Here is a 144,179-nt window from a genome sequence, read left to right as displayed (position 1 = left end):
TCAACTTTTCTCATTTAACATTATGAGTCGACACAAGCCACACATTTATGAGGTGACAGTTTTACCTGACATCAGCCTAATTTTCTGCCCTTCTGTCTGTGTATTTGTCACCTGTTTGTGAATAATTTATTTGTTTTAATATCTCAGATGCGTTTAACTGAGGTCTCAGCTCATGTTCAAATCTTCTGAACATTAAAAACAAATTTAAAAAGAAATCAGTCATTTCAAATGTGAGAAGTGTGACTGCAGTGAATCAAATGTTTCTATAGTGATATATTTTTCTGTCACACTTGTGGTTTTAGTATTTAGCTTCTGTTCAAATCCCAGAACTTATGCCGTGTCAAACCATTAAAAAGCAGTTTTATTTCATTTTATTTTTTAGCATGATGTAGTAAAAGTCTTTTCTGTAATGCAGTCCCTCCTGCTAAATGATTTAGCTGGCACAGAGACCCATGGGCATAACTCACTATCAGCTATTATAATGGAGGTCAAGGGTCATACTAATTCATCATAGAATTGTGGAGTGGACTAAATGATGGAGCAACACACATATATATGCACACACATACAAAGTGGCTGCTTGTTAATGACAAGCTTGCTCCCTCAGCAAGGAAACTGAATGGGAAATGCTACTTCATAATAATTTGTGACCTCAAAGTTCACACTATCAACGCTTTTATGGTTGGTGTATCTGGTTTTCATGTTATCAGATGATTTTCTTTCTTCTTTCCTCACTCAACATAGGTCATTCAACATAGGCTTAATTCCTTCCTTCCTTTCTTTCAGGAGCATTTTACACTTTTCCTTTACGTAACTACAGACATATCAGAAGAAGTGGTGGAAATGTGGAGCAGAGGTGGAGGAGGAAGAGACTTTGGTGACATCACCTCCTTCCTCTTACAACTACGTTTGTGACTACGTGCTCTTGTTGTGGGAAGTGGTGCTCGTGTGGGTGTGTTTGAGTGAGCGTGAGTGACAAAACGTCACAAAATTGATAGAACACTTTCAAATAAAACCTTTTTTTGCATTTTACATTCATTAAAAAAGTCATTTAAGAGTGTCAGACACACAGACAGAAAGAGACGAGCTCACCTAGAGCTGATGCCTGAGACAAACCTAAGCAAAGGGTTTGTGTGTGAATGGAGTGACTTGAGGATGGGCAGTGGTTAGACAGGATATTGGGCAACATTGCTGGTCACTATACTGCCTCCAGCATTTTCACACCTTTATGATGTCAGATACTGGAAACCACTGAGACGTAACCCCAGTGTCCAGTAAACGTATACTCCCATCAAGCCAAGTTCATGAGAACGTGCGTCATGTGACCAATTTTTTTTCTTGACCTTCTAATCAGTTATAGAGTTATTTAAGAAATAAAATAAATTGAGGTTATAGCGTCTTATTAGTATGTTAACTTGCACAGCTAACTAGCAGATATATGTATGTTCAGATTAGGATCTGTCAACTATAAAAGATAGAACTAAGTGTTTAGCATTTTTTGAAGTTTAGAGAACATTCAGGAATCAGTGAAAAAGTTCTTCCGTCCCTTTAAAAACACTCAGTTTCACATTTCTGGGTAATTTCCCAATCAAGTTTTTGCTTACATGGTTCACTGGCTGTTATTGACAAATAAAGCATCTTTCAAAGGAAGTAAACATATGAAAGAGGATATGAAACAGTTGTGAACGTCACACCACAGACTGCACAGATGGCAGTAGACGACAAGCCGTGCATGATCCCCTTCACCTGGTGCCTGTTTCTTTTCATTTATAATGTATTTGACAAACCTTTGATCCAGAAACCTGTCTCAGTGGTAGTTTGTATTAAAAGGCTAAGATTTACCCAGAAGAGATGCTAGTGAGAAGGAACGATTTTGTGCAGCGTGCTACATGTGAGAAAAGACAGGTGTGTAAGATATCACCTGATTCTCCCGCCTGCTTGGTGTTCCTGTGTTAAAACTAAAAGTTCCCTTTTCTTTACAGAGCCTGCTGTGATATCACTCTCTCCTGAACTGACCATGGCCATGTAAAACATATATCCTTCCTCCCACATGACCCCAGCTGTGTTTACTGTCCTCTGCTGTGTTTGATTCCCAGGACCTGTAGAGACATAAGACCCTGGGAGAATCAACACGCGCAAGCATACGTTGCAGTTTGAAGGCCTGAACACTGAAGGTCGATTGATTGGTGCAGTGGTGACGATTATAAAGTCTTTGTGCTCTCTCAAACAGCGTACAACAGATTGTTTTGTAACAGTTGGAGAATAACATGTTCTCGCTTTGGGCATCAGCATAATGGAAGCAAAAATATTTAAGAGCCTTGGTGCCTTCAACAACAAAAGCAGTAAAATTTAGTAATTGATGTAATATAGGAAATATTATTCACAGCAGGTACATATTATGTTACTACACATTAACTGACCATTTTTAATACTTCCATCTAGACTGGTAATGATTTTCCTACGCATCGATTTCACAAACTGCTTTGGGAAACAACAGAAACTGAACAAACATTTCAGGTAATTGTAAGGGGGAAGGAGATTGCCTTCATTTTGCACATTTTGCATCTCTAAAATATTCAAAAAGCCTCTGTGATGTCGACCACCGGCTTTTTAACTGTGCACTTTTGAGCTTCCAGTTAAGCTTCATTGCCATTGCCACCTTGATTTTCCGGACCCTGGAAATATGTAAATATATAGCTCAAACTATGTGTGCTAAATTAGCAGCTAAAACTAAGTACCAACTGAAGCTGAAAAGTCAAGTACTGCAGTTCTGCTAATGGTCACTTAAGATTGTATCCAAAAGTGAATAAGAACCAATAAAAAAGAATGCTCAAATGGACAAAATCAATATAAATCACATTTTCCACCATGCGATGCAAAAAGATTTTGGCCTCTGATTTGTTCTTTCCAATTCTTTCCATAGAATTATTTTATCGTTACTCATCCAGTTGGATACTGGTAAAGTTCAGAGTACAGGGGTGCGGCTGCAGCGAAGCAAAACTTTAGCTGATCGCTGCGTGCCAACCTTGACCATCACTAATTCAAATTACTGAACTCAACCTTTCAATTTGTGATGCTTTTTAGAACTTTCACTTGATAATTCAGCTAAATGATCAAATAATATGGCTTAAATGCAGTACACACAATGTAAGAACTAAGCACTTTATTCTATACATATAGCTCACATCCATGGCTAGTTTACATTACCAGTTAACCCAACGTGCATGTTGTTGGAGGAAGCCAGAAAAGAACACAAAAGAAAGCACTCACAACTATGGAGTACATGCAAACTCCACATGGAAAGACCCCAGATAGGATTTGAACAAGGAACTTTCTCGCTATGAGCCAATAGTGGTAACCACCCAGCACTGTGCTGTCCTGTTACAGAGCTCATGTCTATGTGAAGTCACCCTCTTTCAGGGCTCCCTCTAACCGTATGACTCTATTCCTTATATGCATCATATGTGATCACTCCTGTGCTGTTTTCTCTTTAGGAATCCTTTAGTCCAGAAAGTGCTTGTCTCTGTGGGAATCTAGTCAAATGTGGTTGTAAAGCAGATAGTTCTCATGTCAGTGTCAAGGTCCCTCTCGGACTCTATCACCACTCCCATCCGACATATACACAGACATATGGTATGTACGGTTTCAAGGTTTTCTAAAAAAAACTTTTTCTTTGATCTGACTCCCACTGGTGGATCTAAAACCTGTCTCAATAGATATGACCCAGAAGAGCCTCAGTATCTATACATTTGTAGCAAGCGTACAACAGTATACAATTTTAAAATGTGTCATTGTTGTATAATTCCAGCTATTTTTTTACAAAGGTCATCGGGTGAAAAGAATGACATATAAGACATTTTTACTACTGTCAAATGTCAAAACAGGTCAATTTGACCCAAACAGTGTTTAAGGGCTATTCTGCATGCTTGACCCTCACTAATCGAAACCACTGAGCTGCATTTTGCAGTCCCCTGTTGACTGTGCATGACATTTTATATTGATTGGTTTCTCTTACCCAATTAAATCTGACTGTGGCAGTTTCCATTTACTGCAAATTGTGACAATTGCAAAGCTTGAACTAACAAGTCCTTGAAGCTAAAACTACTCTAGTATGGCTTTTTGATGAAAGTGAGCTTCTGTTATGCAATATCATGGACATGAACCTGCTGTAGGGTCAGGGTTTGAGAGGGTTTCAGCAACATGGGAAAACTATCAAAAACAGCTGACGAGAAGAATATCTGAAACTGTTCTGAAAGAACAAAGGCCGGACTGAACGAGGGAGGAAGAACAAAGAGACTATTTAATTACTGAGACAGATGGTACTAAATGGCTCACATTAACCATTAACCAATCACAGAGGTTCAACAAATGAGGTAAGCGGTGAGGTCACTACCTGCAGCCTTTGAATTTAATCTCTGTGGTTGGGTGATTTAGAGGTGAGGGGCTGTTCTCTGAAACCATGTGGGAGTGTGTGTTTGCATAAGTGCCGGCAAGTGTGCATGCGTGCATATGAGGTCACCTTCATAAGGATACCACTTATGATATAGATGTATATAAATCCTGTTTTAACATAAAATTACAGTTTAACGATGAGTATAATAAAGTCAGATACATTGTGACCGTTGCTGTTAGATGCTGATATTTGTCTAACGCTCACAGCACTCAGCAGAACAGAGAAACCCAATCGCTGCCAGAGGTGCATTATGAACAGCGTCTGCACATAGAGACCCGAGTGTCACCTTGGCCAGTTTAAGAGGTATGTTTCCTTACTCAGCCACACACACACACACACACACACACACACACACACACACACACACACACACACACACACACACACACTCTTACATAAAGACAATAGGACATAGGAGACGCCACCATACATTAGTTTGTCTGTGACTAAGATAGTCATTATTAGAATAGCTGCTGTTGATGCAGACCTTCATTTAAACCTGGCTAATGGCTCACTGTCGCCTGCACACACCCACATACACACTCATTCACATGCTGTTAATTATACGTTCCAGGGACACATTGTCTCCGTTTAACAGGTCTCCATGCTGGAATGTCTCCATGTGCCCATCTCTTCTCGCTTGGTTCACTGCATCTCTTGTTGTTGCCACATGCTTGCTACTTCGGTTGTTCAGGTGGGCTGACATCCTTGGATGGCTGGAGGTGATCAAGCACAGACATTCTTGCACAAAATACTGCACTTTAACATGGCAGGCCCTGATTAAAGTCATTATCTCAACCCTTAACTCTAACCTTACATCACCTTCAATGTGACCTAAGGTATAAACTATCTTTGGGGACATTATCTTGTTGTTTACTCCGATGTTTGTGCCTGAAACATCATAACGCTCAGTACGTTGTCCAAAGCATTGTTTTAAAGGAAATCTGTTGTGCTTGTTTCCAACCTCATGTTTTTATTTTTGTACTCTACTAGAGTGGCTCAACTCAGGGTCACGGGAGGACTTGAGCCTGTTAAATAATTTCCTGTTTTATTTTATATTTTAATTCTTAGCCTCTTTACACTGTTGTCAGTTAACTTCCTGTCTTTGTTCATGTCCCCACGTCCCCTCCTTGGGATGTGGTAAAATAGCCCAAAAACCTAACACCTACCTCCCTTTCCTGATCACTTTTCCTTGACCTGGATGGAAAGCTTCATAGGGCCGAGGAAAGATATGACAGAGGATGTGCAAGGCTTTTGGAAACATGGTGTTTAGAGAATCCAATACTAGACTGCTTAAAATGTAACGTAGTGACATTACACAATGTTACCTCGCTGCCTTACCTCATCTTCTTACAATATTGTTTCCTGCAGACCGTGCTAAAGACCACCAGTGTTTAAAATGATCACCTTGTGTAAAAGGATTTGAATTGTCAAGAAAAGGAACTGAACTGGACCTGATGTAAAAGTTAATTCATGATAATTCTGAAAGCTGACAGTACAACAGCAGACATTACTAATGCAAACTGAACTATATCATGGATTTGAATTTGGAGAGCTTATGTAAATCTATGTTCTTCACACAACGCAACACTTCAAAAAGAAGCTGTGTAATGTTCATACTTCACTCAGTTAACATGATCTGATGACTGTCATTGTGAATGATGTGAAATATTATTTCCTTTTCTTGCATAAAAGATACTCCAGTGCATCGTCTGTTAAAGGAAGTAGTACTAAGGTAAGCAATGAAGCATCTTGCGTGCTTACTATGACTGCCAGGCGGCTACATCTGGGTCACTTCACTCAGTTAGGACCAGCCCTAGGTATCTGTACTGCTGCTCTAATCAGTGTCACCTGCGTTGTGTAAATTACACTGCTTCCAATTAGCCAATCATCCACCTGTATGCATACTTCATGTGTATCATTTCCAAGTGGCCAGATTGTCTTGTAGTCTTGTTTATTTTGTCGAGCTTTCCAGCCTCCACATGTCCCTTGTGTTTTTGGTATGTTTCATCATGGACTTTTCCTTGTTGCCGCTTGCTTGGATAGTTTGCCTTCACTGAGTGTCTGTAAGTGTGTGACCACTTCCTGTTTTTTTGGTTTAATGATTTGGATGTTTGATTTTAAGATGGCTACATGTGTCCTGAATTTGGGTCTTTTTCATCTTAAGACAGTTACATTGCCATTCCAGCACAGGGCCAAGCTCTGTGTGATTCATGTTTTATAATAACCCTTACCTTGTAACGGTCTGTGGTGAGACCCTTAACCTCATAATGTGAAACAAGTTTGCCTACCCCTCCTTTTAAACCAGCTTTGTCCTGATTGGAAAACAAACAGCCTGGCATGAGGGGGTTTCTGTGCTCACAGCCAGAGTCATTTACATCACAGAAAGCAAAGAGTAGTAAAAACTGTCTAAAATTGACTGTTCTCAGCAGTATGAAGAACAGACTTTTCCCTCACAGGGCCCACTTGCATGCACTTAATTATCTGGAACTGTAAACCAACATTATTTAAGTATCCATCACTGTACATATACATATGACATAAAATAAAAACCATACCCTTAAATCCTACAGAATATAGTGGACTCAAATAATACAATTCACAGCTTTCCAAATGAGCACAACCATCATGCTGTGGATAGAAGGACTGAGATAAAAGGAACATTTGTATTGCAGGCAGATGAAAGGAATGGCAATTGTCTGAAACAGTCCTTTGAATGTGCTGTCTGATACCACACAGTAACAATCCTGCATGAGTAATATTTCAAGAGTAAGACGCAGCTATGTTGTTGGGTCATAGCAGCCCTCTAGCAAGAACAAAGACAATGAGATGTCTTTAGGGGCTTTAATTGCCAGCAGAAACAAAATATTATAATTACTATAATATAACTGTCAACACATTTGGTTTGGAAATTACTTTGGGGAAGTAGTCATCTGCTGAACACAGTGACTTCTAGATATACAAAGTTTTCTGTTATTTAGTGTTTGCGTGCTAAACATCCCCAACAGTCAAACTTAAAAAAAGGTGTCTTTCTAGCAAAAAATATGAAGAGGTGGGAAAAGTGTTCAGATGAAGTAAAAATACCAATCACAGGTGTAACAAGTCTGTCATAGGCCCTCGAGCACATATTTGTTTGAGTCCTTGCTGTGCTGCTGTTGTTGTACTGGGCACACACACAAACACATGAACACACATTAGTAATATCAAAGGCATCATTACAGCTTTTGATCACTTGATTTGATTTTCTTTTCACTGCTTCCGTGTATTATTTGGGTGGATACCAATTAGGTGATCATTATGTATAAGTTTCCTTAAATTCTGGCTGATACTGTAGTAGGAAAAGTAATTCTTCCAGCTAGCTCTTCTTTTTTTTCAGCCTCTTATCCCATTCATAACTGAGTTTATTTTAAAATCACTTGGAGATTTTCACAGTTTTTCTCAAACTCTTTACATTTAGATTTAGCTTTGGGGAATTAGCCTCTTATTTCCAATTTAAGTTTTTTTCTCATCAATCTTCATTTGTCTAAAGTAATCGATGTGCTTAAGAAAACTTAACTGGCTTATAAATGATTCTGCTTATTACATGAAATCTATCTCAGTCGCTCCTTATCTCAGTGTTTTGTCTGATCATCCTAACTGTTCTGGATCTGTTGGATTTAAAAAAATAAAAATAAAAATAAACAAATAAACAGCAGTGGTATTATCTCTGGGAATCCACACTCCTCCAAATCGTTTTTTTAATCATCTTCCTTTATTCCATATTCATTTTTTGATTTGTACACAAATCTAAACACGATTAGTGGTTTAAAATGAGTTAAATGCAGTAATTGTTTTTATTCTGAAAGACAGATGGATGCAGTCAATGTGCCTGAATCCTGTCGTCACCTTCAAGTTGCCAGACAGTTGGCACACCTCTTAGTCCCAAATGGTTGTTTTCTTTCATTTCTGTTTGTGTAGAAATTAGGTGCAATGCAGTATGCCTAGTAATCCGTGCTTAATGATTGATTACAGACAAAGGCATGAGTGTGGTGTCAACTTACACTAGACTTCAGACTCACTTTCAGAGTTAGATTTGCCAAAACTGAGTTAAAGACAATTGAAATTCATTTTGTTTTTATTGTAATCTACCTTTATGTGATAATAATTCAAGTCCAAAAACATCAAAGTAAGGACCAACATATTTTCCTCACTATGTGCTTTACAGACATCTGCTCTTTAGTTGAGCGCGCACACGCGCGCACACACACACACACACACACACACACACACACACAGTAGTCGTTTCAGCTCGTCTCTGCTGCATTTTGTCATCAGGCTGCATTAAAGGCTGGCATGTCTGTCAGAGTTGTTAATGGACCAATTCCATTTTAAGCATCCCTGACAATTGAAAAATTCGACTCATCATACACACGAATCCATACATAACGTGTACGTGCACGCAGACGTACTGGCTCACACACATACTGCAGATACACATCAGTCGCCAACCTTATGTCTCTCTGTTTACAAGGGTTTGTCCTTTTTCATGTCCACTTTGAGATCATAACTCCACCCTGCACTCGCCCCCTCTCCTCCCAGCCTGCAGAGCCTCCACAAATGAGATAAGAGCGCTAATGTGATTGCGAGAGAGAGAGACAGAGAGAGACAGAGATAGAGAGAGAGAGACTTTCTAATTTAATAGAAACTCCATCAGGCTAATGGAACTGTGGATTGACCGCCCAGCCTCCTACACACACACACACACACACACACACACACACAGTCATTTACTAGTCACTGTATTGTACCTTGTGAGCGTGGGAACCTATTAGCATTCACAATACGCCATGCCACAGTCAAATGAATATGTAGAAAGAGGCGACATGGGAGCTTGAAAGAGAAGGATAAAATAGTAAGTGCAATGAATGAAGTGGTACAGAAGAGAAATGAAACGATACTTTTTGGTGGATGTTCAAAGAAAAACAGAAAAACGGTCCAAATTAGACACAACAAAGCACAAAGCGAGGTGGACAGAGGACTGATGTGATAGTCATTCAGTGCAGACAGTTCACCAATTATAGCCATAGAGGTTTTCTGGTCCTTGTTGAGGATGGGACGATGTGAATGGAGACTGAGGGGGTGGAGTCAGGGTGGGGGCAGGAGGGGCAGAAATGACGGATGGTGTTTCACTCACAATTTGTCTGGCCCAAAGGTATTAAATGAGCGTGTACTCTTTTTCTAGCTATCTCACACACAAACATTGCTGATGCCCATTCATGTTCGAGCTGTCTGCTGATTTATTTCCACTTATGCTCTCAAGTGCGGAAATTTGGACGAGTGACAAAAAGTACAAAGAGGACGTGTCCTTGAAGGGTGCACCTCTTTCTCGTCGATTCTCTAATTTCTTCTTCTACTCTCTTTCAGTCACAGACGTCTTTAAGTTCCTGATACAGCAATAACTCTTCTCTCTCACTACTGTACAGGATGTCACAACATGTCCTCTGTTTTGTGACCGAGTGAAATAAATTATCTACTATGAAAAAACTGGAATAAGTATGAATATGACTGCTTGCGCATTTGAGAGATGCACACCTCGATTCAGTCTGAAAGCTGCTATGTGAAAAGAGAAGGAAAAAAAGATTAGAAAACATCAGTCATAGGTTGTGTGTGCCTACACTTAAAAGCAAAAGTAGTGAATGGATGTAGAGGAGAAAATAAATTTTCATGAATTAGGTGCCAGACAGAGCATGAAGTCCTTTGTGGAGGCTCAGGAGGTCAGAAGCAGGCAAGTCAGCTGTAGTTTTGTTCTTTTTTTGATACATTGGACTTTTATCTGTTATACAAAATGATTGGTATCCTTTCAAGTTATTTAAACCATGTTGTGCAGCTTTGGGTCACCGCCAGACCTAACAGAAGGGGCCTGTGCATTACAGGATCAGCAGTCTAGCAAGTTCTAAAATTAATGTAGTTAAAAGAGTAGAAGCAGTGATCTGAGTCCCCCAGAGCGATGCAGATGCACATTACTGAGCTGTTTACATTATGAGGAGACACGGAAAATGCAACATTCCCAAACAAAGATAAGTCATAATCTAATAACCTGTTATACTTGTAATGCCTTGTCCACAGGACCACAAAAAATTAAGAAAGAGAGAGAACTGAAATCATCAGGGTAAATCAGAATCCTCTATTTCTCAGAGGCCGGTTTAGCTGCTCGACCTACGCATTAATTAACAAATTTTTGCACGTCGTTAAGGTTATGGCTCTTCCAGTTCTTGGAGAAAAACTGATTTATCTACAGTGAAAGTACATTTTATACAAGATACATGAAGATACTTAGCAGCCATTAAATATTCTGTTTCCCAACTTTTACTTTCTATGTGGGGACCTAACAGTGAGCTCCTACTCCTGCTCTAACTGCCAACCAGGATCAACTGCAAGATGGAAACAGGTCAAACCTAAAATCTTATTCTAGATTAATAATTGTCAGTTTATCAGTCATTAATGATAGAAAATAGGAGGTAAGCACATATTTGTGATTTATTTGTTATTTTCCACATACAAATTATATTAATTCCCTTCAGTTTGTTTGCATATATTTTCCCTAGATGCAAAATGTTTAATTGGTGTGCGTGGACACAAATCAGATTAATGTTTGTGTTTGTGTTTCATCTTTCTCTTCTCTCTTTGTTAGTTTCTTACAAACTCTCATCAGCCCAAATTATCTATATGTATTTTAAAGCTCAAAAAATGTTCTTACAATTTATCGTTCATTCAGCAACTTGTAATCTGAACACTTCATGCCTTACAGCATAGATTCAGTTTAGATATCATTTATCCTTTGCTGTTTTTGGTGTATCTACCAGAGTCTTATTGTTTCATTATTTCAGTGTACTGGTGAGTAAATGCTAATGTGGCTTTACACAGTGCAACCTGTGCTTGAACAACTGTGGAACAAATGCAAATGTGACAACATAAGTAGCTTCCTAAGCGAATAATTATTAAGGAGGAATGTTATGAGGTGTACAGACATTAAGCACTGGATTAAGTAGCTATAGAATCTTAATCTGGGGAGACAACGTGGACTCAGACATTGTCAGTCTTATCCAGTAATGAAATTAATCTATTAAAGTGAAGAAGGGCCGTCTCTGACTACAGCTGCTGTGCTTCCTCTCCATCAGCTGCAGTTGTTTTTTTGGTCGTCAACAGCCTCTAAAAGAGACGATGGGAAGCTGTTGCACTCACTGGAAGGAGAAGCAGAGCTTTGATTCCCAGACTTATTACTACCAACATTGTTTGTGATGAGATTGTTGCATATTAGATCGTAAAGGGGCCACAACTGATTTCTGCATGTGTGTGTATGTGTGCGTGTTTGCTTCCAACGAGATCCATAGCTGTCATTATGCATTATACATTCCATTTCCACTTAACAGCCAAGGTTTATAAAGGGATTCACCCGCCCACATGCAAACAGACACCGGCACACACACGCAGTAACTCCCACTTGCAGCCACTTCGAGTAATACTCATATGTCACTGTGACTTTGGGATCAAATTTTATTGCTCTTAATCTAGACAGATCTCTTTTCTCTCGCCTCCAAACCCTCTTACAAGGTTTTGGGTTTGTATGTGTGACATGAAAAATAACACACAACATCCAAGATGCTTCATCAAAGGCCCTGAAGAGTCTTGATGGATGCAGCAGCCATGGAAAGGAGAGGGGAAATTACAATTTCTCATGCAGCCTTAGAGGCTTATTTCTGTGAGCTTCTGAAGACCAGATACTTCTCTTTGTTTTTTTTTAAATATAGAGAGATAATCAAATACTTTAAATACATTGCTGATCCTATACTGATGTGCAGTCTCCCCTTCAGGGCCCTCTTGTGGTGCACCTCTGAAAATAAGCTTATTTATAAGTTCAGTAAACAAGATCTGATCTACGTACTTTCTTGGGTGTTTGGGCGCTAATTTATTCTTTACATCACTGTCCTGTCAGTCGTAATACTGACATCATTACTCTGGTCTGATCATCCTTTTCTTTGAGCCAATCAGCCTCTGCTCTGAGTGGTTTAAATCGGTGCTCCTCATCAGTCTCGCTTTCAGACTCCCATTCATGCAACCCTTCTCCTCACCATCACCCCTCACCAAAGTCACTCAGAGCTCCATCCAACTCTCAATCTTCATCTTCAGCTCTACCAGCGACTACACTCTAGGCGTCCTATCCTAAATCATATTATCACTGGGATTCATTTTGCCATGACTGATCATCGGAATCAGTTTCTCTTCTCACCAAAATTCTTCCAAATTATCTCTCCTTGCTGACTTTTTTTTTTACTGCCGCTTTTTAAGAAAGCTCCTTGCAAGTCCCATAACTGCAGTTACACAGCAATGTTAAATTTGTGCAAATTAAGCAATAACGTTAGTATGACTGAAGCCATGCAACATTTACTTTCATATTTCAAACAGTTTCATAGTTGCACTCTGCCAGTACATGAAGGATGCAACAAAATTCCCTGAACTTTTCATATTTGATTGATTTTATATGGTGTGACCCAGCTTGTTCTGTGGCTATGACCTAGAGACCTAATCGCAGTCTTACATGTAAGATTCCAGTTTGTCTAAATGTGGCCTGTCAGGTTAGAAGTGAAACATGAAGAGCATGCTCATTTTCTTTCATCAAAATAAGGTCATGCATTGGAATTTGCACCCAGTCAACTCTGAGTTTTGGCTTTAACAACCCGAGGGAGACCACTGAAACTGTACTGTGTTCCACTGTGCATTGAAAAGGCTAGACCATTTCAAAATAATCTTGTGCTAGTATTCAGAAAAGGACCTCCACAGAGCAATCTAAACATTATAGGAGCAGTAGGGGTGGACCACAAGTGCACAAGGATCTCAAAGGGAAGATCAGTAAATCAATCAATAAGAGTTTTGTATTCATTATCAGACCTTTTGGATCAATCTTGTATTTCACTGTCCTTTTTTCCCGTTTCAAGCCATTATAAGTACAGTCTTTAAATGCCTCTCTGGAGAACAGTTTTTATTGCTAGTACCCAAACTGGTTTCAAATGGTCTAGATTCTCTGGAAATTACACAGCACACAACAGATGTTAATAACTTTATTTCATTTATATCAGCCTAACGGTTTACAATTCATCCTCCTTGAGCTGCATTAAGTGATTTTCCATTTTCACCCCTGCTGCTCCTCCACATTAAAGTTCAACTGTGGAGCAATGGGATGTTTCTAATTGTGAAAGGCTCAAAATAAAGACAAGGTAGCTGAGGTTAGCACTGATGACAGAGTCAGTTTCAAGTGGACTTGAGTATGAGTGCCATAGTGAGAGAAGTTTACAGGCTGGTAACACTGTGCTGCACATTATACATCTGTGCTGTGTATCTTGCACACCTATCAATGATCAACATTGAGACTGTTTCTTTGCCAGTTAGACTGAATTAGAATTATAAATTTAATTCATGCCCAGCCTTCTGACTTTATCTCTTCTTCATTCATCCAAGCTCCACCCACCAGTCCTTTCCATTAACAGCAAGTTCAGCTAACACTTGTGCGTGTGTGATGTACTATGGCAGTGTGACTGGGTAAATGGGAAACTGTGAGGATGGAGCTGTGTTTGGAACTGGGTGTGGAAATGTGACTGTGTGTGCCAAGGGACTGGTCCTCGACAGGAAGACGTGCATGCACACACACATGTGCGCACACACACACGCAGACTCTATGGACGAGCTGGGAACATAAATGGTAGACAGGATGCAGATGGGCTCAGAGCCAGCTGGCTGGCAGAGAAACTGGTCTGTGTGTGTGTATTTAAGTGTGTATTTGTTTGACAAGGAGATAAAGACTGGGTGAAAGCTCTTTAACATCAATACAAAAACTGCAAACTTGCTATACTATAAAACACGTTCACTTTCTATTGTCTTAACCTTCACCTGTAACATTTCCGGAACGACACTAATCTGGATGTGGATATTGACTATGAGGCCTCATTCAGCTATTCATGGCAGCAGCTGTTTTGGCATTAGCCACATAAATCCAGTGACATTCCCTCCATCTAAAAACAGCTCGCCCACAAAGCCTAGCCGATAGATCACCGTGGCAGCCGCTGATGGGAATCAGCAGCAAGAGGTCTTTTTGCCTTTATAAATACACATACATGAAGCATTTCCTCTTTGGAAGTGTGTATGATTTATGGCTTTACAACACTGACTTAAAGTAGGTTTAATGTGACTTTTATGATCATGAGAAAAACACATTTTAATGTTAAATTGAAACATTTATTTGTTCTTGAGATCACTGAGGGGTAACAAGAAGCAAGAAACAGTAAGTGAAGAAGTGATAAAGTCTATCCGAGGATTAGAGCATTTCTTTTCAGGGCTCTGTAGGTGAAAAAAATAGCAACGAGAATCATTTTTAATTTTGAAAGAGGACCACCAAACCATAAAATACAATGATGTGTACCATTGGCATCAACAGTAATAAACTTAAGGAAGATTAATAGAGGAGTCCAGAAAGCTGAAGAAAATGCATACCGATTAATTAGACTGACATGAAATTTGTCTCATTAACCATTTTCCTAGAAATATTAAATCAGTATTATCTATGTGAAGTGTATTCTATGAGTCATTCAAAGTTCATTCAAAGTATGTTCATGCCCAAAAAATCTGGATCGTTCTATTCATACTGCACTGTACCAAAATACTGTTCTTGATATGTAATGTCTTGAGAAGTCATGAGAATATCTGGTCTTTAATTGTTAAATCCTTACATCCTTATGAATCTCTGTCTCGCTCCCACAGCATGTCTTTATCCTGTCTTCCTTCTCTCCCCACAACCGGTCGCAGCAGATGGCCCCGCCCCTCCCTGAGCCTGGTTCTGCTGAAGGTTTCTTCCTTATAAAAGGGAGTTTTTTCTTCCCACTGTCGTCAAAGTGTTTGCTCATAGGGGGCCCTATGATGGTTGAGGTTTTCTCTGTATGTATTATTGTAGGGTCTACCTTAAAATATAAAGCGCCTCAAGGCAACTGTTGTTGTGATTTGGCGCTATATAAATAAAACTGACTTGAATTAAAAGATTAAAGTTTGTTGTTCTTTTTAGAGAGTCTAGAGAGCAGTATACACTTTTGAAAAGTATAATAATACAAATAAATTCAGCTGTCATACACTTTGAGTGACCACAATATCCAGTTCATACTTGACTAAAGATTAAAGGAGAAAGCAGAACTGTGTCCATCTGATTTCAGTGTAATAGCAGTTTTTCTGTGCCTTGGGGAAAAACATTTACCATGGAGATAAATACGAAAACATTTTCTAAACACTGAAAATCCCCTCTGACTACAGTTAAATTAATCATTAAGAAGTGGGAAAAAATGGCACAGCTGTAAATTTTACTTGAGCTGACGCAAAGCCTGTGTGAACATGCAAAAGGAACTTGTGTGGGAGCTCAGCAAAAGACTAATGGATAATCGAGGGATGGCAACAGCTGCCTATTGTGGTTTTATAAGCAAACAGACCACCCTATGATTGGATTAAGCTACTCTGGAATGACTTATCAAAGAGCATGTCAGTGTCCTGGAGTGGCCTGCAAATCCTGTGCATCCACACAGGAATATGTGCGTGCATCCGTGCACAAACCAATTCAGATAAAACTTTCTGAACTGCAAAAGAGGTAAAGAGAGAATGGAATCAGTGTTTCTTTTCCTGGAGATCAAAACTAAATAAACATAAACACTCACATATTCGTGCGCACACACATAAACACACATGCACACTGACTCACTGACAGGGAGACCTCTTCGTTCACAGTGCCACTGGCCAAAAAGGAAGAAGGAAGTGGAGAAAGGAAGCACAGAGTGGTTGATGACAATACCTTCAACATCCTACTGCTCTGCTGAACAGCAACGTCCAACTAGGGTGGAAATCCATTCATCCAGCCACTGTTTGTGTGAAAGATTTATAGACTGAAGTTACAACATGAAAAACCTACTGGTAGTTTATTATTGTGAATAAACTAGGTAGTTCGACTTCGACTCAATGTTTAGTATGAGGAAAGAATTTTAATACAGCGTGCCGCTTTGCATCAGGTATTAGCATGCAGACAGCACGATCACTGTAATTAGGAGGGGTTCAAAATATATTAAATTCCCCTCTAAATGTACCCAAGATGACATGAATATTTGATCACCCACACATCCTCTGGCTCCTGTCAGAGATAAAGTTGGCCATAAGGAGCATATAACTCATCAAACAGCACAAATGGAAATAAGATCATCAGGACTCTTGGAAAGCTTAGACAGATATCTGTGAGATCAGTGAGATGTTTAATATAAAGTTTTCACAAGTACAAAAAATGTTACAAAAAGACATTTTTCTTCTTAGACAAACAAAGAATACTTGATTTTGTCAAAAATTTCATCTATGATCTATGCTTTCTTCTGGTATCACCACAAAAATCCAGTAAATATGAACAGATGTTTAAAACATTCATGTTTTTTTCCTTTTTTTGCCTGTCCCGTTTGGCTCTTTAGCCATCAGAATTGTTGTCTGAAGGCCAAGAAAGATGCCAAGCAGATTTACTTTACCAAGTGGATCATCATGGCCTTGCCATATTGGTGCCTTTGATTGACCTTTATTATAATTATGTATTTATTTTTATTTTATTTTCAGTTGTTGCAGACGGGACAGACATGACTGGGGGATAGGACAGGGAGAAAGAATGAAAGAAAGAGAGGGAGAGAAAGAAAAATAGAGGGGAGAAGAGATGGTGAGAAAGGGGGGAAGAAAAAAAAAGAAAAACAAACAAAACACCTGGATCAGCTGTATGGAGATGAGAAAAAACAGAAGAGAAAAGAAACAAAAAAGAGCAACATAATAAATACAACACCATCACAATAAACTAGCTAACAGTAGATAACAGTAGATATTAAATATTACATGTTATTGTGCAGCACGCAAGATCGACAGTGCACAATGTGCTTTGAGGTAGCAGCCAAGAAAGGTGTAGTTTGTGTCTGTGAACACCTGTGTGGATCAGCACGCTTGTATTCAAAAGGTTTCTCCATGTAACGATCTGCTAGGGAGTGTGGGGAGCCATAGCCCCGTCCCCCAGGGCATGAAGCAGGTATGGAGGAGATCCAGGCCCCAGACATCCAGAGGCCCCAGAATATGAGGACTCAAGGAGGACCACCAGGGGGGCAACCATGCCACCCTCCTGGGAAAATGAGGAGAGCCGCAAACGAGAGGTCACCCAGCAGCCACGGAGCAGAGACCAGATGGGGTTGCAGTGATGTGCCCGCGGGCTCTGCCGACAGCCAGCTGTGCCAGAGAGGACAGGGCCTCAGGCCCAGAGGCCAGAGGCCTGAGGGCACCCCACCCCCCGGAAGGGGCCCAGCCGGGCCACAGGCACCAGACCCCGCCAAGCGGCCACCAGGAGTGAGCTGGTACATACATGAGCGCCCAGCCTCAGACACCAAGAACCACCAACACACCAACGTCTGAGGGCATCAGCCACTGGCAGGGAGTGTGGTGAGGGGAGAAAGGCCTCCATACTTCGGAGAGCCTGAGATGTTCCCAGAGAGGTGGAGTCTAAGAACAAACATTCATGTTTTCAAAAGGATAATCTTTTTTAATTTTTTACTTGCTTGTGTTTGGACAGCGTGGTGGTGTGGTGGTCAGCACTGTTGCCTCACAACAAGGAGGTCTGGATTTCAGTTCTAACATCAGGCTGGGGCCTTTCTGTGTGGCATTTTCTCCAGCTGCCTCTTGGAGTCTATGGGCAATAAATTAATAGGTTTGAATGTGAGTTCGAACTGTTGTCTGTCTCTAAGTGTTAGCCCTGTGATACGTGACCTGTCAGGGTGTACCCTGCCTCTCGCCCAATGACAGCTGAGAAAGGCTACAGCCACCCACAACCCTGATAAGGATGAGTGGAAGAGGATGGATGGATAGTTTGTGGTCTATCCTTCTATACTACCCCCATGGCACAATGACTAAATCTGAAAAAGTCAGGTCCCATGTATTAGCATGCATAATACGAAGAACAAGATAAAGCTGCTCATATGGTGGCTCTGTTAAATGCGGTTGCAGGTTTGTAGGTATATTCTCATGTAAACAGCACTTGTAGATCCTACTGGCTTACTTTTAATGCAACTTAAGGTCTGCAGCATGTCTCTAGGGCTGTTAGAGAAGCTAGAATTATCTTCAGTTTAATATGCATGAGTCCTCTGAAGTAACATCAGTACACAGTATCATGTTTACCAGCATCAGTGATCTGTGGTGCTTCATATTTTGGAAAGAGATTCCAAAAAGGAATAAAGCTGAAGAAAAAAAATTCTAATGGTCATCTACCTTTTTCTTGAAAGCTTTCTTGTTCTATAAACGAGGCAGTTTGTACTTTATATTGGTAGTGATTACCAGGCAGAGTAATTGCCAGAAAACTAAATTTCCCCATCATTGCATCATTTTGCTTTGGCTTTTGTATATTCACTTTTTGCAGAGAACTGTTAGTTAAATTTATTTCTTATCACAAAGAAGCTTGAATATGGAATGAATCATATGTAGTCACATTTTCAGAATTTGCAGATGAGCCATACAGCTGTCTGGCAATAAAGTCACCGATTATCAGTAACTCAAAAGATGCTGAGATGGCAGAAAACAAACAAACAAACCATTAGCTGATAAGGACGCCACTCTTTTGACCACGAGGTATCCTTGAGAGTGAAGGGGAGTAGAGGTGACCTAATCATGAATGTGTGATGGTGGGTTCACAGAATTACAAGAACTCAGGAGGAATGATGAAGCATGAGCCTGTAGCTTTTGCAGTAGTCAAAGGAGGCAGGGTTGGGAAGGTCAAATTAAGGGAGGGGATGCGAGCATGTGTTAAGAATTGTCCTGCAGGGTGAAGGTGAAGAAAGAAATGGAAGTAAGGGAGAAGGGATGAGATGGGATGACATGTATGCAGATAGTCTGAACCAAGTGAGAGTTGTAGGGTGTGTGTGTGAGGGGGGCATGTGTGGGGTGAGAGCCCAGCGTGGTTTTATAGTCCCTACAGACCTGTATTCGTGGCTGTATGAGTACAATCCATAGCTGCACTGTTCATAAAATGCAACATGTGTTAGCCCTTTATTTCTGGCTTGGATTCTGGCACAGTGTCTCTGGCTCAGTATCCACACTGGAATTGACACGCAAAGGTCAAAGCTAATAAAGTGGCAAGGAAGAGTGAGGCTCAGCATTAAGATGGGTAGCAGAATATACTGAGTACGGGGAACAGCGTGGTTAATGTGAAACAAAGCTAAAAAACGCAGCTTGACTGCCAACAACAGGCAAGATTGAACGGTTATGAGGCACACGTGTGACCAAAACTGCTGACTTCACACCACGCATTGTGTTCTGTCCAACCTCTGGTTCTACTTGAGACAATTTAAAAGACAACCGATTGAATTGCTGTCATCATGTATAATCTATACAGTGTGGTGTTTTAATGGTGTAAGCCTGTGTGATTGAAGGTAATGGAAGAGTGATTGCATTTGAGATTTATTAAAGAGAAGGCTATTAGGAGCTGTGTGAGGTGCTGCGGCAGACCCAATTATCATTAGATCCAGTTCAGACCAGTCAGCTAATTGGTGAGGGAAAAGTGAAAGGCTCATTCAGCATCTCTTTGTGAGTTCTGCTTTACAAGTTTGGCGCTGTAAGGATTGGTAAGCATTTGGTCTTTACTGATCATTTTTTATTTCCAGCAAGACTTTTCTTCAAACAAGGAAGATGAAAAAAGTTGATTAAATGATGATACTCAGATTGAATTATACATCTGATTTTGGTAAGTGCAGGTAGTTACTTTTCCTTTTTAAGGATCTTTTTTCTTTTAATATAAAAATTAAAAGCATTCTCAAAACAAATTTGCAATGCCATGTACCAAAGCAGGGCGACATTACAGGCTTAAGAACACTGTTGGCTCTTTAGTTTCACATTTTCTCCATGCTATAAAACATCAGAAAATTGTTTTGTAGGTGATATCAGTAGCTATGAAGTGCATATTTAAGAGCTTTTCATGGAGTTGCCGTTTCAAGACTTCAAAACTATCACAAATTTATGGTTTCCAACAAGAAAAGAACAGTGGCTTACAGGTTTCCTTCAGTATTTAGACTAGTAGGCTACAGAATATTTAGAATTTCTATTTTTAAGATCACTTTTAAGCATAAATGGTAAATGGGCTGGTTCTTACAGTATATAGTGCTTTTCAGCTTGAGCACTCTATGCAACATGCCTCATTCACTCATATTCAGTTTAATTTTTCGATTTCAATTTTATTTATACAGCACCAAATCACAAAGACCAGTCACCTCAAGTTGCCTTGTATTGTAAGGTAGACCCTAGAATAATACATACAAACCCAACAATCAAATGACCCCCATGAGCACTTTGGCGACAGTGAGAGCAAGTAACCTCCGGCAGAACCAGGGTCAGGGAGGGGCGGGGCCATGCTGTTGGGGTGAGAGAAGGAAGACAGGATAAAAGACATGCTGTGGAAGAGAGACAGAGATTAATAACAAGTATGATTCAGTGCAGCAAGGTCTATTAACACATAGTTATGCCGCAATAGGTGTAGGCTGCTGGGGGATTCCCATGATGCATTTAATATTTCTTCTTCAGTCACTTGTCTCACTCAGTAAGGGAGAATTCAGGGTCATCTGGTCCAGCCCTAACTATATGCTTTAGCAAAACAGAACGTTTTAAGCCTTAAAAGTAGAGATAGTGTCTGTCTCCCGAATCCAAACTGAAAGCAGGTTCCATAGAAGAGGAGCCTGAAAGGCTCTGCTCTCTCACACTCCAGGCTTATTTGTTGTTCCTAGAGTATTTAAAAGTAGAATGGGAGGCAAAGTGATATCATTAAGATAAGATGGGGACTAATTATTTAAGACCTTGTATGTGAGGAGCAGGGTTTTGAATTCAGTTCTGGATCTAACAGGAAGCCAATGAGGGGAAGCCAATACAGGAGAAATATGCTCTCTCTTTCTAGTCCCTGTCAGGACTCTTGCTGCAGCATTTTGGATTAACTGAAGGCTTTTTAGGGAGTTTTTAGGACTCCATGAAAAGGGGAGTCCTAATAATGAATTACAGTTGTCCAGCCTAGAAGTAATAAATGCATGAACTAGATTTTCACTCTGAGACAGGATATTTTTAATTTTAGAGATGTTGCGCAAATGGAGAAAGCAGTCTTACATATTTGTTTAATATGTGTATTGAAGGACATATCCTGGTCAAAAATGACTGCAAAGTTCTTCACAGTGTTACTGGAGGCCAAGGTAATGCCATCCAGAGTAAGAATCTGATTAAATACCATATTTTTAAGATTCACATTCATTCAAACACTTTTTTCTACTCCTAGGTGCTTTCTATCTAGCATCATCAAAGAGCAACTTGGGGTTGAGAATCTTGCCGGAGGACACTTTGGTGACTGTCGGAGCCAGGAATTAAATCTCCACCCTTCTGATTGGCAGATGACCTGAACTACAGCCACCCAAAAACTACAAATGTTTAGAGAGTGAGCCTATTGTTCCCGTTAACCATTTTAAAATATATAAAAACAGTTCAAAAGATTTAGAACTATTATATATATATATATTAAAAAAAAGCAAAGGTGTTGCGTGTTGCTGCAGAAGTGTTCTGAGAGAATTAGCCCATGCTGCACCGCTGCACCTGTGCAGCTCCACTGTCTACACCACATTGAAAAAAAAATTAAAAAGAGTGCCACAATTACTAAGCATGCTGTGTTGTGCATTGTGATTGCAGGTCCCTGTGTAATTAGGGACCTGCATCACAGTTTGACCCTGAAATTACTTTCAGCGGGTGTCGTTGTCACCAGATGCCATGCCAGCTAATGTTCCAAATTCTGGAGTTGGGTGAGGTCTCGTCAGGCAGGGGAAATCTGGTCAGAGGCTGTCCTTGGTGTTGAGGCTCTGCTCAGTTTGGCAGTGTCAACCTTCACACTGGTGCCAACAAATATTCCTTGCCCTACTCCCTACCCTCTAGACAACTGGCTGTCACTCGTGCAGTTCTGCCACACCCTCATATGCATGTGTGTACTTTTCCAACGCAACCAAACATGTCCAAGAAATACCCTCCTTGTGGAAACTATCCACCTGTTTCTTGTGAATGTGCCATTATGCTCAAAAACTTGTTCATGAGCTTCCTTGTTTGTGCTTATGTTGTGTACGTCTGTGAGTTCAGTGGAAAATAAACTGCTTATTCGGTGCTTCAGTTGTGTTTTCAGGGGTAATCACAAATGTTGCTGATCTCTCAGCATCGTTTATTATCTGGTAAACAGTGAGAGTGTAACTTACAGCCACAGCAGCTTCCCTCCAGCTTTGTCAGGCTCAATTTGGCTCAGTGCTGGCAGTGTAGAACTCAAGCTGTTCTCAAGTGTTGTCTGTCTGTCAACTCACAGGAGAAGCAGAGGGAAGTCAGACTCTTGACTCCAAACACTCCAAACACTTGAAACATGTAAAATATGAGCAATTTGTTGCCCAGTCTGCTGGTGTTGCCACTCATGTGTGACGAGTGTTAGCTCCATCCTTCACAAGCCTTGTTAATATGAGCTGTAGCATCTACAACCAATCTTTTTTCTTTCTTTCTTCTTTTTTTTAAACCACATCAGCTATGGATTTGTTGGTGCAGCTTGAGAATTCCTTTTAATCCATCTAATTCTTTCTCTGCACCTAATCCTTTTTTAATTCAACACCCTCAGTAACTTACAAGGAGACAAATCTAAAATGTAGGCATGGGATTTTGTCAGCTTACTTTGGCAAACTCCTTTTTCTCAATTTAAGACCCATTTCACTTTGTCTGGAAGACCACAGCAGAGAAAGCCTTAAGAGTTTAGGTGGGACGTGTTGTCTGGCTACAGGCTAAAGACGCAGATGCATTTGGAGCAGAGCCATAAAGTTAATCTAAGAATGAAGATATCTGACTAAAGCTCTGACGTGAAAAGATTTTTCAGCAGTCACCACATCTTTTCTTACTCTGTTAAACACTGTCAGCATTAACTATTCCCTGACATTTACCATCGCACAACTTTTGAGACTTTTTGTTTAGTCTGATAGTCAGTCTGGTTGTCTCATCAGTTATCATTAGCTAAGAGAGACTGGACTTGAAGTCAGAGGTCAGAGGGGGAAAAGGGTGTAAGGAAGGAAGATTACTGGAAGAATGTGGAAAAAAAGGTGTCAGAGAGTTGAAGGGTTCAGAGATGTTGAGTTGCTGAAAATGAACAAAACTACAAAGCTATGTAAGCAGTTGTGTGGCTTTCCTTTTGGAGCAACGATGCGGTGAAGGTACTTTAGGAAATGTCAAAGGATCACAAAAGTCAGAAACTGCATTTCAGAACAATGATGAGCTACAAAAGATTCAGTTTTGACCAAAGTGGTGAATAACCTGACAAAGCTGCTGCCTGTGATGCTAAAAAAAAGGGAAGATTTGAGTGGCTTTTTTTTTGGCTAAGCTGTTGAAGAAGAAAAAGAGTCTTGCAATAAATGTAACCATCAAACCCGAAGTACAAGAAATCAACATTATGACGGCCAGAATTGCTCCTCTGCCACCAACCACGGGCAGCCGGTCTATCTAGCCTCACGCACCGCAATGTGATTATTAGGCCCTGCTGCAGTCTGGAATGCTCTTTAGTGGTCTGCTGTACTTTATGGTATATGTGAATTATCATTGCCTACAGTTTGCTGACAAATCATGTACTTTCCTACCTCTCCGGTGCCCCTTTCATTGCTCACTTACGACTCTTACCCACAACTCTCTTAGCCCTCAAACTTATAATAAAAACTAATTTGGTCTCTTGGGAAATCACGCCAACTTTAGCTGAGGAGTGGCACCAGCTCCAAGTATCCCATTGTGCATTACGCATGATTCATTCTTCTGTTTTGTCTTTCCTTCTTATTCTCTCTGCCACTCACTCCATATCCTGATTTTTTTTTTTTTTTTGCCCCATAACCCCCACCTGCCCCTCACTACAGATGAATGTGCTGCAAACCGGGGCTTCAACAATGTGTTTACTGTGAACACTGGACATTCATTGGATGGGTGCATGAACTCCACTGGCAAATTCAATAGTCTGGCTTTTAGTGTCGTCACAAAAAAAGATGGGGTCTTTCTTCAGATTTCCATCTCATTCACACAGAGCTATTTGTCAACTTGGTTATGGGTGAATCCGGTCATTGCACAGTGAAGCCCCTTTCAAGCTCCAGCGATACTTCTTTGCCTTCAGGGGTAATTTGAGAACCAGTTACGATAAAAAAGCAGTCGAAGGTCATTTGGTTCTGTGTGATGCAATGTAATGAATCAGACCCATAATGCATTAGCTTTGCACAAAGGCAAGATGAATCAATGGGTATTCCATTATCATAACTGATTTACATTCATAATATGTATTATTACACTCAAAGGGGATCTACTGATGGTAAAGCGGCCTATTGTGCTTACGTGGCACAATAGGCCGCCAGTTCTGATGGATTACTAGATACTTGAGAACAAGCTATCAACAACAAATGGCTTGTCCTCACCTATTATGAGGGGCCCAAAAAAGGTGTTTAGACTGTGGCTTGAAGGTAGAGTTTCCATCTAACACCTTCATTAGAGGAGAATGCATCCTCAAATACCCCAACAGCCACGCTGAGGAAATCCAGTGTTAATGTAGAAGATGCCCTCTTTGTGGCTTCCTGCCAAAGATGCAACATTTTCACGAGCGCTTTACGGACTGAGCTCAGGTTTCTGGAAACAGTCAGAACAAACTTATGGCAAATCCCATTCAGTCGCTGCTCTGAGCTCTGCTGAAGGAAGCATATTTAGTGAAATCGGTTAACTGAATTTTTTAGCAATAAGATAAGGCACGCTCTAGGTTTTCCATCTTGGGATGAATCAACTCACAATTCAGTTTTTTGATCCAACACACGTAGCTAAATGTAGATTTTCAGTTTGGGATGTTGTTTAGCATATTTCTTGAATCCTTTTGACAACTATTGTCAAATGGAGGTCCTTTAGTTCTTATTTTGTCTCCATAATGTTTTTTTTTTTACTTATGCACATCTCTTGTAACATAATAGTGGTGCTAAAGCACAATTTTAATTTATTGAAAGACAAAGAACGCCCATATCTAGGATAGGTTCAACAATTTCTGTTTTGAGCATTGTTTAATTTGGTCCAAAGTCAGGTCCAAGAAGCTTGAGTTAATAAAAAGAAATTCAAGTTTATAAATCTAGTGCAACCCTGTATTAATTTCTCCTCAGCTGACCAGCCACAGAGATTAGCTGTCACCTGCTGCCCTCTAGTGTTAGACACCGCAACGTACAACAAATGGGATCAACTTTGATTGTCCACTTTTTAGTTCCTTCACAACTGATATATGTAGAATTGTCTTGATATTTGATTATGATGCAAGTTTCTGAATAATTAATTTATAAACCAAGTGAATAAAATTTATTCATTGATTGATGGGCCGCACGGTGGCGCAGTGGCACTGTTGCCTGAGTTAGACTCCACCATCTGGCTGGGGTGTTTCTAGGTGGAGTTTCTATGTTCTCTTCGTGATGCGTGGATACTCAGCTTCCTCCCACAGTCTACAGAAATGCAATTAGTGCGGTTAGGTCAGATATATGATTCTAAGTTGCTCATAGGTGGAAATGTGAGCGCAAACGGTTTTCTGTCTTTATGTGTTAATTGGAAGAGGATGGACATTAATAGACTGATATTTTTAACATTTTAATTCTTTAAGTTTAATTCTTTATAGACTTAAAAAAAACAGAAAGTGCATTTTATTGTTGTTCAGTTGTGTCATTTCCATGATCCTTAATGAGTCTTAAAATGAGTCAAGGCCAGTATATGTGAGCATGCTGAAAAAAAATAAACCCCCCAAAAACATTCACCAACAAGATAAACCATTACACAACCTGGCTCGTGTAACAAAATTCTCCTGCTGGTTAGAAATGAGAATCTTGCAAATGCTAATGAACAATGTGACACCATAAAACAACCTTCATATAAAAAAGGCTTGTTTTCAGTGAACCTGTGAATAGAGCCAGCTATTAAGTCATTCAGAGCTATACGTCATCTTAAAAACTTATGAAAGAAATTCCCAGGAGATAAATTGTAATCAAAACTTACTTTTGATAAATGACTGTCATATCAATCACCCATACACAAACCACAGCATTGTGTAGTTGGAGAAAAAAAGGAATTACAGAACTAGCTGTATATGCTCCTGATTTTGGTGTGAGCTGGTCAGGCTGTGTTTGGTCCTTCTGGTAAAAAAAGGTGTTTGAAATCGTCAGAGCTTAAAGAAAATAGATTTGCATCAAACTGTCTTTAGTGAGGCGAAAGTTACAGCAATACATCTACTCTGCCTGCATACACACATGTAATACAGGCACCATGTATAAAAATACAGCACATGTGCAGAGTGTTCAATGATGTATTCCCGATGTGTAAAAATTCATGTTTATCATGCTAACCTAATAGCATTTCAAAATTTCTGTATTTATTTATCTTTTCCCCGCTCACCCTTCCTTCCTCCCATTATTCCCCCAACCCTTCCACACTCTAAAACACTCCAGGAATGAGCCGGGAAGGCACGGCATCGGTGTACCGTTTCCAGTCTTTGCCATACTTGCTGCTGCAGCGGTGTTCATCGCGAACACAGCGGTGGACCAGCAAGATAGTCATGTAAACAATGTAGAAATATGGAAGTATGTGGCCGAAACCACACGAGGCACAATAGGCCAGAGAGCCCATCAGGTCACCGGTGTAGTTGAAGTGCCGGGCCACGCCCCAGAAGCCTGAGGTCAGGAGCTTGCTGCGGTGCATGCCGCCATCGGCGGAGCGATATGTGCACTCAATCCATGTTGGTTTGCGGCCCCAGATGGAGCAGGAGCCCTCTGTGCGGCGGAACAGATCCTTCTGGTGGTTGGTGGAGCGAAAGATGTAATACCCAACGAGGCCGAGCAGCAAGACGGCGAGGGCGTGGGCATCGGAGAGCTGGACTGGGTGGTACACCAGGTACAGACCCTGAAGAGAAACAAACGCATTCATTCTTAATGGAAGCCATCTGATTATCAAGGTAAGAGTATGAGAAAAGTAACACTGATGAAGTTTGATCTTGTGTGTTTTTGAGTGTTACCATCTATATATTTGTTACCTGCAGTGTGTAGAGGTATGGCAGCCAAACACAGTCTCCCCAGCCCAGATACCATCCAAAGTGGTCATGACAGATATCGATGGTCTTCAGGTACCACGCCTCATTCCAGAAGAAGTCCAGTACATAAATAGCCTATCAGAAGCAGAGGCTTTTTACTCAAATTGCAGCTTTAGACTTCAGTTGCTTCGATTTTCATCCAACAAAGGTTTTCTTTAAAGTCGCCCAAAACTAAAATAGCCTCAGTGAGCCAAAAGCTTCGGCTTCAAAGTCATATATGCTCAGTTTCAGGCAGGCTTCGTACTATTCCTAATACGGTCATCTCAGACACACAGCACTAAGTGTGAGCACAGAAGCACCGCCCACCTCTTGTTCAAACTCTGTTTATAAGGGAGAGTGACCTTTAAGAGAGAGGAACTAAATCAAAATCAGGCTGAGGATGAACTGAGAGGTAAAGTAAAGAGAGCTCAAGAATAAAAATGTCTTTCAGCATTATGGGTCCGCTTTAATGAAACATGCTGGAAATATATCATGCACATCTACACACAACCTTGACGTGAACATGAAGGATGCAATGCTCTGTTGTATTTTAAGTTTCACAGCATACGGTGGGTTAGATAAACTTGTTGTACTAGGATATAAACCCGGATATTGACAAAAAGTTTGAGATAGTAGAAACATTTAATTAAATTCTGAAAAAATAGAAATGTAAAAGAAAGAATTAATATTTACAGATCTAGTTTATTTCTATGTCAGCAATCGAAGGTAAGTTAAACCTGACCTTCTGTCATTGAACACAGTCTGTACCAAAGATCTGCTGAGTTGCATTCTACCACTGAAACAGGTGACACTATCTAATCTACTCATCAGAGGCTTGCTCAGGTTAATCAGTCCGCAGCCATAGTTCACCTGTTATAATATGACTGGGCTTTAGAGCTGCCAACAGAAGACTGCTGACCAAGGAGCACTGTGAAAGTAGGACACATCAGGGCTTTTCCTGCTTACAGGAATTCATGAGCATCTTGAGGAGGTTTTATCCAAAGCTCGATGAAAACATTTTTTTCCCCTTGGTTCATTATGATGTCAGTGAGTGCAAATACCTACAATATGGCCTTCTCAGACATACAACTAGTTAAAGCTTCTTTGAATAGAGGCAGCAAATCTGGAGCTAAAAAACACTCATTTCAGGGCTGCAACAAGACTAAATAAGAATGATTTTGAACCGTAAACCTTGCAAAGCCACTCTAGCAGTGCAAGTATAAAAATATCCTCTTAAATCATTCAACTTTCACCTGAAATTGCGAAAGAAGATTCATTTAATTTAAACCTCGTCTTACCTGCAGTACATTCACCAGGATCATGGAGTTGGTGATGTAACCGTAGAGTTCTTGTTGCTTGGCCATGTAGGACAGATTGATTAGAGTCCAGGCTACGATGCCGGGCCGGCCGTTGAAGAATAACTTGAAGTCAAACCACTTGCCTATGCGGGGGTTGAACTCAATACCCATCATGTAGTTATAGAAGATGTTCCCTGTGAACTTGCTGTATAGTCAGAAACAGAGATGGAAGAAAACATGTTCAAAAAGTTGCTTTAAACTTCTGCTCCTCCTACCTCAGTGACACGTGTGCATCAGTACTCACCAGTCCTCAGCGTTGGTGGGGAAAAGATGCGCTTTTATGAAAGCAAACGTGGACACAGCATAGCCCAGTATGTTAGTGCACCACAGCAGGGGGATCCAGTTGTCGAATATGATCGTGGGAGAAAACCAGTGGAAATAATGTGCGTTGGCAAACCACAGTGCATGAGTGATGAGCCAGCACTGCAGTCCATTGATCTCATACTTGTTAATCAGGCCTTGTGAACAGAGAAAAAAAAAGACAACTATTTCTACATACTGCTTTGATAATAAAAGCCAAAATCTATTAATCTTTTCACAGGCATGGGTATAAAACAGGTCCTCATAATTAAACAAGTGCTGTGGACTGATGAGTGGGTGTATGTGTGTATTAATCTGTTAATCACCAGCTGGGGTTCGTGCTCCTTCCTGCACACCACCAACATAGCCAGGGATGAACTTGTGGGTAATATCAGGAAAACACATGTACAGGAACACCTAAAGGAAAACACAGAGCATTTGAACTAAAAGACAACAGACAGTTTCTTTGAGTTACACTGCCCTCAAACTCCCCTGCTTACCTGGAAGCTCACCCAGATGGCATAGATCTTAGCAGCTGACCACGAGAAGGAGGGTGCCCGGGCCCAAATGGAGAGCAGGGTGGCCTCTCCTTGGTACAGATCCAACACAGGCTGGGTGATGGAGCACTCATACTGATCACAGGCCATCACAAAGTAGAAGACAATGAAAGGGGCAAAGCAAAGGAGGCCGATTACACTGATGAGGGAAAACCAGTCCACCTCCCTGTGAACAGATCATACATGCACACAGATACAGTGTGAAGACTTCAAGCTGAAACATTATTCACCTGTTTCATATTTCTCTAAATGTGAAATGTGAGTGCAGTACTCTAAACCTAAATACTTTGAGCCTCTCTTAAATAAGGGTGATAGGACCCCCTAGAGGTACTTTACGGTACTGCATAGGAAACAAGTTTATTTTGTTTTGGGGTTTTTTAACCTATAAACTATGTATTATGAATAATTCCTAAAATTAAACATGTATTGGTTAAACAAAATAATTGCTAAGATAAAACTCCATTTTAGTACCAATCAGAATAAAACCTGACTGATGGAAAAGGCAAAAGATTACGAGGAAGAATTACAACAAAATAAATCCATCTATCCATTCTCTTATCCTTTGCAGGCTCGCGGGGGACGTGCTTCATGACTTGGTTCCATGAAGCTGGTTTGCACAATAACAGGAAACTAGAACAAAAGAGCACCAAAATGGAATGCAGCTGTTTTTTATTCTCTTGCATTACACATGTGAAGAGTACAACTTCTACCAAACATCACATGATTCAACAAAAAAGGGAATTATGCAGTTTTTTTTGTGGATTATCATTAAACTTTCATTTCTTAGTCAAGCATCATTTCTGCAAGAGAAACCATCTTAGCCATGTCAGCTCTGTGGCTTCGGTAATGACCGACTGTCAGTCTGAAATCGATCAAAAACTGTTTAACGGACTGGCTCGAAATTTTACACTGACCTTCGCTTGCCCAGGTGATCACTTTTGCTCCTTAGCAGCTCATCCTTCATCACCAGCAGGTAAATATCATTTGACTGGTCTTATTGTAGATATTTATGGTCTCCAGGTGACAAATCCTAAAGCTGCAGTTATTGTCTCTAAATAAATTGATGGATCGATTCTGCACTGATGTACCACAGAGATGACTGCAGAGACTCGCAGACCAGCCTGGTTGTTAAACTGGGAAACAACAAAATGTTCCGTGCCAGCATACCTGACGACATATTTGCAGCAGGTGAACGTGAACTGTAATGAGTGCTGCTCTCCTTGTGTTTTCAGGGAAATAAATAAAAAAAATCATAGGATAGACTGACATTTATTTTGGGTTATACATAGTAATTAACAGCTTAATATTTCATCTAAAGTCATCATCAGCTCCAGTTTGTGACAATAATGTGTTTATGATCAAACACTTGTCAAAGTAACGACAGTCTCATTAGCCTCAGACATACATTCTGATTAATTTTTAATCTAACCACTTCCCCCTGGTGCATTACTCTCTGTTTACATATCTGTGTGTCTTCTCCCAGCTTTGTACCAAGGCTCATTTGTGTGCCATGAATATATGATGTGTTGATCAAACCGTTTATGATGCCATATCCCAATGACCCAGATAAGTCTGAAGATTGTGTTCTGAATTTCATGGACTTGTTTAACAAATTGTTCCAGGATGTTGCTGAAAAAGCGGTGTGTCAGTGTTTCCATTTATAGTTTGTGGAAGATTTCAGTTTTTTGGGTTTTTTTTTTTATAGTCTTAATCTCAGTAGAAATTTTCTGGCGGTCCTCAAACTTTACTTTGTTATCAAAAGTTAAATGCAACAGCACTTTGGTCTTAAAACTCAAGACTAAACTTGAAATCACTTACTGATGTCAGTTAAAAACCAACCAAAATACCAAGTGGTATTTAAAGACTCTTTCATCATCCTGTACATGAATGTAGACATGCTTACATTATGATCATAATAGTGAGATAAGGGTTCGACTGCAGCTTGTTTCAGATAAATAAATAAATGCAATTGCATGTGTAGAGAGTGAGGAAATAGTAGCACCGTTTAATTGAAGTGTTTTTGTTTTTAAATTTTAGAGCTTAAGACAGTTCATTTTTAAGGTCTGTGTTCTCCTGGCTTAAAAAATGCATTTCATGGAGTAATTAAACTCTGTGTCAAGACTGCTCTGTGTATATTTAAGCCAAACACGTCTATGCATTTTAACATTATTTCTGACTATATGATAAACAAAGATTATATGTTTTTAATGTCCGAGTAGATTGTTTGCAGGAAAGACTCTCAACAACTTTTTTAGGACTTTCTGAGAAGTTTGTCAAAACTGCCAAGGAAAATTTAGGGTGTTTTTTCAGTGAATTCGACTCACCACGCTCTCCCCCACTGTGCTAGCTGCTCCTTCTGTTCAGATCTTTTCCCATTGGCACTGTGCTGCGGTCGTCTCCTGGTGGTCTCCATGGTCACTGCTCCACTCAACTCTGGTGAAGAATTGTGCTATTAGTTTACAATCTGTTATCTACAAATGTGCTGCACTTTGTGCACCACTGCGGTAAGTCGGTCAGATACTCAGTAACTTTCACTGAATGTACCAGCAGTAAGTAACAGCCTGTTATTAACCAAACAGATGTTACCTTCCAGTTCACATATTGACTCTTTTGTGTGTACTTGCTGAACAAACCCTCCAGAGTCACAGTCTCACTGCAAATCTAATCATGCAGCTTACTCCACAGGCTGCACGTTTCTAAACAGATAATGTGCTAATTGGAGGAATAAAGTGCAAATCCTTGGAGATGTGCGATAACAGACAGACCCAACTCGTTTAACAGGAAACCTGATGGCATGAAATCTTTTATTCTTCTTTGCATCGGTTTCATTTTCGCTTCTCTCTTTCACACACAGACACAGTCACGTCTCCTCCGTGTCATGCATTCATGCACTGTTGCTTTACAGTAAACTTAACTGTAACCCATCCTAAGCTAAAAAAGGTAAGTACTAAAACTTACTTTCCAGGAATTTGCATTACCTGCACAAACAGGGGGCGGATCCCCAGAATGTGACCCTGTGAACCGCCCCACAAACATGAGTAACACAAATGCACACCGTTCTGCAGCACTAAAGCTACAATAACAATAAAACTGGAAAACTTCAGTTTAAAACACTTAAGGCTTTCATGTATATAGTCCAAACAAGTAAAAACACGCTGTTTTTAGCAGCTTCCTGTAGAAAGCTAAATCTGACGGGGGAGGGGGAAACCCATCGTTGTATAACGTAAACAAAACCTTTAATTTCCGGATTATGTGTTGATAGTATGATTGTTCAGTACATACGTCTGTCTGTCTTGCAAGATCCACTTCCCATAATGCAAACTTAATCTACCGTGTCCATACAGAAATAACTGCGTCCTTTGTTCCATGTACAGTGGATTTTAAAAAGCACACTCACAATTTATTCACGGAATACCGTTAAACACACGCTACACAAATGCACCGTGACCCACTCACCTGTAGATAACCGTAACAAATGAGGGACAACCTTCTCTCCACTCCTTTCCTCTTGCCCAGGTGTTGGTTATAGAATAACAGCTGGAGAGAGCTCACCGTTCAGTTACAGACTCCGCCTATAGCGCCATGAAGTTGTCAGAGTCAGCCAATGCCAATCAAGAGAAGGCGGGCACGGGAAGAGATTCTGATTAGTGATTGGGTGATGCTGACTGGAGCCACAAGCGCCTGATAGCGTCACTTGTGGTTGAATGGTTCAGAAAGACTAGACAACAAACTTCCGACACACACATTCTCTGCCCTTTGACATTTGAGGATTAAAAAGTAAATGTTTTTTTTTTTTTAAATGTTAATTACAATAATACTCAAGATATATGTAAGAAAATGACAGACAATTATTCAATTATTGTGTTGACATCGATACACGACAGATTTGGGTCTCTTTTCAAGTAAATAACTAATAATAACTTTTAAAAATGTTTGAAAAGTGTTTTTTTAAAACTAATTAAAAAATTAAAGAAGAAAATAAATATGGTCATTTCAATTCCCAAAAAAGGTTGAGAGGCTGTGCAAATTGGAAGTAAAAATGAAGTACAATGACAAGAGAAGATACCAAATGTTTAAGTGCAGGAATTTTATAATTTCATTAAAAAAAAAATACTTGGTCATTTTGAATCTGATGGTAGCAGCATGTGTCAACAAAGCTGGGAGACCTACTGAAAAACAACTGGAGGAACATTTTGCCACTAAATATGACAACAGATCATTAACATAACCAGTATAAAAATAGCATCTCAGAGGAGTTTATTTTTTTCCTTTTTTAAAGAGTTTCTTAGTAGTACAGGTACAGGTTCATCAATTTTCAAAAATAAACAAAAAGAAAAAAAATTCAGAGAATTAGATAAATCAGTATTGGATGTCAGTGATCTTCAGACACCTGAGGCAGCATTAAAACAGGCAGAATTCTGTCATAAAAACATCCAGAAATCTTTTTCTGGGAAATCCGTTTTGACCAGGATATATCCTTCAATGCACATATTAGGCAAGGCAAGGCAAGTTTATTTGTATAGCACAATTCAACAACAAGGTGATTCAAAGTGCTTTACAGAGACATTAGAAACAGGAACAAATAAAAAGCATGATTTAAAATTGAATAAAACAAGCAAATAAACTAACTAACTAATTAACAAACAAACAAACAAACAAACAAACAAACAAACAAACAAACAAACAAACAAACAAACAAACAACAGTATATAAAATCAAAACAGATAAAATCAGAACAGTAGATAAAATCAGTAGTTAAATGTAAGTTTTGAAATTTAAGCTTAAAGTGTGGATTTGGCGCTTTATTCAAATGCAGCTGAGAACAGGTGAGTCTTCAACCTGGATTTAAATAAACTGAGTGTTTCAGCTGATCTGAGGCTTTCTGGGAGTTTGTTCCAGATATAAGGAGCATAAAAGCTGAATGCAGCTTCTCCGTGTCTGGTTCTGACTCTGGGAACTGATAAAAGACCGGATCCAGATGACCTGAGGGATCTGGATGGTTCATACTGGGTCAGGAGGTCATTGATGTATTTTGGTCCTAAACCATTCAGAGCTTTATAGGCCAGCATCAGAACTTTAAAGTCTATCCTCTGACGGACAGGCAGCCAGTGTAAGGACCTCAGAGCTGGACTGATGTGGTCCACTTTTTTGGTCTTAGTGAGGACTCGAGCAGCAGAGTTCTGAATGAGCTGTAGTTGTCTGACTGATTTTTTAGGTAGACCTGTAAAGATGCTGTTACAGTAATCAAGCCTACTAAAGATGAATGCATGGACTAGTTTTTCCAGGTCCTGTTGAGACATCAGATCTTTTATCCTTGATATATTCTTGAGGTGATAGTAAGCTGACTTTGTTATTGTCTTAATGTGTTTTTCTAAGTTTAGGTCTGCATCCATCACTACACCCAAATTTCTCGCCTGGTTTGTGGTTTTTAGATGTATAGATTGAAGTTCTCTGGTGACCTGTAATCGTTTTTCTTTGGCGCCAAAGACTATTACCTCAGTTTTGTTTTTGTTTAGCTGGAGAAAATTGTGGCACAACCAGTCATTGATTTCCTCAATGCATTTACCAAGAGCCTGTACAGGGCCTCGGTCTCCTGGTGACATTGTGATATATATTTGTGTGTCATCTGCATAGCTGTGATAGTTTATTTTGTTGTTGTTTATAATCTGTGCCAGTGGGAGCATGTAGATGTTAAACAGAAGGGGTCCCAAGATGGAACCTTGGGGAACTCCACATGTGATACTTGTCTGCTCAGATGTGAAGTTACCTATTGATACAAAGTATTTCCTGTTTTCTACGTATGTTTTGAACCAGTTTAGTACAGTTCCTGAAAGACCTGTCCAGTTCTCCAGTCGTTTGAGTAATATGTTGTGGTCAACTGTATCAAATGCTGCACTGAGATCCAGTAAAACTAGGACTGACATTTTTCCACTGTCTGTATTCAGACATATGTCATTAAACACTTTGGTCAGAGCGGTTTCAGTGCTGTGGTTCTGTCTAAAACCTGACTGGAAGGCATCGTAGCAGTTATTCTGTTTTAAGAAGTAACTGAGCTGTTGAGAAACTGCTTTTTCAATGATCTTACTTAAAAACGGGAGATTTGAGATCGGCCTGTAGTTGTTCATTTGTGTCTTGTCAAGATTGTCCTTTTTCAGTATAGGTTTGATTACAGCAGTTTTTAGTGATTCTGGAAACACACCTGATAATAAAGAAAAGTTGACGATCTGTAACAGGTCTGACTCTAAAGTCTTTGAGACCTTTTTGAAAAAACTTGTTGGCAGGACATCTAAACAGCAGGAGGAGGAGTTCAGTTGACCTAAGATGTCCTCCAGGTCTTTGCTGTTAATAGGTTGAAACTGTTTCATGGTGTTTAAACAGTTTTTTGGTGGACACAGTACATATCCTGGATCTGCTGTTGATGTACCAATTGCTTGTCTAATTTTTTGGATTTTTTCAGTGAAGAATTTGGCAAAGTCATTGCAGGCCATGGTCGAATGAAGTTCAGCTGCCACTGACACAGGAGGGTTTGTTAGCCTGTCAACTGTAGAAAATAAGACCCGAGCATTATGGCTGTTTTTAGTGATGATGTCAGAGAAGTAGGACCTCCTTGCATTCCTCAGTTGTAAATTATAATTGTGAAGTTTCTCTTTATAAATGTCATAATGAACCTGGAGGTTTGTTTTTCTCCATCTGCGCTCAGCTTTCCTACACTCTCTTTTTTCATTTTTCACCAGTGTGGAGTTTCTCCATGGAGACTTTTTCCTTCCAGAGATAACCTTCACCTTAATGGGAGCAATAGTGTCCATTACATTTAACATGTTAGCATTGAAGCTATTGACGAGCTCATTGACTGACCCTCTGGGCAGGTCAGGTGTTAATGGGAAGACCTGGTTAAAAATTGCACTACTGTCTTCAGTTATGCACCGTTTTGTGATCACTGTTGTTGATATATTTGTGTGGGCTGAGATTTTACTTTCAAAGAAAACACAGTAATGATCAGACAGGCCCACATCAGACACAGTAACCTTTGAAATGCTCAGGCCTTTGGAGATCAGTAGGTCAAGAGTGTGTCCTCTATTATGTGTGGCCTCTGTTACATGCTGAGTCAGCCCAAAGTTGCCCAGAGTGTTACTCAGGTCTTTAGTCCCTTTGTCCTGAGGGTTGTCCACATGAATGTTAAAATCCCCAGCAATAATTACACAGTCAAAATCAACACAGATCACAGACAGCAGTTCACTGAGGTCATTAAAAAAGTCTGTGCAGTATTTGGGAGGCCTGTAAACATTAAGAAACACAACTTTGGATGGGGCCTTCAGCTGCAAAGCCACATATTCAAAAGACTGAAAACTTCCAGGAGATAGCTGCTTACATTGAAATGATTCATTAAATAAGACAGCAACCCCTCCTCCTCTCCTGCTCGCCCTGACCTCACTGATAAAACTGTAGTTAGGAGGGGTCGTCTCGATGAGAACAGCTCCACTGTTACTTTGGTCCAACCAAGTTTCAGTTAAAAACATAAAATCAAGGCTGTGCTCAGTGATTAAATCATTAATTAAAAATGTTTTCCCAGCTAGAGATCTAATGTTTAATAAAGCCAACTTAAGTGTTTTAGAGGTATTACTTGTCCCCTCGTGTTTGGGAGCAGTCTGTGGCACACAAGGTATGTTTACTATGTTTAAAGATCTTTTAGAGTGCAGCTCTCTGTGTTTTGACCAGGCCACATGTCTCCTGTCACCTAAAAGTACAGAAATTTTAAAACCTTCTAGTAAACAGGGTCCCAGCTTCTCCTGGGAAAAGTCACCACTGCCATAATCCTCACAGCCCGGACCCTTCACACATCACGCATCAGACTGCGGAGACAGGGCATGAAGAGGAACTAAGGGGGGCGAGGCTGGGCAATGTGACTTCGATTGCTCTGTTGAGGGTGGGGCTCGATGGCGAACCTTTGGCCGCTCTGGTGGGGGGTTTATGGGGGACAAAAAGGGATTGGGACGGGGGGTAGATCTGAGCCCAGCATTGACCCGCTCCATCATCTCCTCAGTGAATTTCAGGTGTGGGGAGGAGGGAGAAAGGGAGGGGGAGGAGGGTGATGGCCTGTCAGGGGTTTGGGGGACTGGGGAAGGTCGTGGTCCCTTGTCCTGGTCGTTGGTGTTGTTGAGAGAGTTGGAGGCAAATAGGGACCCCTCTTCTTGCCTTAGATGTCTCTCCTTTCTGAGGCTCTTCCTCAGATGCCATGGATGTCTCTCCTTTCTGAGGCTCTTCCCGGGTGGGGGCAAATGGAGCTCCTCCTCAAGGTTTCTGCTGGGCTTTGTCTGTTCTTGGAGTACTGTTTGTTCCTCTTTATGAGATAACTCCTTGTTTATCTCAGCCTTGGCACCAAGCACAGATGGATGACGTATGGAATAAAACAAGTTGGAGGTGAACAGTTTCACCCCTGACTTGTTAAAATTAAATCCATTTGCTTTGAACAGATGCCTGCGTTCCCAAAAAATATTAAAGTTGTCGATAAAGTGCACTGAGTGGTCAGCACATGCTGATATAAGCCATTTATTCAGTGTAAACAACCTGCTGAATCTCTCGTCTCCTCCTCTGACCGGCGGTACAGGTCCACTGATGAATACAGCTGCATTCAGAGAGTTTACAGTATTTAATAATCCAGTAAAGTCCCGTTTCAGAACCTCCGACTGTTGTTTGGACACATCGTTTGACCCTGTATGCAGAACAATGTTTGTCACAGTTGGATATTCATCTGCAATTTGAAGAATTCTCTCCTTCAGGTTGTTGACCATATCCTTAGAAAAGCAGAGGACTTTAGTGTTCTTACCGCACATCCTTTGTACATCCTTTACGGCAGAGTCACCCACAATCAGAGTTTCAGGCCTAGCCTTTAGCTTTCCCTGTGGCCTTTCACTTTTCAACAGATTTTCAGACCTTATTTCGCTGCTTTTAGATGGATGGTTGTCCGATATAGATCCAGGGTCCTTTGATAGTGGAGCAAATCTGTTCTGCAGTTTCACATTCAGTTGTTTTGGAGGTTTGTTGTTAACCTTCCTATTCACGGTTGTCCAGTCCTGTTTCCTCCCGTATACAGGGGTAGAAGAGCTTCTCTGTCTCGTAGGAAGTGAAGGCCAGTCGGTTTCAGAGATTTCAGCTCGCTGTGCCCTGCCTGTGATACGTCCTCCCCCTTCCAGGAGACATGATTTATGTCTTGGTTTTGCACCAAGACAGTCTAAGGGGGGATTATCACTTGAGGATTTATAATAATGCACAGAGTCTACTTTCTTGGTCATGTTATCTGTGCTCCTTAGCTGTGTACTAGCTTGCTCATCGCCATTGTTTTGAATCAAAGGCAAGGTTGTTTCATTTCCACACAGTCCATTTACCTCCACGTTTACTTCTAAGCGATGAATTTTTGTCTCCAGTACTGCAATCTTCTGCAGGAGGCTGTGGTAGTCATCTGTGGAGAGGGAAGGCATCTTGTTGCTAGTTAGCCTAGCGGTTAGCACCTTTCCAGGCTATTGAGGCTGCTCGGTGCCCAGACGCTGTAATCAGGCTTCAGCTGTGTCTAGGCCACAGACACACGGAGCGCTGAGGATAAGGTAACCATAAAATGTTGTTGTTTCTGTTAAGAACACTCTAGTCCTAATGATCTACAAGTGTCCAGAAGTTATCGCAGGTAAGCTCACACGGAAAAAAGGGAAAAAATCAGCGTAAAAATCAATATAAGAAGCAAAGCATTCAAGAGCAAAGAGATTAAGCGTGAGCAAAGAGATGAAGCATATATTAAACAAATATGTAAGACTGCTTTCTTCCATTTGTGCAACATCTCTAAAATTAGAAATATCCTGTTTCAGAGTGACGCTGAAAAACTAGTTCATGCATTTATTACGTCTAGGCTGGACTACTGTAATTCATTATTATCAGGAAGTCCTAAAAACTCAATTAAAAGCCTTCAGTTAATCCAAAATGTTGCAGCAAGAGTACTGACAGGGACTAGAAAGAGAGAGCATATTTCTCCTGTTTTGGCTTCCCCTCACTGGCTTCCTGTTAAATCCAGAATTGAATTCAAAATCCTGCTCCTCACATACAAGGTCTTAAATAATCAGGCCCCATCTTATCTTAATGACCTTGTAGTACCATATCACCCTATTAGAGTACTTCGCTCTCACACTGCAGGCTTACTTGTTGTTCCTAGAGTATTTAAAAGTAGGATGGGAGGCAGAGCCTTCAGTGTTCAGGCCCCTCTTCTATGGAACCAGCTTCTAGTTTGGATTCAGGATTCAACATTCATGTATGCATGTACATAACCCAGCCACTAGATGGCAGAACTCAGCTGTTACATACATAAATATTACAGAAAACATATACCAGTGCTATATAAACTCCAACTAAACACAGAGACACATCAGTCTGAGTTCAGAATGCATTCAGAACTGCCACCGAGTGTATTCATACATGCACCTTATTGTCAGTGCTGTGGAGGGGACTCTTAACAGGACTAAATCTTTGGGATATCTCAAAGAGCGTCTAACTTTCCCATATGAGTCTTTATTGCTAACATAAAATTCAGTGGTCTACCTCCCCCTATATGGCCAAGTGGTATTAGAGGTATGAGTTGTTGCTGTTCTTTTTCCCAGTCAGCCAGCTACAGCAGCTGTAACCTATATTAAACATCTGAGGTCTACTAACCTTCCAAAAAGCAGGCCCCATCTTCTGAATATCAAAATAGGTTTGTTTGTTTTTTTTGAATAACCGGTATGTCTCATGTAAGCCCCTAGATCTGATGTTTTTGCAACTAGAATCATAAGTGTTCCTCAGGGAAATAATGGGAAAAAACAATGATTTACTTTTAGATATTGTTGTATAAAGATGCTACATGATCGCATCATTTAACTGCCCACTGTTAACTGTTTGGATCATTTTTGAACAGGACTTAACACAATGTAAATCCTAGATCTGATTTCAGAATGTGAAAACTAATATAAGCAAACACAATGATAGTAACAGTAATTATTAAAAGCTGCAGAACAGGAGAGTCCTGGTTATTTGTCTATCTACTTTTGCAATCTGAACAGCTGATGAGGGGCATTTTCTGATCTGAACCCGAGCTGTGTTTTGTTATTGGACTTCTGTGCAAATCACAGTTTGTTCGAACACCTTGTTCGAACATAAGAGTGTCCCTAGTGCACGTGGCACCAGGAAGCTCTAGGCCGCAGGTCGATGATTGATTTTGTAATCGTATCACCAGACCTGTGACCATATGTTCTGGACACTGGGGTAAAGAGAGGGGCTGAGCTGTCAACTGATCACCACCTGGTGGTGAGTTGGATCAGGTGGCGGGGGAGGACGCTGGACAGACCCGGTGCACCTAAACGTGTAGTGAGGGTGTGCTGGGAACGCCTAGCAGAGGCCCCAGTCCGCGAGATCTTCAATGCACACCTCTGGCAGAGCTTCAACAGCATTCCGAGGGAGACTGGGGACATTGAGTCTGAATGGACCATATTCAGCATCTCCATTGCCGAAGCTGCTGCATTGAGCGGCGGCCGCAAGGTGGTTGGTGCCTGTCGTGGTGGTAATCCCCGAACCAAATGGTGGACACCAGAGGTGAAAGGAGACACCAGGCTGAAGAAGGAGTCCTATCGAGCTTGGTTAGCCTGTGGGACTTTGGAGGCAGCTGACAGGTACCGACAGGCCAAGCGGAATGCGGCTCGGGCAGTGGCTGAAGCAAAAACTCAGGTGTGGGAGGAGTTTGGAGAGGCCATGGAAAAAGACTTTTGGACTGCCTCGAAGACATTCTGGCAAACCGTCAGGCGTCTCAGGAGGGGAAAGCGGTGCTCCACCTGTGTATAGTGCTGGCGGAGTGCTGCTGACTTCGACTGAGAAAATTGTCGGGCGGTGTAAGGAATACTTCGAGGACCTCCTTAATCTCACTGACATGTCTTCCGAGGAGGAAGCAGAGTCTGGGGATGAGGGGGATGACCTGCCAATTTCTGGGGGCGAGGTCACTGAGGCAGTTAAACAACTCCTTGGTGGCAGAGCCCCTGGTGTGGATGAGGTCCGCCCCGAGTTCCTGAAGGCTCTGAACGTTGTAGGGCTGTCCCTACAATGTTGCGTGGCGATCCGGAGCAGTACCCCTGGACTGGCAGACTGGGGTGGTGGTCCCCATCTTTAAGAAGGGGGACCGGAGGGTGTGTTCCAACAACTGGAAAGGAGAGTTCGTCCGCTAGTCGAACCTCGGATACACGAGGAACACTGCTGTTTTCGCCCTGGTCGCAGAACACTGGACCAGCTCTTTATCCTCTCAAGGATACTTGAGGGCACATGGGAGTTTGCCCAATCAGTCCACATGTGTTTTGTGGACTTGGAGAAGGCATTCAACCGTGTCCCTTGTGGTGTCCTATGGGAGGTGCTGCTGGAGTATGGGGTGCCTGCCTGCTATGGGCCATTCGATCCCTATACAACCGTTGCAAGAGCTTGGTTCGCATTGCCGGCAATAAGTCGGACTCATTCCCGGTGGGTTATGGGCTCTGCCAGGGCTGCCCTTTGTCACCGATTCTGTTCATAATTTTTATGGACAGGATTTCTAGGCGCAGCCAAGTGGCGGAGGGCTTTCACTTGGCCTCAGAATCTCGTCTCTGCTTTTCGCAGATGATGTGGTTCTCTTGGCTTCATCGGGTGATGGCCTCCAGCTCGCACTGGAACGGTTCGCAGCCGAGTGTGAAGCAGCGGGAATGAGAATCAGCACCTCCAAATCTGAGGCCATGGTTCTCAGCCGGAAACGGGTAGAGTCCCCACTCCGGGTCAGGGATGAGTTCCTGCCCCAAGTGGAGGAGTTCAAGTATCTTGGGGTCTTGTTTGCGAGTTATGGTGAAAGGGAGCTGGAGATTGATAGATGGATTGGTGCTCCGGCCGCAGTGATGCAGACGCTGCACCGGTCCAAAGCTCTCAATTTACAGGTCGATCTACGTCCCTACCCTCACCTATGGCCACAAGCTGTGGGTAGTGACCGAAAGAACGAGATCGCCGATACAAGCGGCGGAAATGAGCTTCTTCCGAAGGGTGGCTGGCCTCTCCCTTAGCGATAGGGTGAGAAGTTCAGCCATCCGGGAGGGGCTCAGGGTAGAGCCGCTGCTCCTCCACATCGAAAGGAGCCAGCTGAGGTGGTTTGGACATCTGACAAGGATGTCTCCTGGGCGCTTCTTGGGTGAGGTGTTCCGGGCATGTCCCACCGGGTGGGGGGGGGGGGGTGGGGGGGGGGGGGGCAGACCCAGGACACACTGGAGCGATTATATCTCTCGGTTGGCCTGGGAACGCTTTGGTGTTCCCCCGGATAAGCTAGAGGAGGTGGATGGGGAGAGGGAGGTCTGGGATCCTCTGCTTAGGCTGCTGCCCCCTCGACCCGGCCCCTGATAAAGCGGAGGAAGATGGATGGATGTTAGAGATTCCAGCAGTGCATCACCCTGTCCATGCAATCAGCACCAAACACAGATCTTCTGAAGCTATTTAATAACAATAAATAGATGGGGCTGCCTGGGCATGAAGTCACTCTACACGTTCAAACACAAGGTTGTAAGTTTATTTTGCAGTGTTTGGAGGACTAGAAGATAAAAGAACTCAGTCCTGATTTTGACTCTTCTGCAAGTGCCTCCCTGATGAAAAGCTCTGTTTCTTGTGTTAACGTCTCAAATAACCCCCATCTTTCTCCTTTTCTTCAGTTTCGTTTAGTGGTCTCTAATACTTGCTTCCGTTTCATGTAATTCCTCCCTTATCTCCCTCTGCGATTTCCCACATGTTTGTTTTTCACCAGTTTTCTGTTTCTGTAGTCCTTATTCTCTTTCTGTCTTTCCTCTCCTCTCTTCTATACTCTTTGATCAGGCGCCTTGTTGCTATGCTGTATCCAGACAGTGTGATGTATCTGGGCCAAGCAGCAGTCAACAAAACTTCACAATGGCTGTCTCTGAGAGAAAGAAAAGGTTTTGTGCTGTTGGTACCTTTTGTTACCTTGTGAAAGGTGAAATTTGATGTAAAAATGTGTCAGTCTGCTCTCAGGGAGTTCAGTCATTGAATACTTTTGGTTTTCTGTTTTTGGATTCCTGTGGAAATTTCACATTGTTTCATAAGGAACAAGATATATTAGTAGGCCAGGATCACATATTAATGAAACCCAGTCAGTTAAAATTACAGCTGTTGTTCTTGTTATATCTTTTTTTCCTGCTTCTTTTTTTATTTTTCTTTATATTTGTTGTTCATGGCTGTTGTTTACTTTTCATTGACTTCTGCCTGCTCCACTCTGTGTGTAATGAGAGGCTCGCACATAAAGGCTTTGTGAGGACATTCACTGACATTAATGTATTTCGAAACCTGTTAGGTGTCAAACCCTCATATCCTAAAATTGCCCATTATTGTATATCATTTGTTTTGTATTACTTTAATAACTGGGAATGTTTTAATCCATGTGTTAAATGGACCAGAGATGCATATGCACACACATTAATCTCCTCCTTCTGATTGCCTGGATGTGATGCAGGCTCATCAGCTGGGTAGACCATTAAGATGAAATGTGTGGCACATGTTTTTTAACAATGTCCTTATCTGGGTCTAGATTTTACTTTTGTGACATTCAAGCCTCTGTTCCCTTTATGATTCATGGATTATTCAAACTGAAAAGGTTAATATGAATATGAAAGTGCATGGAGGAAGGTCTGTGCTCTGTTTCTGCGTGTTTGCGTGATTATTATAAAAAGAACTACTGGCAGTGGTGGCGTGGCACATAAGGTGCATGGGTGCTGGGCCTGGGGGTGGGGTGGGGGTTTGTCTCATTGCCTGACATGTTTTACTCTAATCGGATCCCCTGGGAGAGTGCATGTGTGGGTCTATATGCCTGTATAATGTTCTGAATTTATGAATATTGTTTATACGTGTGCCACTCTCGATCGTGCATACTCTGTGTACAACTGTGTGCTCGCTGTGAGTGTGCCAGTGTCTTCTGCATGTGAGGCCCATGCTGCATCATAGACACAGTGCAACATAGCTCTTAAATTATTTACAAATAAATGAAAGTGAAAAATTAATGAGAGCAGATTCTTTCTTCTGTTTGTCCTCCTCCTTACCCCCACCCCTGTCCTGATATAAATATCCTCACGCCCTCCAATCTCCTGCTTAGTCTCACTATCATTGTCATTAGCACAAAAATTCAATACTCAGCTTATTCTTATTACTGTATATCTGCAAAAAATGTACATACAAATTAATTTCAGAATGACTTTAAGCTATGTGTCTCCATCCATTCATCCATTTTCTTATGAGTTAATCATATGAAAGTTCACAGGGACAGCCTGTCCCATTGTCTCAGTATTGCTCTTTGCTAATAATTTAAATAATATAATGTATCCACAATACATTGTCTCGTGTACTTTAGCTTAAATCTGTCGTATCGTATAGGAAAATTGATAAAGCCTGCATAGGTAAAAGCACTATCCTGATATATTTAGAGCCTCTGTTGGTAGTTTCAAGTAGTTTCATGATGTTCAATAGAAAACCAGTTAGAATAAAAAAGAAGGCTATGGCAGGGTATTCTTCACCATCTGATTAACAAGTTGCTAACCTATGAGTGTACAGGGTCCCTTAATTCCTTGGTTATATATCTAATCCTTGCTAGTGGAGACCAGTTACAAAAAATCAAGATGGCTGTGGTGAAAATGGACAGCTTGAGGTGACAAATGGACTATATCACGGTAGCTACATCTGTTTTTCATATACTTACAGATCAATTTTTGACCAGGTCAAGGTCACGGTTTGATTCAGAGATGGCAGTGTAAGCAGAGAAGCCCAGACCTTTTACATACATGCATTTTCAGCACTCAGAAGATGCTGCAGTGAGGATTTCCTTCATTCTCCTGTCCAGCTGACTACTAAAAGTCTAATGAATTTTAATAATTACAAGTCTTCTCTGGAAAAGCATAGTGGCCTGTTTCTCAGTGTAGTATTGTTGTCATTCTTATTTTTCACCTCTCTGACAAATGAACTTTTATTTATTTATTTATTTACTTATTTTTTTATTTATTTTTTTATTATTTAGACTAAAAGTTTGTTTAAGACCATTAATACAAGCTTTAATTCAAGGTTAGGCTTCATTTGTAACAGGAACAAAATCATGATGTGACCTGAAATTCACATATATTTGTGACAAATCAGTTTTACAAAACAATATAATTACTTGTAAATACCACTTTGCAATGAAGTAGAGAAAAACAGAGATTTAAGTAATTTTGTTAAATAAATGTTACTTTTGTATTTCATGCTAATGTACGTAACATGTCCGTATAATAAACATGTAGATGTAATGAAACAAACCCAAAGAGCATCCCATGGGGCCCGAAGAAAGCAGCCCAGATGGGCTTCGTGAGGAGTCACTTCACAATAATTTATTTACAGAAATTCCAACACTGATGACGTCTGATGACAGATTCTGATGTTTGTGAAAAAATAGGTCACATCAACACAGATGATTTGCTGTTTAAATTTATCAAATCACACCGGGAGCTTAATTTGTGTTGGGTTACTGAAGGGACATTCAGTGAGTGCAGCATGTTTTTTAACCTCAGCTGGCTCAGTAATGCAAGCAGAAAAGTCAAATGTTTAAGGAGACCATGCTGTCCATGCCCAAGAGATAATGTGGGAGCAGAGCTAAGTGCATTCCCTGGTTTGTCAAAAATACAACCCAAGAAGAATCAGCCTGTCCTTCATCCAAATTCTTAAACACGTTTTTTTAAGATAGCAATTAATTAGTCTATAACAAAGCCAAGACAGAGACGGACAGCCCAACACAGTCATATGCAAGATACCAACGACATTGAATATGCTGCCAATTTACTGTGTTGAGCAAACTGGAGTACGTGAGAAGAAGAAAAAAGGAAAGGTGATGGCCTCTTGAGGCTGACTCTAAAGGGAATGAATCCCCATAGAATCAGTGTAGCAGAAATAAACATGTTTACAACCTGGTACAAAAAACTGTTTTGGTCTCTGGAGCTAACTGTCACCTTTGCAACAACAAGTCTTGCAAATGATAATGTAAGCTGTTTGTGCCTAGCCTAAAATATGACTTCGAGCCTTTCCATAACGAGCGCCCCCTACAGGTGACCGGAGACAATGCAACACAATATGAGGTGGTTTCACAAAGGCATGATAATTTATGATTAACATTTTATTAACAAAGTATCTTAAAATGAACATCACTCAGGCGCATCACTCAGCAGGTACAGATAAAGACAATGGCCATCTTGTTAAAAGGAAACGCCCCCAAATGCTGAGAGCAGTCATGGAACCAAACGATGGATGTTCAGCTCGCCTCATCACCTGCAGCCAGCTGAAAATAAAAGTAAGTTTGTACCAATAAAAAGTAGTTGCCTACATGGAATTTTGAAGAATAAAGTAATTCTTGCAAAATATTATCAATCTTTTGAGCTCCACAGCCAGTAAAAGTGCACTCCTGCCTTCAGTGCATCTGAAGTAATGTGCTGATTGTATTTGAAACTGTGAGTCATCATGTTTGTGTCTAACTGTTAGCTCCACTGAGTAAAATCTTGAGGAACAAGTCACTACATTTTTAATGACTATACAGTTAACCGATTTAAGAACTGAAACACAACAGTCACTTGCCAGGAAAAGGTATGGAGAGCGAAAGACGCCTGATTGTGTTGCTGCAGAAGTCTTGGCAGAAGAAAACACAAGGTGCATGGATTTTAATTATAACCCTCCATTTGGAGTTTGCAATGGTTTAAAATCAAGGAAGTGGCCACTCTGATAGCTGTGGAAGATAACTGCCAGCTCTGAACGTGACCTCTTTACTTAATATTTCTGTTTCTGTGTTTTATCCTGGTGATATTCGTGATCTTGAATTTTGGATCACGTCTCATTATTAGTGAGCCCAGTACTTTTTTTTCTTTTTCTGTTCATGCACCTCATGTTCATATTCTGTGAGCCTTTCCTTAAGAACATCTTGATTTTCAAAATTGCCAAAAATACTTCCAACTTCCTTCATGTCAACATAAACAACTGCAACATTAAAATACTTGGATTTGAACCTAAATTTATTGACTGTACGGTCAAATTCTGTGAATCCACTGAAAACATGAATTTACATTGTTTACATTTCCCCTCTCTTGATTAAATCTTTATGATGCTGAGCTCATGTGTGCCTGCATGATCGCACAATGTCGGCACCATGTTAATTTTGTAAATAGTAAAATCAGTGTTCAACCCTTCTTGTTGTTAAAATGTGAAAATGTGATCATGCTTAACTGTTTGCATACATCTGCACAGGCTTGTGGCAGATACTGCCTCTGTATGACAACATGCGTGTTCTTCAGAGACTGGTGTGTGTGTGTGTGTGTGTGTGTGTGTGTGTTTCTGCGAGCATAGTTTTCATGTGTCTATGTGCATCTGTGTGCGTGTATTACTGCATATTGTGACGTATGCGTGTGTGTTTAGTCTGTGAGATGCGTCAGTAACTGGGGCAGAACTGATTGTTGCTGATGGCTGAAGGCAAGAGCAGACCTACATTCTGCTCTGCCATACAGAGGAGGAGGAGGAGGAGGGTGATAAAAATTGGGGTCTTTTCTGTGCTCCTCTCCCTCCATTATCCCCTCTCCTAATATATCTCCCATGCTTCTCCTTGCCCTCTCCTCTACATTCCCTACATTTTTTTCCCTTTTGCCTGGTGTGACACTTGACAGTCATATGGTCTTACTCAGCACACTGAGAGGAAGTGATAGAGGAGGGAATAGAAGCAAAAGAAGGTCATGAGATAAAGGGTACAACATCTGCAGAGGGGTCCAGAAAGAAAACATCACGACATCGATTTGTTTTCCAATATATAAGGATTACAAGAAGAGACACAATGCTCTAAATGGAGATTCAGAAACACTTGATATGCAAAACTAAAAATTAAGCATTTCAAATAAATAATACGGTGCACACTCCCAGAAATAGGGGTGCAGTAAAAGTCAATAGTGTTTCTACAGAAATGTGCCTCCTAGGGCAAATTATTCAGCCTAAAGGCAGCTGCGTACTGATTTTAGAGCTAAAAAGAACTGGCAGCACATCTTCATGATTTCAAATAAAACTAAACAAAAATGAAAATTCCTTTTTATGAAATATAAACTATTTGATTTTTCGTTTGAATGATTGGGTTTGAGGGGATTTGATGTCCTTGTGCCTAGTGGAATTTCTTTGTTTGCCAATGAAAACAAAAGGCAAAAGATCCAACTAAACAGTCACAAATACAAAATAAACTGACTCACTGACTCGAAGACAAACAGACAGAACTACTACCTACAATGTGGGAGAACACGACAGTGAACAGAGGGAAATGCAAACAATATACACACAAGGAGGATAACGAGGGAACAGCCCACAGATGGGAACACAGCTGACACTGATGAGACAGGAGAAGCAAAACTGAACACAGCACACAAACACAAGACTATCAAAATAAAACAGGAAGAACAAACACTGAGACCATGACTAAGACACATGGGCTTGACACTGAGACTGCGGGAGAAAACAGAAAGCAAACATACAACACAGAGGCATGGTAACCAAAACCCGAAGACTGGACAACAAAACTAAGACCAGAAAATACTAAACATAGCAGGAATACAACAACAACCAAAACCTGGAACTGTCATGTTTCGGCTGTGTGGCAGGCAGGAGAGGACCCAAACGCAAACTCACAGAGACAAAAGGTAAACTCAAAAAACGAGATCTCTCCAAAATGAAACAGGAAACATGAGAGGCAGACATGACAACATAAGACAACAGACATGAAACACACGAAGGGCAAGGGAGACTTCACAGGGGTTGAAAACACAAGAGGGAACTAATAAGCAAATGAACATAGTAGACCTGATGAGCTTAACATACTATAAACATCAAAATGAACTAAAACTCAAAACACTGGGTCCTAAGACCCAGGATTGTGACAGAGCCCCCCCTTCAAGGGCGGATTCCAGACGCCCAAAACCACAAAAAACAAAACCAAAAACAACGCACCCAGGGCGGGCGGCGGGGGTCCAGGACGGAGGGCCAGAAACAAAGCCACAAAAACACAATGTCCATCAAAAACACAGGAGCGCAGGGAACAGTTCACAACTCCTCAGGGGGCTGACCCGGAGGGTGACGGTCCAGAAGTCCATAGTTCATTTGATCAGGGGGCCGGCCCGGAGGCCGACGGCACAGGAGTTCATGGTCAAATAGTTCCGGGGGCCGACCGTGCGGATGGCAACGGTGTGGAAACAGTTCAGGGGGCCGACCCGGAGGTCGAGAGCACCACAGGTGGAACAGTTCAGTCGGCCGACCCCGATGGCAACGATGTCCAGCTGATGGCCTGGAAAGCGGCTGGCGATTCCGAAGGGCAAAACGTGGCGTGGGCGGCAGCAACACAGCCGCAGGACCAGGCGAGGCCGACACAGAAGCAGAGGCTGAAGCTGGACCAGACGAGGCAGACGCCGGACCAGGCGACGGCAAAGCAGGAGCCGAGGCCGGACCAGGCGACGGCAAAGCAGGAGCCGAGGCCGGACCAGGCGTAGCAGCAGCACAGGCAGAGGCCGGACCAGGCGTAGACGATGAGGCAGAGGCCGGACCAGGCGTAGACGATGAAGCAGAGGCCGGACCAGGCGTAGACGATGAAGCAGAGGCCGGACCAGGCGTAGACGATGAAGCAGAGGCCGGACCAGGCGTAGACGATGAAGCAGAGGCCGGACCAGGCGTAGACGATGAGGCAGAGGCCGGACCAGGCGTAGACGATGAAGCAGAGGCCGGACCAGGCGTAGACGATGAAGCAGAGGCCGGACCAGGCGTAGACGATGAAGCAGAGGCGGCCACAGGTGGCGGCTGAACGGGCTCCTCGGGCCCTCCAGCTGACGTGGCATGAGGCCGGACGGGCTCCTCGGGCCCTCCAGCTGACGTGGCATGAGGCCGGACGGCTCCTCGGGCCCTCCAGCTGACGTGGCATGAGGCCGGACGGGCTCCTCGGGCCCTCCAGCTGACGTGGCATGAGGCCGGACGGGCTCCTCGGGCCCTCCAGCTGACGTGGCATGAGGCGGCGTGGGAGCCGCGGAGTGCTGAGCAGACTGTTGAGCGGTTGGTTGTTCAGATGATTGGGCCAAAGAAAGGGGTATGGGCGACAAAACTGAAGCCTGACCTGGAGACAAAACTGAAGCCTGAACACACGACTGAGCTAACTGAGCAACAGACTGAACTATGGAAAAAATGAGAGGTTGTAGTGATTGTGGTAGTTGTTGCTGACATATCTCCGAGCCTACAGAACACAAGGACAGGGGCTGGATAGGCTCGTCTGAGACTTCAGCGGACACAGGAATGGGTGCAGGCACCCGCCGGACACGAGCCGCTCCCACCCGAGGAGTAGGTACGGGTGCGGAGGTAGGCTGTGCCCTGGCTGGCCTCACCCTGGGAGCCGGGACAGGTGGTGGAGAGCGGAGCTCAGGAGCGGTCACAGGCGTAGGTAGGTTTGCAAAGGCAGTTTCTGAATAAGCTGACTGGTGAGCAGCAAAGTCCAGGGGTGAGGCCACACCCAAAACAGTCACTTGAGGTGCAGGTTGAACTTGGTCTGACTCTAAAACATGGTGAGTGTGTTTGAACATGGCTGGCTGTGGAACACAAAATTCAACTTGATTCATGAGCTCAGTGGCATCAAGTCCAAGTCTTCTAGCCAGTTTAACTATGGTGGGAGGCACTCTGTTACTGTTTACACCTCCCAGCTGAGGCACAGAAAAAATAACTGCCTGAGATACTGGAAGAGCGTCACGTAGAGTCCCAGACACAGGATTGGAATCATGAAGGTTCGGAGGAGCTGGTTGAAAAACTAAAGTGTTCATAGGAGCAGCATGACTAACAGTGGATGAAATGGCAGAAGGTTTGGAGTCAGAATGTGGCAAACAGTCACTTTTACTCACAAAAACGGTCTGCTCAGCTGCTGTGGAGCAATGGCGGCGTGAATGCCGCTTTCTCCTGGAAGAGGGAGGAGACGAGTCGGCCCGCAAATCCTCAAGCGGACTCGTCTGAAAAGCCTCCGGCTCTTCACACAGGAGTGGCTGCTCAGTGCAGACACGCACAGTAGAAACAAGGAAGTCCTGGATTAAAGGGTGGAGCATGCCAAATAACCAGGGGAGTCCAGAGATCATCCGTTGTAAGCGGAGAGCTAGTTCCTCCTGGTATTCCTTAAATGGCAGCGCAAACCACTCCTGGCAGAGAAATTCTACCGTGTAGATCATGTCCTCCTGGAGCTCAGCAGAGGGATTGTGAGCTGCTGGGTCCATTGTCTGGTCGTAGTCTTCTGTCATGTTTCGGCTGTGTGGCAGGCAGGAGAGGACCCAAACGCAAACTCACAGAGACAAAAGGTAAACTCAAAAACCACAGCTTTATTGCTGGCGTGGAGTGGGACACGAAAAACAATACAAAATAAACTAAACTGGGAAAACTAAAGCACAGGGAAAAATCACACAGCTATGATGGAGACTACGACACTGACAAAGAGAAACACAAGGCTTAAATACACAGAGGGATAACGAGGGAATGAGACACAGAAGGGGAGCAATCAGGCTGGACGAGACAGAGACGCAAAACTAGAAACACTCACATGAGGCATGGACCTACAAAGTAAAACAGGAAACACACTGACTGAATTCTAAACATGCAAACTTAACAGCAACAGGGGAGACATAACATGGAACACAGGGAAGCCATATGACAAAGCCAAAGAGCAAAACCTAAGATAACCATAACAGATCTAGGGAAACACGAAACAGTACCACAAAGGACTCAAAACATAATCCATAATATAAAAACACGAGATCTCTCCAAAATGAAACAGGAAACATGAGAGGCAGACATGACAACATAAGACAACAGACATGAAACACACGAAGGGCAAGGGAGACTTCACAGGGGTTGAAAACACAAGAGGGAACTAATAAGCAAATGAACATAGGAGACCTGATGAGCTTAACATACTATAAACATCAAAATGAACTAAAACTCAAAACACTGGGTCCTAAGACCCAGGATTGTGACAGGAACACAAACTAAACGTTAGAATATTAAATGAATCAGAATCACAAAGGTCCAAATACATAAACACTGGACCATGACAGTCACAGTGTATTATCATTTGGTCAGCAGCGGTTTACTATATGCCACACATTACCCAAAGGCCTTCTGTATTTTATGAGGCTATTTTTGTCTTTGGGGAGCAGTTTACATTCTGCAGTTAAAGTTTATGTTTGGATGTAGGATTGTGGTATTTTTAGCTTGTTTATTCTTAGCTGGACTTTTATATGAGATGCTGGGGACTACAACAGTAAAACTTTACAGGCCTCTAACTATTACCTGGAAGTTTCTTGGAAACAGAGTTGTTTATATGCTAACCCGCAAGACATGTTTTATTTATTTGGGTTTAGTTAAGTTTATGAATTGTTTTTCCTCAAAACAAATGCTCTGTGTAAATTCAGTTTGCAGATAGAGTAACGAACCATGTGACGTAACATCACAAATCTCCCCCATGTGGAAAGAACCTTGTGAATTTCCTGGGAAAGTAGAATGACAAAACACTGAGAGAGATGAGTGACAATGGCAATATTTGGAAGAAATTTGTGCAGGATTTTAAATAAAAGGGTTGAAAGACATGGCTTTTTACAGTGGAAGTTGGATGTCATTGATTCCCAGCCCATACCTAGAGTCTTCTGACACTGATGCTGAATCAGAGGCCAAACAGAAAGACAGTGACGTGCAGACTGGGATGAAACACTGTGGCATCGGCACAAAAAAAGAGGATTTGAGGTGGAAGCACAGTGACAAGGAGCAGTGACTGGACATCACTGCCAACTCCACAAAGTGGGACAGTGCTGTGGCTGAGGAACAAAGCCTCAACCTCAACAACAATCGCTAAATCTGTACTTGAGAACAGAATAACTCATTGTGACATCTTCAGTCAGTGTCTGATTACCAATTAACTTTGACAGCATTTTCTAACACAGAGACTAAAACCAACTAAACTCAGAAGATGAAATATCAGTTAAGAAAGCACTTGTGATGCTCTGAAAGGCAGTAAGTAACAGCATATATCACGTTTTGGCACAGAGAACCTCCACCACATGGTGTACCAAAGGTCTTGTAGCTAATTCTGTTATTATATGTAGACTAATGTGAGTTTCCTCTATCAATATTAATATAGGAAGTCTTGATGCACGCTCAATCATCTAGCTAAATAAATCCCAAAAGCTTGATTCTGTTCAGCTACATCCAGATGAACAGAATCAACCTTTTGGGATTATTATAGAAAGGGGGAAAAAAACTAGAATACCATCAGCAAACAGATCAAATGTTTAAACTAAGACAATTAATTATTTCATCAAAAAATACTGCCTCATTTTGAACTTGACATATTTTATAAAAGATGGAACAGGGGCAACAAAAGGTTGGAGAAGTAAATGCTAAAAGAAACAACTGGATGGAATATTTGAAACTAATTAGATACATTAGCAACAAGTTAGTAACATGAACAGTGTGATCCAGAAGGGTCACGTATTCTCTGGAACAAAGCACACATAAAACGGACTGAGGCAAACTGAATGTCAAATGAGGCAAATTCTGGAATTCACACATCTGGAAAAGCACCATCAGTGCTGAAAGGTATATACAGATTTCAGGGCAATACATGCTCCCATCCAAACAGCATCTTTTTCAGGATCTTCAGTAAGGCAATGCTAAACTGTACAGTCAAAGGAGGTTGGAAAGAAAGAAACTGGACTTCAGAACTAAAGCTTTCTTTCCAAACTTCTTAGACTCCCATGCCCTGCACAGACATCTCTGTGTTTATATTGCATATATTACAACAATATGGATTCATAGTAGAGGAGCCAGGGTACTAAACTGGCCTGCAGTCCAGAGCTTTCACCAACTAAAAACCTTTAGAGCATCATGAAAAGAAAAATATAAGTGTCCCGACTGCTGAGCAGATGAAACCTGTATCAGACACGAATGAGACAACATTCCTGTCCCCAGAATCCGACAACTACTATCCTCAGTTCCCAGACATTTATAGACTCCTGTTAAAAGAAGAGATGCTACACAGTCGTAAACATGCTTACTTTCTTGAGACGTGTTGCTGCAAATGTTTTCTATGTTTGAATGTGAATAAAATAAGCATTTATGAGATTTTCCAATCATTGCAATATGTTTCATTCACATTTTACACAGCACGACAACTTTTTTTTTGGAATGAATGAATGTTGGATAAATCATTAGGTTGCATATTCACTTCAAACGGAGTCACCAGATGCCAATCTTTAAACCTGTTGAGAACATTTTCTTGCAGTTGGTCAGTAGAAGTTGCTTATAGGAAATAACACCTGTGGGCTAGTGAAGATGTCTTATTTTGTATCAAAAATCTGCTTTCTGTCATTGTATATGTCATTGAAAAATGCTGCAGTGGCAATAATCACAGCTGCATTTCATTCATGTTGTACGAAAACAAAGCAGAAGGTTTCTGTTATCTGTCTTTGAAAGAAATTCCATCTGACAATAAATAACTTTCTTGAAAAGGCGAACAAACACCAGATGACACAAACATGAGTTCACATCTTGCAAGACACTCTTGTGCTGAAAACTCCTTACATCTGCTTTAAGCAGGGCGTGCCAGTTTTGCTCAATTTCTGGTGCTTCCTCACAAAAGAAATGCAGCATCATCTGCTTTTAAGGTCAGCTGACCCCTGACCTCTGACCCTACCCAGGGACATTGCAGATTTTGCTTTGCGTATGCGTGGAGGGGCATCAGTAAAATACATCACCACACAGAAATTCTCACTCCAGATTTCAGTAACAAATGGATCCTTCAATATAAAAATATATTAATCAACAGTAAACAAATCTGATATGCTGGTTTGGGTTTGCTTTGTTTTATTGTTTGATGTGCATCCACAATGGACTAATGTCAAAATGTAAATGTACATGCTTTTAATTAAAATGCTGTAATGTATTTATAAATAAATAAATAAAAAGTAAAATGATAAGTAAAACTATTGCTTCACTCATACATCATTATGAAAGGCCAGTGCTGTATAGCCGTAATCTCCCACATTTAATAGTAATTTAAATCTTTATGCCTATAGTGTTGTCTCATTTAACCTCCAAAAAATGTTTTGGCATGTGTGCCTTTATCAGGGAGTTAAAAAGCTTTCATAGAAACAGCAGCTCGTTTCTGGCAAACCTCCACCTGGGGTGAAAGTGGAAAATTATACAAGTGGGTAAAAATACGGAAATATGGATACCAAAGGGAATCCATATAACCCAGACCAGTGCTGGAGTCCAAAAAGGCCGTCAACAGCCCGCAATCAAAATTTCATAAGCATTCCAATCCATGTATTAGTCCATTCCACTTATTACAAATATTATTGATGTGTTTTCAAAACAACGACACAGTTAATAAAGATGTAAAAATTATTTTTTACGTTGAAACCACACCATTGTTTTTCTTGTGACATTACCAATAAGTTTGATGTGTCACATGGCCCTCTTCCTATTGAAAAAACAAAAGTTGTATCCAAGATGGCCGACTTCTAAATGGCCACCATGGTCACCGCCTATCTTGAGGAGTTTGCCATCTCACATATACTAATGTGCCACAAACAGGACTTTAATATCACCAACCATTCCTATGTTATTACGGTGTATCCATATAAATGGCCCACCCTGTATTTTTATAGCACATCTCTAAGGGTAAGTATGGACATCTTGATTGTTTTTACTTCTGTTTTTGTGAATAATCATTTTTATTAATTCTTTTTTTCCCCAGATTATATAAGCTAACTGCCAATAGTTCAAAATGATAGTGCTGGGTGTTTTTCTGAACTGGATGTGACTCAGGCTCTTTTATTAGACATCCACGCCTTTAGTAACAAACATGATCATTATAAACAGCGCCGCTTCCATCACTGGCCCCATGCAGGCTTAGCTTTGTCATATGTGATTCACTGCAGTAACTGAATCATCATTCTCTTTTGAGATCATTGCAACATCCACTGACTAATCTTTTGATTTTAAACCATTTCAAGGACAATAAATATTTAAAACCCATAAATCTATATAAGCTTTACTTTTGAATCCATTGTGTTCTACCAAAAATGCTTAAAGCCCCTGACATGTCCGGTTTCTCTTCATTCTGTAAAAAAGTGTCAACAAGAGTAATAAGAGTAGAAAAAAAGTCTTAATTTCTTATATAGAGAGGGAGCATGTGTGCCCCATACACATTCGGTGAATGCAAGATTTTTTTTTACATGCAGGCTAAAATTCAAGAACCACAAACGTAGCTGAACTAGGATGGAGAATGACAAAACCCAATTAAAAATACAGCGTCCAGCCTGAGGATGAGGGCCCAATCAGTGAGAGGTTGTTGTTTGTGTAGATCAATCAAGCTCTCTCAAGGGAGACAAAGCAACTCCGGAGGGTTTTTGGTAACAATGAGAGGGAGAGTGTTACTGATGATTGTTTAGCTTCCATCAAAAGGAATTTGAAAAGGTAGAGTTAGCTCTAAAGCACCTGTACAGCCACCCCAAGGAACAGAAACAGGCCAGCAATTTAACTAACAGCAAAGTCCTAGAAGCATATTGTTTTGTCTCATTGTTAATGTCTCTACTAGCAGTCAAAGTATTAGTTTAAGGTAACCCTTTCAGTTACAAATGGAGGCTGCAGGCCATCAGAACCAGCACGGTGGAGATGTTTGATGACTGGATGTCAGGTTGATGCCGCGAGCTCTTTGTAGAGTTTGTCGAAACTGTCCTGTGGAGTCTTTGCAGTGTAATGAGGTGGATTCTCTTGGTGGGAGATGTCATTGCCCTCGAGTCAACATGATAGGTGTTTTTCATTTTACCCGTTAGTGGTTTTAATGTTGTGGGAGATTCATGTAGTCATCATCTCTGTTAGTGACCTCTGGCTGTCCTGGACTATTGTGTCCAAAGACATTCAAATACTCACAATGAGGAGCCTCTGCCAGCTGTTTTCCATGACGAGCAAAGAGCCAATAACAGCTACGTGATTTATTAGCAGGTGTTTTGAAAGAATTTTTACTTTTAATATATGAAATGCAGAGAAGATACACTAGTACGGGCTCTTTTTAGGCTTTAAATAAATAAAACTAAATATTATGTTACAACGTGTGTATGAAGCAACACTCCTATCATGAATCTGGTTGAAGGTCTCTAATGTCTTTAATAATATGTATTTTAAGACCTTTAAGCATGACAGTAACAAAAAATAAATAATAAAGCCAAAAACAGGATAAAAGGGGAAAGTGAATCATTGCTGTTATGTGTGCATCACTGTATACCATCAGGACCATCTGGGCCACTGTTAGCAGAGTGCAAGGAATCTTTAAATAGAAATCAGCTCCAGAGTTAGGAATGCAGTAAAACCTTGTCAAATTGTTTTAACCTGTCTGGAATCTGTCACTTTACCATACACAGCTGTTACTACACCCACACTGTTTTCATGACTCTTTGAAGTATGTTTACTTTCTACACTGAGCCGATCATTTTCAGGAAAGGCCTCATGAGAGATAATGAGAACCAAAGGAGAGTTTTTTGCTGCGCTTGAACACATGCTCTTCAGCTTTCTGCAGAGTCCAAGTGAGCGAGTAATGTGTGATGTGTGAAGGAAGACCAGACAGAAGAAGACGCATAAACACACGAGGGGTTACATTAAGACGTAGAAAGCATTGGCTATGTCATATGCATTACATCCTTCAGTCAAGGTCACCAGTGTAGCCATAGAAACACATAGATGCACATATACATAATACACAGGAGTTGCATGGGTGCATTTTCCCTGCACAAAAGGAGGTCTCTAGGAGGATGCTGAACATTTGGCACGAGCTTAGAGCTAAGTGTTTGTGTGTGTGTTCAGAAATTCATCCCTGTGTGCATACCAATGTGTATTACGTCGGCTATCGCTTCCTCTCTATTATTAAATCCCCCTTTTTTACAAGTAGTCTCATTTAAGAGTTGTACACAAAAACAACTGGAGCATACACAGACAGAAAGACAGATCACCTCTTTTCAGAGTTAAAAATACATGCTGTATGAGAAATATATCTACAAGGACTATGGGACAGTGTTACAGAATCATGAAGAGGGCATTTGTATATTCCACCTTAAATATTGTCCATCTGATGATCTGGAATTTTGAGAAGGTTTGTGGTTTCTCTGGTTGTTTAAACTCGACACACAAGGTGTTCCAATAAAAATGGAATATCTTTACACCGCACTCTGAAATCTTCAACTCGTAACAACATTTTTCTGCTTGAAACCAATTCCATCTAGCCTCTCCGTTGTTGTCCCAAGAATTCCTTTGACATGCTTCATCTATAGTCTCAGAATTACCACCCCACTGTGACCTTTGACCTTTAAAGCATCATTCTGGCTGCGTGGCGCATCATGTTACTGTTATGCTGCCTACATATACAGTAGATGGTGAATATGGCTTTCAGAAAGCACAGATTTTCTTTTTTTCTTTATCTGTCCTTTATCTTTACAAAAAAAAAAAAACATTATCAAGAAATGCCTTTATTCAGGAGCTTTTTCCCCCATATCCAGCAAACAACAACCCCCCACTGAAAGGATTTCTGCTCATACTAGAACTGCCTCAGGAAACATTTTTGTAGTTAGTTATGGCTCTGAAAAAATGATGTAACTGTCTACATGAGAGGCACAGTGGTTTAACAGTAGCTACCAAGAACCTTATGACTGCAGTCATCTTTATGCATTTTCTGACTCAAAAAGCATAAATGTGACTCACAGTAATTTGACTACATTAATGAACACTGTCAGAGTTCATTTCATCACTGTAGAACCACACGACTCCTAAATCAGCTTTTATTTTCATACTCTCTCAGAGTTACTACTGCATTCTTTTAACTTTACACTCAGCAGCTTCTATGAAGATTAAAGTGTGAAATGCCTACAGGGGGCGTTTTTTTAAATGCATGCAGATGTGTCATTTGGGTGTTTTATTAAGTGTTTGTAATGTCATGTAACAGTAATCGGCTTTGTATCAAACTGAAATTTTAATATTAACAGCAGTGTAAGTATAAATATTAATCCCCAACTCCCCAACCTACTCGTTTTTCTTTTTTCTTTTTCTTTTTTGGATAGTGATATGGCCAAAAACAGAAAGACCAAAGTTTCAAATAATGAGATAATGATATGTATGTCCAAGTAATCTCCTTGAGCTACAGACTAAAGCTTTAGACTACTCTAAATGCTCATTCAGAGTTATTATTTTTACAGTCATGGATTTGTATGTCAATGAGAGTGAACACCCCTAATATGGTCATGTTAGGTACACAGCCCTGAGTGTGAGCACTGAGACTGAGCTTAACGGAAGGAGGCAAAACTGAAAACAGAAAAATAAAACTATGAAGCTGGAAATGAGAACAATTAAACCAGTTTATTTCAAAATAAAACACATATTATTTATTTATTTAAGTATGCAACACACAATGATGTGCATTATACCAAATATAAATTCATCGTTCCCAGTTGTTTCCAGTTTGCTGCATGTCTTTAAACTGTTATTTTTTATGTTCAACAGAAACAGTACAGTCAGTGAAACAGTTGTTTAGTGAGGATATAAGCATAGTCAGGTAGCTTTAACCTCAGTCAAGAGGTTCTGTTTAGTCACTTGAATCATCACAGGTGTTTTCTACCAGTCATCTACATGTGCCCGTGCCAGCACACCTTCCAGACAGAGAGGACACACCACGAACTGTAACCTCTAACAGTTTCCAAACAGCTGTTATGAGAGGGGAAACCTATCCATAAAGATATTTTTGTACCGTAAACTGTAAACCATGGCATGGTATCTAAATAACTGCTTCTTCTTAAGGATCAAAATAAAACAGTGTCAACTTTTATTTTTAATTACTTATTTATGTATTTATTTATTACTCTGAGTAACTGGTATGGAAAATGAAGTGTGTTGGACCTGAAGATGTTTTGCCTCCTGGGTACACCAGTGAACTCATGTCACAAGAGGGTAGCAGGTGGAATTTCAGAAATAGCCACAATGTCAAAAATAACCACTCATACATGTCACTGAATGGTTAGTGGTTTAAACATAAATCAGGTGGTCAGTACGCATTCCTACACACATACACACACTCTGGTAGTATCTAACTCTATCTGACAGTAAGCCCCATGCTGTAGTGTGTGTGTGTGTGTCTACATGCATGTATATGTGCCTGCGTGCGGCCATGTGACACACCGTCCAGGATTGTCCAGCCTCCCCTTTTTGTGACTCGCTCGCACGGATCGTATTACTGGCTGCTCTCCCTGCACCGCTGAGCCCACCGCCTGTGCACCAATCACAGCCTGTCGTTATTTTACCTACGAGCACATGCATGCACGAACGCACAGACACAGGCTCTGACACACCACATCCCTGTGCTTCTCCGCTGCGTTCACATGCGTCCCCGCGTTGCGCTGGCTGCGCCAAGATGAGCGTGGTCGCCCCGGTACCATCTCACCGCCTGAGTGGGAGGGAGTGAGAGAGCGCAAGAGAGAGAGAGAAAGAGAGAGAGAGAGAGAGAGAGAGATTGTGTGTCTTTCCTCTCTCAAACCCAATCTTACCTTCTCCTGGAAGAGACCGCAACGAAGCCGTTTGTTTCGGCATCGTTCTTTTTTTCCCACCCCTCCTCCTCCTCCCGTTCTTCCTGCATCCCTCCCGTTATTGTCGGTCTCCCGGTTTTCAGAGACCGGTCGTGATTTTGTGGAAATAATTTTTTTGTATATTTTTCCCTGCTGGGTGTTGGTAGCGCGCAATTGGTGCGCGCTTCTAAAAATTCCGGCGAATGGTGGATTTGGCAAACATGGAGACGGTGGAGAAGGAATGCGGGGCCCTCGGTGGTCTGTTCCAGGCGATTGTCAACGACATGAAGGTAAATGAAAGTTTATTTATAAGAATTTGTTGCCACGGTTAAACACATGTGCTCCCTCTCTGAAAATAGCGGTGTCCTGCAGCCTATTCCCAGCTGGTGCTCTCAGATGGGCTACACGGTTAAAATACCTGAACACACGCCTCTCCTTGAAAGCTAATGCTGATTTGTCTTCTATTTAACAATGAGGTGAATGAATGGATGATGGCAGCCTTTTACTGACAGTGATGCGGCGGCCCGGTGGGTTATTGGTGCGATCCGACCCCCACCGCCTTCCTCACGCCCGGAATATTGGCTGCGCATGCAAACGTCAATCCATTCTTTTATTTTATTTTCATTTATTTTATTTTTTTAATGCAATCCTCAAATCTCAGTCCAACCACAACAACCAGGCACGATCACCGCTGTTTTCTCTCAGTCTGATCAGGTTTATGCATATGGATAATTTTGCAATCAATTTGTGCTAAATGTGAAGACCAGCTGGGTCTTATATCAAAGCCCTGTGGAAGTGCCCATATTAGCCTGGGACTCCATTCATCTCAACGGCTCCGTGGAGTGGCATGTATAATTGGCAAATATAATCAGATGTGTACCCCTGTCGTGACTGACACATTCCCTCACATGCACACGCCTGAATCTTCACCAGGCTGTCCTCAACCTAAGACCTGCAGCGACTGTGTAAGAATAGGTGCGCGCTCGACTGTTGCATGTTAAGCCTCCGTCGTCCTTGCTTTTCTGGTTACTCTGCGTCTCCGTGAGAGTGCAGCGTCATTGATTTTCTGTCAGGCTGATCCAGCGAGAAAACACAAAAGCACGAGAAGCCGCGCAGATACCTACCCCCTCTGTCCGCGTGTCTGTCTGCCCATACCGCGGCCTGCCTGTCAGTCAGTGATTCTGCAGCAACCGTGGAGTGGTTCGGTACCCACCCAAGCTGAATGTGCACCGGTGCTGCTGTAAGATGCTTTGGATGAAATGGTTGGCGATGCAGTCTCGGGTGTATGCCTGCTTGTCAGACGCCCATGCAGCTCTGCATGCTTTTCTGTCTGCCTGTCACCTAATGACACGCACCCTTCTCTGTATGTTCCACTAAAAACCAGTTTACATGCGTGAATGTAAAATACGTAAAGGTTTTTCTGTTGCACATTTCATTGCTATCTGTATGGCTTCACATGCTAGAGGTCACAGCCAATGCAGCACATTCATTGTGTTGTAAGCATAAATTATTGACTTTCTGTTGTGGGTGAGACATGTCGAAGTGACAGAAGGGGATATGATCCCGGATATCAATATCAACCCACGATCAGAGAGTACTTCCAATGGATCAGTTCTATTTAATGTAATTCAAATAATACAGGTGCATGGAGAAATGACATGACTGGCAAAATCCAGTCAATAGTGACTAGAACATTATGGACAATAAAAAAGGAGCATTCCTGTGATTTACTATTAATAGTGTTTAATGATAAAGCAGCAGAAAGAGTAGAATTTTCTGTTTGTAGTGTGCACATCTAAAAGTGATTGATGCCAAGAAGATTGAGAAGGGACTAGAATACCTAGATATCACTTTTTAAAAGTGAAATTCATATTGCAGTTGCACTTGCAGCAAATGCAATCCTCTTTTTTTATTTTGCTTTTAACATCGAGACTGGTCAATATGACTCAGACTAAGAGCAGACTACAGCGAGAGTACCACCATAAATCATGTCTCGTATTTACACTCAGCAATAAGCATGTGCAGAGATCTGTTTACAGTGATTGTAGATCCAGTGACTGAAATTTACACATGGCAGTAATGAAAATATTTAGCTTTGTGTGACATATGATTAGAAGTTAGCAGTAGCAACAGTATGTATTTATACGTTGGTAATGGTTGAGGAATGTCTACTTAGAGTGTTGTAATTGGATACATATTCAGTGGTGATCATAAATCAGTATTTTCATGTGTCTTTACCAAGGATTTGTCATTTTTTTCTCTTAAGAGCTCATGCTCAAACATATGTGTACAGTACACATTGAGATGGGTTAATCATTGCTCAAAGAATAGGCTTCTCAGTGCATCAGTATTTCATTTATTATTCATTTATTTTCTAATGCATCTCCCGTGGATGTTAACCGCCTAACTCAGAAAAATGTGGGTCACTAGAAATTGGGCTAAAGCACTCCTGACCTGATATAGTTTGTATGAATTCCTCAACCAGGCATTGAATGAACATTAGTGAAGGGATAAGAATCATTGAGTTATCAGCCCTCAAACTCTTTTTGATTCTACAGGAAACTCTGTCTTTAATCAGTGTTCATAGCTCACCAAGAAAGAAGCCGTTTGTCAAATGTAACAAATTAATAGTTTTTCTTGGAAACAAGCTGGTTTTGACAGCTTTGGTGATTAAATTGATGCATGACTTGTGCGACAAAATACACACTTCTGAGGAAGCATTTTTAAAATGCCAGTACATGATTTGTGCATAGTACCACAAACATCCACGATTCATATTTAGATTAGATTTGAATTAGTAAAAGACTTGGATACATAATTATATAATAATGTACAGTCATTTGTGAGCTACAATAAAACTGATCGTTATGTTTTAGACATCATATTCTTTAAAATGAAATACAGCACATTTAAAAGAAAAATGTGCTGATTCCTGTACACACACTGTCAAATATTTAAGAATATTCACCATCCCATCTGCATCCATGAACATGTGCACTTTGATCCAAAGGATTTGTATAAATTCGATGTAGTCTACCCTTTCATCCATAGTATTCTAAAATGTTACAAAGCTGTACAACTCCAGGCTTCTATAAATGGTGTTAATTAAAATGCAAATGTAGTGCAAATTAGAAGCCATACTGACATAGCAGTCTGTTTGATTTTTAGATCCTTATCTTTTAATTTAGAAGAAGACTAAGACTAAATTCATCATTCAAGTATTCTCACAACTACTCATGAATTATGAAAACAATTAGAAGATGAAGTGAAAGTAACTGTAAATTGCATACATAAACTGTATATGAACGATGTGCACACCCACCCTGATGTCACTCATTGTTTAGAAACTCCCAGCGAGGTCAGTGTTTTTACTGTTGGTGTCGTGGTGGTTTAAACCTGACACTGTGCTCCATGGATCGCCTACAGCTACAGGTAATGGTCTGCACCAGATCGTCCAAAAATGGTCATGTCACACGCTTGCTGATCAATGCATTTCATGCCTAGAAGAGGCAAACCATGGCAACTACACAATGGAACAGCAGGTCTTTTGCTGTGATACTGGGTTGGCTGATTTTACTGCACTGGCTCCCTATCAGACTTCGAATGTTCACATTAGGTCTCTGCACAGTTAAGCATTATATTAACAAACATTTGCAGCCATATGTCACCAGCAGGCCTTTCAGGTCTTCTGATCAGGGATCGTTATCCATCCCCAAATTTAGACAAAAAACTGAAGGTGACATTTGCAATCACTCTAGAATTCACTTCTCTCCCGTCTATGATCTGTGATCTCAATGGACTCATTCAAAAAGCAGCTTAAGACTCATCTTTTTAAACTGGTATTAGGGTAACATTTCATTCTATTTTATTGGTTATTCTTTTTTATTGGTTTCCTTGTTGGCTTTAAATTGATCTGAAACACCTTATATATATTATCCCACTAATGGATTCCAACTGCACATGACACATGGTAGTCCTTGCTCTGCTCTTTGGGCTCAGTGAGCTTGGAGCAACCTAGAGCAGGTAGAGGATTTCTGAGTGGCTCTCAGCAAATCTCCTGAGCAGAACAAGGATTATCACTGCCAGCTACAGTCCAAGACAGACAAGGGAATCTGAGGCTGAATGTTATGACAGCGACCTTGCCAGTAAGCCAGCTGGTAGAAAAACAACAGGCTCAGGAATGGACCACGGGTAGCTGTGAACAGAGACTGAAACCTCAAAATGTGAATTAGGAGTTTGTGCATCAGTATATCAACTACAAGTGTCATTGTTGTTTTGCATGAATGAAAAATAAAAACTGAAACAAAAGTTAGTGCTTATGTTTAAGAAACACTGAGGTGGTAAATGTCAAGCTCCTAGATATATTTTTATGTATTTATGGGATATTTAGCTATTGAGATTTCTGTTGAGTTGATAAAAAATGAGTTGATAACTTATTTATATCTACAAATCTAAAACACTTGGACATCTGGATTTACGTGTGATATCAGGGTTGATCAGTATACTATACTGCCTCACAAGGTTTCAAGGTTAGTACATCAGATGAGAGAATGTTTGGTCAGGGCTTCTCCCCAAAGTTTGTGCACTCTCTCAAGATGCTGTGTCCTGCCAGTTCACGTTTTTTGTATAATTTTGTTTTCTGCAAGTGGATCTATAAGCCAGTGCCCTTAGGTGTCATTGATGGTTTTCGGTTTGCAAGATTCAACCCCAGCGTTCACTGTTTGCCAGCGTCAGCAGAGTGGATTCACGCAGTTTAGAAAGCACTTTTTCTTCCTCATTTCCATCATCTTCCTCTTTCTCCTCTTGCTTCGCCCTTCCTCTTCCAGTACTCAGCAGGTTCTCCACCCGAGGCAGTCAGTCACCCCTCATGCATGTGCACATGTGCAATCTGTATGTGCATCGTATATGTAAGCTGCCTTTGATCTGATGTAGAATTATTGAGGATAACTGTAAATTAATAATGGTGCACAGTGGGAGTTGCAAAGTAGCTCATAATAATAAAACAGCCACAAAGTAATAATGTTCTTATTACTGTGTACAAGAAATATACATGGGAAACGCTCCCATATACTCATACAGCTAATTCTGTGCATATCTCTCTCTCTCTCTGTGTGTGTGTGTGTGTGTGTGTGTGTGTGTGTGTGTGTGTGTGTGTGTGTGTGTGTGTGTTTAAGGGCATTGTGTAGTTGTCAGCAAATGTATATCCCTTGAGGGCCATGTCTCGCCATTTTCAAGTGAATTGTTCACACAGGTTACAGAGGGTCAATCTGATGAGATGAAGACGTCATGTTCATGGTCATCTGATTAAATCAGCCAGTGGATAATGTTTTCTTGACAGTGGCGGGAGGATAGAGTAAAGGAGAATATAATTTTATTGTCAAACTTGCTGTATTTCTGGTATCTGGATACTGCGCTGTGTCGTGCATGTTCAGTTCTTAACATTTTTTCTCCTTTTTATCAGACTTTAAAAATCCTGTGTTGTGCTTTTGTGATTTTTTTTCCCCAGTTAAAATTGGTTTCATTAAATAGTTTTTTTTTCCTTTCCCCCACTGCTGGAAAGACCTTGCTGGCAATCCAGGCATTTATTCCAAGAGTCATCTATGTAACACATTTATGTGATGTTTCAAACAAGTGTTTCTTCAGCTAATAATAATGTTCTAATAATCTTAGCAAGCATAGCACACTGAATATTTGCAAATGCAAAAATGCAGTTGAGTCTTCATGTATTGCCTGCGACGACGTTGTTGGCATTATGGGATGCACATCAAAAATACAAAGTTATGATGCAAGTCATTTATGATCCACTTGCATGTGTGGCAGCAGTGCTTTCATGTAAATGACTGCCCTATAGCTTCACTTATCCTAAATGCTGGCTTTACAGTGACTCTGAACGGCAAGTTAAATTCCACAAAGGAATTGAAAAAGGAGAAAGAGCTATTACTGCCATTAAAATGTTGCTGCTGGGTTGTATCAGAGGATAAGTGGTTAAGACACCATATGCCTACAAAGACCCTTGTTTGATTCAAACAGGGGACCTTTGTTGTATGTCACAGTCTGCCTCAATCAGTGTTTATGTCCTGTTTTTTTCTGTTTAAAGAGAATCCTAAAAATACCAGATGAATTGAGAGTGTTAAATGGACATAGTGCTTGCCTGAGTCCTCATTAACGTGTTGAGCAGGAAAAACAACAACCCCACCAAACCAGCAGAAGTGGAAGTAAACTGGTCAGTAGCCTCACAGAGACAGTTCATTGTTGTCCATCCCTTTAAAAGCTGGTGACAATTATGCCCCATGACCCTTGGCCATGCCACAGAACTGAAGATGCTCTGTGGAAGCAAATCATTAGTCCAGTCTGTGGTGCGCTTGTGTCCATGTGGTCCAGGACACTTCCGAATGCAAGGTCTGTTGTTTAGAACAGAGGCCCGGGTTCAACCCAAAGATGGAGGAAAATCGACAGGCAGATTTCTCCACGTAGCTCGTGTATGTCCATGCAGCCTCTGCTACTCACACCAATGAGCTTTTTGCAGCACAGACATCAGCACCAGCATGTTAGCTCATGCTGCAGATGTTTGATGTTATGTTTGATTGTATTGCCTTTCAGTGAATTTCTCACAGATCTTTTGACAATGGGCATCAGTATGACATATGGGTTATCCCATGTCTTAATGACAGACCTGCAACACTAATAAGTCTGTTAACTTGCACAATTAGCAGTTCTGTCCTGGAACAAACAGGCTAAACCTTTTTTTTGTTGTCAGTTCTGGAGGGATACTGCTGGATACTCCAGAAGTGAATTCACATAACTTGCAAATCTACTTTCTTTATGGAAATACATGAAATGCAAATCGAATGATTTATTAGAAGGATTGCTGTATTTCTGTAATCTATCCAAGCTGAGTAAGTTTAGCAGAATTAAGGCAAATAGATACAAATAGATACTTTGTCGTGATACTAGTTTTTCTGTTCTTCCTGTTCTTCACTTTGCTGTGATATTGAGTGTTTAATTCCTGTTTTCATTATGTTAACATTCTTATGCTGAGTTTCAGTTTGGCAATTCTGGTTATGGTTCATGTGTTTATTTTTATTTTTATAATAGTTTTACTTCCCTCAGTGTTTATGAGTTTTATGTTCAATTTAAGTTATTCACAAAAATGTAAATCACATTGTATCTTATTCACATTTTCACATTGATTTAAAATTTTGTTTTCTTTTTTCCTCTGGAATGATTTTATAACAATGGTTTTGAAAAGTTCTATACAAATAAAATATCATTATTATTATTATTATTATTATTATTATTATTGTTATTAGTAGTAGTATGTTTTCTTCTCTCTCTCTTTAGTATTTTCTCTTTTCCCTGCGTACTGTTTCTGTTGTTTGCCACACCTTAGTTTGCCCCACCACCTGCATGGTTGCCTTCTGCCCTCTGTGTACATGTAATGTTGCCTTTTTTCAAGGTTCATGTTTGCTTTTTTACTGCTATATGTTGTTCTTTTCATCTTTTCATTCCCTGGCTCCCTCTGTTTATCTTTATTGATTCCTGTTTGTTCCTTGTGTTTTTGGATTTCTGTTTTCAGTTGGAACTTTGTTTACACTGAACCTTTTTGGCTGTAAGTCTTGCTTTTTGATGAAATATTATGCCTCACTTGAAGAGTTTATGACAAACTTGGTTGATTAATGGAAATTTTGATTTTTTTTTTTCTTTCATTGTCCTCATCTGGCAGTTGAGATTGGTTATTATTGCTAACTGACACAGTTCAGGTTTCTGCTAATAACAGTAATAGTAAGAGCACTGTTTAAAAACAGAGAGCATAATTCCAATCCTAATTGCATCTAAAGTTAATAACTTTGGACTTTAATACTGAATCTTAATGGTGTTCAGAGCAACTGCTTTGAATTTGTCAAATTCCATCAACACTGAAGCTGAGAGGCACCAGCAATATCAGTTGTAGTAACTTTTCAGGGGCATCTATTAAATTTTTAAGAGTTGGCTAGGAATTTACTATATACTTTTTGCTATATCCAATAAAATGAAATGACTGTACTCTTACTAATGCTGCAGTTTTAGAATGTATTGACTTTGATATTCCTAAAATATGTACTTTAGAGAGAATCAGATTTTTAAAGTCGCAAGAAGAAGCAAAAGTTGAGAGCGAGGCTTTGTGTTTCTTTCATTAAAAATAACAAAGAATGAAAACAAGAAAAAAAAACTTACAGTCCATCATATACTTATGTATAAGATGCCAATATTCCAATAGGACACGCAAAGGAGCATCTCCCTCGTTAGAGCTTGTTAAAATCTCAGAGGTCGTTAGGGCCCCGAGGCTCATTAGAGTCGGTAGAGATGAATGGGGAGGACTGGTCTTGGGAGGCGTGGAGGCTACTTGGGAGCCCGCCAAGACAGCTTCACTCAGTGAACCCTTTGTCAGGCCTGTCAAAACCTTTTCATCACAACTCAGCTGTTTACTGTAAAACACGCTGATCATTATGAACAGGCCAGAGGCTGACACAGAGAATAACAATGAACATGGCAAATCAATATTCTCCTGTTCATTTCAAAAAGAAAGTTTTCTTCATGCTCTATATGTCATCATTTCATTTCATAATCACATGTATTTGACAAGCATTTGATTTATACCAGCATTAGTGTGAAGGGCATTAGTGAGCAGGGGCTTTCACACTCACAGTTGCTCTCATCATTTTTTAATATGAAGGGTTACTGTTATGAACGGATAGATTTTAACGGCAACTGCAATCTTTTTCTAAACCTGAACATTTTTAGTGCCTAAACTTAACCAGCAAGTGGAAGATAGAAACGAATCAGGGACATCAGTCAGGAACTCCTGCTGACAAACCTGCAAGCACGTGCCACTATCTGAAACCTCTTTATGCAGACTTTGTATGTGGGATGTCACAACACCAGAAATCTGGTCGAAGGCTCTAAATACCTGAAGAATTACACGATGCTCATTACCCAGCTCAACAGCTAAACAAAATGATCATCAAAACAAAAATAAACTCCTATATTGAAAATACATTTTAAAACATTGATATAGTGGAAGATCAAAATGTTAAATCATATTTTTCAAGGCTACTGCTGATACAGTGCCAAGACTTTAGCATAAGCATTTAATGTTAGCAGGTGTGGCAGCTATCGAATGGTACCATAACTGTGTGTCCCGGTGACATCCCTGCTATCTATGCCGTAGGATGAAAAGGGGTTGGCTTTGCACAGCTTCACTCTATTCACATCTTAGCTAGCCTGAGGTTGTCACTTGGGATAATATTCCAAGGTAGGTTTTCCATCCACCCATCCATCCATCCATCTTCCTCCACTATTAAATTCAGGGTCCTTTCACAACAAGACATATGTGGTATTTCTTGAAAACAGTTAATTGGTAGAATCTATTGTGTTTCGTATCATCAGCTGATATATAGCATTAGCAATATTGAACTGCAATAGTATTACAGTAATGCATTAAAACAAGAATAGCTCAACTAAGTAAAAGGAAACTGAAGTCATAATTTCTTTAATATGTGAAGGTCAGCCAGTCCTTAACTTTTAAGAACGTTTAAGTGCAGTTTTGTATTTTGCTCTATTTTGATCTCCACACAGTGGCAATATGGCCCACTAATATAATTAACCATTGATACTGCCATGTGATACAGTGGTAATACATAATATTATGAGGCATTACAATCAAGTTCCACCTCTCATCTCTGTACATGAGGGGAGTGACGATAACAGCTGCACTTAGTCTTAGAAGCCTGATGGGCACACCTTCAGCATCCAGTGACAACCCTTTGACAAGAGCGGAGCAGTGCAGAAAATAATAACCTTCAGCCCAGTAAAGGAAAAGGGAAAAAAAGCCACGAGTTTGGATGATTGATGGCTCCTTGTGAACATGCCATCCAGTGAATGATAATGCACCTCAGTCTCATCTTTTATCACTGTGCAGGGTGTAAAATGTGTGCATCTCTGTGTGCCTTTTATGATTCAGGACTGAATATTTATGCTTAAAGTGTGTGTGAATCATTACTTGGCCTGGAAATTAAGGCTGAAATCCACATCATAAGTCAGTTTTCTTGTTTACTGGCTAGCTGATGATTTTCTCTTTCTTTGATTGGACTTTTTCCCAAATTAATGGACGTGTGGTTCTGACTTGCTGGACTCTTTCCCATAACCTCCTCTGCTTAACTGCATCAACCACCCCAGCTCCACTTTGTATGTCATATAGATTAGTATATACTGTTATTTTTATTTTTAAAAAACTGATTTTGTCATTTTAAGTCATTATAGTGTTGCTACCATAACTAGCAGCAGAAATATATATTAATCAGTGTCATCAATGTAAAACGTCACTTCACTTTTAGATTACCACCTTTCAAAATATGGAGCTGCTGTCCTTGACAAGTGCCAACAGCAGATGTTCTGTACAAGCAAGATGGAAAATAGGACAGGTGACACATCAAATAAATGCAGTCAGACAACATCATGATCTGAAGTATATGTTTGCATATAGCATATAGGTGCTGGTGCAATTGCTGCTACGCTCGGAGTAGTTTTTGCTATTATACTTGTTAATTAGTGCAAATCTAAATTTCCAATTTGACCGTAAATTTCCAATCCCCACCCTAACCAGTCACAACTGAGCCTGGTTCCGCTGGAGATTTCTTCCTGTTAAAGGGGAGTTTTTCCTTCCCACGTTTGCCAGAATCCTTGCTCATAGGCTCTCATCTATTTGTCGGTGTTTCTCTATATTATTGTAACGTCTAGCTTACAATATAAAGCACCTCAAGCAAGCTCTCGTTGTGATATTGGGCTATATAAATAAATGGAATTGAACTGAACTGAACCCTATCTTCTTCTGTAGATTATTGTTAGAGCACTTGATGACACTTCAATAGATACTGACACAGACTGAACACAGATAAGGGCACATTGGCAAGTCTCAACAATCTCAACTAGTAAATCTAAACTTTGGGTTTCAGCATCTTACCAGCTAAACTTTTCTTACTTCTCACAGTTACAATGATTTACTACTAAATGAGGTCAGTTGAGTGTTTTCTATAGTGGTATTTTTGTGTAGTGCAGCATCTCTGCTGTCTAGGGCTAAACCTTGATTACTTGACACTCACAACTGAAAACAGTCATTGATGTGATACTTCTTCGAATGCACAGTTGATGCATTTTAATGTAAATTCCCCAGGGAAGTGTCTGTATGGTCATAAAACACTGGCAGGTATTTGGACGTCCAAACGGAAACCTCTTGCTCAACTTATTATGATGATATCAATGTTACTCAGTCCCATAATAAAGAGACACGTGTGTAGAAATTTAGCATAATATCTTAAATTTGAAATTAATTTTTTTGTGTTTCCTGTTGGGTTGCTTCATGTAGGTGGAAATTCTGTACTGAGGGTTGGACATTGCTAAACTGACACTCAATGCTGAACCAGCGATGGCTTTCTAGTGATTTGGTGGATGTTAGTCAGTTAAAGGAAAAAGATTTATCTGTAGTCACAAATAATACCATGTAACGGTCCTGAAATAGTGTAATGTCATGATCCTGCTAAAGCACCGGTTAAATATTTTTAGCTGTATCCTATTGTAATAATGCTAATATTCTTTGATTCTCGGCTTTCATTCCTATTATGATACACTTGATTGATTATGTGTGTATGTTCATATCTACCCCTGTTTGGCATATTACATGACATTCATCAGTGCAGTGTATGATGCAGACATCCCAGATGTTTCACTCGTAGGGAGTCTGTGATCTCTGGCCTAACAGCAGAGTGACACAACAACACACAGATGGTTTCCTCTTTCCTTCATCACTGTGTTTAGATTGGAATTAGCTGCTGCACTTCATCAATTATGCAGTGAGGCAGCTTCATCATTGCTGCGCTGATTCTTTTTTCTCCAAAACCAACTGCCAGGTGATGTGGTGGAGGATGTGCGTAGTACCGGTTTATTCAGAATGTTTAAAACTGATATTACATACGTGACATTTTCCCCTGTTTAGTTTATCGATTTTTAGTTCAACTACTAGCTTCTCTAACTGAAACCACAAAATGCATATGTCCAGTGCAAATGCACTTCATAGGCAGAGGTGGAAAAAGTACAGACATTCTGTACTTAAATAGAAGTACAGATACTTGTGTTAAAAAATACTTTAAGTACTAAGTAGTAAGTATGTTTTTTTCAGTCGAGTAAGAAAGTAAGAAAGAGTAAGAAAGTAGCTTGTTGAAGGAAAATTCCACCATTCCACCATGCAAAGGTAACTGAACCTTGTACTATATTACTATATTAATAAAATAATATTAGTACACAAGAATAAAAATATGATTCCAATCTTAATTCTAATTCTAATGGATGTGCAGCTGTGAAGGCCTCCACACATGAACAGTAAAATGAGTACAGTCAGGGGTTAAAGTGGAATCTGGCATGTGGAAGAACCCCAAGACTGCAGTCTAGTGAATTCAACAAGATGTCAACAGTTTCACGAGCCATCATGGCTGATTTCCATTTCGTACACTAACAGTATGAGGTCTTTATACTAGACAGTACTGTTGATACGTTGAGTGAATTAATCTAAGCATCATCATCTTAAATCTAAATGAGTTTACTTCACTGATGTAAACCCAGACTGGCCATAAGGAACCGCAGCCACTGTGCACGAATAAAAATAAAATAAATTCACATTCAATTCACAACAAGCTAACTTTGTTATGTCCCATACAAACTAACCAGTAATTTAACGCAACATTTAAATAAAAATAAAAAAATAAAATAATAAAATGGTTGCACAAAAGCAACCATTGATTTACGCTAAGTATTTATTCATTTAGGCAGCCATTAATTTACTTTACTTTTTACTTTACTTGACTGAACCCTTGAAATTCCTTATAAAGACTGTTCAGCATTTTGAACATCAACTAGCGGTTGTGTCTGTCTGCAGTGGTGTGGCGTGAAGTTGTGTGTTGACTGAAGGATATTGATACTGTTGCAAATGAGTACGTAATCTGATTGTTTTTAGCGCTCATTGGTATCTGAGAAAACCCTAGCAGCAGCTCTACTCTGGAGTCTACTTACTTCTCGTCACTGAGTATTTCCTCTAACAATTGTTTGGAGAAAGCTTTGTCATGATGTCTGGTATCTTATTCTTTTAGTCAGTGCCCACACCTCGTGGTCTTAGGTGACGGTAGATCAACCATTTAATTGATTCTATTGTCTCAGTACTTTTGTTACTCTCCAGCTTCATTCCCAAACTTCAGACTTGGCAGCTAATTCTGAGCCACTTTGTACTCAGGTGCAGTCTAGACTGAGCGGGACATCATCATAACCAGAGGAGTAATCTTCTCAACATGAAAATTTAAATTCTAAAAAGCAAAGTCAGGCACCATCAAATTCAAAGAGTGACTGATATTTTATTGATGATACAATAAACCAAATCTCTGTGAGTTAAAATAATGAAACAGGAAAATATTGTAGTTTTACAGGAATATACAAGGTCTAATTTGCTGGTAAAATTAATATATTAGAAAGGCCCAATTTGGAAAAGACTGTAATGTAACATAATTGAATTCACTGGCCACTAAACTCTATCTAGCCACACTGAGCAGGAACGTGAAGCTTTACCTATGTAACTAAATCCCAGTTAATGCACTGGTACTGTTGACTAAAAGGAGATTAAACACATCACCATTCTTTCTGGAAGAGATATGATATATAACACTCTTTCTGTGGGTTATACATCCATCCCCAACCTTGATAATAGTGAGTTTGATCCTCGTTATGAAAGCAGATGATTATGCATATGGAGCACTGTGAAATTAGCTTCTATTGTTTGATTCTTGCATTTCTCTTTTAAAGTGTGAACTGGCTCAGTGATACGACCAAAAAAAAAAAAAAAAACTCATGCTAATCCTTACATCCCTCTCTGCCTGCCTCCACCCGTTCCCTTTCTCCCTCCGTCTCTCTTGCTGGATTTCCTCTGTTTTTTTGTCTTGCTGTGGGGGAGACAAAGGGAACAAAAGAATGAGAGGAGACAGTAAGCTTCCCGTCCACTATAGTGGAGTGGTGGAGTGGAGCTCTCAATAGAATGCTGGGCAGACTGGATGGACTGGTGCTATGAGAACTAGGCCAGAGGACTGTTGATAGTACCCCAGAGTCTAGAATCAGAACTGGATTAAATGAAGGATTACTAGAAAAAAAAGAGTGAAAAGAAAAATATATATTGCTGAAAGATTAAAGCACAGTTTGTCTACCTTTTGATATTTGCACAACTATCAAAAAGTAAGTTTTAATTCAGCTAAAAAAAAATAAACAGGAAACTGTATCCATCAAATGTACACCTGAGAATCATATAATCATTCTATGGGTTCATGTCACTTATTGTTCTTGTCCACATTAATGAAATTCAAACCAAATGGCCTTCTTAATGTATCCTGATCATACTGAATTACCAATATGTTTGTTTTGTAGGAACTTCTGTAGCTGGCCACAAATGTCTTTTTCTGCAGCAGGAGTTGTACTTTCAACATCCCCAAGCATACAAGGGTCCACTAGAGTCCAAGTAACATAAATATTGTCATCAGAGAGTGTTCATAAGGCTCTCTGAAGATATACATTCTCCAAGTGGAATAAAAAGTAGTAGCATGTGTGTGTAGTGCCCACAGTTGTCCACAAGGATGATATTATTCTGTTTGTTTGTTTGTTTGTTTGTTTTTTAAATAAATACAGCTCACCATTTTGATATTTTAGTTATTTAACGTATAGACTCATGCAAAGTCTTGTCAGTCTCGTGCATTTTTTAGAACTTGTCTGTAGATGACACCACGGTCTAAATCCTACTTAACTTGGATTTTTTTTGAGTGATTTTCCAGCATGCAAAGAAAAAGAAGTCAATGGAGGAATCATCAGATTGATGATAAAAAATAAAGCTCAAACTCTACAGCCCTGAACTTAAAATGTCCAAGAAGGCAAATGTCTACTTTAATTGCATTGAAGATTAAACAGTTTTTATGCTTGGTGATTTCACTATGAGTAAGTGCAGTGTAGCTGACTCCCTGCATGCTCTATCCAGGCAGCACTGTCGCCAAACTGAGTATTTCCAGTAGCCAGAATGCATTTGAACTGGAATGCACTGCGTGTAAGGACGGGAAATTCGGATCATGACCCCAGACGTTAACTTCTAACTCACTGTTTCAATTGCAGCAATTTACTCTGTGTTTAGAAACTCAAAAAGTGATGAGTCCTTGCAAAGATCAGGAGAACTGGCATTATCTCTCCATCCATTTTCCTCCACTAATCCAATCGATGGCCATGAATCTTGCCCTATCAGCTTGGCTAGGCTCTAGTTAAAAAGTGGGTTTCACCATGGACAGGCTAATTAAAAGTATTTCACTTCATAGTATCAATGCACTAAGGCTTTTCTTTTTTGTGTTTTCATGTTCTACCTATGCCTGCGTGGATATTTTCTAGGTGCACTGGCTTTCCTGAGCAGTCCAAATTAAGCAGGTTAAGTTGACAGATGATCCTAAATTAGTTTTGTTGTTTGTTTGGACTGTTGAGCAGCTACAACCCTTTATGTGACAAGAACCGGACAACTTTCCTGTCCCAAAACTTCAGCAACTGGTCCCTTCAGTACTCAAATTTCTACAGACTGTTGTTAAAAGAAGAAAGAATGCTATGCTGTGGTAAACATGGCCATGTACGCACTTTTGGGAAACACTGAAAACATTTGTTTTCTGTGTTCTATTGTGAATAAAATGTTGGTTTATGAGGTTTGCAAACTTGTTTTTACATTTTACACAGTGTCCCAACTTCTTGTAATTTGTATTGTATTAAGAACATACACTTTTGAAGCTCAGACTGGATACTTATATATATGCTTTCGCAACACACATTTACTGTAAAAAGGATTTTTTTAACAAAGGAAAAACACCCAAAACAACTGCTTACCCTGTCCACCACTAACAGTGCTTTCTGATAACTACTAGATGTTCCATGACAATCAGTATAACATGGAAACAGGGATACCGCTAATTAATTAATTGTCACCACTAATTAACTCAAAGCAGATGAACCTTGTTATTCAAAACTGCTAAGGATGGAGAAAAAGGAAAGAAAATAAAACCAATCAATTAAAAAAACATGCAGTTGTTCTTTGAACGTTAATCACCATTAATTTAAAGAAAGCTACACTTTTGTGATTTGGCTTCAACATTTTGCGGTCACATTCATCATCCTGTTCTGTAAGTCCAAAAACAACTGATTGTTTAGCTTCATGAGCAAAATAGACAGATGCAGAAACTGTTGTATGACAGTGATTAGTTAGTTATCACTAAGCTATTTTCAAAGGGTTTCTATTATAATGAATGGTTTTGCTTAGAGTGCAAGTCCACTCTCGATAGAACATGAAATCCAGGCAGCAGCTCAGCAGTCTAACCACATTCGGTTTTGCTACATCCACAAAAAAAGAAGCAATAAAGGAAAAAGGAAGGAAGGGAGGCTATAAAGGAAGAGAGAAAGACAAAGTGTCGAGGTGAAGTGGAGCTTGAAATTTCTGTTATGATATTCTATAAAAGGAACACAAAACCATTCTAATTACATGATTATGCACACGCTCAGCTGATACATGGCCGATCCAATGTCTTTAGAATTTGACCCATTTTTAAACAACTGACTAAGATGAGAGGAAGACGGCTGGGATAAAGTTTAGTGGTGCTATGTTTACAATAAATGGATGGCTGTTGTGTCTGTGTATGTGAGCAAGAGGTAATCGTGCATGCCCTGTTGATGTTTTTGTGACACAGGAAGTGGTGATGTAACAGTATACAATCCCAGAGCTTTTTCGCACACTCACTGTCTCCCACTGTCTGTGTCTCCCACACTCTGATGTATTTGCCCCTCGGCCACAGTGATGTTCCAAGTCCCACAATCATCTGAGAGCAGTGGTTATGGTCGCGGTCTTTTAGCTCTCTGGTTGAGACAAACATACACGCAACGACATATTTAGGGAGCAAGAAGCTGTGCAGGCCCAGGGAATTTTAATCTCCTTAAATGCAAAAGTCCACACATGTGTCACTGACCCTGTTTTTGTAAGAATATTTTAAATCTTAGCCTCATAGGTTTTAAGTGTCAACTAAAGAAAAGTACCAATTGTGTAATCACTGGTTTTGTGTGTGTGCAGGCAGCACGGTGGCACGGTGGTTGGCACTGTTGCCGCACAGCAAAAAGGTCCTGAGTTCAATTCCACCATCAGGGGTCTTTCTGTGTGGAGTTTGTGTGGGTTCCTCCGGGTACTCCGGCTGTCTTTGGACAGCATTCCTCCCGCTGTCCAAAGACATGCAGCTTGTGGGTTAATTGGATAATCCAAATTGCCACTAGGTGTGAATGGCTTTCTGTCCCTGTGTGTTGGCCCTGCCACAGACTGGCGACCTGTCCAGGGTGTACCCCACCTCTCGCCCTATGACAGCTGGGTTAGGCTGACCCTGAAAAGGATAAGCGGAAGCGAATGGATGGATGGTTTTGTGTGCTTTTTTTCAAGAAAGATGCCTATTATGCAAAATCTTGATGCTATTTTTGAGTATCCAGTAAATCCAGTGTCAAATTACTTTAGCTGTTGGCTCACCTGATACCTTTCTATGAATTCAATCGTTTTTATTTGTTATTTAGCTAGACTAGCTGTTTAGCCTGTTGTGTCTGACTTAATCAATGTCATATCTTTTGTCACTGATGCCTTCTGGCTCGGTCCTGAAAGTCTGGGTCCCGCTCTCCCCACGTTTCACATGGAAGGGCCTGTATTTGTATAGCGCTTTTCTAGTCCCTAAGGACCCCAAAGCGCTTTACACAACCTGTCATCCACCCATTCACACACACATTCACACACTGTATAAAAAAGCAATTTAGACTACGATTCATGTTTAGCCATATATTTGTATAGCATTTAATTCCATGCACCTTAAATCCATAGCAAAATTAGAATCAACAATTAAAACAGCATGCATGTCTTTGGATTGCGGGAAGAAGCTGGAGTACCCAAAGAGAACCAACACAGGAATGCTGAAAACATGTAAATGCCACACAGAATGGCCTCGAGACCAAACCCAAAGCCTCCATGCTGCCATCTGAATATTCAGTGCCACTATCCCACAGAGACAGTCTTCATTTAATCTGGAAGCTACTGATCATACCTCATACCTCACAGCAGCATACAGTGTGTGTCCTGCATTTTAAGAAGCTGAAAGCAATCACACGCATCCTTACTCAGTCTTCATACAGTAACTTACCACCAAATTTTTATTGGATTGAAATTGCACAAATATGCTAATAAAGTGAAGGATTCCCCTCGTGTGTATGTATGAGTGTGTGTGCGAGGAGGAGGGCATTGCTTTGGTTTATCTTCCAGCCACACTATTTAAGCTCCTGCAAAGGGAGGGTGCAGGGTTACTGTGTGTGTGTGTGTGTGTGTGTGTGTGTGTGTGTGTGCGTGCGTGCGTGCGTGCGTGCGTGCGTGTGTGTGTAGAGGGTAGAGGGAGTAGCTTTCAGTACCAAGGGGAAATGGTACTGTGATTTCAGACCAAATTAAGCCACATCAAACAGGCCAGATCAAAGAGTATACAGGCCTTACTGTCTGTGCCAGGCTGACATCACGACAGGATACCCCACCCCCCAGAAACACACAAAAACATCCACTTCCTCCTTCTTTCCTTCACTTTCATTTTTTCATTATACCCTCCATTTCCTCGAGTTTCTATTTTACACTGGCAGATTTCTCATATTTCACTGTTCCTGTAAAGACATTTTTGACCTCATGCTGATATAAATACACCCGCCAACCCCCGGCACGCACAATTTGCAAGCATTTAACAGGGTTATAGGTTAACCTGGATCAAGTATAATGTAATATGTGCTGGGGGTGTGTGATAGAGGAATCATCGAGTCTTAAGAAGTGCTAGGAGGATGGGGGAGTAGCATCCATTAAGACACCGTTTCAGCTTTGAATTGTGTTAACGATCTTGGCTGTTCTAGTCAGACCCTTTGATGCTGCCTGATGCCAGTGGCTGTCAAGTCTTCTCTATATGTGTGTGTGCGCATTTGTGTGTGTCTGTGTGTTGGATAGATGGATTAGATGGCTGCATGAGGAGGAGAGGGGGTTGATGATGAAGGACGGGGTGAAGCGGGGGTGAAAAAGGGATTGGGGGATGCAGAGTACCAATGGAGGAGAGAATGGAATTGGTGTGTGTGTGTGTACATGTTTAGATATCTTTGTGAGGACAGAAAAATGTCATGCTACTATACTTGTGGGGCCTAACAGTCACTTATGGGGACAAAATGCCGTCTGCACGAGTTTGAAGGCATTTTTCAGGCTCAAAATGCAGTTTTAGTATCAAGGTTACAATTAGGTTATGGTTAGGTTTAGGCTGAGGGTTAGGATTCAGATTAGGCATTCATTTTTGATGGCAAGGGTTAAGGTAAACAGCCAGCGAAAGCATTATGTCAATGAGATGTCCTCACTAAGATATGAAAACGTATGTGTGTGTGTCTGTATGGTTTTAACTTGAAAAATGTAGAGCTAAAGGACATCAAAGCATATGAAATGAAAAAGTCTGTAGTGAATTTACAACAAAGACACTTTTCTGTTATCAGAATATTTGTTTATTTTTAATTCATATTGAACATTATTGGTATCAATTTAAACACACGCATGCACAGAAACATATATAAGCAAAATGCAATGCAAAGTCTCAAAAGTAAAACTTTTTTTATTCTTCAAAAGCAACTCTTCATGTTAGAATATTATTACTACATCATTATCTTCCCACCCCATATGGAAAAGAAATAGTAAAAACTTATATGTGATTACTCATGAAAGTGGCCACTTTCTCATTACTTTCATATATTGTTTTAGTAAGTATCCAAAACATACAAGTTTCATTATATAATTTTTCAAGGGCTCTTATATCTGTTTTCACTCTTGTATGCTTTTCATACAAGTTTCACACAAGACAGATACAAACTAAGATTTATATTAAATCTTTTCCATATGGGACTTCATGTATCTTTTTTCTTCTGGCATCCTTTTTAACACGTGTATTTTGGTTTGGTAACACATATATGCAGTAAACTTTTGTCATTAAATGATATTTTTCCATTTTAATGTGGATCCCTTTCTTTGTGTTGTCAGTGCTCCTATCCTGTGTGGGAGGACTTCAGTGCCAAGGCCACCAAGCTGCATTCCCAACTCCGGTATGCTCCACTGCACAACACACCACTGCACAGTCGACAGCTTTTGAATTATGAAAATATTAAGAGAATATTTAATGCCAGTTTCAAAACAAGACAGATTAAAGTCGAGAGAATTTGGGATTTTTTTTTTTACCTTCAGTATTTAGGCCTTTAGACTTCATTTAAAGGCATAGACTAAATATGAGAATGCAGTAGCCTGAAAAGTGGGCCTAATATAGGGCATTAAACCAGTTAATATGGGAGTGGATAACTGGGTGTTACAGTTTTAACACACTCTGAGATTTCTTGTAGGACAGTCCTAGCAAAAACTGTGGAAAGGTATATGAGTCCCACATCACAGACATGACTTTTCCACTTGCTTTTGTTCGCAACGCTGTTCCCTTCAAAATATTCACATTCTGTTTTTTCAGACATGCCCACTGTCGCATCCAAAAGATGAATCAGAAATGACAATGAATGAAATTAAAGTGTTCATCTATTTGATATTTTAGTTGTTAAAATGTTTTTATTAGTGAGAGGCCTTAGAGAAATCTTGTACCCTTTTCACTTAAATCCAAACCTCACTTAAAATGAGTTGAGGAAGTTAAGGCTTTAAAACTGACACAGCAGCAGGTATTGTTGGTACAGCTCCATTTTTATATACAGTTTTAAATATAGTCTATGTATAAATTCCATAATACCATAATATCCTAATATCATGTGAAGTCAGGCTGAAGTTTTGTCAAAATGCTTTTTTTCTGTCCATAGAACCACTGTGTTGGCTGCCGTGGCCTTCCTTGATGCCTTTCAGAAGGTGGCAGACATGGCTACCAACACCAGAGGTAGGATAACAACGTGTGTCTGCGGGTTTGTAAGAAAGAAACAGCGACTTGCTCAGAGAACTGTAGGCTCTGTGTCTTCTGTTGTTGCTTTTCTGAAATGCCCTCCACATTGCAGAACTATCAAGAGTATTATTATGTTGTTGAGATATTATCAACCAGCCTTCTAAAGAGCCATCTTACTCATGAAAGTGTTTCCAGTGTCCTCGAGGTAAACTTTGTCCCAAACTTCAAAACAAGTTTACTGCTGTTTACAGAGACAAAAACATGATGGAAGTACCTCAGAGAGGTCAATCAAATCTATTTTTGTAGCAGGATGCATTTTATCAGGCATCCCAATGCAATGGGAAACACCTTTTAAACACTGAGGCAACAGGGGACAAAAAATACGTGCATCAGGATTTTATTGCTGGGAAAGAAAAGAAATGGAAAGTATTGGTTATTATTTTTATTCCATGGAGTCTTTTTGAGACACACAAAAATAGTCCTTCATTCTTTCTTGTCAAAGTACTGTAAGAGTTTTTGAGTTATTGAGAAAGTTCTCACAGAGGTAATGTTTGAACATCAGCAACCTGCAGAATAGTTACAGTCCCCAGTACTCCAACTACTGTACCGGAGGAATAACTAAGATTTTTTCCATATTTTCATATTGGTCATGGTGAATACACATAAAAGCCAGCATCAAGCGTCAGCATCAGTAAACCAACATGTTAATGCTGATTGGTGAGTGAGTAAAGTGTGAGTAATGCCAAATGCAGGGTGCAGAAAAACAGACCAAAATGACTAAAACTCATATCTATAAATGAAAGTGATAAGTTGTTTTTGCGTCAAATGAATCAAGTCGGTCATGTAATAGGTGTGAAATCTTCATAATTCATGAATGACACAACAGTAAGCTCAGTGTGAAGTAGGAAGTAGCTCCAGAAGTATAGCCTCAGATTGTTTTTGTACCCAATGATTTTGGAAGGTGTAGCAAAAAAATTTATTTTAGGGTGAGAAATGCTTGTAAAGCTCACTGGGTGATTGTTGCTGACAGAGGTGCAGAATGATAGTGAAGTTCTCACTTTATGTAGCAAATAAACAGCTTGAATTGTGTGCAATGCGACTACTGCACTTTAAACTTTGTCTAATTGTCATTTTTGCTACAATTCCATGGATCATGTTTCCTAAGAAGAGCTTACAAAAAATGTGCACATTATACACAGCTGGTAAAACCTGTGGGTAATGTGCCAAACAATTGTAACTTTAAACAGCTGTTTGGTTGCTTTCTAGCAAGTTGATTCACATCTTAAATTCCTAAAATGCCCATGATTAATGTTGTTACATTTTTTTTTTTCTGCATGGTACTCAGCCAAAAATTCAACTGAGTTTATAGACTTATGGGCTATGGATTGTTTTCTTGTGTGTTTGGCTTGACACTCTTGACACACTTGATATTCTGTGCGTAGGCTTAAAGCTTGGCACAAGTTTTAAGAGAGTGTGGGATGAGAGCTAAGAAGGTCAGACAAACATTCATCGCCCACCGGCAACCACGTGAATAGTACGGTACCACTGAGGAAAGTGAGGAAGATGACCGAGACCGTAATACAGGGAATTTCTCCATCCATGTAGCTTATTAGGTGCAGCTGCCAGACAGTGTATGTGGTGTGTGTCTGCAGCCCCAGGTGGGCTCCTATAGCAGAGGATACAGGAAGATCATGCTGCTTTTACAGGCCAGACAGGAAGTCACCATGCTTTGTCAGCTCATTATATGTGCCACACACACACACACACACACACACACACACACACGCGCGCGCTGAAATATAACATAAATGGTCCTGTCACAAAGATCCAGACTGTTCATCAGAGGCTCTTTCTACTTTCTATACTGATGAGTCATTCCTGTTAGAGTCCATTTGTCAGACTGCGATACAGATGCGTCTCTTTCTCAGTGTGTGATGTTCTATAATAGATTTGTTAAATGGATGCAGGCAGGAGACGGCACCAATAATGATGCTCTCTGTCTCCCTGCCACTTGCTATATCAATGTGCTACTTATTACAGTGTGTATGAATCAAGCCCAAAGGGTACTGATGATCCTGTGCTCTGCTCTAGTACTGACAGTCCCATTTGGAAGGCTGGATTGGGAATGTTTTCATTACGGCTGTCAAACAAATTTTAAGTGAACTGAAACGCTGCAAAATGTTATCAAGTGAAAAAAAAACAGGCTCCTATTATTCATGGAATATTTCTCAAAGTCTTGACAGCTAATGATTCATGTTATCGTTCACCATCTTGTGAAACTTGCCGTGAACTATTTTAGTTCTTAGAAACAGAAGAAAGAAAAGCCTTATGTGGCAGTTCATTTCGAAAACAAGTTGAAATTTTCATGCGACAGCGTGCAGGACTCCCTACCCAGACCAGCACAATGCGGCTGTTACATTTACAGCTTAATGAAGCCTCCAGTTGAGGACTTGTGAGATGTCAAACCAGGAACTCTCAAGATTTGTTCCTGGGTTTTTTTCTATTCAGATCAAATTTACTTTTGATTTTTCTGTGACTGGAGTTGTACACACAGTTGTTCACTGGCCGTTTCTGCCTGTAGTTGAAGGCTGATGTTTCAGAGACTCAGCAGCCTTATTTAATTAACAAAAGGGTTTTCTGCTGAGTCAGCACGATTTAAAAAGTTTTCTAATGATGAATTAGCCTTTAAATATTCCATCAGGGAACACGTTGTGCCGCTGAAACACACAACTCTGTACATTTTTCTACGCAGTCCCTCATAAAAGATTTCTGATTAATGATCAATTTATTCTCATCTTTCTTCCAAAAACAGGGACGTTTCAAAATGTCCCCAAACCCTTCACCGCTGCTGTACATGCCCCTCAGAGAAGGATCCCCAACTTATCTAACTAATGAAGCTGACATGTATTATTCAAAAGTATTTTATTATTTGTACTGACATGATATTTGATGTATGTTTCTCTCAAGATTAACCCTTTACAGACAAGTCATTTCTAGTGTTATTAGAGGATATTTTTATATACTTTTTATTTAATTTTACATTTTTTATGTTGAAAATCAAGTTCGGTCAAGGTGATCAAACTGACCAAAATCACGTCTTTCACTATTTGTTTGACCTGCTGATTGGTAAAATACAAAGAGTTCACTCTCTGTGATTTAGCCTGGTCACAAAAGTGTCCACTATCGTTTGCGTTCAGTGTGTATAGCTAATGTTAGCATGCTAACACTAGAAGGGGATAGCTATCAGCTATCTGATATCTGTGTGCTACAGAGTCTGCTCACACTAGCATCTAGCTGAAACCTCTATGAGTAAATAATATGTCTGGACACAGTCTGCTGTTAATACCTGATAAACACAAATAACTAAAAAGTATGTGTTTTGGTAGATAGTCTATATTTTCTTTCTTATTAGGGGTTAGATGAGGATTTGGAGAGGAAGACTAACACAGAAATGTGTGCATCTGTAAATGCTAACAGGGTGGCTTTAAAACAAAGCCACGCTCTATTTTTATATGTAAGTGGGAAAAGTCACAAACGCCAGGTAATGAATTTTTCAGTCTCGATCTATGTTTTCTCCTGGGGTCATCTATATTCATTATTTTCTCCTAACAAAATTAAAAGTGGCCACATTAGGTAAGATAAACAGTTTTCTTAGTTTTTGTCATTGTGTGTGTGTGTGTGTGTGTGTGTGTGTGTGTGTGTGTGTGTGCGCGCGCGCGCGCGTGTGTGTGTGTGTGTGTGTGTGTGTGTGTGTGTGTGTGTGTGAAAGACATTTAACAAGTGGGTGAAATCCAGCAGTAGGAAGTGAACAATTATTTGTGAATTCCCTGGTGTGGGATGAATGGGAGTGCACTTTCAGATGTGCTCTCCACCCCTGTCTTATGGCCCAAACATTCACTTTCCGCAGCGCCCCTGAGGGAAAACTGTGTTTTACATGCGAGTGTGTTTGTGTGTGTGTTTATACAAAGAGATTAAGTGAAGGTTTTCCCAGCAAAACCTATTCCTTTTGTTGTTTTGGCTTTTGTTTAAGTTACAGAGTGGGCTTTTGTAGTTTTTTTTCTTAGTTCACTGGCAAACTCAAAACTTTGAGTGGGTAACATGGGCTCAAAGTTTTAATGCTGGAAAATATATAAAGATATTTTTCAGATGATGGAAATTATCTACAGTAACAGTTTCTACTGTCAATAAAATCTGTATAAAATTGTTGATATGCAGATTCACACCCGTTTGTTTGAATTCTTTTACTGATAATATCTGCCCACTTCTGTCACCACCCTCATATAAAGATGCAAATACAGCGATAATATTTCATGTTTCTTTTTGCAGCATGACATGAGAATTTGACGACTTGTAGAATATTTGTATTATATATTTGTTTATTTTATTTAACCTGTTGTTCTTGAAGAGATCTGGGCTGTGGCTGGAATATTCTATTTATATCATGTGTGGCAAACTTAATATTTTGTTCCATAGCGTTTATTACAGCCATTACAGCCACCTCTTTCATTTCCTGACAGAGGTGGCTGTAAATGAGACAGGATGTCATGATAATCGTAAGTCCCAAAAAAGCCTTTTGTGACTTGTCATCATGTATGAGATTTGTTGTTTTACTCATGTGTTTTATTCATGCAATATTGATGATGATGAAGATGATGATGTTAATGATGCTGAGGCATCTGTATCCACACACACCCTCCCTCATATCTGTCCTCTCTCTGCAATCACAGCAGTAAAACCTGGGTCAGTCCCAGGACTCTCACTATGCATATTTGGCACTGTGTGCAGCAATAAAGTGCCCTGTGTGTGTGTGTGTGTGTGTGTGTGTGTGTGTGTGTGTGTGTGTGTGTGTGTGTGTGTGTGTGTGTGTGTGTGTGTGTGACAGAGAGAGAAAGGGAAAAAGAGAGGAAGATGATGATCTGATGGTACAGAATGCCTGGTGGTTCTATTGCCAGGCTCCCTGCCTGCACCCAGATACGTAATGAATATCATAAATCTTTTTAATGCACACCAACACTTGTGTGCACACAATCATGCATATGCCAAGAGCCAAATTTCTCTGTTATTCTTCCGACTTGTACAGTTGCAGTTGGTGGATAAATGAAGAGATTGTGATTTAGAATATATATGATTGGATTTAGAAATACAATATGCCCACAGAACGCAAAAAGTTTTGCACTCTTTATATAGAATATGAACAACAGTGTGTGCAAACAGCAATTTTCATTGTGTTTTTATTGAGCAGTAGCATGTGTCCTACCTCCTGCATATCCATCCAGCACTCGGGTGATACCCTCGCCTAAACCACATAGAATTATTCCAAAAGTGAGAACATGGTTAATGGAGTGTGAGAAAGGACACCTTCAAACAATGTCCTGATATCATCAACTTGTGTTCTGGGAATACAAACACACCGAGAAAATCCAAATAAGCTTACGGTTCTCCTGAAGTTTGTGCACTTTGATGTCTATTATATCGCTGTTCAGTGACTAAAGTCATCAGACAAACCTAAGCACTGTAAACTAGATGGAAACAGAAGAACCTCGGTTGCATGTGTTGGCTCTCAGTTGGTGTAAAACATCATCCAGTGTGGATTGAATGCATACAGTGGCATTACACTGGAACTTTATAGTTTCATGATTTTCTAAAATAAATACGAAAGGAGAAACAAAAGTCAGGTTTATCACAACTGCAGATGGTCGAGAGGAGAGAAAACATGCTGGAAAACTCATTTCTAATGTGTTTATCTGTGTCAGTAAATCCAGAGGAAGTGAGCTGGAGGTCAGGAAGTAATGAAGTTTATGGGAAATGTGGCCTTGATTTTCAGAAAGACTAGCACTATATACCAACAATATGACATGGAGGCTGCCAATTATCCTGGCTGTGGTCTTACATGTTTACAGTAATTTTAACAAGGTAAGGTTTTTAATTGGAGCAGGGTTTATTGGTGCTTAAAAAGTGCTACACACAGCACATTTAAAAGGAGACAAAAAGAAGAAGAATGCATGTGCTGCAAATAAAGAATCTTAGATTCAAAGCACAGTGATGCAGTGTGAAGAAATGAAAGATAATTGGTTAAGGAAATGATAGAAACAGTAAAGGATTGTTCTGACCTCAGAGCAATGGAGTTATCACTGCATGAAAACACAGAGGTCCATGCTTGAGAGAGTCGAGTATAGAAAGCAATAAAGGCAGAGAATGGACAGAGGGCTGCTCTGGAGAAATGTGAGGCGGTCTTCAGTGACAGGCCTGTGCTGTCATTATAAATATGACCAAGCTCAGCTAAGACAGTGGCTGAACTTCAGCTTTACCCAGCACTGGTTTTATGTACGTGCGCATCACGTGCTGGGCACAGGCCACAAAGTGCCAGAGTGGCACCAAAACAATATCAGAGCCTGCTGGCGAGTGCAAGAGAACAGTTTTACATTTTGTTACACGGCTGCCATCTTTGAGCTCTGAATCCTGGACTCCATCACCCTCACAGTCTTTATTGTACTCGTGCAAAATCTTATCTTTTACTATAATCATTATTGTGTATATATTTCATATAAATACATACATGATATAACTTCTGTTATTCTTAAATATGGCAACATGTTGCCATTCAGCAATTAAAGATGACGACTTTCTCCAACACCCTTTACACACAATGTCTAACTATTCAGTGGTGCTCGTTTGTAAAGTAGGCTGCTGGAGATGGGCAGGTAAAAATCATATCATATTGTTTCCTTTGGCACCAATGCAGCTAAAATGTAAACATTACGTGAGGATATCTTAACAATAATTTACATGCAGATGCGATGTTACCACAGTAATTAATCAGGCATTTCATCTGCTAATGAGTAACTTTTACTGATATGGAGTCAATTTGTTGTTTTAAGTTGACTATTTACGTTTTTTGTTCTTTACTCTCCTGATGGGATTTACTGAGCTGACTGTCTAAAGAGTCATTCATGTGTGAGAGGGTGGAGATTCATATGTAAGAAACTGGCCTACTGAGACATTTTATTGCAGAAGCGCTATGAATGAAAAACTATGTGCTGCATAATAAAGGAACAGTGTTTATGTCTGTGGGTGTGTGTGGTGGTGGTGATGGTTTTATTGCGGGGGTTAATATTTTTTTATTAATCTCTTAGTAAAAGTATTCAGCACATTCTAGCTGGCAGGGTTCTCCATGCTGGCGTCAGTGACACTCCCTGTGTGTGGGGGGGAGACGTAACCTGCAGATGTGGGGCCACTTAAGTTAATACAGCTACTCAAACGCACACATGCAACTCAGCAAGAGCGGTTTCCCTTATTCAGCTTGGAGCATGGCACCTCCTCCAAGGACCACCTGCTGTTTAATACAAGTGCACAGAGATAAATCCTCTCCTCACACACACACACACACACACACACACACACACACACACACACACACACACACACACACACACACACACACACACACACACACACACTTTTACCTCTACATATGCAGTTCTGACATGCATATATATTAGCTCCTGGGCATGAGTGTAAACATATGTATATTATACCAGTCATGAGCACACAGACATACACAGTGGAAAGAGTATGTTAGTTGTACTCTGCGCTCCAGATACTTTTGATTTTTCATTTCAGTTGCTCGATATTTTTACATTTATAACTCTGGTGCGTGATGCATTCGTGTCTACCCATTTTCTGTCTCTGACTCTAACGTGGATCTACCCTCTCTCTTGAGCCAATCGCAGACAAGTGGGATCACATTTATGAGCTTGGTTGCCAGGCAACAAGGAGGGAGAAAGCAAGCGAGAGAGTGAGTGTGTGAGAAAAAGAGGGACGTGGTGGCAGAGAAAAAATAGCCATGTTGTTGCCAAGAGGAGAGGAGAAATCTGAGAAAGATGGTTTAATTGCCTTTCACAGACAGCATGCCATTCACGGTCAACTGGAGATGCACTGGAGCTGGAAGAGTTCATCATGCAACCAAAATGTTTGAAGCGAGATTTTGTCCTATACATAACCAGGTTAGCATCAGGTTAAGTCAGCTCTTGTCCTTACCTAAACCCCAGAGTGGTACTTAAAAACGGTGTGACATAAAAGCTAGGTGCAATTTAAGTTTGGCTAAATTAGGATAAATTAGTGCCATTGCTGGGATTTAAAGTATTACTGTGTAAAAGGCAGCATGTAGCTTCTTCATGAAGGCACGGCGAGTAAGGAATAAAAGGAGGAAGGTACAGAGAAATAACTGCAATACCTGGAGTTTCTAAAGACACGAGTTTTTACACACGCACAAACACAAAACTAAGCGGGCGTCTAACTAGCATAAAGGTAACATTTAGCTAATACACTTTCTGTTTAGTGTACGCAAACTGTGCAAAAGCGTACTTATCTAAAAGCACAACTTTAAATTTGTCTTGTTTTCCTTTGCTTACGAGGATAATCCTCACGTGTTATGCTAATGTGTATTTTGTATTTGACAAATTTGTGAGATTACCACATGGAGATAGTTTGATACCTTTGATTTATGGTCTCAAAAAAAAAAAAAAAAAAAAGCTATGACACAACGTCACCAAACCTATGTGTTTTTTTAGAATTCAATGATTCGCTTTTACATTGTTATTTTGTAACATGCTATGTCAGCCCTGATCTTACTGTAGGTTTGTTAATGTTGTATAATATGAAATGCTGAACAGAACAAATTTTGGTTGTAGAAAGGGTAAGCCGTTTGCTAGATTGAGGGTCAGTTCATACATCCAAATAAGTGTCTAATTCTGTGCCTAACTACACCGAGATGTTGTAATGATAATTTCTTTCTTTCTTGTTTTCTTTCTTGCTTTCTTTCTTTCTTACCCTCCCCTCCCCCTCTCTCTAAGTAGGCCATGGCTGAGGGGTCTGTTGTTGTGGAGGGCAACAAAACAACATTATTGTTTTTAATTAAGCCTCGGCCACTGTGAATCTATTTCCCTCCCTGCAGCCCCTCCATCGCTCTTCTCTCCCTCCTCACTTAATCCAAATATTGCGTTCCTCCTCACGTTTTCTCTTTTTCCCCCCTTTGCCATCTCTTTCTTCACAACATGTTTCTCCTATCAAATTTTTGTGTTTCTCACAATTCCTGTTCCTCGATTGGCCTTTTCCTTCCCTCCATCGCTCTGTCTGTCTCTGGCAGCTCTCTGTGGACATTTCCTCATGTCACAGTGCAGTATTGTCCCAGAGGTCAACAACACAGGACATGCTCTATTGGACACACAAACACACACACACACACTGAGACACACATGCAATGTCCTCGCTCAGTAAGCATGGGAAGCTGAGCTCAGTGAGTCTCACTGCTCCAGGGGCCAATCCTGTTTAATCAGTAAAGAGGCTGGGCGGAGGAGCAGTGTGAGTGTGCTTATGTATCTTTGTGTTTTAGGAGTTTTGTCAGGAACAATTTGAAGCACAAGGTTTTCTTTTACATTTACATGCTTCTATTTTCACTTTTAGCATTTAATAACTTTTTTACTAAGTTTCTCAAAATACTGATGCAACTCTTGCAGCAGTTAGAGAAAAGCTAGTATAATGGTGTGTACATGTGTTTGCTGACAGCTATGTGAGAGTTAGGTGTTAATCCTCAGCATTAACGACCATCAGCCAGGCGTGATAACTGGTGTGGCTGGTGCTGGCTCAGCTGCATGCGCGCGCGCACACACTCTCACACACACACACACACACACACACACACACACACACACACACACACACACACACACACACACACACACACTCAGATGGCTTTCTTTCTATAAACCCTAATGTAATGATCAGAATTACATGTCCAATCTCGACCTGTTATGATCTTAAAGGGATTCTCCCTGATTTTAGCATCACTCATAGTCTGATACAAAGTGAATGTTGCTGTGCAATATGTATTACATGCTGAACAACTTCTTTGTGTTCCGTAATGTTAGGAGGAAGGACTTTATATCTGTGGAATGTTAAACATGCAGCAATCGTTCTATCTTTCACTACAAGAGTTACCAATAAAATTGTGATTTTCTGGGACATAAAATACAAACCCAGACCAGCTTTGCGTCTCCATACTTCCTGCAAACGTCTGGACTGCTGTCAGTGCTGCTTCAATTCTTTTCACTTGCACACCTGCAATTTCACACCATACCTTCTGCAACTAGCAAATTTCAAATTGAGAAACTGGCTTGACTTTTGAGTAGTAATGAAATCTGTATTCAACATTAAATACTTTAGTACAGTTAAACAATTCAATTGATTTTATTTCTGTTCAATGAATCTGCTTTTCTTTACATTATTTTATTTGTCATGTGAGTAACATCTCGTGCCATAATGTTCCCTCATAATGGACGCAGTACCTGTACAGATGCAGGGATATCTACGCCGACTCCTCTCCCATTCATATTTTTTGCATCCCCTTCATCCCCTCTCTCTCTCAGGTCTGCAGCTAGCCCAATGATTGTGTTGCCATGGCAACAGTGGCACACAGATGCCAGTGTGTTATCTTTTGGGGAAAAATCGAACCCCTTATTCTTCTGCATGTTTTCTTTTTATTTTATGAGCAAATGTATTAAAAAAGAACAATAAAAGTAGAAAAAGAAAATAATATGAAGGAGTTATGGCTCGAGGCTCCATGTATAACATGCCATCACTCACTCCCACTTACTGTGACAGTCATGGACCATCATTCTTTTGTTTGTCTCATGTTCTCAGAGCCAGTTCTATACATTATTTTGCTCCTTGGGGGATCAATAATGTGCAGAACAGCAGACGTGCATACATGATGCTCAGACTACATTACCCACAATGCTATATTTAGATCACTGCAGTGCATGACTCAGCAGAGACAAGCCTAACTCTGGTTGTGATGGCATAGCTCTGACTGGTGATTCCACGGTGTCATATGTGCATTTATTATTCATAAATTATAACCATATCTTAGATCCTGTCCTTTGAGGCAATTTAATTAGCTTAAAAGGACATTTCATGGCATGTAAATATAACACACTTTATCCTTTAACTTTTGCTTTACATAATGGAAAACTACTATCTGATGTTATGAAACCCAATGCATAGAAAAGCATAAAATAATAAATGATTTTTATGTTCCTCTTCACATGTGTTTTGGTTTTTCAGGGACAAAGTCAAGAATTAATCAAAAGTTTGCCAAACATTTATAATGATAACAACAGTTAATATGCAATTATAGGCAGTTGCCACTCAACTGCACAGCAACCTTTATATTCACGTGTAATTTTTTTGTTTTGTGAGAGAATGTGTTCACTGCATACCAATTAACTCTAAGCACTTCTCCCTGTTGTAAGCCCTGTGTGTCCTCGGCGTGCAAACCAACATGCCAGGAAACCACACTGAGCAGTTTTGTGGAAAATTTGTGAGTTTATCTAAAAATGTGTTTTAAGAGAAAGCAGCCAAAATGGCACAAACACAAACACTGACGCTAAAAGAAAATATGATTTATTTAAGAGTACCAGCAAGTAGCCTTGAAGGATGTTGGTCTTGCACAACTTCCAGATTTGACCTCCTGACCTTATTTGGAAGGAAAATTTCTTGCACTCCATAAAGCATCTCTTGTAAAGAACATGTAACAACAGATTGCAGTATTTAACATGTAGAAGTTCTGGTTTATCCCAGTTTTTTGTAATTCACCAGATTACTAAAATATGTGCATTATTCTTGGGAATAACACATTTTATTGTTTCATTTAGTGACTTTAGACCATATATATATATATACTGTAGCAATATCAGAGTGGCATCAACTTTATTACGGCCAGTTTGTTTTCAAAAATGTTAAAATGTTCCTTTAAAAATACATCACATCACTGAGATAAATATAGAGTGCAGTCCCTTGTTTCAAGGCCATTTTTGGAAATTTTCTGTGTTAAAATTGTAAAAGACAGAAAGGCAGATTAGCTCACCCCACTGGCAACAAATTTCTGTTATTATAAGGGAAAAAACATAACTCTGGACTGGATCCCATGACTCAGTCAAATGCTATTTTAACAATGTATGGATTAGAATACTTGACAGTGACTTCAAGTATGTGGAGAGCACTGTAGTGTTAACCCTCTGTTCTTTGTGTGTGCTCCTTTTTGAACTTTTGTAAATGCGTTGTGAGAAGTTTGAAGAGCAGTGGCCACAGAAATGTTCAGCTGGCCATTTCAATGCATGATACAGGAGAATGCACATATGCACAGACAGCAACAGGGTGAATTTGTGACGGAGATAAGCTTTCCCTTGAACCCAATACTGAGTGGCTTTCTAAGTATTTGCCAGAGCAGTGAGAGCACTTTAAGATCATGTGTCATGTAGCCTCAAGAGGTTAGGAACTGCAGACAGCTTAGAAAACCAGCCACTCAACAGCCGGTGCTGAGGGAAGCACCTCCGCCTACTCTGGCATCAGACAACAGCTTTGTTTAAACTGTTCTTACCAGTGGGTGAGGTGTTCCGATCTGGATTCAGAGTTTTCCTTGTGAAAACCATGTGCTGTAGGATTGATACTCCACCTAAACTGAAACTCAGGTTTGAACATTTACGGTAACAGTAAAAGATATCAGATCAATATCAGGTTGTTAAGATGCACAAATGTACTTTCCATTGATTTTCCTTTTTATTGATCCTAATTAGGTGTCATGTTTCTGTATTCGAGTAAAGTGAATGTGAAACAGCAGTGCTACTGCGTGATTATGTTCTGTTTTTCCCTGACAAGGGACAGGATGGTTTCCAGTGAGGTCATCAACCTTGTAGGTGGAAGGGATCCAAGGTTTTGTGTATAACCGAGTGGGATGGCTGTTTGAATAAACCCGACCACAGACCTGATTTATAGTATTTTTCTGTATGCCAAGTTTTTATTAATGCTGACTTAATGTTGAGGACATTCTTATTTTTCTACATAAGCTATTTAAAGAGTTACATACGTGCATTATGTGTAGTCAAGGATGTAAATGAACTTATCATACAAATAAATAATGCTTAATTATTAGCTTAATTGTTATATTTTATATATTAGTACTCTATATACAGAAAGGATTAATTAACACCAGAGCAAGACTACATCATTTGGCACTGTGCTGAAATAAAGTGCCTAATCCAGTGTTTCTCAAACTCTTTACATCGTTCCCCACATGGCGGGAAGAAATATTTTCACGCCCCATCTAAACAAAACAATGACAGAAAGGCCTAGCTGCAGCTTTATTTAGATCATAAACTCATTCACAATCAATCCTTCAGTAGTTTTTGTTTTAAACAAACAACTTTCATTTCAAACAACTATTTGTAACTTTTGTCACTAGACTGCTTCATTAGTCTGCACCACTTCTTCAAAAAAGCAACAAGTTAAACAGAATGTGAACATTGGAAAAATACATTTCAGTCTTAGTTTTATTTTTTAAAAAAAAGAAATCCAGAAACTTGTGAACAGAGGTGAAAAATATATATTTATTGAGAGTTTAATACTAATTACTCTTAGTGGCTGCAGTGAGCCTGTTTTTGACTGCAGAGCTGTGGTGGGGCGTGGTCTGTGGCGCGGCCGTCGGGTAGGCGGACGCACCTAAACGGCATCCCCATTCATGCCTCGGCGGCTTAAACCAGAATAAATCAGGTCCTGTTGTTGTTGATGATGTGTGTAGGCTGTAGCCGAAAAGCTGCACCCGCATGTGTATGTCAACTGCCGCAATAAAGAAGTGTACTGAAAAGTGCGGACATGTGCCTAATCAAACAACTTGTTTTTATGGAAATTGTTTAGACGGATATCAAAGAGAAAATCAGCAGAAGACTTGATGATTATTTTTTTTCCCTCTGAATAATTTATCAGGCTTTTTTGCTGTTTAACCTCACTCCATTTAGGAATGTATCAAATCTAATAATGTGCAACTTAACTCAAAGGTGAAAGGCACACGCAGTCACTTTGCTTCCTTCGTCTTTTTGCTGTGTTGGTCTGAAAAGTGAATCGAGTGTCGAAGTGCAGTCTCAATATTCAACTTCATCCATCCATTTGCTTAGCTTCTTATTCATTTTAGGGTTGCAGCTTGCCCAGCTTTTAATCAAGAGGCGGGGTCCACCCTGGAGAGGTCGCCATCACATGTACTGCATACTGTTTATTCAAATACAGAATAATAGCTAAAGCATTCTAGCACACTAGCTAAAAAAGCACCAAGCTTATTCACATCTTCAGTGATATTTCACTTCTGAAAAAATATTAAATTTTTCTACATCTGTGAGAAGAAGGAACCCATGGAGCAGTTCAGATGCTAGAAGGAAGGTCATGGAGGGTATGCTTAAAGCCTGTATTACTTTGAACTTTGCTTTTCTCTTCTTACTGATTGGTAGAGACAGCAGAAAGCCTTTTAAGTTGCATTTTCTTCTTCTTTTCTCGTTGCATTTTTTTCCACTGATTATTGTGTAATGTAGGTTCAAGCTAGATAACTTGGCCAGTTTCCCTTTCTCTGTTGGTATTTTTAGCATCAGAAACTGTCCTTTGGCAGCATCCCCCCATTTCTGTGTAAAAAAGGCCTATACCCTGTCTGGAGGCCTTTAGTTCAACCCTGTCTTTGTCTCTGGGGAGCGAGTGTGTATCTGTATTTTAGTTCGTATGCTCATGTGTGTCCTTGTGGATATGTGTGTAAGAGAGATTTAAAGCCTCTGTAATCAAAGCCAGAGAATGTGCATGCTTTCCCAGGCCCAGCTGACTCCTCTCTAAACCATTGCACCAGTACACTGGTCTACTGTGCCCTGCATTTTATTGGGTCCAAGGTTGTGGGCTGCGAATTACTGTATACATTTGTGCATGTCTGTTTGTTGAGTAAGGAAGTTGGACTTCCTCTGTGATCATGAAGTGAGCTCTTTGATGCTAAGGTTCTTTGCCAAGTAGTGTCTAATCCTGGAGCAGGGTTGCTTTCTTGCAGGCTGTTCTGAACTCAGGTCAGTTTTTCAAGTTCTCAGGGTCAGTTAATGGAACTTAATTATGCTTCATATTTGACATTTTTTTTCGCATAGAAAGGAGATCAAATGGCAGGGATGGAAACAGATAAAAGAAACTGCAGTTTCAGGTGATGCATGTTAATATATTTCTTTGATAGAAGGGAATTAATGTGCAGCTGGACTACACAGAAATCGCCTATTATTTTGTTTACTTGCTTCTGCACATTCAAACCTGTGTTTTGACCTGTCACGTTGTTTGAATGTGTATTCCCACATGTTAGGAAGCAAGAACTCTGAAAGAGGGGGTTTAATGTGTATTACTGAAAAATTTAGAGGAAGACTAAGACAGAGAGCTGAGATATAGAGATGGAAAAATGTAACCTTTTATTTCTGCAGCAATAATGCACATAGACACATGAGCTGTCTCCTATTCCTTTTAAGCTAAGCTTCTGGCTCTAACCTGTGACCTGTCTTTGTTGAACACAGATGCACTTTGGCTTTTATTTATGGCACAGTACATTACTCCCCAGCTGTAGCTGCATTTCTGCAGTTGTGATGCCCTTAAGATGAGTGACATGGATAGCTTTTTCAGCGTATGCATTTCATGCTCCAAGGCAACTATTTTTTGAAGTATAAGTTGATAAACTCTATATGGTTCAACAACTATCCATCCAGGGACAGACAACCATTCACACTCACATTCACTCGCACATTCACACCTAGTGACAATTTGGATTATTCAATTAACCTATCCCCACAAGCTGCATGTCTTTGGACGGTGGGAGGAAGCCGGAGTACCCGGAGAGAACCCCCGCAAACACGGGGAGAACATGCAAACTCCACACAGAAAGACCCCGGCCTGATGGTGGAATTGAACTCAGGACCTTCTTGCTGTGAGGCAACAGTGCTAACCACCGTGCCACCGTGGTTCAACAACTAGATAAGAAAAACCAAAAAGGTACAAATCACATGTACATTTTGTATCTGAACTCTTACATTACACAGTTTGTCTACAGCCTCCACGATCTCGTCGCATGTTAGAAACTGCTGCATTTGTCATTTTTCCTGGCACCTATCCACCAGTCATCAGTACGGTTTGCACAGTTTCGCCACTGATGATGGGAGAAGTGACTTTTATTCCATAAATTCCATCTACGTAATGCAGAAGAGTTGCTTGTGTTGCCAGGGGTTCGTCAATCAAGTAGGTCAGCCACTATCACAGGCAGACTGCCATACCCTATTTCATTTTTCAAAATTAACAACAGCATGACTGATGCAGGACATGTGGAAAGCGCTTAATTATAGATCACATACAGAAAAAGGTGAATGTGCTAATTATAGTAAAGGCTATTTGAGTGCATAAGGCATTAATTCTACCTAATCAGGCCTGAATAAGCTAAATTCATCAGAACTGTGTTGACATGTGAGTTTTTTTGTTTTTGTTTTTTTTTTTTGCTTTTTCTGTGAAACAGAACAACAACAGTTAATCCCAGCTGACTGGACAATTAGTGCTCTTACTCATTTCGGGACATAAAACCAAGTTAATAGAAATTCCTTGAACAGAAAAGGAGCTCTGCGGCCATCGCTTCATGATGATTTCTTAATCTCGTGCAACTGGGGAGGACAATGACTGCTGTAAAAATCAGCTAGACTCAAGCAGAACATTGATTGCTTGGGTTCGTCTCAGCTGACACTCATCTGGGTCCTGATTGATGCGTCTCTGGGGACGGCGTCTGATAAGCAGCTGCAGCATTAAACTGCACCCGGTTTGAGCATGATACCGTTTCTAAAACTGTTTTTTTTATTTTGTTAACATTTGATAATCTGTATTTATTAATACTTTTAAAACCAAACTACTATAGCAAAAAGACACCAAAAAATGAGCAGTTTACAGTTTAACACATCAGCCATGAACCATTTAAATGAAAACAAACACAAAAATGAAACAATAAAAAATTATAAAAATAAATGAGGCAGGAAAGACTCTGTGGGGAAAAAGTATGTCTTGAAAAAGATTTAGAAGAGGGTATTGATCTTATTTTCTCAGACTGTTCATTTTATAACTTAAGAGGTTAGACAGCAAATATCGTCAAGGAACAGATAAAAGATCTTCGCTCAGGAGACACAGTCTTCCACTAGGCTCATTAAGGAAATTAAAAGTTCGGATGTAAAACACAAAGGAAATAAAACATTTGTTGGAAATCATTAATAAGTAACCAGTCAACAGATATAAGGAAACTAAGCTAATGTCTGAGTTTGTGCATCAGTTCATCAGCGATCGCCTATCTTAGTCTTCCGTCATCATAGCTATTGCAGTTAGGGTGGAAAGATGTGTTTTGACAGGAAGTGACCTTGTCATGACCTTCTGACTGATGTCATAAATCCAGAGTGGGTCAGAGGTCAAAGCTAGAATGTACGTGTCACAGTTTCTGTCAAGTCAAAACATTTCTGACTGACAGCACGACTTGCAGTTCCAGGCTGAGCTTGACTTTATCTGACACGTAATTTGAGTTTGACCAAACCACGTGGAGCTTGAATCATGTAACAATGCTCATAAGCTGGGCACTTTAATTACTTATTAAATATCCAGTCTGCTTCAATGAGCCTTAACACCGTTACCACCAGTGTTCTTCTCAGTCAGGATCTTTCCAAACCACGGCCTCTTGTGGTTTATTGCTTAAGTATAATGTTTCATGCTGTAATGCATTCCTTCAGCATGCTGTATTGGAGATTTGCGGCACAGGATTTACACTGGAACATAATGTAGATGCTGTTGTCTCAGAGGTGGTTTGTTTTGGCCAGGGCTGTCTAGTTGTCTGGAAAGCACAATCTCTGTCTTGGTTTCATGGTGAGAGGAGAATCTAGGCCTCATGAATAATTCTGCTTTATCAGCCGGTGCTACTACTGCAGACTCTCTTCCCATCTTCCTCTCTTTAATCTGTCTCCATCTATCTTTGTCTCCTCCTTCCTTTCTGCCTTTGAGTTTATCTCTTTCACCTCTCCCTCTTATTGTTGCTGTGTCACTGAAGAGATGCTGCTGTCAGGGGAACAGATGGGCGGATGCTGCAGACGTCTGTAACCCTGGCAACCACAGCCTCACCTGCTCTAGCATTAACCCTGCCTCTGTGTTTTGCCACCTGAGACACAAACGCATCGTCATCCTGCACATTCCTTTTCGTCTGTATATCACCTATTGCATTGCTTTTTTATTGTCTTTCTTCTTCAGTCCTTGTTGTCATATTTATGTGTTTATGTGTTCATCTTCATGTGTGGCTGACCCTTTGAGCTAAGTCAGGGTTACTGACAGTGTCTTTGGATGTGCAATCTGCTAATGGACTGTGGCCTTTAGTGGATTTACAGCATAACTAACAACACTTGGCCGGGTTAAATTTAACAGACTATAAGTGTGTCAGCTTTCCTCGCTTTACACGTCTTATTATGTCTTTTTATTCCCTTATCATTAAGGGAATAAAAAGTTAGGAAATAATTATAAAAACTGCAATGATCTCTAATCAAATACAACCTTTCTCTCAGATTACATTATGTGAAATGTGAACTAAATGGGGTTTTTTTTCTCATTCTGACTGGTTTTCATTTGTACAACCTAGCTAAGGTTAAGGGATTGCGTATAGTTTATGAGAGTCCCTAAAAGTTTCAGTGATGCAGTTGCCTTTTTAAGTGTTTTCAAACCAAACGGCTCACATAATAGATGATGTATTAGTGAATGGGAGCAGCAGGCAGTTGTTTGTTTTGGATGTGGGCTGCTTGTGACTAAATGTGGAGGATTCGTTCTTCATTAAAGTACCAGAAGCAGCTAAAAAGTCTTTAGCTGCTTGTGTAATATTTGACAGTCTGCGTCTCTTAACAGCAGAGCCAGAAAACAAAGTCTGCAATGTTGAAACATATTATCATATTGCAGGTATGTGTGGCATAATTACTGGTGCCAGCTGGTGCGTTTCCGAAACTGCTGGACTAGACTCAGATAAAAATGAATGTTTGGTCCAAATGTGTCCCACATCTGCAGGTTTCTTGTGGGCAACATTTGGTCTTTACTGATGGTACTGACTCAGAGTGAGTCTGGCTGCCTCAGCCCAGTGACAGGTCTACCATATATGGGCTGGTGTGTCTTGGGCCACATCTGGCCAGCACACCAGTTACCAAACCTATAACTGAGCCTTTATTCCCAAAAGCAGCCCAGATTAGGCTCAACTTTATCTGCTATCTGGAAGCCAGATAATAAAGACAACAAGCTGTGTATTATGTTACACAGCATGTCCAGCCTTGAAGTAAATGGCCTTAAACTGGAGAAGTCAGCTCACGGTCCTATCAGGACAGGGCAGAAATTGTAAAGCTGCAGTGGCCTCAGACTCACAAAAACCAAAAACAAGAAAGCGTGAGCTGATGAGCTATTAAGGAACTTTGATGGTATGCTCAGAATATGATATGGCATTGACAATTCATGGGTCTAACGTGACTTTTGTTCACTGTGTAATGGCGCCAGAGACTTTTTCTTCCCACATCTTTGACCCCTTCATACCAATCAGCTGTAGTCAAGGTGGAGATGTCACCATAATATGAAGAACTATTTTGCTTAGCAGTTGTATTTTTCCATCCATTAAATCTGCGCCATACTCGGCCCAAGAAACACAGTGTTGATGAGAACAGAGTACGATGTACTGATAGCATTAAGAAAAGTTTAAATACCAAATACTAATCATAACTCATGTTCTTATTTTTCTTTGCAAGTTTGTGTGTCACCAGCTGTTTTTAGGTGAAAACGACACTAAACAAAACAATAATGTGCGTGTGTAAGCTGTGACTTAGAGTGGCAACTTTTAGTAATGACCGGTGAGATAATTATAGTCGTTCTAAGTCATTAAACTAATTGGACCTGAAACACAAGCAATTGAAGCAGATACCAGTGGGAGCAAAAGATACCAGTGACTGACATGTGGCAGGATGTTAATTTAAGAGTAATTATGCAACCATAACCTCAGCTCACTAAGAACTAATTGTGAGTAATGAACAACTAATAAACCATTTGCTTCATATATAGTTGTGTCTCTGTGTGTATGCATCTGTGTGTCTTTATGTGTGTGTTTCCATTTGACTGTGAAGAATCCAAACACAGTTGTCATTTAGTCCTGTCACCTGATATGAAACTGAAAAAAGGCCTACACCCAGTGCATACACACATAACATGAAAGATGTGCATACGCCTGCTGGATGCATTTATCCAAGTAAAACAGATACATAGCAATCACTACCATTCACTTTATTACAGTTGCAGGTTTGCTTGCATTGCACAGCAAATGAAAACCCAGAGACTGATGAATCCCTCTGCAAAAGTACAGATAATAGTTGCCATGGAGATGCACTGGTGGGAAGGCCAGAGATGCCCTAGGCAAAGAACCAGAGAAAAGGGAAGCAGAGAGAGAGAGATGCTATCATTACAGAGCAGAAGAAGTGATTTTCCTGGGAAGGAAACAGTGTACAGCAGCATGTACAGTGTGTGTGTGTGTGTGTGTGCACGTGCAAGTGAATTAGTTGCAATTACTCCAAGATGGGGCTTAGTGGCCAAGAGGAAGAGTGTGTTTCTACAGTGGGGAGTTCCCATCTCTGCCAGACTGGAAGTGTCCTTCCACCTGCCTTTTGTGTGAATACAATAAAGTGTTGTATGACTTGTGCGTGAATGGCTAAATGGCACATACAGTTCAAAGCTTTATGAAGGATCAAGAAGACTAGAAAGCACCTTATAACTGCCGGTATATTTACCATCTTATGCAATGAATGGAGTTAGAAAATATACCCACACTTTGAAAGAAAGTACCTCATTGTACCTGCAGAGGTAAAATGGCTTATAAGTAATAATGTTATACTTTTAAAGGGTTTGCATTTTATAAAGACCTTTCTTTAACGTCTCTGGAAAATTTTATGTGTTTATAGCGGTAAGCATTGATATATTTCTATAGTTTCATTATTTGTTTGTTGCTATAGTCTTTATCAAGCCTTGCTGAATTTCTTTTTCTTCCAGTTGATATAAATCTAGAATGACAGTATTATTGTCAAAAAAAAAACTGTAGCTACAGGGATATTAACCCTTTAAACCCCAACCTAATTTACCCTTTAAACCAGGGGTGGGCAACTCCAGGCCTCAAGGGCCGGTGTCCTGCAGGTTTTAGATGTATCCTTCATCTAACACAGCTGATTTATATGGCTAAATTACCTCCTGAACATGTCTTGAAGTTCTCCAGAGGCCTGGTAATGAACTAATCATTTGATTCAGGTGTGTTGACCCAGGGTGAGATGGGTGAGAGAGGCCTGGAGTTGCCCATCCTTGCTATAAATGCTAACCATCACCAGTGACGGGTTAAGGTTATTTGATTGTGAAAATAAACTCTTATATTTGAAAACTAAAACAGTTGTGATACAATTTCTGTTCCACTCTGTACAGACACATTCCTTAACAAAACAGGGGTAACCCTAATAACGAGTTAATGTAATAACGATGTTTGTGCTGGTGTGTCGCTTCCCGTTCCCACCGCTTTGAGCGCTTTTCCGGTGTTCACAGTGATGTTACTGTGTGCCAGTGAGTGACTGCAGTCTGTGTGTCTGTTTGGTATTCCCACTCTGTTCTCCTGTCTCTCTCTCTTGCAGTGCAGTTCAGACAATCGCTTCCGTAGCAGCAGACAGTTTGACCTTAGCAACAGGCCAAGATCTGTGCTGTCATGGAAACCGTAGCAACCCTGTCAGTTAAGTCAGTTGCTAGGTGATAAAGATCAGTTACTTTGCCATTTACAAGGGAGGCGCTCACTTTGCCTCAAGTGTGAATACATATCATCAGCTCCATTCAAGGTTTTAAGCACAAAAATATAGGAGTTATATAAAGAACATTAATTGTCATTCAACACTCATTTACATTACACACACACACACACACACACACACACACACACACACACACACATATATATATATATATATATATATATATATATATATATATGTGTGTGTGTGTGTGTGTATATTGTTAATTATTACTTTTTGTAATGATTAACAATCAGGCGGCAGGATATCACCGCTCTCTATAAATAGTTAGCTGTATATGAATAAACTAAATCTGTATGCAAAGAGCAATATTTTGCTCCTGGGAGCAATCGTGTATGAACAGGATTTGGTTGCATTCAGGGAAAATGCACTGAGATAAAAGAGAGAAGCTCGTCCAAATGCAATCTTGAAACTATTACTTTTTTATCTGCATTTGTAACTGAACAGGAAGTCCGGCCCCATTTATCATTTGGTTACTCTGGAACCCTGAACCCCAGAGGCCATATCAGCAGACTAGTCAGTTCTTTAGTTTGACTGGTTACTGTACTAACAAACCAAATGTAAGTAACCTGCTTGCTGTGGATAGTAATAAAATAATAAAATATCAGGTTTCTAATTTTTAATTGTATAAAAGTTAAATTATTTTTAGATCTGAGAAAGTACAAGGTTAAATTCAAATTCAAATTTTATTTGTCACGTACACAGTCATACACAGTACGATATGTAGTGAAATGCTTGGACAACTGCTCGTGACCTAAAGAAAACAAAAAAGGAAAGGCTATGAATAAGATAGGAAATAAATATGAAAAATTAAAAAGGGTAAATTTAACTAGGAAGGAATAAAATATAAATTAAGGTTAAAAATGAAATAACTGTACAACACAAATTAGAATGAAGGGTAAATTTAACTGGGAAGAATAAGATAAAATATATAAATTAAAGTTGAAAATAAAATAACTGTACAACAAAATACACAATACACAATATAGAACTATATAAGAATGTATGAAGAAATCTAAATATAAATAAATATATACACAATAACAGCAGCTACCAGAAGTTACCATTCATTAGCCTCTCTCTGTGGGTTTCTCCAGTTCTTCTGACCTCAGGGTCATTCTTTCAAAGTCGCAAGTCTCTTACTTCCAATTAATCACATATAAATACTTATAAGGAACCTCTTCATGTCACATTTAGGAAGTACTCATCGTAGGTCTGGATACCTCGTACTGCATTCAAGCATGACTGCTGATTTGAAATGATTTTTTTCATTTATTTTTCCATTTTTATTGTCATTTTGTGGCTTAATTAGTGAAGCAGTGACACACTGTCCCTACAGATTTGTGAATTCCTTAACAGAAACATAATTACAGAGGCATCCGTGGTTGAGGAAGCACTTGGGTGCTGATAGTCATCACTTGCATACTGCATGCTTACATGCATACTGAGCCTGAGTCCAAATGAACCAAGTGGGCAATGGCACAGCTCTCTTAACTTTGCCCTGGCTAGTTTTTCCTAATCAGTCAAGTTTGACACTAGCAAACAAACTTATCTTTGGGAGTCACACAAACTTGGTTTGTGTATGGAATGGAAAGCCCACCCTTAATCTTACTAGGTGAACATCTTTTTTGCAGCATGTAGGGTCAGTGTTGTAAAGGGGCAGATTTTAACCTACTGCATGATTTTTTTCCTCAATATAGTACTTTTAGTACAATATTTAGTTTTATAGTACTTTCCTAAATGAAATAAGTTTTGGTTACTGACCCTAACCAGCAAGTAAAAAAGAGAACAAAAAAGTGAGTTTAAATAAATCTCCTCAGCGAGCAAAAACTCCTAAACAGACTCCCGGCGCACACACACACACACACACACACACACACACACACACACACACACACACACACACACACACACACACACACACACACACACACACAGTCTCTTGGCTGACAAACATGTGACTTTCACCTCATCCCTCCAAATTCCAAAAGTGGATTTGTTACTCTTTTATCCTTTTTTTATCCCTCTGTACAGTATATTCACAGAGCACTTTGCAGCCAGGAAGCATATCAAAAGCAGGAAAGGGAGAGTGACTGAAGGGAACATGAAGGAAAACAAGTAAGGTCGCATGTCCCAGGAGGCGGTCCCACCCCGCTGCAGGACAGACATACAGAGAGGGGGGGGGGGGGGTTATCTCTGAAAACTGGTGCACTCCAATTATGTGAAAATAACAAACATAAAAAAACTGTAATTCTGAAAAATATATTCTCAGGCTGTAAAGTAAAAAAAAATTTCATGGGCTGTGGCTTTTTCCTTAAAAACTTTTGTTCTTGTTCACATATTATTAAAAGCAGACTATAGATACACTATTATTATTATTATTTTTTTTTTTTGCTTTTTGCCTTTAATGATCACAGCTGAACACACCTACAGTGTGTGTACAATTATGTAATCCTCATTCACATACAGCAATCCATAAACGGTGAAGCAAATCAAAAGATAAGTATGTTCAGTGTGGTTTGAGTCTTGTTAGTTCCTCTTTTGGTTCAAGTTAACATGGTGATTTGGCTTCGGAGAAAACGAAAACTGACTTGGATGTGGACAGACACAGTAGCTGGATTCCAGATGTGAGTAGTTACAGTTTTTTTGTCTAGTTGTTGATCTCCTATGGAGTCTGAGAGGCCTGGTAATAACAGACAAACAGGAAGAGCACCATCATAAATGTAGAGATCAAACACACACACACACACACACACACTTGGCTGTAACTCCAGTCCCGTGGTTCTCACTCCAGCAGTGAGCTCATTAAAATGTGCAAAGCGACCCTTTTCGTCTTCATTCCCTCTCATCTCTCCTCCACCTCGTCCTCTCTCATTTCTTTCCCAAATCTTCATTTTTCCTTCGACACGAACTATCACACACCGACACTCTTCATTAGTTTCACTTGAGATCCACTCACTGATCTGGGGTAAGATCACATTCTCGGCAGGCACAGTTCAAACTACTCCTTCAGTTGTATAACTGCTCAACGTGCACATTGTACACTTTTATATTCTTAGTATGTGTGTATGTGTCTATGAATGTGTGTGTGTTTGGGGGTGGGTGTCGCTGCTTTAATGAATGGTTGCCGGGTAGAACAGGAGGCGTGAGGGAGGAATTTGCTAATTATGAATGGCGCACTTCTCTCTGGTTGTGAACAACACAGTGTGTGTGTGTGTGTGTGTGTGTGTGTGTGTGTGTGTGTGTGTGTGTGTGTGTGTGTGTGAGAGAGAGAGGGAGAGAGTCCATGTGTGTGGTTTGGCATTTGTGAGTGTGTGGTTGTGTGGTAGGCACAAGGCATATGCTCAGATGTATGCCTGATACATCTGAGTATATGCCTTGTGGTTGTTTTAATCAAGGGGTTGCTGATTTGAATCTGCTGACTATCTGGTGAGGAAATTAAATGAACAATACTAATTACCACTGTACTGCTCATGAGCAAGGCATTAGATTGATCAGACGAGAATAGCACCAAATCATTGTTTCATATTAGAACAGAAGGGAACCCACATAACACTGATTTTGTGAAATCAAATGTAGTAGGTAATGCAGATTTAACTGACTGCAAAGGAGGTCTCCACACTCCCTGGTAATTATGGGGTACTCTAGACTAGTTTGTGTGTCAAAGGTTTAAAGCTGCTGAGGCCACTGTGGTGGAAGTGGTGACGTGGATGTCTGCCTTTGAGCAGGAAACAGCAGGAATTTTATTCCTTAAAATATACATTTCACTTTTTAAAAACTCTAACCCAACTTCCCAAAGCTTAACTGCCTCATCATCACCCTAAGCTGTTTTCACACATGAACTTCAGAGGGTATCAGGAGATTAGGTTGGAGACTGTCCAAAGTTCACATTTCTCACATCTAGGAAGCAACAGGAGAGAGTTCATTTAAGTGTACCAGAAGCACTCAGATTTAGATGAGACAGCTGCCTGGATGGAGTGTGCGGGAGGCAGGACACATGATTTACTCACTGCAAATTCAGTGGACCATCAGTCTGACAAACCATAAACTATCGACTGAGCCAGCTAAACTCTGGGGCATCTAGTGAAACCAGTTTTCACTTCGGGCCACTCATCACTGCATTCAGAGTGCATTCAGTTTTTTTAAAAGCTCTTCACAGTTGATCTGCATGCAGCTCAAGTCTGTTCAAACATGATCAAACTGACTCCAAAAAGTTTGCTGTACCAACGTTTTTGTGTCTTGCTAACAAATTCTGCACTGCATAAGAACACGCCCGCTTTGAGAGACTGCTGCATGGTCCTGATGAATGTTCAGTTCAACTCTGTTAGACATATCCTGACACGCAGTTCCTTTAGGTAAGGTCTAGAAAAGTTCAGGGCTGTTAAATAACTAATATTTAACAATATTAACTAATATATATTTAACTAATAAGTAATTTCAATCATTTTGTCATGTGGAGTGTGCATAGGTGAGCACCCAAATGCAGGACACAGACAGGCAGAGTGCAAATGAAGAATATTTCTACAATTACAAAATTATGTGTTTTATATGGTGAAATTAAAGCTAAGTGGAAGTAAAGTTCCAGTAAACGTGTGCATTGGTTGAAAATTTCCTTTTTATTTGGAAATTATAATTCCAGTTTTGGATGAAAATGTTAAAAAGAACATATTAGATTAATGCCCTTCCTCCTGCTGTACTCCCCCTGCACATTGCTTTGTAAGCCAGCCTAAGCCCGTATGATAAACAGGAGGAAATCCCATTTGGTTGCTGTTTAATCTGAATTTTCTGCTATATACATTTCACTGGCAGTAGAGATTATGGTCTCTCTAGGTAAGGTATACTATATAAGCCTGACTTCTGTTTAAAAGTCTTTAAATGCGTAGCATTTAAAGCATTGAGAATAAAGCTTTAATCACTTTTCTTGTGCAGGCTTTCCACCTGTAGCGCAGCGGCAACAGATCTGAGCACCTTGTTTGGAAGTTAGCAGTCTCTGCCATCACTTAAATTGACTTAAACTCTGAGGTCAACTTTTTCCACATGGATCTACTGCCTTAAAATAGACTGCTGTTTACAGCTGCAGGTTAGCTACTCACGAAACTGGGTCCCTGCACAGGATACACACACACTCACAAGACACTGCTTTATTTGGATGAAGCCGGGATGTGCGCGTAGTGTCTACACGAGGCAGATCGGTGTCTTGTGTAAACACTGGCTGGAGGTAAAATAATACAAAGTCTGTGTAGCTGTTCGTGTGTTTGAAAGATGCAGCGCTTTTAACTGCATTACATTACACAGCACACAGCGAGCTGTAACGTAAATATTGATCACAGCTTTGTGATCTATGTTTTTGTGGAACAGAAAAAAGAGGTCTTTGTGGTAAATTTACTAGGAGATTTTATGCTTCACAATAAGATCCTGGTTTGTTTTTCCAGGGGCAACCAGAGATATCGGATCAGCTCTGACCAGGATGTGCATGAGGCATCGCAGCATTGAGGCCAAACTTCGTCAGTTCACCAAGTAAGAAATTATCCTTCAAGCTCCCTTATTTCAAGTAGGAATTTGTTCCCTTCTGTAACTTTTTCCTCTGATCCTAAACTGCAGCCCATCAGGATCTTTCAGAAGTCAGAAAATGCTCAACTATGTGTGTATTTCCAAGTAAAGCTGACTTTGTTTTATGATGGGGCACATGTTTGGTGAGGTTTTCTTGACAGCAATATGGACTCCATTAGGAACATTGGTCTGTCTATCCATATTGAAGTGGCTGTAAATAAATATAGCTATGGCACACAATGCAAACCGCTCTGGAAACCTCACCAGAGTCTGCTTTCAACCATTGTTTGCCTTTATCTTCATTTTTTCTACTTTCTAATGACTTTTCCACAGCAAAAGCTATTACGCTGATGATGATGGTAATGGCGATAATGATCTATGACTGTGGTAATGACGGGGTTTTTGATGAATGATTTATCTTCAAGCTCTTGTGTGGCTTTACATAAAAGATGTACACATGTCGTAATAGTCATGCATTTATCTTAATATTTGAGCATGTGTATCACATGTGTATGCATGTGTGGACATGTTGTGGGAAAATGTCCAGTTACTAAAATTCTGAAGTAGAACAATAGGTGGAGGTGATGTATACATTAACATGTTTTCAGAAATATGTTTTGTACTTTTTGCACTGTTCTGTGGAGTTCTGAATATTGCAGGTTTACATTAAACCAGTCATTTGTCACAATGTCACACTTAGGAACTATTTAATGAATCCCTGCTCACTGTCTCTAATACTGCCAGTGCATCTAACTTGCATTCAAATATCTACTTCTTTGTCTCTCCCACAGTGCTTTGATGGAGAGTCTTATCACTCCTCTTCAGGACAAGATTGAGGACTGGAAAAAGACAGCCAACCAGCTGGATAAGGATCACGCCAAAGGTACACAGACATCCCAGATTTGCTTATTCATTCAACTTCAACATCACTAAATTCTAACCCCATATCCTCACCGCTGAAGTAGCTTTAAGTGTACTGCTTATGTACGGCTCTAACAGAAGGGCAAATGTTTGATCAGCTGGGCTGCACCATTGCTATGCTAGCACAGGCTAGCAGTGAACAGAAAAAGCAAACTCTGCACACCATTTTAAAATGAGGTTTCAGCAGCGCTGCATGTGGCGTGTATGCCTACCTTGATCACATTGCAGCTTCTTAGAGCTACGCTCCTCTTTACCTGCTCATCGTCACTCCTTGTAAGCTTGTACCCCAGCAGCTGGAAAAGTAATGCCTGCAGATGTCCTAACTGTCAAACAGCCAAAGAATCATGTCTGAAAATGCCAAGGAAGTATTCTCATCAAGTTATCTGTTCCATTATCTGTCCCACTGCCAGGGTGTCAGATAGTTGACCTAAACTTTGAGGCAAAGCATGTTTTGGGGCTTCTGACGTAGCCGGGACACTTCCTGCTCTGTGCGCTGGTCATTCTTTACAAATGCTTTAAAAAAGACAAAGCCAGTGTTGTTAGGATATCATTGTGCCAAATACATGTTGTCTTTTCCTCATTCCATAAACCATACTACTCAGACTATGATCAGACTGAAACCTGACACCATGAAAATTTTTTCCAAACCAAACTGTATGTTCATATGCAGGAGTAGAACTAGCCTTTGTCAATATAAACAGGATATTTACCTGTTAATATGTGTTTCCGCAGTAAACAGGTAATCTTACTTAAACATTTGCTTCCACATCATTCGGTTCTAAAACTATACCTTTGTCTACAACAGTGTCTAAACGGGAGCGGGTACATCTGAAACCAAACATAATAATCAGTGTTTCGCTGACCTCTTGGTGGTTTCGGTTCCTGAAAGTTAATATTGTTTCTATTTGAGTTATTATTGGAAATGCAAGACAGTATGAGTTTGCTCAGCAGCTTTTGCATTCGTTTTTCTAAAACATCTCTCTTTATTCTCTGTCAAGAGTACAAGAGGTCACGTCACGAGATCAAGAAGAAATCATCTGACACCATGAAACTGCAGAAGAAGGCTCGTAAAGGTAACGATCAGCTGTCTAACAGTCAAGCTCAGGCTCATGGTTGTCACTCAGACAGTTCTTGTAAAGTGCTGTTTGTGTGTTTTATGTATTGCAGCTGTAAATATATTTAGATATCCAGTTCATTGTTCCTACTGTTATTTATCTAAACACAACATCGTAAGTGTAAGGCTGCAGTTAATCACAAAAAATGAGCCATTTTGTATCTGACTGGCACTCTTGATAACAGACTACGTGAGCATCATCCAAACAGTAACTTGAGTCGTTATAAGTTTATATTGCCATCTGGTGGCGTTCTGAAAAATTACAGATCTTTTCTCATTTGTCCTGAATCGCTTTACCCAGTGAGGCAGCAGCCAATAATTGTTGGTTTCTTTCTGCTGCTGCTTCCGTTCAGTTGCCAGGCAGATTAATTTACACATGCAAGTTGTCTAAAATATATTTCAAGATAATTATTTATCATTATTGAAATTGTTGTTTTATATTTTATATAAAACATATACCCTTGAATGAGTATATAACACTCATTCAAGGGTTTGTCAGAATTTAAATGTATATTTATGTAGAAAGAGAGGGGGGAAAGCAAAATGCACTTTCAATTTGAAGTATCTTTAAAGTAGCCACATTTTGCTTTGATGAATACTTTGCACGCTCATTACAGTCTCTCAGCCTGCATCATGAGGACAACTTCCAAAATGTTTTCCTACAGCTATGATGGAGCTTTTCCTTCTATATGCACAGTAACTCATGCCTGACTGTGTCAGGTGGGTTTACATTACCATATTGTAGAGGTCAGGTCCTCTGGTGTAGTATTCCACACTCTGGTAGCCTTTACGTAGCCTACAGTTGCATTGCCTCATGGGAAAAATAAGAAAACAAATTGTCGTCCAAAGCACAGGTAACTCTTGGACTTAGTTTCCTGGGGCAGTCTTTGTGAGAGTCCATCATTTTTGTCTTTACAATTATTAAACAGAAAAGCAAGTCAATATGTTAATATGTCATTCCTCTTTACTTAGTTAGGTGGGGTTTGCATTAGCATTTATTACTGCAGTAGTTGGATGAGGCTAGCTGTGTTTGTTGTGCTGTGCTGGCACAAACACAACTAATGGACTGAAACAGAAAAAGAAAAAAGTTAACATTTTACAGGAAACAGCTATTTAATCTTTAAATTCTGTTTAGGGAGAATGGCTTGTAAGCACATTAGTATGTTGGAAACAGAGTAAACAGTATTTGTAAGGCGAAAAATGCACCCCTATGGAAAGCAAAAAAAAATAAAAAATTGAGAGGTTTGCTGTGAACAAACGCTTAGAATGTTGGTAATGTGATAACAATAATAATAATGATAATGTTGATACTGGTACCTCAAAAAAGTTTGCACCATTTAAATTGGTAAGTTTTTTTTTTTTGCTTCAAATCATATATGATCAAAATCAGTGAAAAAAGAAGAAGAATTTAAATTCAGCCTGTCTTCAGAGGTTTCCTGTGAAGCAATAATGTATATTAGAGAGGCTACTATTTAATATAAATTATGAATCTTAGTTTTCAGTTTGTTTCTCACTAAAGATTTTGTTTGTATTGATAAAAAGTCCCGTCATGATCATGTCAGTTTTTTCTAGCCTGATTTCTTTAGGAAGTCCACACCTTCAAAAGCAACCCAGTGACTGTGAATCTGAATGCAAGTTATATGCTTAGAGATGTCATTTTCTCACATAAAACAAGGGTAATATAAGAAATTATCTTAAAACGATAGTCTGATATCTTTGACGGGGGGTTTGTATGAGGCGCTTCACAGTAGTCAGTGCGTTACCTATTGTAGAAGTTATCACACACCTACTGTATGTACTGTAACTGAAAAGTTACCAGTGTAACAGATAAGCAAAGTCCTGCTTTCAAGGGTCAGCAGCAAAATGTGTTTTTTAAAAAAGTACAAAAGCATACCGCGACGTCACACTGCCCTTTCTCCTTAGTCCTCAGTCTGAACTTCTATCCATGCAATGTTTAAAGCCATCAGACATTCTAGTTCACATGACATGAGAGTTCATGTGGCTAAAATACGTTTTGATGCTGATCTCTTCCACACTGGCACAATGTTTCCACAATGTTGCATACCTGGGTGCATCTCCAAAATGAGACAGCTCCACTTTTGAAAACCTAAACTATCCTTTAACAGGACTAGATTAACAGTTAAACTGTGCAATGTCTGTTCCTGTGTCTGATAAGCCCCATCGCAGCTGATGCTTGAGGATATTATTGTTTCTGGATTGAACTTTTAGTTGCAGCTGTGTTATTTTGCTCTAACATTTGGCACTGTGGCTGTCTTGTGATGACTTCCTTGTACTAACCCTAACAATGAGTTCTGCTATTTCTGCTCTCCCCGCCCCTGTCACTCTCTCTCTGTTTCCTTTCTCTTTCCTTACTTTGCTTCCTTTTTTTCTGTCTCCCCCTCTCACTGCTACGTCTTTCTGTCTCTCCTCCCCTCTGGTATTTCTATAGAGATGCAGGGTAAGTATCAGCCTGCCGCTCGCTGCTCTACCGCATCACATCCTTTTCTTTTTAAATTTCCAGCATTTGCCTGCAGGCAGTGATTATTACTAAATTTGAGGTCATGCAAAAGTTTTGGGGGTATATCAGGAAATTGTCTTTCATAATGAAATAGTCATGTAAGCAGACTTAAGGGGAATAGAGAGAACCTTATCAGGGCTGGATTAACCCACCACAGGGACTCCCATAATAAGCTGTAGGCTTTTGTTTAATTTAACTCGCTCTCGGTGCATAAATTGTTATTAATTAGTTATGAGTTTATGGTAATGTAATTAGCATACAATTATTTTGTCAAGTACACCATATAAGCACATTGCAAGCTGAAATAATAAAGCCTTAAAGCCAAATTTCTATCTGAGGCCCCATTACAACACAGGTGCTTTTAGGCTGGTGCCACTCTAGTTTAAACATGAAACACGTACTGTGTGTGTCCTGAACTGCATCACTCTCAGTCTGTTTTCTTCATTTTAATCAGCTAAGTCCTCCATTCTAGTCTGTGTGCAGAAAATGTGCAGAAAACAGTTTGCCCAGTGGCCAACGGAAAAACTGACATTTGTATTTGTGTTGAATTTCCCATATTTTATTCCTCCTTTGGTGCCAGAGAAACCAGACAATGTTCAAAAGTCTGCATGACCAGATTTGAAGATTTAAAGCTTTAAATCAACACAGAAAAAATGATAAAAAACTTTCATTATCTTCTACAGAGCAGACGTGTTAGGGTCATTGTAGAAGATCATGCATTTTGTCAGAAAATTTTAATTTGCCTGAAACAACTGATATTGAGATTTTTTTGTGACCGGTGATTCATGAGGTGGGGTAGCAATGTTGTTAAGTGATGTTAATTTATAGGTTAAAATATACTTCTGACTTTTCTGCACAAACATAATTATTTGTAGTCTTTTTACCACAAATTGAATGTCACATTTTGAACCTCAACCTTTCGGATCACCTGAATAGTTACATACTGTGCCCAGTGGGCAATCCAGCCTTGCTTGTAATGGGCATCATTCTACTGAGCCAACAACAACATGACAGTTTATTTATTGCACCTAAATGGTCAACTGGGGTTTAGCTTTTAATTCTCCATTGAAACTAATGAAACTTGTAACCATGACCTTTTTAAAAACTACATGAACTAGCTCCAATGCTTCCTAAACAAGTTTTGCCCCTCGTGACAGATTAGAGCTCAGCGTCTGTAGTTAGCTGTCGTGTAGTGTCACTTTTAACAATGCATGATGTAACTGAACTTCTTCCTTGACTCCTGCATGACTTGTAGCTGTTACTATCAGCTTTGTAGTGACACTGCAGGCTTCAGTCTGACTCTCATGCTACCCCTCCTCGTCTGTTATCTCTGCCATTTTGTTCCTCATTCTGCTCTTACATGCTGTAAAACTACAAAGAAATTTTCATGTCTTGCTTTCCATTTACTGCATTTGATGTATTTTTAGAGATAGCAATCTTTTTTCAGATTACATATGCACTTATATTTAAGCTTTTATTATCAAGGTATTGCAGTATAGTTACAACAGATATGATAACATTACATTTTTAGCAAAACTTTTAGCGAAAAGTTAGGAAACTGACTACTGCACATTAACATTAGAACAAATACAGAGCTAAAATAGCTTAAAAACAAACACATAAACAAGTTGCTGCTTTTTTTGTCTTGGTCAAAATTTTATAATCTGTACTAGCGGTTGGATGAACTCCTGCATTATGAGAGATATCCACATTTAGTTACATTAACACTTTTCCACACCTCCATCTTTCTTTCCTTTTTCATTTTCACCCTCTGATGAAAACCTCTACCTTCCTGTGTCAGTCTCTGCTCTCTCGTTTGATAAACGTCTCTCACCCACTGCTGCGCCTTCTCCCACCCAGGGCGAGGGGACCTGCAGCCACAGCTCGACAGTGCCATGCAGGATGTGACCGACATGTGCCTGCTGATGGAGGAGACTGAGAAGCAGGCGGTGCGCCGTGCCCTGGTGGAGGAGAGGGGTCGCTTCTGCACCTTCATTGGTTTCCTTCAGCCAGTTGTGGTGAGGACACATATGGAGGAAATGTGATAGACTTTAACAGCAGGAGGAAAGATGGACAGATGAGGGCAAGCACTGTCTAAAGTAACTTTTGAAGTGCTGTACAGAGAAGCATGTTCACTGAACAGCTCCACTGATAATTACTGTATTTGAACCCTTATGCCAGAGGCCATTGTTTGATATTGCCCCCTTAAAAAACAAAAAACATGTATTTAGTAGGGGTGCAACGATACTCGTATTGATATTGAACCGTTCGATACAGTGCTTTCGGTTCGGTACGCATATGTATCGAACAATACAAAATTTGTAATTTATCAACTTTCCTTCTGACAATGCTGTCTGTGTTGAGCGCTCAGTGAATCTGCGTTCGACTGCTCCGCCTAGGCTGCACTGTCAAGCGCAGATCCACTGAGCGCTCAACACAGACAGCATTGCCAGAAGGAAGAGCACAGGGCAAGCTAGCGAGACAGAAGTTAAGCGAGAGGGCGTCACCCGTCACTATGGCAAACATAAACAAAACATAAGTGTACAAACAGAACCCCGAACAGCCCTGACCCACTACATAGCCCCCACCTAAGGGGTCAGTCGTCCCCGACTACCCTATTACCCCACACAAAGTCCTGCAAATGTCCAGGTGCCTTCTTTTGGCGCACCGGCCGGTCATGACCGGCGGGGGAAAAGTCACTCGGGTCAGAACATGGGGTGCCACCATCATCCCACTTCTGACACCAATGTGGCGAGCTCAGACAAGGAGGAGACGGAGGTGTCGTTTGGTCTTGCTTCCCGTGAGCTAGCCAGGGAGCACAGCCGTTTATTGACATCTGCAGAAGAACACTGCCGCTAGCTAACTGCTCAGCGCGGCAACCGCACAGCAACAACAACAACACACAGGGCGCCCATGTGGAAATGTACATACAATCAATATCAGACTCCACCAACAAAAAGGCTCTCAAAACAATATATGTATGTGAATTTTTGCGTGTATTCCTATAATTGTTACCTTTTTCTTTTACCCTTGGCTTTTTGTGTTCATGTTCTGTTGTTTTGTATACTTCGTCTGTTCGTATGTTGTATACTCATTGTTTGTTAAATAAAGTTGGAAAAAAAAACACACAGGGCGCCCTCTGACCCCAGAAGGACACACCGTCACAGCGAGAGGGCGTCACCCATCACTATGGCAACATAAACAAAACAACTGTACAAACAGAACCCCGAACAGCCCTGACCCGCTACAATATGCTGCTGAGAATATAGCCCAGAAGAAGCGTATAGTATAGCTTTTATTTTGGAAAGAGCCATTTCTCTGTAATAAACTCTCTTTTCCAAAGATGAGTGATTCCTCAATCAGATACAGGGCTTGCAAAATCGCTAGCCCGACGTCCCGGGGCTAGCGATTTTTCCAGTCGGGCTACCAAAATCTATCTCTGCCCTGCCCGTCGGGCTATTGTAGGAAGAGAAAATATATGTCAATGCTTTTGCATTCTTTCGGAAATGTAGCTGGGTAATTATGTCACTGTCAATATGTGACATATTGAAATCGCGTTTGAATTTGCGCTTGTTTTTTGCTTTCACTTTGCAATCGTGCGAACTGTGTATAGAGAGCGACAGCACTGATTGGTGAGTGATGATAATTTGCGCACCAATTCCTCTGACATTGTCTTATCAATCGTTAGCTTACTATGCAAACATGACAAGTGAAATCTCCCGCAGCTTAAACATGTGAGAGGTTGATCGCGCAGAGAATTGCTGAGCGTTATGTGTGTGTGTGTGTGTGTGTGTGTGTGTGTGTGTGTGTGTGTGTGTGTGTGTGTGTGTGTAAAAGCAGCAGGATATTTATTTTAGTTCTGCTGAGCCAAATAAGACAGGTCAGGGTGAAGAAGTGACAGCCAAAGAAAAGTTTACCACAAAACGGAAAAGTTATGACAAATCAGACTATAAGGCAAAAAGAAAGTGCAGCTTTATGGTTTCATGGACAAAAGAATTTCTGTGGCTGCAATATGACGAGCTAAATAACCAGGGCTGCACATAAGTGGTCCGCAGGTGCGCATTCACTGTCAAAAAAAAAAAAAGAAAAAAAACGCGCACAAGATAAGAAGTTGCAACGCGTGTTTGCATACATAAGATTTTCTGGAGGAGGACAGACATTTGTTTAGAACTCTTAAAGATGTCGAAGAAGCTCCTTTAAGCAATTACTTTGGTGTTCCTCCACCTCCAAACAATATTATACTTTAATGTATAATATTGTAAAGGAAACAAAACATCAATCAAAAAATTGCTCTCTTTTTTATTCGGACTACTTACATTTATTTTGGGCTACTAAAAACTGAAGAGTCCCTGCCCGAAGGGCTACCAGGGATTTTGAAATTTTGAGAGCCCTGAGATATATTAATTTTTTAAATTACTTTTGTTTCAGCAACATTAAATTTAAAAACTGTACTTTTGAGTTAAAATATATATTTATAAGTTTAATAAATGACAAATTAAAAAGGCATGAACATTTTTTTTGTATCGAAAAAATATCGAACCGTGACACCAAAGTATCGAACCGAACCGTGAATTTTGTGTATCGTTGCACCCCTAGTATTTAGCTACAAAATGAGTTGTTACTTTATGTGTCGTACTGACACTTCAACCACATTATCTTTATAAAGACAAGAAACTAAACTGGTTTGCTTACAGTACCTAATTTACAGTTTAATTATATCACAAAAAATAATCATACATAAAAATAACTAGAGCTCTGAGTATAATTAACTGTGTTATGGTTGTTGTGGAAACTGTACACTGAGAATCGTTGGACTTTAGTGTAAAAGAAAAAGTAAAAATGTTTTCTATCTTGTTTTAAGAATGGAGAGATTGCTATGCTGGGCGAGATCACCCATCTCCAGGCCATCATCGATGACCTCACTGTGCTGACAACTGATCCGCACAAACTGCCCCCTGCCAGTGAACAGGTGAAAAGCATACGCAAACATGACATCCAGAATACACAAAGACAGAAACAAATAGAAGACAAACCTCTGACTCCTACACGTTCTCTCAGGTGATTAAAGATCTAAAGGGGTCCGATTACAGCTGGTCCTATCAGACCCCTCCGTCATCCCCAAGCAGCTCTGGCTCACGCAAGAGCAGCATGTGCAGGTACTCACACACAAATACACTCTTATCCATACACACACAGGCAGTGTTCTGAGTATCAGAAAGAGGAGCCATCCTTGATGTTTATATGTCAGTGTGATTGTCAGTCGTTTTGTCTACATGTCAGTCTGTCATTACATTCTGTGCAGTCCCCGAAAAACAAGTGTCTATGGGTGATAGAGCTACTCATTTAACCCCAGAAATGTTCCTTCATAATCAGGCTGTGGTGATTCTGCATAACTATTGGACTGATCAAACTGGACCACATATAGCTTTAACATGGCCATTAAAACATGATGACTGCCAAAAACTGACTGAAAAATATTAAAAAGTAAACTTAGCCAGCAAATTAGAAAATGCTGAGTGAAAGGTTGCCTGTTCAGGTAGTTGAAAGGGCATCAGAAAAAAGGATGTTTCTCTTTAAATCCAAATGTCTGTTGAAATGAAAGGTCATTTATACATCTCCAAAAGTTGATTCTGTTCATCTGGACGTAGCGTTTTGTGGGAGAAACGTTTTGTCACTCATCCAAGTGACTTCTTCAGTCTCAGCTGACTGCAGGTTTCAATCTTATAAACAGTACATTTGCATAATGACTGAAACCAGCCCACTGAAGGAACAATGGGCTAGGAGGTCAGTTCCTTAATCTTAATTATGCAAATTCTCATGACCATTGATCAACAACCACTGATCAAAGCCCACTGATCAATGGCCATGAGTACCATTCACAGAGAGTTGGGGAATGGCTGCAATCACAGCATTCTAAGATGGCGAAAGATGTATCCTTAGGCCCCCTCCTCGATTCATAGACGGTCTTTCCCTTTTCACTTAAATGGCCTCCTTGACTCCACGCTCAAACCAGTATTCTTCCCTGTCCAGGATGTTACATCCTCATCATTGAAAGAGTGTCCACTGGCCTGTAGATGTAAATAGACTGCAGAGTCCTGGCCTGACGAGGTAGCTCTTCTGTGTTGTGCCATCTGCTTCGCCAGAGGTTGTTTGATTTCCCTGATGTATAAATCCTGCCAATCCTCCTGGCACTTAACAGCGTACACTATGTTACTCGGGGGACCCGATCCTTGGGGTGGACCAATTTTTGGCGCAGCGTGTTTTGGGGTTTAAAAGCCACAGAAACCCGGTGTTAAAAAAAAAAAAAGTGTCTCAACTGTTCTGATACTCCTGACACATATGGGATCACTACAGGTTTTCGCTTATGGAGCGGTTGTCCTTCTCTCCTGGATCGGCTGGAGCTTTCTTTAGGTGCCTTTCCAGCTTTGACAAAAGTCCAGCTGGGATAACCACATTTACTCAGGGCCTTCTTGATGTGCTGTTCTTCTGCCTCCCTGGCTGCTGTGTCTGTGGGGATGGTGTTCGCTCTGTGTTGTAGTGTCCTGATGACACCCAGTTTGTGCTCCAGTGGATGATGAGAGTCAGATGTTCATCCTCCAGTGAGGTCGCTCAGATGTTTTAGTCAGTGGTTGTTGATCAATGGTCATGAGAATTTGCATGATTAAGATTAAGGAACTGACCTCCCAGCCCATTGTTCCTTCAGTGGGCTGGTTTCAGTCATTATGCAAATGTGCTGTTTATAAGATTGGGGAAACCTGCAGTCAGCTGAGACTGAAGAAGTCACTTGGATGAGTGACGAAACGTTTCTCCCACAAAACGCTACGTCCAGATGAACAGAATCAACTTTTGGAGATTTACTTTCCTGGATGATTGAGAATGCATCAAGACGTCATTTATACATCTGATGAAGTTAGTGCTTCAACAAGCTTTTGATGATTGGGTCATCCTCAGCAGAAGCACTGCCTTCAGACAGAAAAGCATTATAAATAAATGATAATAAAGAATCTAGGACTTTGGCCTTAAGATAAGTTATGACAGCCTCTCTTTTATAAGCCAAATGCATAAAAAAACTAAATACTTTCAAAAGACTACAAACTGATTTCTATGGTTCTGTGAAGCAAACTGTATGAGTGTCAGTGCATGTGAAGCGGATTCACAGCATTTTGCCTTCAGTGTTTACTGTGTGTATAGATGTGTGTGTGCTGGATCCTTCTAAGTTTACACACCCTCTGTCTACCCCCTCCTGTCCTTTTCTTTCCCACTTTTCCACTCAAAACAACTGCCATTCTGTGTACTCTTTTTCACTTATCTTCTATTACTTGTGTCTTGTTTGTGTGCATTCATGTGATTTGCCCTCTTTCTCTCCTGCTGGATCTTTGCTTACCTGATTTTGTTGCGGGTCTCTACTTTTAACTGTTCCTGGTGTGTGGCTTTACTGCGCATCGCACTGCGGGTTTTCACTGACCTGATGAACCAACGATTTGCTGTAAACTCCTCTTGGTCCTTCAACCCATCATACGAACTTCCAACACTTCCTTTAATTGTCAATCTATCACTTTCTACAACAACCAACCCCACTTCTTCTCTCTGAATTCCACCATTACTTCTCTAATCATGCTGTCTCTCTCTGATACTGCCTTCGCTCTACGCTGGGAATCATCACCTCCACATTCCTCACACCTCCATCGCTCTGCCCCCTCCCTTCTCCTCTAAACCTTCCTCCCCCAACAGCAGTGTAAACAGCACCCACAGTAGTGCCTCCCGTTCGTCAGGGGGAGGTGGTAGTGGTGGTGTTGGTGGCGGAGGCTCCTTGCCCCACTCGCCCACCTCATCATCCTCCTCCTCCTGTCGCTACCGCAGCAGCCTGCCGCACCAGCCTCCACCACCGGGGGGCATTGCTGCCCACCGCCTCAGCAGTGTCTCCTCACATGATTCGGGCTTCGTGTCCCAGGATGCCAACATCTACTCCAAGCCACCCTCACCTATGCCCTCAGACATCACTAGTCAGGTACAAATGCCTCATGGACAAATTTACATTATTTATGTGACCCGTTCAGAGTTACTGTGGCTTAAATTGCTGGCTTCCAATGACACACGCACAGCCTGAAAAAGACAATGACACAAAATTTTTGGTCTCTATTTTAAGGACAGCCAGCAGGTAAACTAAACATTTCAGTGTAACTTTAAAATAACAAAGGACAAATATTTGAATAGAATTTAATTACTGGATATCTAATGAAAAACATTAAGTTTCACACATGTGTTTTGGTTCTTGGTCTAAACTCTTATCGGTTTGTGTCACTCTTATTTCTTTCCTGGTGTAGAAATCATCCAGCTCAGCATCATCAGAGGCCTCAGAAACATGCCAGTCAGTCAGTGAATGCAGCTCCCCCACCACTGTAAGTATTCTTATTCATAATATATAACATGGACAGTCTGAAATGCAGCATAAAAAAAATTAAAGCAATAAAAGTGTGGTCCTAAAAAGTTAACAAATAAAGGTCAGTGTGTGTACAAGTAGTCCTTATGAGCCAAAAGCTCAGGCTTCAGACTTTCCTAACACTCTGTTTCTGAGAGCTTCCTCCTCTGTATCATGTCAGAGCGAGAGGATATCACTAATATGCACAGCTGTCATTGTAAACACAGACGACCCATCCTTGTGTGAAAATTAGCTTTAAGCAGTGGCTCCCAAACCTTCTCTGGCATGCTCCAATTAAAGAGCCGAAAAAATGAATAAAAAATTAGATGATTTTTATAGTGTCAAAAGACTCTTGTTTGTTTTTACCCTCAAAAATTATTCTTAGTTATGATTGTTAGACATAACTATTCTTCTGTTAGTTTCACTTGATACTTATTCATACTTATTCATATTCACGCTATGTATGCATGGTGCATACATGTAGTATTGAGTATATAGTGGGTCTATGTCCCAGTAGCGGGGCCCAACTTAAAGAGAGGGGGGCTATAATGATTTGCTTCACATGGAGGATGGAATGAAGGCCCAGTATAAGAGAAACAGGAATTATTGTGAGCTGTGGATCATACAAAATTATTCTAGTTAGCATAATGTGTGTCCTTTAAGATTTTTACACAGTAATCATACAATCATACATCATACTTGTGGTCAGTCTGTGACATCACTGTCGAGAGATTAGTTTTCCCTGACAGTGCTGGTTTATTCTTAAGTTAAACTCTCAGTTTAGGATATATTTACAAATACAGCTTAATGATTGGTGGGGGGGGGAAAGATAAATGAATTACTTGAAATTAAAAATTAAGCTCTGCTTCATTTAAGTTTACTTCAAGTTTCCTCATCTTGTCCAAATCAACCAGATTTCCACTGAACACCCGTCAGATTCACACCTATATTATCTGTAGTGTTTTCCAGAGACATCAGGCAAGAACAACAAAATGTAATTTCATATAAGATTGAGCAATTTTTTAAACAGCTGTGATAATTGTGGTAGTATAAAGTCATTGTTGATACAGAATTACAAGGTAGCGCACAACACATGCTGTTTAAAATGAGACGTTACACTCATCAAGGTAGCAGGACGTTCATAAGATTTTCAGGGATTTCCGAGAACAGAAGGAGACTTTGATTTCTGAATGGTAAGTCAAACTTGGTGTAGAGCTGACAGTATTAAATCTCTGGGGCCTTGATGTGTTCTCCAGCAGAGAAAGCTTTGTGGTACCATTAAGCAACATCATATCAAACACCGCCCACTTACTCACAAGAGAATAGTGAGGCAAATGTATTTGAGACACGAGGGTTTGGTTGAATTTATGCATTTTCTCCAATTTAAAAAAATGTTCATTGCAGCAATTAGCATTGGAGAGCTCTGTTTTCATAGGCACATGGGGCAAAGTTGTATCTTCCTCAGCATAAACCACCTACACATTGGTGCCAGTTGCAAAGTTGGCTTTAAGATTTACAGCCATTTGCATCTTCCCCTGCTTACCAACTGAAAATAGGAGCATGTAACGCCGGTCTTCTGTGCTTTTAATTGATGGAGACATACCCAAATAAAGCTCTACAAAATCAGAGACTTGTTTTATTTATGTTTGGGAACTTGTCTCCTCCTCTTCCATTATACATTCTTTAGCCAGTTTGCACACCATTATATAAATCATGCTTGCAAGGCAAAATAAATATTCATTTCTGATCTTAAGCAGCATCTGTCCTCCGTACCAGCTTGCATATACTGCTTCTCTTTCCCTTGACGTGTTCACAACCATCTGTGATCCATCTCTAATTTGACTGATACACATTGTCAAGCTGGACCGTGTGCCCCACTTTCACTGGTTATCTTGACAAGATTTAGCATAAGCATCACGAGGCAGACTTGCAGTCTCTCCTGTGCATTGCATGTATTGGTTATTTCTGGATGTTCTTAATTAAATCATCATGGAATCTGAGGCAGACACACTAGACACATGACACGTTCCATTAAAAACTCACGAGACAATTAAAATTTGCCTGCTCCCCTAAAACTGATCTAAAACCCTTTAGATCAGTTTCATCAGCTCATCTCACTGTATCCACATCCAGCACCTTTGGGAAAATGGTGCAACAGCTCCATGTACATGCAACAAAAGCAGAGTTACTGTGATTTCTACCTGAGCTCCTTTACTTTAAGCCTTTCCTTGATCACTGTACAAATCCCACAAATATGCAGAACTACCCAAGTTTTCTGTGGTACCTGATGCACAAGTGCAACAATTCATCAATCTGAATTTTTGCTACAAATACATCAACATAAACGTGTTAAACATACAGTATCTGACTAAAAATTAGAAGTAGGCTTTGTTGATGTAGAGGCTTAGTCCCACTCTAATCACACTTAACTTGCATATAGAGTCATTTTGATGCATGGCAGCAGTAACTAATTGTGTTTCAAGAGGCCCATTTTGGTTTCAGCTGTATTGTCTATCTGTTTCTTAGAATTTGGTGTGTGTGTGTACACATGTTTGGCTTTTGTTGTCGTGTGTGGCCCAGTAGCTGGCTCGCTCTCTCTCTCTCTCTCTCTCTCTATATATATATATATATATATATATATATATATATATATATATATATATATATATATATATATATATATATATATATATATATATATATATATATATATATATATATATATATATATATATAATGTCTGTCTGCCTGTCTCCCGCTCACTCTTGCTTCATGTCTGTGGCTTTTCCATTCTCTGATGACATGACTGTGTCTCTCGTCCCGCAGTTTGGCTCGTCCTTCGCTACCTTCCGCCCCGCTCTTTTTCACTCTGGCTCCACCCGGCCTCTCTCTGTCATTCTTCCTGTTCCTGCGTCCCCACCCTATAACCGCCCCCCTGGATCCAGCTCCTCCTCTCCCACATCAAAGGTTCCTATGTGGAAGGTTTGTTCTCCATTCGCTTCCATTTCTTCAGTTGCACATTTTCTTCTGTTTCTGTTTAACAAGTTAATGCATAGAATTTATTTTCTTTTACTTTTTATCACCTGATTAACTCATTCATAACCACATTGCACTGCTTCATTGCAAGTGTTCATCCCCACTTGCTTTGTGTGCATTTTATTTGGCTTCATCTGCCTCATTGGTTTTACAGTCTGCCAACTGGTAACTGACCAAAACCAAGCAGGGTCAAAGGTCATCAACATATACATGCTCTCTAACACTCGAAAAGGCCTCTGTTCCACACATTCTGACCTGCACACAGTCCTTGATGTACCCATAAAGGCCCCCTCTTTCTGCACTCAGATGAAGGGCATCAAACTGCTGGATAGTGGACAAGTCGTGTGTGCTAATGTTACCACCTACTTCCTGTTTATTAATTCCGCTCACCTCTTCAGGACTGGTCCAAAGCAGGTCAGTATGAGCAGCCTGTGGCTGCAGCGGCAGTCCAGCGAAGAAGGGAACCTCTTGATAGGCTGAGGGAGAGTGAGGCATCACCGGGCTCCCAGGGATATGCTGGGCCATCACATCCTGATGATGGGCAGAGAGCCAGGATGACGCCAGCTAACATCGCTGCCAAGGTAATAGTGAAGTTGATGATACTGAAACACGGGCTGAAGATAGCAATTTGTGTGTACGTCTGTACAAATGCATGAATATGTATAAAGTATGGCCTATAGTACAGGGTGGGCCATTTATATGGATAAAACCGTAATAAAATGGGAATGGTTGGTGATATTAAAGTCCTGTTTTTGGCACATTAGTATATGTGAGGGGGCAAACTCCTCAAGATAGGTGGTGACCATGGTGGCCATTTAGAAGTCGGCCATCTTGGATACAACTTTTGTTTTTTCAATAGGAAGAGGGCCATGTGACACATCAAACTTATTGGTAATGTCACAAGAAAAACAATGGTGTCCTTGGTTTCAATGTAACTTTATTCTTTCATGAGTTATTTACAAGTTTCTGACCACTTATAAAATGTGTTCAATGTGCTGCCCATTGTGTTGGATTGTCAATGCAACCCTCTTCTCCCACTCTTCACACACTGATAGCAACGCCACAGGAGAAATGCCAGCACAGGCATCCAGTATCCGTAGTTTCAGGTGCTGCACATCTCGTATCTTCACACCATAGACAATTGCCTTCAGATGACCCCAAAAATAAAAGTCTAAGCGGGTCAGATCGGGAGACCTTGGGGGCCATTCAACTGGCCCACGACGACCAATCCACTTTCCAGGAAACTGTTCATCTAGGAATGCTCGGACCTGGCACCCATAATGTGGTGGTGCACCATCTTGCTGGAAAAACTCAGGAAACGTGCCAGCTTCAGTGCACAAAGAGGGAAACACGTCATCATGTAGCAATTTCAAATATCCCGTGGCCTTGAGGTTTCCATTGATGAAGAATGGACCCACCCTATCTCTCCCTTAGAGATAGGGTGAGAAGTTCGGCCATCCGGGAGGGGCTCAGAGTAGAGCAGCTGCTGCTCCACATCGAAAGGAGCCAGCTGAGGTGGTTCGGGCATCTGACAAGGATGCCCCCTGGGCGCCTCCTGGGTGAGGTGTTCCAGGCATGTCCCACCAGGAGGAGGCCCCGGGGCAGACCCAGGACACGCTGGAGAGATTATATCTCTCGGCTGGCCTGGGAACGCCTTGGTGTTCCCCCGGATAAGCTGGAGGAGGTGGCTGGGGAGAGGGAGGTCTGGGCCTCTTTGCTTAGGCTGCTGCCCCCGCGACCCGGTCTCGGATAAAGCGGATGAAGATGGATGGATGGATGGATGGATGGATGGATGGAAGAATGGACCCACTATCGTCGTACCCCATATACCACACTAAACCATCACTTTTGTTGGTCCAACAGTCTTGGAGGGATCCATCCAATGTGGGTTAGTGTCAGACCAATAGCGGTGGTTTTGTTTGTTAACTTCACCACTCACATAAAAGTTTGCCTCATCACTGAACAAAATCTTCAGCGTGAACTGAGGGTTCTGTTCCAATTTTTGTTTTGCCCATTCTGCAAATTCTGTGCGCCGATCTGGGTCATCCTCGCTGAGATGCTGCAGTAGCTGGAGTTTGTAAGGGTGCCATTTGTGAGTAGCTAATATCCGCCGAAGGGATGTTCGACTGTGCTACGCTGTGGGCTCCTGCTGAATGAAGCTAGGACAGCCACTGATGTTTCTTCATTAGTGACAGTTTTCTTGCGTCCACATTTTGGCAAATCCAACACTGAACCAGTTTCACGAAACTTAGCAAGCAGTTTGCTAACTGTAGCATGGGAGATGGGTGGTCTCGTAAGGTGTCTTGCATTGAAATCTGCTGCAATGACCCGGTTACTGCGTTCACCAGATATCAACGCAATTTCGATCTCCTCCTCACGTGTTAACCTCTTCGACATGTCAATGGCTGTGAACAAAGAGAAACTTGTAAATAACTCATGAAAGAATAAAGTTACGTTGAAACCAAGCACACCATTGCTTTTCTTGTGACATTACCAATAAGTTTGATGTGTCACATGGCCCTCAGCAGCTCATATATCATTCACTGTGGAATACATCTGAGACAGTCAGCTAAAGACTTGACTTAGTTGTCAATTTAGAAAAAGCATACAAAGCCTATATATGTCTACAAAAGGCTGTGAACACAAGTGTCCTTGTCAACACAAGGTACGGCACAGGCAAAACACTTCCAGGTTCTCAGGTGGATGTTTACAAATGAAACAAAAAACAAAACTCTTTTCTTTTTGCTACTGCATTTTAGGACCAGAAACCTTTTTTATTCTATTCAATTTGTAGATTAGGGTTTAGTTTTCAAACAGCGGGTTGCTCAAACTCCAATGCAGTGTTTCATTGTATGTTCTCAGCATGGAGAGGAGGTTTCTCCAGCAGCCAGTGACCTGGCCATGGTGCTTACCAGGGGACTCAGCATGGAGCAGCAGAAGAGCAACAGAGACTCCCTGCAGTACTCCAGTGGATATAGCACAGAGACCACAACCCCATCCTGCTCAGAGGACACAATTCCTTCACAAGGTGAAACTAATCTACCACACTCTTTATGGCAGCATTTAATCTCATTCGGTGCCCACATATATTACATTTCACCTGGCCACATTCATCATCTTATTTTTGTAACATTCCAGGAAAAGCAACCTGTTAAGGGAAGGTGTTTTTTTAGGGGAAATATCAATATTTAAAACTTCTGCAGAAGTTTATTGTATTCCTCCCACTAGCACTCCTACCATTGAGTGTAGTTTTACCAAAATCAGATTAAGTGAATCCATTTAATCATCCAGGCAGCAGCTAAAGTGTATGATGGATGTATTCTGACAGTTTCTCTGACAGCAGTTGGAAAATGACAATATAAAGATAAAATTGAAAAATATTAAATGTGCTCACTTGCTGGCTTGCTCTACCAAAATGATGTAGCTATCCCTGTGTTAATCTAATAAAGCGACCACAGAACATTGTCTTTCCTCTGTCTCTGTTTCTGGCACATATAGTTCAATCATTTCTCTAAAATCTCATGAATACCTTTTTTTGTTTTACCCTCTGCTCTCCTCATATTAGGTTCAGATTATGACTGCTACTCAGTGAATGGTGATGCCGAAGGTCCAGATGGACAGACAGAGTTTGACAAGTCCTCCACAATTCCTCGCCACTCTAATATTGCCCAGAACTACAGGCGAATGATCCAGACCAAGAGGCCAGCCAGCACAGCTGGCCTGCCCACTGGCGTTCTTGGTCCAGGGGCTCATGGGATACCAGGGCAGCCCGGTGGAGCTGGTGGAGGTGGAGCAGGGACTCCAGGGACTGCCACCATCCGCCGAACCCCCTCTACCAAACCTGGCGTGAGGCGCACGTTATCCAGTGCGGGGCCCATCCCCATTCGACCACCCATCGTGCCTGTCAAAACACCCACTGTCCCTGGAGACTCACATTCACCTGGTGCAGGTGGAGGGCACGCTGGTGGCGTACCTGTCCGTGTGGGGAGTGAGGAATGTGTGTTCTTCACTGGAGCTGAGGATTCACAGGGAGCGCTTGATTATGTGAAGGCATCACCAAAGCGCCTCAGCCTGCCTAACACCGCCTGGGGATCAGGGGCTGCGTTAGAGGTCTATGCTCAGCAGCATGGGGGCCTTGCAATAGGAACAGGCTCGGGCACTGGATCAGAGGAAGATCAGATGATCGCAGCCAATCGGCACAGCCTAGTAGAGAAGATTGGCGAGCTGGTAGCTAGTGCACACGCCCTTGGTGAGGGCCAGTTTCCCTTCCCTGCCCTCCCTGATGACCCAGCCCCACCACCAACTGGCCCCACTGACACTCAGACAGGGACCGAAGGGGCAGAAGGGTCTGGTGACATGCTGACCACCATCAGGAGAGGAGTCCGTCTTCGCAAAACCGTCTCCAATGACCGCTCAGCTCCCCGTATATTGTGATCGGAGGAACAGCAGAAAGAGGATGATGCTTGTCAACCGAGAGGGAGTCAGGTGTTGGTGTGATGCAACCCAACCACCTAGTACATACACAAAAACTTAACCATGTAGGGAAAGCTATAATATAACAGAAGACGAATGAAAGCAGAAACATACACAAAAAAAAGTTTAAAGACACCATTAGAGTAATGATATATAATATAATGATAATAATAACAATAATAATGTTAACCCATGCTGACAGTTAAAAGTTAAATGCTGAACATTGACAGGCTCCTAGCAGGCCACTATAACTAGTGTGTGTTGGACGCATGTTTGTCTTCTATACACCTTCACCCAGGGAAGGAAAGACTCACAGGACAAAAAAAAAAAAAAACAGATATGATTTTTTAAAAAAGAGGCAAAGAAAGAGAGAAACGCTGGGTTCTGTTCTGTTTTGCCAACTTACACCTTTCCCTATCCTCTTCTCCAACTAACCCGACTGTCTGATCCCAGATGAAAGACTGATGACTGAACGAGGGGCTGGTGTGGACGAGAGAGAGAGGGGACTCAGAGTGCCATGTGAGCAGCTGGGTTTGAACCCAAGCTGTCTCAGCAGCAACACACTGTACTTATTAGCCCATTGAACTGAAGCTTTGGTATTAGTACGGGGAGCTAACAAGCCAGAGGGCCTCTCTGGTTCATCCTAATGAAAAGAATCTTGGAAAAAAGGAAATATCCACTGTTGGCATTGAACCGTGCTAGTGCCCCCTTCCCCCCTCTCTCGCTCTCTGCGTAGTGAATGCGTGCATTCATGGGTGTGCATGTGGGCAAATGTAAAACATGAGTGTGTGTCTACGTGTGACTAATTGTGTGTATGTGTGCGAGGAGGGTGGGTAGAGCTCTGCTGCAGGACAGCTGGTTACCCAATGAGGGCAGGGCTTTTTCTCCTGTGTGTTGTGCGTGTATTTTCTTGTTTATATTGTGACGTCATTTACCTTGTTACCGCTGTACGAGAAGTTACAAGACGTACTCCAGGCGTATAGATATATTCATATATATTTTCTAGAACCAGAGAGAAAATGTTAAATCAGAAATGGAGCAATAAATGTGTTTTATTTTCTTGTTTCGAAGAAGCGGCTCGATGGAGGATTGTAGATTCTCCTTTGTCACATTCAGGCAATCATCAGGAATGCTAAATTACACATCGACTGTGAATTCATGCCTAGCCGGTTTTGGCGTGTGTCTCTCTCTGTCCCTGTCTCTTTCTGGTGAATGAAATGGATTACAAAAGTCTGGGGGGGGGGAAGGAAAACTGTAAGCACTTTGATAGGGGATAGGTAATATGTACAATAGCCAGTAGGTGTTGTTTTAGTCATACTGTATGATAGGGAGTGTGAAAGTGAGCGAGATGGTATCCAGGGGGGAATTATTTAATTTGTGAAAGAAGAAGCAGAAGAAGACAGGGAGGGACAAAGAGCAAGTGAGAAAGACTGGTTGATTTGGGAGATTGGTCGAATGAGATGGGATAAGAAAGTGTCAGGGCCATACAAGCTATTGCTTGTTGTGGATCGTGAAGAGCACTGAAGTTTTTAATGCTGTGGCTGCACTGGCATTTAAAGGACTGGTCACATAATGAAAAAAAAGCACAGTATAGACAGGTCAGACTGTATAAAGCAGATCCATACTTTCCTGCCAGTTTTATTTTTCTGTCACTGAAACTTCTGCCTCATAGCATCAGAGGGGAATGTAGGTTTGATTGAGTTTCTACTGTGGACACAGACCTTTAAAAAACCTAATAAAAACAGCTTTTCAGAATAAAACTTTTTCCACTGTGAGTTTAACAGTTGAAATTCGGTTTTCCTGTATTATGTTATTGTAGAGAGGCGAAAATGTCAAAAATTGGGCCAATACTATCAAAACTATAAACACACCTGTGGTCGAGAACAAAATCAAACACTTTTACTTGGATATTTGCCTCTTAATACTTAACCAGTATCAAAAATTAGGGCTGTATTTTTCACTGTCCAAATCTTCAATGACAGCTGCTTATCTAAAAAATATCGTCTCACCTGTAAATATTGTGTCTTTTTTTACATTGTGGCCACACAAAGTAAAGCCTTGAACAAAGCTGAACAATACTCTTTTGCCTTAGATTTACTCTGTATGTTGTCCTTTCTAAATAAAACAAAGATTTTAATCAAACAGCATAGCACACATAGCACAGATGTAATAAAACACTCGGAGACATGTCCAGCTTGTAGCTGACAATTTTTGACATTAGTTCTTAGTTCTTTATTTTGGTAGAGAGTGAGGGATTATTGTTTGAAACTAAACAATAGCATTAAAATTGCTATTCAACAATTTGGAGGTCTACATGTTTATAGTCTTGACAGATCAAGAGACTTGAGATCATTTTCAACTCTTCAAATAAGAGACAGGATGAAGTTGCCTAGTGCAGGGGGAGTAAATTTGTCAAAGTGGTTATTATGCGTAAAAGTTTTCTTAGCTGCCCGCAAGTTCCTGAAAGTTTTGCTGTTGCCCAAGTCTTCGATTGAAAGTTGGACTTCTGCACAGGGTGTAAGGTGAGACTGCCTTTGAAGCTATTGAAAGCCACCATTCTCAAATCCAGTACAAGTACTGGAGGACTGTAACAAGTAATGTAATCTAACCTAAATTTTTCAGATTCTTTGGCCAGCTGGTTTTAAATTGGCTCAATCACATGCAACATAATTATTTAGCCCCACATTTATTCAGTCACATAAAATGAATGTATTCCCAGCAGTGAGACACAACGCTGGTGTCTGAACACAAAAAGGCCGCCCCAGTTCAGCTCAGGATATGGCTGTGTGAAAGAAACTTTTATGAACATTAAGATGCAAGAAATGGTGAAGCCGGCTCGCTGATGACAAAGACGTGGGAATATTTAACTTTGCAAGTTGACAGAGAGGAAAAGATGTGTGAAATGAGCATTTCACTGCCTGTTCATACAATATGTACTGTATGTGCTGTACTTGTTAAAGAGAATCAGGCGCACAGATTTGGTATAAAGGTTTGCTAGAAAATATTACATGGAATATTTAGTTGTTTTTTTTTCTTCTACAGTACTGTTTGAATGTTTTGTCTTAACTTTAATTAATGTAAAAAAAGAAAAAAAGAAAAAACTCCAGTTGTAACACAAACTACTAAGCTGTGTAACATACGGATGCAGGACGTGTGGGCCGAGAGTGAGTGTGTCCTTGTTTGGCTGTTGATCTTTAGGCTAGTGAACTCTTCATCAACATGTCTGTATGCTCTTTTAGCAGTGACCTGAACATAGCCTGCGACATCCACTCTCCTATATACTCTTTTTGTCAACTTATTTTATTTATTTTTTTTGCCTTGAATAGAAAATTGTTCCAGGCACATTTGTGGCTTCTTTAGAATGATTTAATATAAAGAGTTGGAGAACAGATGTTTTTAACATAGGCCCCTCTGCAAGCACACCATTTTTTTTTGTTGAAGTTTGCAACAGTGCATCAAATAGGGGATGTTTTAATGTTCTGTCAACAGCAAACTGTGCATTTGTTGTTACATGTGGATGCTGTGTGATAAATCTGACTCTGAATCTTAGAAGTTGAAAGGGGGGAAAAAAAACATGTTCTGAGTGAGAAAAGTGAAAAAGAGTTTCTCCTAAACCACCTGTCAAGGTCACCATGTCCATGAATCTGTATACCTGAATGTATGACATGGTGAAGGATGGCATCCAACTGTGTCTGATTTGCTTAAACTATTGCAATGTCAGAGCATTGTTCCTGTACAACTGGGTGATATTTCCTCTTTAAACAACAGGAAAGCAATACAGGGGTAGTGCATGTATGTGCATTCACAATCATGATCCACTGTGGGTATGATAAAGGAGAATACCATTGTTTTGTAGACTAGGATACTTGTTTTGTCCACCTTAAAGTTATTTCACACTACACAGCTCTAATGGTGTTATTTGGAGTTCAGATATCTTTAAAGAGACAGAATAAATAATACACACTGGAGAAGAAAATGGTGTATCATCCTCACTGACTTTGAAAATTTACCTTGCCTAAAAGCTGCTGTGAGGTGTCATGCACCACCAAATGGTTTAATAAGCTGCCAAACCAAAACACTGAGCCATTCAAATGGTAAAACTGGGTGTTAGTGTTGGGTAGTATGTTTAATTTTTCAGGTGGTTACGATGAGTCCAACAACTGGGTACTGTAGATATATTTGCAGAATTTTGCAGCAGAACCCATATCGCCTAACTCCAAAATGGAGATCGGAACCAAGACTTCCATATTAAGATTTATTTATTGTCAGTATATTTGTCTAATTATCCAACCCTGCTAGATAAAAGTAATAAAATGTGAGGCGTTAGGAAGAATGGGAAAACTCTGGGATCCTGAAACTCAGTGTGCAGCATGACATTACTGTAGGCATTAACCTAATAAAGCTATGCAAGGCTTGGTCACTCAGTAGGAAAATTTACAATTTCATTAGGATTATTAATTCAGCTATCTCGAGGCACTTTATATTACATGCTATATATAATGTAAAGATTCTATTATAGGGGGAAAAAAACTAGCAATCCAAAGATTCCTTACGAGGAGGCACTTGGCAGCAGTAGGACATTTAAAAACTCCCTTTTAAAAGAAGAAAACTCCAACAGAACCAGGCTCCTTTTGTTTAGTGTTTGACAAGATACTACTTCCTGTAATGTTCTAAAAGTTTCCCAGAGTTGTGAGAAGCCTAGCCAAGATTCAAGAAGGTTTATTCTGTAATACCATGTTTTTACATGGTGTTTACAGACATACACAGGCTGAAACAAAATGTTGTTGTGTTGTGCAATAATCAGCAAACAATAAAAATACAGTATAACAACCAAGCTGCAGCTTGATGCGACACTCAGCAAACTCAGGCATAAACAATCACACTCATCCAACTAGCAGCAGTCCTCTCACGGAGAGGGATTGAATAAGATCAGCTAAGTGTGTGTAAAGTCCCAGATTAATAGAAAACTTTGCCACTGAAAAAGGTTCTAGTCTAGCACCAGACTTAATCGCTTTCTGAGAAACGGAGCCCTAGAGCCATGAAATATTCTAAAGTCCTGCAAAAGTTGCATGTTGAGGCTATGATTGTTTTCTTCTCCAGTGGGTGTGATTTTCTGAGTATGAGAAGCTGACTTCAGTCTTCATAGCTACACATGTCTCCCTGAGTCTGAAGATTTAAGTGCTGCATATTTATTGAATGAAATGAAAACTAAGGAATAAACTGCCAGTTATCTACAGGAAGTTATTCCTTTAATAAAGTTTTAATAATGCCCTGGAGAACAAGCACTCAAATTATAAATAACAACTTGGGATCAGACCAGTATTCTAAAACCTCTGAGTTTTTCAAATTGAATGAGATCACGGCAGCCTAAAGGCACACAGTAAAAGGTTGAATGGTTAAGATGACTAAAAGACACAACACTGCTATTTTCCTTTAAAATACCCAGTTTACAGCACAAGAAATATCATACTAAATAATAATGTTTTTAAAATTCTAAATTAACTGTGTAACTAACTGAACAAGCTGGAATAACTGTGCTACAGTGTAAGTTTACGAGTGTATGTGTTGTTCAGTGTGGGCCCACCTTCAAACGGAGTGGCTGCTGCAGAAACATACAAAGGCACATAGACACACATGCATGCAGGCATGCGCGCATAGATGGGAACACTTGTGGACATATTAGAAACAGGACTAACATATAGAACAATCTCCTCTTCTGTTAATTTCATAATTTGGCTCAGTCAATGATATTACCACAGTTTACTTTATATTAGCTTTCTTGTTTTCCATCAAGGTTAATGTGCAAGCTTCTTTAGTAATGCACACACTTAAAAACATGCACAGTACTTAAAAATACTGTGTATACTTAAAATACTGCACAACAAGCCCTAAAAACTAGAAAGCTATATACTTTTCAATGATTAGCACGAGGCTGCATAGAGCATGTGAAAGGACTAGTTTAACATTTTGGAAAATACTTACTTTCACTTTTGGTGAGTGTGTGCATTAAAGAATAATTCATAGCCAACAGATGGTAATTTTAGCATGGCAAGGTTTGGAAGATGTAGGAAACCCAACCCCTCCAAACTGAAACATTCCACCTACCTTTATACCTGTAGTTTACTTAGTAATACACTTTTGTGTTTAATCTGAAAATGTAAATTATACAAAGTAAGAGGTTAACTGGCAAGTGTTGTTCCCACAGTGAATGGCTCACACTGACAAGAGAATAAAGAAATAAGCTCGAAAATTTCCAAAATGTTAAGCGGTTGCTTTAACTTTTAATGAAAACATGATTTTTTTTAATTTTTTTTTTTGGATTATGTAACTGGAGATGGACTGAGCTGAAAATTCCTAATACCATAATTGTCTGAACAGCCTGAAGGTATATGAAAGCTACCAGTTAGCCATGCTAATCGTATTTCGCCAAGTGGAAAAAGCAAAAGAGAACTGAATTTAAATGTTCCTTTATTCCCAGACATTTAAACTTGTGTATCCCCATCTTCTCTCCCTTTCCCCTATTGCCATTCAACTTTAATCCACTTTCCTCAATCAGTACACACAGGGATAATGTGTGGCTGACAAATCAGAAAACAACACTTGTCAAGATGGGAGCCCCGTTGGCATTACTCTGTCTCTCTGTGCCTCGCAGCCCATCAAAGCTAATGAAAAATAATTTTGATGACCATAGTCCACAGTGAATACACACTACGCTCAGTTTATTATCTTTCTGTCTTTCCCTTCACCCTCTTCCCTCCCCCTCCTTCTGTGTCTGATTACTGTATGTCAGGATGCATGTGTGGATCCAGTGTGTCATAATGGCTAATGGATGCTATCATTTTGGGACCTGGGTGTTTTGTTCAAAATGCTGGAATCATTAGGTAGGTTAAACTTTTCCCTAGCGTGCTCATTAATATCTGCTGGTCTCAAGGCAAGCAGATGGATCTCTAACACCGTCTCAGTGCTAGATTACATTTTAATTAATTTTGATCAGGCTTTTTACGGCATCTTCCTGACATCACCTCAAAGGCGTTCATGTTACTTGGTTTCTCAGTGAGCTTTTGTCAAAGACACCATGTGAGCATTTTAAACTAACAGTACAAGGTCAGTTAGGGAGACCACCAAAATACCATATGTAAATAAATAAAATATATTGCAGTTCAATTGTGAATTGATTTCCATTGTGGCAAGGAGTGACAAAGCATAAGAGTAAAAAAGGGTAGAATATAAAAAACCTGAACAACATACAGGAAAAGGTTAAAACACTAACTGACCTTAGGAGCAAGAAAAGCCACACCAACTACAGCTGTAACACCAATTTGTTAAGCGTGGTCTTGTAACCCAAATTTAACTGAAGGTTGATTTCAAGAGGAAACAGTTCTTCTCTGATTTACTTTAAGTAGATGATACATGTTAGCTAGCTGCCTAGCAATTTGTCTTTTGCAAGCTATCATTAGCTGATGTCATCCAGACAAAAGATGGCTTAAAGCAGGTTTGGCTTTTTTAACCCGAGTCGTTCGAACAGAAATCTGTCCACAGGCTGAGAGTCTCATTTCTAGGGAAGGATTGTTTACATCATTTAATACATGAAAAACAACAACATTGTCTACTTTTAACTAAGCATTCGGTATCGCCAATTTCACATGTTCTGTTTTTGATTGGCATGGCTCAGGAGACAACACTACTAAATTGATATCTTGCATAAAAGTCATTTTTCTATCAAAATTGCTGCACATGTAATCAGCTTTTTTCCAACTGCTGTCTGAATTATTTCTTCTGAAGCCATTTTACATCACTGTTATAGAGACTGGAGAAGATGCAGCAGTCAGCATCCTGTCATTTTACTGTTAGTGCAACATAATCAAATTAAAATTAGAGCAGAACAGAAGTTCAAACTGCATGTTGACGACTGATGATGAAACTTAAGGCACGGCCAACTTCTCTCAGCCGGTAAACTTCATGACCCGATACATATCCCTTTCCCTAGTTACGGAGATTTATAGGCGGTTGGAAGACTTCCACTGTGAGCATTTGCTCGCAGCATGAAAACAATGTTAGAAATCTGTATGGAAATAACTTCCCTTTAAATGTTGTATACTTACATAATATGCTACACAAGATTTAAAAATGTCTTCATTAGAAATACCCCAGTCAAAATGAACATAATGTTCTTGATTGTTGACTTGATCTAAGTAAGGAAACCACAATGCTGGCCATTGAAGAACAGATTGTTTTATATTTTTGATCAGACAAAAAAAAGTTTTGAGTTGCTCTATATACAACCCACTCGTTTAGCCATCTGCCCAAGTTATATTGAACTATGTACTTGTGTATGTGTGTCTGTATGAGTGTGATTATGTGTGTGGTACAAGGAGAGATGGTTAAAACCCCTACTGTTCCTCCCTTCAACCTCCCACACACAATCTGTCAGTCTTTCCTGCTGTCTAATACGGAAGGTATCCACATTACTACACACACACACACACACACACACACACACACACACGCACATATACACACTGGTCTGAAGCAAACATGACTAAGGTTGATTCTCAGAAGCCACATGAGGGTACCTTGAAGTCCTCTATGAGATCCTGATGTAACACATTGCAACCTCTTGTCATACAGCCATGCAGAACAGAGTGGCCGAAGTGGCCTCCCGGTGCCACTGTCACTGCAACTAAATTGAATGTCTTGGTGTCTATACTCCAGTTCCAGTAGTGTCTCTTGCTCGCTTGCTCTCTCTCTCGACAGCCGACATCTGAACTCTCAATGAAATCTCTACAAAATTCACAGCTGAGGCATTTTCTGAGGGGCTTTTTTTTTTCCCAAATAATAACATTGTGAGAGAGTCAACACCTGCTTCTTCTTTCTGTACAAACCAGTCTTTTAGCTCCTCTTTTTCCTCCCGAGTAGCCCTGCAGGCACTGTGGTCTTGTCTTTCTCTCTTCTCACGCCCCCTCACTTCCGCTTTTTTTCCTTTAATTTATTGTGAATTGATTTCTAAGTTTGGTTCGCCTCTGTCGCTGAAGGTGAAGATTTCTTTTCTGTCTTCCTTTTTGTAAGATTGACCCTTTTTTTGTTAACTTTAGTCACTGCTAATGTAACAAAACGCACTGTGATGATTCCAGTATTAATAAAAGTTGTACTTAAACTGTGTGCTGCTGTGTAAAACGAATCTTTTTATTCAAGAAATATGGTCAGAATCCTAAACCATCTACAGAGTTTAGTATGCACTGTAAGAAGCGATTCAGTATGGGTCAGTGAATAGTCTGTGTGGCATCTATAGGCCAGTCAGCGGTAGAAAGGCTAACTGTAGTCACTGAACCAAAGAAAGACACTTGCACTTTCAGTGCATAATAACAGTGGTTAGGAAAAGATTCCATATCCCATTGGTACATATTTTCCACAACAATAACTTTAGGCAGATAATGTAAATAAAAAGTCGAATGTCTAGGTTAAGTTAGAGTTAAAATGAATTACACTCTCTCTCAGATGTATATAGAAACATTAAATAGGAGTCTGCAGATGAGAAAAGAGTAATATGTACAGGTCAGCACAGCTCACATTTATATAAAAACATGGTCTTTATGTGTATTGCACATTCCTCTCCATATGCAGAATACAAGGCCTTATGTATGTGGCACACCTTCAAAAAGGAAGAAGGCATGCCAATTATTCAAGGTCTTTCTCTCTTCTAAGCTAGAAAAGAAGTGCTCTAAAGGGCTGTCTCCAGATGAGTCTATATTCTTACAAATAAGGTTCCTCTGTTATCGTTTTTTTTTGTTAACTCGGTTTTCCTGGGTCTTTTCACATGTGTCATGAATAAAGCTTCTTTTTTTCGGTACTGGCACTAGTTTTATTTTGTTGTATTTATCCGCGACACCTTAAAGGCCGGTCCGTGAAAATATTGTCGGGCACAAACCGGCGCAAAAAAGGTTGGGGACCGCTGAGGTAGGGCATTAACAGGGAAAGGGGGGCACAAAGAAATACTTCTTTCTTATTCTCATTTAAAATGTCTAGCTTTTTATAAATAATCTTACAACCAAAGTGGTCAAACGCATAGAAATCATACATATATACCAAAAAGAAACTGTACATCAATGTCACAACAGTGTTTGTTTTCTTTCAAAGGCTTTATGGCTTTTCCTACAATACCTGGTGGGCCGGTCTCTAGCCAAAATGCCCGGGCCGATTATTTGTCCCAGTCCAGCCCTGAGTACCATTATGCACAGCTACTTTCTATAACGTTAATATTTATTTAAACTATTTTTCTCCAAGTGATCTTTCTGAGTTAACTTCAGTAATAACTTCCTCCAAACCATCAACGTGTCTTTTAGGCCCCATTCCTACAAGACTGCTTAAACAAATCCAACCATTAATTAATCCTTCAATCTTAAATATGACCAATTTGTCTCTATTAATCGGCTACAGCTTAATCCATTGTTTAAAAAGCCATCCCTTGACCCAACTGTTTTAGCTAACGTCATAAATTCTGGAAAGAGCCACCTACATGTTCATTCTTTTTCTCTGAATTTAAACCAGTTTCATTATCCCATCTTACTGATATAATAATGCACATGAAACCAACTACGTGCCCCTTGGATGTGTCACCTATACGCCATTTTTCAGAGATGTGCTGAAGACAGTCGGCCCTAACATCCCCACTATTGTAAATGGCAGTATCTCAAATGGAACTGTTCCTCATTTGTTTAAACAAGCTGTTGTCCAGCCACTTCTAAAAAAAAACCTGGTTTGGAGACATCAGTTCTCTAAGCTGTCTATTGTTCTTGTCTAAGGTTCTCGAGAAAGTTGTCCTCCACCAATTATCCTCATAATTGGTAACACACATAATATTCCGGATAAATATGAGTGTAGTTTCAGAGCCTTCCACAGCACAGAGTCTGCTCTACTGAATGTGTTCAATGATGTGCTTTTAGCTGCTGACTCTGGAAAAAGTACAGTTTTAATTCTTTTAGACCTGAGTGCAGCATTTAACATTGTCAACCACACAATCCTATTAAACCGTCTAAGACATGTGTCGGCATTCAAGGCTCTGCTCTAAAATGGTTTGCCTCTTACCTAGAGAGCAGATCATACTCTGTGATGCTGGGTAACAAATACTCTTCCCCAGCTACACTCACTTGTGGAATACCTCAGGGCTCTATTCAGGGCACTGTCTTATTCTCCTTATACATGCTCCCATTAGGCTCCATTTTTCAGAAACACCAAATTTCCTATCACTCTTATGCAGATGATACACAGTTCTACCTCTCTCTAAAACCAGGTGCTGATAGCACATTGCAGAAAGTCTCAGATTGTCTTAGCGACATACATTGCTGGATGTCTCTGAACTTTCTCAAATTAAATCACAACAAAACCGACATTATAATTTTGGGTAAGCAGGACTCTGTTAGTCTTATAAGAAACGACTTGGGCCCATTATCAGCTAATGAACATCCCCATGTAAAAAAAAAATCTTGGTTTCATTTTTGATTCTACCCTTAAGCTGGACAAACAAATAAATTCAGTTGTTCATGGCAGTTTTTTCCAACTCAGGAGCATTTCTAAACTAAAAAAATCCTGTCATCTAAAGACCTGGAAACTGTTATCCATGCTTTCATATCATCACATCTTGACTACTGAATTCTCTCTATTTAGGCATCTTTCACTTAAGCCTGCCCCGCCTGCAACTTGTTCAAAATGCACCTGCAAGGCTCCTGACGGGTACCGGAAAGAGAGAGAGAGAGTATTACTCTGATACTCGCGTCTCTACATTGGCTGCCAGTTAAATACAGAATTGATTTTAAGGTTTTATTATTTGTTTTTAAAGCCCTCCGTGGTTTGGCTCCAGGTTACATTTGAGATCTTCTTAGCCTGCACCTACCCACTCAAACTCTGCGCTCCTCCAGTCAGATGCTTTTATTAGTTCCAAGCTCCAAGTTCAAATCTAGGGGTGACAGGGCTTTCTCCATTGCCGCCCCGAGACTCTGGAACAGTCTTCCCTCTTTTATAAAATCCTCTTCATCCTTGGAAGTCTTCAAATCGAATCTGAAGACCTACCTATTTTCCAAGGATTTCAGAGCTCTCTGACACCTCTTTTATTCTGTTTTAGCTACTCTGGTCTTTTATCTCATTGGATGATGTTTGCATGTGTATACGTATACATGTATTTTATGTTCACGTATGGTAAATGGCCTGTATTTGTATAGCGCTTTACTAGTCCCTAAGGACCCCAAAACGCTTTACATATCCAGTCATCCACCCATTCACACACACACATTCACACACTAGTGATGGCAAGCTACATTGCAGCCACAGCCACCCTGGGGCGCACCTTCAGAGGCGTATGCACACGTATGTGTGCTTGTGTGTGAATGTGTACATTTTTGTATATGTATGTGCATATTTGCATGTACACATACATATTTACAAACATATATGGATGTCTTACAATGTTTTCTATTATGTTTTCATAATATCTATTTTTTTTGTTTTTATTATATTATCCCTCTGTTTAAATAAAGATGACTTGACCTGAAAGAGTAAAACAACTAACTGATCATCTGGAGAGGAATGTTTCAGTCAGGTTTCAGAGCTCGTCACATTTAGTGAAGGTTACAAATGATCTTCTTGTGTCTTCTGACAGTCGACTCATCTGTAGTCCCCTGTCTGTAGGTGTAACTGTAGGTATTAAATGTATTGACGGTGGTTTGAATCATATCTATCTAATAGACTCCAATTTTTACCTCTATTCAAATGATACCAAACTTTATCTGTCCATTAAGACAGATAGCATATACCAGTTAGTTAAACTACAGGAATGTCTTAAAGACATAAAGACCTGGATGATCTCTAATTTCCAACTTGCAAATTCAATTTATAGAGGGCTAATATATAAAATATTAACCAACTATGTAGGACTGGTTCCATTGTGCAATATCTCTAAGATTGCAAACATCCTGTCTCAGAGTGACACTAAAAAACTAGTTCATGCATTCATTACTTCAAGGCTTGACTACTGTAATTAGTTATTATCAGGATGTCCTAAAACCTCCATGAAAAGCCTTCAGTTGATGCAAAATCCTGTACTGATAGAAACACCCCTCTCATTTTAATGACCTTATAGTATCATGTCACCCCATTAGAGCTTTCAGACTTACTTGTTGGTCCTAGAGTATTTAAAAGTTGAATGGGAGCCAGAGCCATCATCTTTCAGGCCTCTCTTCTGAGGAACCAGCTCAAAGCTCTACCTTTAAGATGAGGTTTTTAAACTTTACTTCCTTAGATCCTTCTAAGGAATTCAATGGGGATGTGGCAAACAACTCTAGAGGCCAACTTCAAGCCAATAGCGCAAGTCACCATCAAGCGTGGGATCTACCAAGGAGAAGCTTTGTCCCCACTGCTGTTCTGCCCAGGCCTGAACCACCTCAGTGAGATAACTGACTGGCTGCAGATACTGACTACAGAATGGATAAATCGTCAGCAGCCTCCTCTGGATTACAGCAAGCTGTACGCCAGGAGTGAATGAAGCATCAATTCACACCACTAGGATCTACAGCAACAACATTTGAATGTCATTCAAACTGGAGAACTGTAGTCAGATAGCAACACAGAGAGGGAAGGTAGTCCGAGCTGAGGGGATCACACTACTAAAAGGCAGCATTGCAGATATTGAGGTACCTGTGAATCCTACAGCTAAATGGGAACCACCAAGAGGC

General features: G+C 40.4%; 2 protein-coding genes across 5 annotated transcripts; one reads left to right on the top strand and one right to left on the bottom strand.

Moving 5' to 3' along the window:
• Nucleotides 1–26,181: 26,181 nt before the first annotated feature.
• dhcr7 (7-dehydrocholesterol reductase) lies at nucleotides 26,182–33,448 on the bottom strand. Its single transcript, XM_004539830.5, has 8 exons — nucleotides 33,334–33,448; nucleotides 32,202–32,310; nucleotides 29,821–30,043; nucleotides 29,647–29,737; nucleotides 29,265–29,478; nucleotides 28,961–29,165; nucleotides 27,627–27,758; nucleotides 26,182–27,496 (listed from the first exon to the last, which is right to left on the bottom strand). Exons 2-8 carry the CDS (start codon nucleotides 32,288–32,290, stop codon nucleotides 27,032–27,034), a joined length of 1,419 nt encoding a protein of 472 aa, XP_004539887.1. The 5' UTR covers nucleotides 32,291–32,310; nucleotides 33,334–33,448; the 3' UTR covers nucleotides 26,182–27,031.
• A 27,911-nt stretch (nucleotides 33,449–61,359) lies between these two features.
• Nucleotides 61,360–139,617, top strand: LOC101465995 (protein MTSS 2). 4 transcript variants are annotated; one of them, XM_076888186.1, is made up of 15 exons: nucleotides 61,360–61,882; nucleotides 81,790–81,851; nucleotides 82,599–82,672; nucleotides 109,860–109,944; nucleotides 110,769–110,860; nucleotides 111,897–111,971; nucleotides 116,391–116,548; nucleotides 119,392–119,499; nucleotides 119,589–119,686; nucleotides 122,262–122,538; nucleotides 122,855–122,929; nucleotides 125,776–125,931; nucleotides 126,384–126,566; nucleotides 128,848–129,013; nucleotides 129,551–139,617. In XM_076888186.1, exons 1-15 carry the CDS (start codon nucleotides 61,796–61,798, stop codon nucleotides 130,417–130,419), a joined length of 2,565 nt encoding a protein of 854 aa, XP_076744301.1. In that variant the 5' UTR covers nucleotides 61,360–61,795; the 3' UTR covers nucleotides 130,420–139,617. The 4 variants fall into 4 exon arrangements, with proteins under 4 accessions (XP_076744301.1, XP_076744316.1, XP_004539889.1 ...); XM_076888201.1 differs by having other exon boundaries at nucleotides 61,361–61,882; nucleotides 122,391–122,538; XM_004539832.3 differs by lacking the exon at nucleotides 125,776–125,931 and having other exon boundaries at nucleotides 61,362–61,882.
• The last annotated feature ends 4,562 nt before the right edge of the window (nucleotides 139,618–144,179 follow it).

Source organism: Maylandia zebra, linkage group LG1, assembly GCF_041146795.1.
Source record: "Maylandia zebra isolate NMK-2024a linkage group LG1, Mzebra_GT3a, whole genome shotgun sequence".
NCBI classification, from domain to species: Eukaryota; Metazoa; Chordata; class Actinopteri; order Cichliformes; family Cichlidae; genus Maylandia; species Maylandia zebra.
This window is presented reverse-complemented; position numbering and strand designations above follow the sequence as displayed.

What these genes read in the sequence shown, in the direction of transcription:
- dhcr7 (XM_004539830.5), bottom strand. Translation starts at nt 32,290, where the DNA reads ATGGAGACCACCAGGAGACGACCGCAGCACAGTGCCAATGGGAAAAGA. An exon ending in TCCTGGTGAATGTACTGCAG is followed by an intron (nt 27,759 to 28,960) that starts GTAAGACGAGGT and finishes TGCTTCTGATAG; the next exon opens with GCTATTTATGTACTGGACTT. An exon ending in CATACCTCTACACACTGCAG is followed by an intron (nt 27,497 to 27,626) that starts GTAACAAATATA and finishes GTTTCTCTTCAG; the next exon opens with GGTCTGTACCTGGTGTACCA.
- LOC101465995 (XM_076888186.1), top strand. Translation starts at nt 61,796, where the DNA reads ATGGTGGATTTGGCAAACATGGAGACGGTGGAGAAGGAATGCGGGGCC. An exon ending in GTTTCCTTCAGCCAGTTGTG is followed by an intron (nt 116,549 to 119,391) that starts GTGAGGACACAT and finishes TCTTGTTTTAAG; the next exon opens with AATGGAGAGATTGCTATGCT. An exon ending in CAAAGGTTCCTATGTGGAAG is followed by an intron (nt 125,932 to 126,383) that starts GTTTGTTCTCCA and finishes TCACCTCTTCAG; the next exon opens with GACTGGTCCAAAGCAGGTCA.